Source organism: Diadema antillarum, unplaced genomic scaffold (assembly GCF_040938485.1).
Source record: "Diadema antillarum isolate AM-2024a unplaced genomic scaffold, OU_Dant_1.0 seq00000475_RagTag, whole genome shotgun sequence".
Lineage (NCBI taxonomy): Eukaryota > Metazoa > Echinodermata > Echinoidea > Diadematoida > Diadematidae > Diadema > Diadema antillarum.
The window spans coordinates 479602-618732 of NW_027271442.1; the positions used below are offsets into that span (position 1 = coordinate 479602).

The following is a 139131-nucleotide window of genomic DNA, read 5'->3' on the forward strand; positions in this document are numbered from 1 at the left end:
ACTCGTAATATTTTATTCTTTCTTAATAGCAGACTAGCTTATTTTGGGGGTGGATTTCCCCTTTAGTAATTTCTACAAATACGTAAGTCTTATCTATGTTTGTGTTAAATCTTTTTCTATGATTTTTCGGCAACTGCGTTGTGTTTGCGGTCATTCCTGCCTTCTTCCAGACCGAATGTAAGTCCTGTAGGATGTCTCCATTTCTTCTCACAATATGTGTGAAGTGAGTTGTGATGCGTGATTATGTGTGTGCGTATTATTAAGAGGAAAGCTGTGTCCATCGATGGTGGCAATATCCGCCCTGGATATCAAAGAAAATTTGGATGAGATTTCAGATTTTTTTTGTTTGCTTATTATCTTTCATACATGATACAGGAAATGCGTGTGTGTGTTATTTTTTTAACATTTTCATTTTTACATTCAATCAATTCCAAAGGACAATATCAAAACCTAGAAAAGTAATAGTAACGAATCAAAGTAATGCATATGAGTATATACACATATTCATATATAAATATTTATGTATATATATATATATATATATATATATATATATATATACACTGTGAAAACATCGGTGTTAGATTTAACATCACGGGTGTTAAATCTAACACCGATCAAACTTCAATAAAGGACCACACCCACAGGTGTTAAAAATGCTCTGTGATGGTGTTGAAAAGTGTTCACCTGACACTTCGTGGTGTTAATTTGACACTGTACCTGGTGTTATTTTGACACTGTACTGGTGTTAATTCAAAAATGACACCACATGGTGTTGATTTGATATTTGCTGGTGTTAATATCAATGGTTTAACACCCGTCCAGCTTCAATAAGGGACCACAACAGCTGGTGTTACTTTGGTGTAAATTTATTTTCACATTTGTTTTCAAAAATCTAGTATTTTAATGTAAAATTCTTGATCGTCTTGTTTAAATTAAAAATAAACAAAAAGTGCAGTTACTAAGAAACTCTTCAAAAAAACAGTTTAAAATTTGGAAATGACACCCGTAGGTGTTAATTTAACACCATAAATGAGCACCGAAAATCTAACACCAGCTCGGTGTTCACTACCTAACACCGGACTTTTTGCAGTGTTTCTTATATAAATTCACCCCAAATTTATGTATAAGTACATTAATGACATAAACTGACAATAAAGTAATTTTCTCTACTTTTATTTTTTATCAAATCAAATCAAAATCACATTACTTACACACAATTGGCAACAATTTGAAAAAAGACAAGAGAAACACTTTTTCATTCAAGTAATCTTTATTTCATACATCATATGATCATCACACACATCAGTGAAATTATATATACTAACTCCTATATCAGAATATTCTAAGCATTTTTTTTATTCATTATATATATTTTGAGAAAAAAAAACGGCTACGATATAACAATAACGTGTGTTGTGCTTTCAATGAAAGTCAAATATTCGAAATGTGTTCATGAGGGACAATCAAGCAATCACCAAAACAAAAAAGGAACTGTTTTGTTGGCATGTTTTTTTGTATTTTTTTCTTTCTTTTTCTCAATTCTAGTATCCATTTCATCTATTCAAAAGCTTGCCTTCAGTGGGTTGTAAATTCAATGTGCAGACAGGCAACTATCTTTTGATGCAATGTGTTGAACTTTTCACAGATCTTAGAAATTATCAAACTTATTTGATCATACATGTATTGCATGCGCCATGTTAAACTTCAAATTAATGCCTTAAAAGGAGTCAGGATTATAGAAATGTTTGAAAACATGTTTGATAATCTATTATAATAAGAGTTCATCGAACGCATTACCAGCTGCTTCAAATGCATTCTCGTCACATGTTCAAGAATATTTTGCCTGGTTTGCCATGGGGAAATAAACGGATGAGAGGGATTGATACGACTAAGATAAGTTTATTTCTCTCTTCTTATTTTCTACACGATCAGCATAAGAATCAAGTCCGTAATTTATATCTGAAAAATACTAATATGCACGGATACATGCATTCACGCTCGTGAACGCATTTAGTATTTCATTTCATTTCATTTCATTTATTTCATTCCTTCTTTCTTTTTCAGCAAACATAACACGAAATGAATCGGAAGATATAACATAGGCATGTATTCGACTTTACATGGTAGATAATGGTAAACAAATACGAAATTATACATGCATACCGGCAAAATACAAAGTTATGTTTGGAGAAAATAAAAAAGAAAGAACTGAGAGGTTCACTGAGAAGCATGCTTGTAAATTGTGAACCACTCAAAGGATTCTTGTGAATACATTAAACTTTTTTTTTTTTTACAAAGACAGAACAAGACAGTAGAAACACAACGACATTACATGACTTTACAGTAGGGTATACCATGACAGTAATAAAACACAAAAGAATAATGGAAAGAAAGGAGAGAAAGAAAAGGAAATGAAAGTAAAAGCCAACACGCTGAACATCGGGATCAGAAGAGGGAATTGAGATGCTTCAGGTCGATCAGCCGAGCAAAGTTTGTACAAATAAGATAATGTAAAAAATACACAATGATGAAATCAATGATTGACGATGAACCCTTAGGCTGTAAAGACCAGCTAAGTAATGCATCGTATATATCTTAATATGAGTTCAACAAAAAAAAAATAACTTACGCTTAAACGAATTCAAAGAAAAAGCATTTTTTATATCACAACTTAAAGAATTTCAAAATCTAGGGCCTGTGTATATGAATGTATTTTGAACCAATAACGTTCTCAGAAGGGATAAATGAAACTTATTTGATCGCCTGGTGGGATAATTATGAAAATATTGATTTCGTGGAAACATGGAATGAAAAATGCTGGGAAGTGCATTTGTGTTATAATTAAACATAAACTGACCCAGCTGAAAGAAAAACAAATCTTTAATGTTTAAAATCTTATATCTAACAAATAATGGATCTGCATGGGAACGTGGAGAAACGCCACAAATAATACGAAGTGCCTTTTTTTGTAATAACAATAATCTATCTAATAAAGTTTGATGGGCAATACCCCATGCTAAGATTCCATGATTTGAATAAGGTAATATTAATGAAAAATACAACGTCAGCAGAGAAGACAACGGGATATGAAATTTAAGTCTATTAAATATACCAATATTACGCGAAATTATTTTACTAATATTAATAATTTGATGCTTCCACGAAAGTTTATCGTCCACTGTAATACCGAGAAATTTGTATGAGATACACGCTCTAAGTGAATATGAGTGCATGCATTTTAAGGGTCTGCATGTGAAAGTTGTTCCATGTATCCGTGCAGACATCTATTGCGCCTGATGGCTATCATATCTGGTATCGTGTACATTTAATGGAGGAAGTAGAGTGAGATTATTCACGTCAAGGAATCTGATGAGGATGACAAAAGTCAACAAAAACCGGCAATATGACGAGCAGTGAAAACAAGACCAGTGCGACATGAGATGAAACATCATGTCAATAGACAGTGAGAAATAGTGTAGAATGTTTGATGGAGCATGATCTAGGACTGACAGGCAGTGTTTTGCTTCCCATCATAACGTAACTCGTCCATTTTCACAATCGGGGCAGTAATGTCACTTTAATATTTCTCACCAAATTTTAACCGTATTTTGTGTATGACTCTTTCTCCAATATTTTTCTTTCATCGTTCTTATTTAATGGAATAAACGGCTCATGTTATTTTCTTAGATATGTACAAACGTAGTACAATAGAGAGTTTGACACCCAATTCTGAGAACGAATGACAATTTGCCCTCAAAATCTGTTACATTGCATTAAATAACATCCATTTCATATTGAGCGGGCTATGATATGTTCTTTTTTATATTTTTTTTCAGATCGACACATTTCGTTGTAACTCTCTACTGTGCTTGATAGCTGTAACTTTCTTTTAGGTTTGAACATGTTGTTTTGAAAACTTAATTCTTAAACTTGAGTCAAATGCAAAGAAATTGTATTTGTATGAAGCAAAGATCAATTTGCTTTACTTTAATTTTTATATTTGTACATAAATAATCTATGGAAACATTGATCAGCGTTACATATTTCGAATTACGTTTGGCCTAAAGTAACATATTCATCGATAAATTGAAAGTGAAATATATTTTGATATGAAGTATGTTGTCGATATGTAAGTCGCTGACAGCCTTCACTAAAGTCTAAGATGAAGAGATCATGAAATGAGAATCCATCTGAAGTAAAATGTAAGGCCAAGATCCCATTCAAAGAAAAATCGTGTCAGCTTGTGAAGCAGGAAACCGAATGACTCATCACGTTACGCGGATGAATCTTGTAAATTTTGTAATGTAAGATGTTTCTTTTATATGCACAAACCTTCCCCTGACTCATATAGAAGACAGATATTTTGACTGTAGGGACCACCGAAGTAGATTTGATACGATTTTCGTGGTAAACGCTCGAGGGGGAGAGGTTTATGTCTGGATATTAGGAAACCTTATAACTTTTAAACTAAGAAATTGCCATTCATCAGACAGATACTTGAGAGTAGGTGTACGGAAATAAATACATCAATTTATACTTTCGTTCCTGTTTGAAATACTGATATCAATATGTAGCAAAATAATATTATCGACGCCTCGTAAAGCCTTGTAAATCGAACATAACGATTTTGTATTTGGTAGGTCTTTTATTGTCTCTCTCTCCTGTTAATTCGTCTTACCATTGACTAACTGATATATTGATTAATTGATTGATTTTCTGGTTGTTGTTGTTGTTGTTTTCCAACAAGGCTTTCATACCATACAGGAATCTACTCACAATGATTGGCAGACGAGTGTTGGTGCAAGTCGGTCTTCTTTTCATAAACATTCACCTCGTTGGTAAGAGAAAAATCATTTAAGACTTGGATAATCTCTTCACCTTCATTATTGTGCACTTTTCGTTTTGATACGTGTTTCTGTGGACAATTACAAAGTCTGAATTAACAGGGTGGGAATATATGCTGCAACTTGATAATCATAACGCTGAGTGAAAATTCAAGAGCGGGCATGAAACTTCTCAAACTCAATAACACACTGTTTCATTTAGTTGGAACATTTTGATGTATATTACATTATTACGTCAATTGCGTTGTTAATTCTATTCTATTCCATGTATCCTTATATCCGTACATGATACAATCATGTTGTTACCCTGTGTAATATTTCAGACTGTGAATAACGGACGTATTATTCAGGCGTAGAAGTCATTTCTCTCGATTTTGTCAAGTTTGATTCTATTGGGATCTATCAGTCAATCTTCCTGTATTTCATTTGCAGCTGGAATGACTTTGAACCTCGAGGTACCCTCGCATCTCCGGGATAGCCGTGAAGTCACCGCAGTTTGCACAGGAAATAATGTCTCAGACTCGGCTGTACCTACATGGTTTTTGGATGGCGTCCAAATCACAGACGGCGTCATCACAGACGGCTTCACAACCACCACAGAAATCTTTGTGGAAAATGAAGTTCAACCCGAATGCGCTAGATAGAATGGTGACTTTTGAGGCAATGGTTTTTGAAATATGTCATTTTTAGAACGATAAGATGCCCTCTGGACAAACTTGATGGCGCAATTCCTGAAAGCAAACTTTTCGAACGAGCTTGACAATTAAGACTTTTAGGCCTCAGTTTTGATGAAAATATCTGCTCCTTGCTTCTGTGTATTTACATCTGGGTGCAATGTAACATCAGAATTAAGTAGACGTGATGTAAGAGTTGGATTGATGTGCTCCTTGTTATAGCATGATAAAGTAACACACACACACACACACACACCCATATGTATATATCTCAACTGCTGAATGATGATGAAGTCCATCATTCAATGCGCAAGGATGACGGAGGCACGTGTTGCAATCTACACAAGAGAGAAACAAATGTCAAATAATTTGTTTTTTCTGCCTTTTTTTATTCAACTGAATTTTAGAGGCATTTTGGCAGATGCAGAAATAGACCTTTTTTTAAATTTAAAGTAAATTACAATATGAAAATTCAAAGCGGATATAGGGAAAGCCTCAGAATTGAATCTGCTAACCCAGACGGAAGTCACCTTTCACCTAGTGCGATACCCTCGATTGATATGCGTTCATTTATTCCACAAATAGTGTTTGTCTTTCACTTAACATGATTTCTAGAAAAGGAGAAATACTTCTTCTACCCATACACATGAGCTGGAGGCGAAGATTTGACACATATTAGGTCTAATTGAGTGTAAGATTCAGCTCCCACATATGACACTCGAGAAGATTGAAAAGGAGGAAACTTTACAGACTCTCAGCGGACACTCTAATACTCGGTTCGGGTGTGTGCTTAAACTGACGGCAAAAATATTCAAAGAAACAGATAAATGCAACCAAGCCTATGATGAGATCGCCTTGAATGTAAAGAAGTTTAGAATGTGGTACATTAACTTGTAAGACTAAACAAATGTTGAATAAAATAGCCGTCATTGGTGTTGTGAGGCATTCAGTTTCTGCCCATTTCTTATAAAGGTTAGAATTAACATTGTTGTACCAGCCAAGACTCGAAATCTTGAGGTTGCAAAGAGTGGCCGTTGCAGAATTTGAAATAATACAAAATAATATAGTCAAATCTTACAAATAATATGCTTTTTTGTATAACATATATGTAATCTACTGTAAGTAAACGGAATGTTCACATTGTCGAAATGAGCATAGATCAAAGATTCAAGTCGCACTTACGGCAAAGGTAAAAGCATTGGAGTTTGAAAGCGGAAGTGAACTTTCACCTGCAATAATCAGTAATCACAGAAATATGGGTTTTAATACCCTTTAAGGTTAGAATTTTCTTCTTCTATAGAGAGTTCTAGGGTTGGAATACTAGTTGATCTTACCTGCGTTGCAGCAGCCGTGTAGTTGGGGGTTTATGAGTATTTTTTTTCCACTCCACAAACTCCGAGATAGAACTTGCTAAAAGAGCAAAGTGCCTCGTGATATAACGTCCTCTCTACGACTGGGTTTAGGAGGACCGCATTATAATTGTCTTTGCTCAATTATACACTGTGATGCCGTCCATGTGCAAATATGACACTGAATATAAAACTGACAAATATTGATTGTTTTAGCAATGAAAGTTTATAAAAGAACTGTCCTCTTGATCGTATTTTCCGGTTTATTATTCTGTTAATTCCAGCCATAGAAAATGTTTGATGTATCAATTTTTGTACCACATTATTACGGCAGGCTTGGCAGAAGAAAGAGTGCATCATTTGTAATGATGAGAAGTATTTCGGAGAAGAGTGTTGAAACATGTTTCCTGAAAAGTACTTCTTTTTTACGGACAGGGCTGAATTCCTGAACGACGGAAATGACAGTTGACTTTTCTACATAAGTTTAGGATAATAACATGGCGCTACTAACCATTGTTGCTTTTTCTCAGTAAATTATTGTTGGGGACAGATCTCAACTTTTCCCCTTTATCAACATTCCGTAGGAAATCGTCATTCAAAAATCTATGAGACGATGATGTCTTCTGGAATGGATGGCCAGCAACACTGACTGACAAAAGCAGACCAAGTTCGAGAGTACAGCGGCCACACTAAAATCATTGCGACTGTAACACTTACTCAAGAACTTGCCCCGGCTATGCGGGTGAGTACACGCGGATTTATATCCTGACAACGTTCCAAAACGCACACTTAACATGAAGGGCAAAATGAAACAGAAATATTTGATCTTGCATCAGCGTCAACATTAAAGCTTTTCGTCCTCTTTTCTTGTTAAAAGAAATAATTGAAAAATATTATTATTAGTAATATTTACTACTATAATTATTGTTATTATTATTACAAATACTAACAATAGCAAATATTAACAGAAACTTAGCTCATATACTTTTCCGAAGATTTCGACAGCAATCATTCATTAAATGTAAAATAATATTAACATAGAATAATTGTAATCCACATACCTGATCACACACTTGCCTTTGTATCGACTGTTTTCCAATGCAGACATGTGTAACTGAATTCAAAACTGTAACTGAATTCAAAACTAAGGGATAGTACAGTACAATAATACATCACATTGAATTGCGTATGTGTGGATTTTCGTTTATAATATAATACGATATTATGTAATAAGATATTTTTCTTATAAAATACAGTAAGGCTAGCTGGTGGATCAAGCGGAAGGGAGGGCCGAGTGGAGATATCGTGTAACGGACAGTGGGGCACGGTTTGTGACGATTGTTGGAGTATCAACGAAGCGCACGTGGTGTGTAGAGAGCTCGGCTACCCATCGGCCTCAGCTCGTTATACTGAAGCCTATGTCGGGGAGGGATCTGGACCAATCTGGCTTGACCCAATCAGATGTGATGGAACCGAACAATCTCTGTTGCAATGTCGGCGTGCGTACTGGGGATGCCATAACTGTGTACATGGTGAAGACGCTGGAGTGAGGTGTGAGGGAGACAGTAAGTTTAATCCATTAATCTACGGAAGTAAGACTCGTAAGCAGACAGAATAACGCTCCATTCTATTCTTTATCTAAGGCAGGGACGTCACGGAGGGGGGAGGGGGTGCGTTCGGCGCGAACGCACCTTTCAGAACCTAATATATATATATACATATAATATATATATATATATATATATATATATATATATATATATATATACATATATATATATATATATATATATATATATATATATACTAGGTGTTTCAAAAAACATTTCCCACTTTTGATCCTTAATAATTCATAAACTATATATCAAATAACACTGTCATTGATATGAGTAATAGCTGAATAGTGTACAATTTGGTTGAAGGTGGTTTGAATATGAAAACGTAAATCAGTTTCATGAAATCCATGATTAATTTCACAGTTAGGTTTCAGATTTTGCTCTATTTTCAACCCTCTGTACAAAATTTCACTTTGCACAGGAGTCAATGGGTGTGTATGTGAGTGTGTGGTTAACACCCTGACAATGGTCCTAAACAATGGTTAGGGTTTGAATGCTTCATTATTTATTCATGAGAAATTCCACTATCACAACTAGTCTTTATTCAGCCTCTGGCAGTAGGCATATCTGTGTAAAGTCAAACGCCTGCCGATACTGTCGTTGAGTGGCGACAGTGCTCTCCCTACTATTGAAAAACGAAATTACAATGAATACCTTCTGTTCTATCGTAAACATGGTGACAGGAAGCAAAGAAAATCAATTAGAGTATACACTTGTGTAAATGGAGCCTTAGATAAATCTACCGTGAAACATATCGCCGCAATGATAAATGCTGCTGAAGTCTTTACCAAAAATGATTTCTTTTTATCAAAAAGCGAAAAATTTGTCAGACTATTTAATTAGTAGGCAGTTGTATTAAAATGAGGAACTTTAGATCATTTATGCTTATTTATATCCCAAATTTAGTGATATGTGAAGCAAAAATTGAAAATGATTGTCAGCTGGAATGGAATGTGGTGTTTGCAAGCACATGGAAACGTGTGCTTCCTTTTTCCATGTGCATGCAGTTTACCCTTTACCGTGCATGAATCCAGACTAACAGTGCAAAGGGCAATCCACATGAATTATTGATTAAGCATTCATGTGCCTGGGAGCACGAGACTGACGCCTAGTCAACAGGTGGTTCAGGCATGTCCATTGTTCAGGGTCATTGTCAGCACACACTCACATACACATCATTGGTTCCTGTGCAAGGTTCAATTTTTGTACAGAGGGTTAAAATTTGACCAAAATCTGAAACCTTACTTCAAAATCAATCTTAGATTTAATGAAACTGATTTATGCTTTCACATTCAAATCACCTCCAACCAAATTGTACACTATTCAGCTATCATTTATATGAATGACAGTTTTATCGGATGAATAGTTTCTGAGCTATTAATGATCAAAACTTACGCGTGTAGGAAATTTTTTTGAAACACCTAGTATATATATATATATATATATATATATATATATATATATATATATTCATATATATATACATATATATATATATATATATATATATATACATATATATATAGAACTTTGAGCAAAGAAAACGGTTTTTCATCGGGATGAAAACCCATTTTCTTTGCTCAAAGTTCTCACTATTTATTATTATTTGTTTCTGGTCAATTTTCCCTCTCTTGTTTCAATATATATATATATATATATATATATATATATATACCCTTTAAAAAGGTTCGGAAATCTGAGTTTGATAAGTCATTTCTCATTTTTCTTAGAAATGATTCATTTGTGCTTAGTAACACACAAAGACTGTTTAATTCTTTTTAACATGATACCACACTTGTTATGATTATCGTATACATACAGGTGCAGTGCTTTAATACAAATATCAGGTAAAGTCAGAATTGAAAAGCTGCAAAATGGCCCAATTTTTTACGTTCTTAATGGAGTTTCCTCGTTATGAGTGAGTTCCCCATTGTTTCTTTGGTGTAACATTAACATTTTTATTTAGTGAAACATGTATACGTTCAACCAAACAGATAAACGAACACACACACACGCACACGCACACACACACTCACAAACTCAAACGATCATGACTCAAAACATTTTATCTCAGAACCCTGCCACATTAACCACAACAAAGACATGAATAAGTGAAATTGCATGGTCTTGGTTTTATTGGAGCTTTATCTTTATGTTGTTATTTTTGTCTTTACTTTATGCTTACTTTGTGTTTTTATATTGTCAATGAACATGATCGGGGGTCAGTATCTGGTGGACGACCCAAGTGCTTGCACCACTGCTAGGCACCATGCCCTAATGCTGTTGATTAACTTCGTGATTCGCTGATGAAGAATGACGTTCCACTCGTCAAATAGTATACCTGACAGAGTCCTGCCAATGTCTTGCATTTGTGACCCTCTTCCCCACAGCTAGGTCAAGTTGATCCCAAAGATGTTCTATGGGGTTGAGGTCAGGGCTGCATGCAGGCCAGTCCATTCTTCATAGTGATGCCCTTTCTCTCTCGAGAAAGTCGCGCAAGGCTCGCTATATGTGGTCTTGCGTTGTCATCTTTTTGAAACATTTCAGCTTGAATTTGCCCTTTGGCGCGGGATTTTTGAACGTTGCTTACACGTTGCATGATGTACAACCATTAAAACTTGATGAACTATCACAATTGCGTGGCATGACACCACTGAAAACTTGAATGTGAAGTTAAGATGTCTATTTCAATTTGCCTCTATGGCTGACCATGCCAGCTGAGAACAAAAGACATTACACAAAAGAACATGTTCTCTATTCATTCTTCACGACCATTCTCATTTATAAGGACCATTCTTGTTCATTTTGCAACTTTTCAATGCAGACCTTGTCAGACACTTTTGAGTATAGCCCTTTACTTGATAGCATAATCATAATGAGTAGGATTTAATTTGAAAAACAATTTATTTCCGTATAAAAACAACAACAAAGCAATAATCGTACAGTCATTTTTGTGGCGTCAAATTAACTCAGAAAGTGTCAAATTTGACTCGGAAATGGGGTCAGTTAGGTGCAAAATGACACGGATTTCCGAATCAAAAGATCACAATTTCACTCTGATACGGTGTCGTTTCCCGCATTGTAAGTAACCCATTTTGGTGTAGTAATGACTCGGATTTGGTGTGCACTTTTCTAGAGGAATGCGGAATGGAGGAATACATAGGAGTTTTCATTAGTGAGCACCCACCTCATTCACAACACTCATATAAAGAATTGCCTGAAACATGGTCTAAACTGTCAGTTTTATTTGGGGCAAAGTGAACTTTCGATACGGACACATTGACTGGTAATGACGTAGTCATAGGCGGCCGCACGGCAGCTCGTACCTTTTGAACGTAGCCCTGGGCTATATGCTATATATTTAGACCATGTTTCAGGCAATCATTTATATGAGTGTTGTGAATGAGGTGGGTACTCACCGATGAACCTCCATTCCGCATTCCTCTAGAAAAGTGCACACAAAATTGTCCATCTTGAAGACAAAACTTTGCAAGACATCCCGCGGCCGCGGTGGATCGTCGAGAAATGACGCTCCTTTTTTTCGCGGGGGTAATACGTCACATAGGACACATGACATGTTTTGTCCAATTGTAGCGCGCGTATGTCATGTACACCACGCTGGGTATTTCTGATGTGACTCTGCGCAGGTGTAAAAAGTCCGATATCCAAAATGATACTCGGATTTGAGTCAGAAGTACACGGTTGCTGTTAAATTTACACGGATCGGAGTGATTTTTTTTTATCTCGGATTCAGAGTTGAAATTTTGACTCGGAAGAAATAAGAGTGCAGGGGACGAGCAATATAATGAATAATTTGTTTTACAAATTTCGAATTAAGACCATCATAACCACATAAAAAATTACAAATCATGTCTTTCACAATTATATTTCAAATATTTCCGACTCATTGGTAGGACAGAAGAAAATGGAAACTGATATTTTCGAGCTAAAGTAATCTGTAAAACGCCTCGGACAACTTTGAATGTTTTTTTTTAAGATTGAGATTCCTACATTTGCAAAATACTGGGTAAAAACATTCGGTATTTCTCTATGATTTGCAATTTTTTGACCACAAATTTCAATAAAAGGTGGCAATTCAGATTTGCTACTTCTCCCCAAAATCTCATTTACAATTTTCCATATCTAACAAAGGTTCGATTTACTTCTTTCAATCAAACTTGCAAAATAAAGTCGTTTAGAATCATATTGAATTTGTTCCTATATCGTTTATACACAACTTCATTCTTACGTGAAGGAACATGAATATGTTTGTAATATAACCTTTGTCTTCTATTAATTGACTTTGACATTTCTTTTGTTACCCACGACTTTCTTATATTATATTTTGGTCTTCTTGAGTGATGCACTCTGCATGAGTAACATGGTTATCACAAATTTTGGTGAATGTCTCAAGAAAAATAATCTTACGAGGAGTTAACATCCCTCTCATTTTCAATAAATGACTAATTGAGTGAGCATTATTCCCGAGAGAGCTCTTTCATATGAAAAACTTTCATACAGTGGTTTTTGATCATGACTTTCAATCCTGTACTGATGTTGGTGCTGTTTGTCAAATTGTGTGAATTGAAACATTGGTAAGTGGTCAGAAACATCAGAAAAAGAACCCCTGGAGTCGTTGGTTTATCAACAACGTTGGTAAATATGTTGTCAACACAAGTGTATGATCTCGCTGCTAACCTGTAGGTTTAGTGATAAGTGGGTACAAACCTTGCGAGTACATTACGCTAATGAATTCACTTGTACATGAACTCACAGAGTATTTAAGTATGTCGAAGTTGAAATCCCCAACAATGTAACATAATATGTTTTCCATGGCAATAGCTTTCAAAGACTTTTCTAGCATACCATTAAAATCACCAGGGTTCGAATTTCGGGCTCTGTATACCACACCAATCATATCTTTCTTTAAGTGCTTCATATCAATTTTAATAAATAAAGTATCTGTATGTTCGTTGCAAAACACCAAATTTTTCCTTTTCTTCTTTCCTTAAACACGCATTTAGATTCCCAAAAGAGACAAACCCCTCCTCCTCTTCTTCCTTCACGTGATCTGTGTAACAAACAATAATCTGGTATATTGTAAAGGGAGGACACATTCGAGTTGAACCAAGTCTCAGTGAAAGCATAATTAGAAAATTTATGGCAAAGGCTATTCAGATAGTCGGCTAAACATATGTGCTTCGCATTTGTCATCTGAGCATTCAAATGAAATAGGGAGGACACAGCCTCGTTTTGACATTTTAGAAATTTGTGATTGAAAGTGTCTTTGAATTAATAATTGCATGGACTTTCTAGATTATTAGTTTGGAACATTATCATCACTATTCATGCCATACACTTTTAAAACGTGGGAGTCAATACCTGATTCAAATCACTGCTAGAGTAGTGAAGAAAAAAAGGGAATAATTTTCGGTGAAAATCATCATCTTCAAGAATGTGGTTAAATGGCAATTAGTTTTGAGATACGAGGAGGACAAAATATAAAATTTCGGGTTTAAGTGAAGCGAACAGCTTGACATGTAGCATATCTCATGACATTGCTTTCCGCACAATTCACATACACATATTTTGTGATTCGACCTTACGGTGTTTGAACAAAAAGTACACTTCATACATAACATAACATTTGTACAGTAAATAACACATAACAAGTTGCCGAGAATGATTAATACGGATATTACAAAATCAAAACTTCACAAGTTCAGTTAACAAAACGCGTACGGAGTCATTTATATTTGTGGGAATAATTATGTAGTATACATGTCAGTTCTCATAGTAAATGATTTTGCTGGTGGTGTTCATGTTTTACATGCTTTTATAATACGTTATACATCTCATATAGTATGCAATTAAAGTCCTGCATAGAATAGGACTGGCCAATTATAATTATAGGTCAATTATAGGTCAATTATAGGTCAATTTTCCACTGTATTATCAGATATTCTTCAAAAATTCAATGATGCGTTCTGCCAGCATTGCTGCTTTTTCTCAGTCCACATTCACATTTGAATTTCGATTCTTTTACAATATGTGTGTCAGCGGAAGGGTCAAGATATGACGAGATAAGAATATCCCTCCTTGTATCTGTAGAATGTATTTGTAGAAATTTGAAAGAGTAATTGCGAAGGAGTGTTGTAAGTAAATAATTAGGTAATGGGTTTAAAGCTTAGCATGTTTTTCTTTGTTTCTTTGTTTCTTTGTTTACTTGATGGTTTGTGTTGTTGTTGTTGTTTTACTTGTATGGTATATCACGCATATTAGTCCGGGAGCCAGCGGGGGTCAGCCTAGCTGAAAAGGTTACCAATTTTTATGTATACAGCAATTTAGTACATATGCCCCTAAGTATGGAAATGCACGTCTGGCTGGTCATCGGTGGTGGGTGTGGCCAGGAGGGCCAAAAAAAGGACCCCTCAAAATTAGGCTAGCCTAGCTGGAAAAGTAACCCCATGAAAACAACTGGAACTTGTTCGTTACACTTACAGGATAAATGAATGACCATTGCCAGACGTTTTAAGTGGTGGGGGGTAGCCGCCAGACGCTCTTAAAGGCCCAACTCCAGCTAGGCTAGCCTAGCTGAAAAAGTAACCTCATGAAAACCACTGGAACTTGTTCGTTACACTTACAGGATAAATGAATGACCATTGCCAGACGTTTTAAGTGGTGGGGGGTAGCCGCCAGACGCCCTTAAAGACTCAAATTTTTCCAGCTAGGCTAGCCTAGCTGAAAAAGTAACCTCATGAAACCAACTGGAACTTGTTCGTTACACTTACAGGATAAATGAATGACCATTGCCAGACGTTTTAAGTGGTGGGGGGTAGCCGCCAGACGCCCTCAAAGACCCAACTTTTTCCAGCTAGGCTAGCCTAGCTGAAAAAGTAACCTAATGAAACCCACTGGAACTTGTTCGTTACACTTACAGGATAAATGAATGACCATTGCCAGACATTTTAAGTGGTGGGGGTAGCCGCCAGACGCCCTTAAAGACCCAACTTTTTCCAGCTAGGCTAGCCTAGCTGAAAATATAACCTAATGAAACCCACTGGTGGAACTTGTTATTTACACTTACAGGATATATGCATGGCCGTTGCCAGACGTTTTAAGAAGTGGGGGGGGGGGGGAGGGTAGCCGCCAGATGCCCTCAAAGACCCAATTTTACCAGCTGGACTATAGCCCTGACTGGAAAAGTAACCTCCTGAAACCCACTGGAACTTGTTCTATGTTTGTATCTCACCTGATAAACACTGTCGACATAGTATTCTGGTGTTCTTTCAATAACTTTCCACACCTTTGAGCTATATGACCACCAAATTCACTCCTCAGATCATCTAATGATTGCTGTCAAGTGTTAATATTGGTGAAGTCCGACTACGACAACAGTCAAAAAGTCAATGAACTAGGCCTATGCCATTTGGAAATCTCTGTAATCACAAAGTCGATACGTGGACGAGACATCACTTCGCTTTTGCCTTGTTAGATGGTGAATATTTGTAAGCTTCCGTTTCTAATTCATACAGCACCAGCATACATATCTGAGAATAGCGGTAAAGAAGATTAGAGTCTTTGTCAACAAGTGCAAAATTAAATTCTGTGCCTTATTTGCTAAACAAATGTGGTAGGAGGACAACGACCTGTTAGGCAATATGGCGGACCAATAGCTCTATATTATTAGTGTTATAGAATAAATGACAATGATGTAGTTCTGAAGCATACTATTCATTAAATGCTTTTGCAATGACTCAATGTATACTTTTAATCGAACTAAGTATATATCCATGACTTGCTCATGAATTACGGCAGAACGATTCGGTGAGGAAAGTTTTCTGTCATGTCATTACGGAAGAAGTAAACGTGTCAATATTTTGCTATTTGTTTCATAATTATTTCTTAAGTGGTTAAATGTATTTTTCTGAAACATTTTTTCTTTTATATAATACCTACGTTGCATCCAAATGCCTATTGAAAAAATGCGGGCCATGTATTCAAAGATCAAAGATCATAGGTTAATGGAAGTAGGGCATACATTGTACAACATTTCACTAAGTTGTTGGTGTTTTTGTTTTTGTTTTTGTTTTGTTTTTGTTTTGTTTTTTTTTTTTTTTTGGGGGGGCATGATTCAAAGTGTCCTAAAACCTTGTATAATACATGCAGGCCCTATTTAGTTTTGTAGTCACGACTCTTACTATGTATGATGCCAAACTCTTCCCGCTCATACAAATGCAGCCGTTTCAGGGAAATAATTATGATGATTGGTAATGCTGAAGTGGTTCATAACATTCCATTGATACTATGTATAGAACAGAAAGTGAATTTGACAATGGTATATGATATCCGCAATTTACTCTTTGACAGGTTCTATCATCCGATTAACAGTGTATAAATTGAATATACAGTAGTCCCCTATTCAGTAACTACAGGTTAAGTTAGATAAGCTGCATTCATTTTGCACGCGACCATGGCGTTATAGCCAAAGATGATTGAATTCTGTAAATCTCTGTGTGCCTGCACAGGATTGGAAAACGAAACAACTTTCTGTGTATAGAACAACGAAACAGAAACTGGTGCATGCATTATTCTCAGTCACTTTGTTATGCATAATGATGGTTTGCTCATTGCAGTTCCGGAATCTCAGCTCGAGGGACTCGAATTGATCCCAAATCAGTCGGCATGCGTGTATCACCCAAAACAATATCTGAACACAATTGTAACTGCAGTCCTCCATAGTCTGTATTGGGTGCCGATAAGGGCTGGTATCAAGTTTGATTTTCATATTATTTCAAGTTTCAAGTTTATTTCATATTTCCATTTCTCAGTGATGGGATCACAAAATGATTGACAATAAAACAAAAGTACAAAACATATACAACCATATCTTATGTTTGAAGAAAAAAAGACAAACTAACATTACACACAAATATAAATGGTCATTTTCATCTGAGGATATCACAAATAAATGTCAGAAATATGATGGGGCCTACATAAAAGCAATGACGCTTGTAAAAACTGTAGGTTCCCGAATTTATAGGCGTGAAATTATACGGAGAACGGACATGTTTATCTCGACCAACTTAAATTGTACCAGTGCAAAATCAGTATTAAAAACGAACTATCGAACCACATGAATACTTTAGTATCGCTTAAACGAGACTGTACATATTTCGCCGTGTTCACACACACACACACACACACACACACACACACACACACACACACACACACACAAAGTGCTATAACGGTATCGTCAAATAACTTGGAGCTGCAGACAAAGACAAAAGACTGGGGGTATTAAAAAAAAGAATGTTGCTAAGAGCCGGGTAGTGTGTATCCACTAAGTAATAGCCGTTTTAGTTTGCGTTTGAAGGTGAATAAGGATAAGGAAGAAGTAATATCTTGAGGGAGGTCATTCCAGTATCTGGGTCCAGTAAACATAATTGTTTTCTTTGCAAAAATAGTGCGAGTACGGGGAAGGTGATAGGCGTCACTCTGACGAGTGGGGTAGCAATGAATAGAGCGATTTCTTTTGAACATGTGAATAAAAACGGATGGTAATTTATTAGTTGTTAGTTTATACATGAAAATTCCAAGATTATAATAAAATAGGTCTGGAATTTTCAGAATTCTGTTTAGATGAAAAAAACAGTTGGTATGAGTAAAATATCCGGCGTGGTTTATAATTCTTATTGCTCGCTTTTGAATGCGAAGAAGGGAATCTAATAGTAAATTGATTGCGTTCCCCCACGCCAAAATTCCATAATTAAAGTGTGGAGATATTAAAGAAGAATATATACTCTGCAAAATATAAACAGGGAACAAATGTTTAAGCTTGTTTAAAATTCCAATATTTCTGGACAAAATTTTACTTACTAAATTAATATGAGTTTTCCAGGATAATTCTCGGTCAATCCAAAGCCCTAAAAATTTTGCGTTATTGACCTGCGTTAAACATATATCATTTATTTTGATCTCATGTGGGACAACATTCAAAGAATTACTGAATACCATATAATAAGTTTTTTCTATATTCAGGGATAATTTGTTGGCGTAAATCCAGGATTGCACAGACCTAAGCTCAATATTCATCATATCAATTAATGTATTGGGGTCTCGATGAGAACAAAACAAACTTGTGTCATCAGCAAAACAAATAAATGATAAAATTGGCGATGATTTTTGAAGGTCATTTATGTATAAAATAAATAAAAGTGGGCCCAAGAGGGAGCCCTGTGGGACTCCACATGAGATAAGTTTTAACTGCGAATCATAGCCGTTAATGTTAACAAAGTGCTTTCTATCAGTTAAGTAACTCTTAAACCATTCGAGAGGTGGCCCGCGAATTCCATAATGATACAGTTTAGAAAATAAAATTTCGTGATCTATCGTATCAAAAGCTTTAGAGAAATCAAGAAAAACTCCAATTGTATGCTCAAAATTATCTATAGCATGAGCTACCTTGTCTATAAAAGTGAGTAAAGCATGGGTTGTATTATAATGTTTTCTGAAACCAAACTGAGAATCTGATAAAATATTATGATTTGTGAGAAATTTCAATAATCGCGTGTAAACTAACCTTTCAGTACAGTAACTTGTATTTAAATGTTTTCATCGAAATGCCCGTATACGGTATGCGTATCTCAGTTAACTCTTTAAACCATAGTTGTAATCTACGTGCCAAGAATCTCATGTTTTCAATAAACGTGAACTCCAAGACATGTCGTGATAAGGACTTTAAGACAATTGGCATCGTCATTATAAAACGAATTCCCATTTTACAAGACACGTTTTAGATTTTAGATAGAAATATGGATTCGTTTAAATGCATACAAACAGCTTCTTAAATCCTCTTACATTTTGTTTTTAAGATATGATGTATACTTTAGAAGTGTAAGAAGCATGCTCGTGTTTTAGAGGCTTTGAGTACTGGTAAGAAGCATATGTTATTCTTATATATTATGTGAATAAGTACGCATTCAAGAACGTTTTGAATAAAACGTATCCAGACAACTGCATATCATATTTTCACCTCTTCCTTCATGCAGATGTATACTCTTGCCGAGAAGGTTATCTGTTTGATAGATATAGTGCTCACCTTATTGAAAAGGTAATTGGGAAAATTTTTGGTTTCAGTATAATACTCGAACACAACTAAGTTAACTTTTACATTAACATTTTCACAACTCACAAATTCCACACGCACACACATTTCATGATTCACAAGATCCAAGTTACTCTAATCCTATTTACTTTGCAGAGTGCAACAACAACATAAGTTATATACTGAGCAAATAGGCTTACATCAGTTCGCACTATTCAAGGTTTAGAGTAGTTAAGGAACTAAATCGTACCCGATTATGTGATGCTAAGTTGCACCTTGAGATGATGGGCAATATTGTCCCTATAAAGGAGCAGGCATTGACACTGACTTGCTCCTTTAAAGGAGCAATTTTACAGCAGTCATGGAGCAAATAAGCACCACATAGGTGCAACATCATACCAATAAGGTACAAGAATGCACCCTCAAGAGAGGGTACATTCTTGCATCCTTCGGGCGTAAAGTTGCACCTAAAGGTACGAGGTTGCGCCTTTTTCAAGGGGGCAAAGTTGCTCCCGAGGGTGTAACTTTCACCCTTTCTTGCGGGTACAAAGTAGCACCCAAAGTTCCAAGACTGCACCCTCAAAACAAGGCACAATCTTGGAACTTTGGGTGTTTCCTTGCACCCTCACGAAAGGATGTAAAGTTGCACCAAGATGTAAAGGCTACACGGGGTGCAAAGGTGCGCCGAAAGGTAAAGGGTGCAAGATCGCACCCTCAAGAAAAGGTGCAACTTAGCACCACTTAGTGTGGGTGGAAAGATGCACCCTCAAGAAGAGGTGCAATCTAGCACCACGTAGTGTGGGTGGAAAGATGTACCCAAGGGAACATTTTCGCACCCTCAATAAAGGGTTCAACTTTGCACCCTCTCTGCAGTATTATTTTATACACACGTGATTTCCTTGTTCCTGTGAGCTACGTTTAATATGAGCGTGACCCAGCATTAGACACGTGTCAAGCCTTTGCAGACACAGAATTTTTTTCTTCATATTGTTTAAAGGTCATTATAAAACAAATTTAAATATATATTTATTTCTTTTAAGTTAAGAGGAGCAAATGTGGAGATCATGACCTGTGATACATGTTACGGGAAGTCTATATTTTTATGTGTACTCGTTTTTTTCAACTACAAGGAATTACCTGTGAGCTAATTGGATAAAGAAGCTGAGCATTCCTTTTTTTTTTTTTTTTCATCAGTTAATGTCAGTGCTGGTGTATTATTCTTGAAAAGTTGGCATCTAAATGTCCTCCAAACCAAGTACTTACTGTATAAAATTATATTCCTGTAAGTTACGTTTCTTATGAGCATGACAGATCTGTAGACACGTGTCATAGTGGTTACAAACACTAAGTTTCCTTTGCTTTCATCGTTATCAAGAAGCGATTTTGAACAATTTCAGATGTTCTGGTTTTTTCAATTTCGTTACGAGAAGGCAATAATGATTTCATGTAAAACATGTTAAGGAAAGTTGATAGTTTGGTTATTTTATCAATACTCATCTTCGTCTTCTCAACAAGAAGATGATAGACATGAGCTCATTTGCTAAAGAAGTTGAAGGATGTTTAATTGCTGGTAGCCACGTAGGGGCTTTTATCATAACATTTTGCATCTTAATCCCTCGAAACTAAGTACATGCAGTATTAGTTTATAGATAACATAATATTTTTGTTGTTGCTGTGAGCTTATTCATATGAATTTTAGACATGTTTCTCATATGTTTCTGTCATATGCTTTACTGAAGAACAGCAAATGTTGAGCTTATTGGCAAGAGAGGTTGATCATTACTTTACATTTAAGTTCATTGAAGTGCCGGAGCATAAACTTGTCTTGAAATATTAGCATCCAAAACCCTCCAAACCCAAAACGTGCAATACTAGATACGACAGGAATTCCTTGTTGTTGTGAGTTATGTTTCTTAAAAACACTGATATTTTCTGCTTTTGCAATGTACTATGTTCAAAAACACTCTTAAACAATTTTCAGATTTCGTTTCTTTCTTAAGAGAAGAAAACGGTGAGGTCATGTGAAGCATGTTCCTGTAAGTTTTATTTCGTTAATAATTTTTCTTTACCCATCTCCTCAACCGTAAGGTGATACGGTACCTAAAAAGTCACAGGCCAAAGGTGTTGAGCTTTACTTCCCCTTTTTAAAGTAAATTTAAGAGCTGGGGAATTATTTTCAAAAAGTTGGCATTTTAAGCTATGTACACCGAGGACGAGTCTTACTGAATGGATTTCTTGTTGCAGTAGAATTGTATTTTTTATGAGCTTGATGGAGTATTAGACAATTATATAAAGTGTTTGCAAAAACTGTTAATGTATTCCCTTTTGCTAATGTCCAAAGAGTTCATTTGCCAAGTTTTAATTGTCTTTTGTTTTAATCATCAGGGGTTTGTTTTATCATGGTCATAGAGGAAAGAAACTTAATTATAAAAAAAGCCTTCATATAAGAAGAGATACTGACAATTTCATCAAAAGTTGTGATTTTCAACATTTCCAAAATGCAATTGATTAATATTTCTCCCCAGGGCACAGAAAGAAAGTAGTTTTTGGTCTTGTTTTTTTTTTTTTTTTTTTCACGTCAGTATGTTATAATACCCGCGGGTTTACGCCCATCCCACCAATTTCCATCCGGATACTGTATCCGGCCCTGTTTTTTGTTTTTTGTTTGTTTTTTATTTTTGTTTTACACTGCAAAGAAAATGAGAACACTGATGTTTGAGAAAAATCCCGACATGTTTGATTGGGGCAATTCTTTTTTGATGTATATTATTTTTTCCAAATAAGGTTTTTGGTTATTACTGAGGACACATACAGATACCTATTTCTTCTACCAAAACCACAGCACTGTATATTCTCATATTTCTACAGTAATTCGTCTCAACACTTGCCCTATTGATATTTCAAAGCATGTTTCCCTGTGCGCTCAAGAAACTCCCCCATTAAAGGAGACCTCCGGGTGATTCTCAGATTTTTACATTTGTACAACTATGAATTAGTTATACTGAGGACAGAGTTTCAGAATTTGTGATAATTGGGATGAAGAATAAGAATATTTTCAAAAAATACAACAAATTGCAATGAAAAAGGATGATGACATGGGAGAGTCACCATAAGAATGCATGAGTTGGGGCTCAAGGAAGCAGAACAAAAGAATAAGGCATGCATAGATTATAGACAGGTGAACTCGCAAGCAAGCGGTATTGTTATGGAATTACACTGCTATCATTTCTGAAATATATGACCTTATAGCTGGTAAAATTGGGTCTTTGAGAGCGTCTGGGGGCTACGCCCCACCACTTAAAGCGTCTGGCAACTGTCATGCATTTATTCTGTAAGTGTAAGAACAAGTTCCAGTGGGTTTCATGGGGTTACTTTCCTAATTTTCAGCTAGGCTAGCCTAGCTGGTAAGAGTTTGGTCTTTGGGGCGTCTGGCGGCTATTGTCTGGCAACAATCATTCAATTATCCTTTGAGTGTATCACAAGAACAAGTTCCAGTGGGTTTCAGGAGGTTATTTTTCCAGCTATACATAGGCTAGTCTAGCTGGTAAAATTGGGTCTTTGAGGGCGTCTGGCGGCTACCCCCCCCCCCCCCCCCCCCCCACCATTTAAAACGTCTGGCAACGGTCATGCATATATCATGTAAGTGTTAAGAACAAGTTCCAGTGGGTTTCACAAGGTTACTTGTTCAGCTAGGCAAGCCTAGCTGGAAAAAAGTTTGGTCTTTAAGGGCGTCTGGCGGCTACCCCCCACCGCTTAAAACGTCTGGCAATGGTCATTCATTTATCCTGTAAGTGTAACGAACAAGTTCCAGTGGGTTACATTAGGTTACTTTTTCAGCTAGGCTAGCCTAGCTGGAAAAATTTGGGTCTTTAAGGGCGTCTGGCGGCTACCCCCCACCGCTTAAAACGTCTGGCAATGGTCATTCATTTATCCTGTAAGTGTAACGAACAAGTTCCAGTGGGTTACATTAGGTTACTTTTTCAGCTAGGCTAGCCTAGCTGGAAAAATTTGGGTCTTTAAGAGCGTCTGGCGGCTACCCCCCACCACTTAAAACGTCTGGCAATAGTCATTCATTTATCCTGTAAGTGTAACGAACAAATTCCAGTGGGTTTCATGAGGTTACTTTTTCAGCTAGGCTAGCCTAGCTGGAAAAATTTGGGTCTTTAAGGGCGTCTGGCGGCTACCCCCCACCACTTAAAACGTCTGGCAATGGTCATTCATTTATCCTGTAAGTGTAACGAACAAGTTCCAGTGGTTTTCATGAGGTTACTTTTTCAGCTAGGCTAGCCTAGCTGGAGTTGGGCCTTTAAGAGCGTCTGGCGGCTACCCCCCACCACTTAAAACGTCTGGCAATGGTCATTCATTTATCCTGTAGGTGTAACGAACAAGTTCCAGTGGTTTTCATGGGGTTACTTTTCCAGCTAGGCTAGCCTAATTTTGAGGGGTCCTTTTTGTGGCCCTCCTGGCCACACCCACCACCGATGACCAGCCAGACGTGCATTTCCATACCCAGGGGCATATGTACTAAATTGCTATACACATAAAAATTGGTAACCTTTTCAGCTAGGCTGACCCCCGCTGGCTCCCGGACTATATGCCTATCATTGAACCAGACTCATGTGAAGCAAGTGCAACATTGAGTAAAATAGAGAAACTGTTATAACGCGATCATATACCTATACGTAAAAACTTACTCATGGTGCTGATATGTTGATGGAGCTACAAAGCGCAAGGATGTAGAAATAAAAGGAAAGTTACTGGGTGGGGATGTGGAGGAGAATAATCCTTCCGACTGTACAAAAAAAAAACCCCACTATTTCATTAGGAAAGTAATGTTCATGAACCATTGTTTACTTTTATCTGTTTTTATTGTCATTGCGTCTTCGGTCACTTTGGATTTTTTTTTCAATGTATGTATTCTGTCTTTTTTTAAGTTACATTATACAAGAAAACCTGCTTCAAAAATACGACAAAATCAATATCCAGTATCAATGATTATATTCCTGTATAATTGAAAAACTGGTGTGATTCTGTTAGATGACAATTCTTAAAGTTTTTTTTTTTTTCCAGTGAACATCTTGGCCAATGAGATTGCGATCTGTGTCTACAGGATGCGGTGAACTACGGGGGTCATCAAGTTACAGCAACTTTGAAGTATCAAAATAATGACCAGTTTATTATCATTCTGAATGATCTCTATTGCTTTTATAAAGGAACTGCCAATGTAGCTACATACACCTTTAGGAGCGAGTTAACCTTGAATCCAACCGTGGCTGATCATGGGAGAGTGCTTCAGTGCAGCGTTCTTAGCAGTGAACTGTCAAGAACGTTACAGGTCCAATGTAAGTTTGTTTCTCTTAAAACAATTAAGTAATGGAAAATATTGAGTCAGAAATTTTGTGATGATATGTTAACCCCAGTAAGGATTTGCTCTTTTGAATATGCATTTTAGAGGAGAAGGTCGGTTTTTACGCTACTTTATGATACTGTTTACAGTTTTAGTAGACAAGCTATCAAGTTTTAAAATTCAGAGCAAACAAAAATCTTTCTATTTCGTATTACTCATTTAACAGTAAAGCCATCACGTACGAAAATACCAAACACAACGGCGACACAACGGAGACAAATCTCCACCCCTGGCATTTACATGGGAAAAGCCGACTTCGTAGCATCCCATCCTTCCATCTAAAAATAGAAAAATAACAAGCAATGTCGGCCATTTCCTGCAATTTTAACGAATAGCATCTCTGTTGCTGATGTCTCGGCCTACGGCTTTCCAAGCAAGTTCAGTAGGGTTCATATCTGGCAAACAAGATGGACATAACAACTGCCCACATCCTATTCATAAAGACATTATTTTTGCTAATCAGTCCGATACTCGCCCTGGAATACCTGGTGCAGTGTGGACATCAATGATAAGAGGAATGACAATCAGACTGTTCTTATAATCCACAGGAGCATAGTTTCTTAATTAACCTGCTTTCGGTTGAGTTTCTGTTTTCAAATTTAAACTCATAGAAATCAACATATAATTTATCAAATTGAAGAGTGCTAACGCTTTTAAAGGCGATTATCCTTTTTTTCCCCCCTAAATAACAAGCAGATTGCATGTTAATCATCGTGGAAACTTAAATGTTTAACGAAACTTCATCCATTTATTTCCTAAAGACGATACTACCCCTGGTATGTTAGTGGACAGAATTCTCTGGTGTTACAGTCAGGACTCAGAGTGAAATTTCACCGTAGCATTGTGTTGTTGTTGTTGTTGTTGTTGTTGTTGTTGTTGTTGTTGTTGTTGTTGTTGTTGTTGTTGTTGAAATGTTTCGGCACTCCCTTAATATCTGTTCCTGCCTTTACAGATCCGATAACTGGTCTTCGTCGAGGAGTTCTTCAGCGGTCGTCGACCATGTACGTCCTGCTTGTCATCGTACTCTTCCTGTCGTTGTTGACCTGTGCGATAGTGATAATCAAGAGGAAAGAGCGACCACTCTCTTGTAAAAATTAAAGGCCTTGTAATACATTCCATCTTCTTCTTTTTTTTTTTTTTTACTCTGCTGCGTCTACTGAGAAAAGCTGAACTTTGGTCTTCAATCTTCGCTTCTTAAATCGAAACAGGAATTGTAACCGTTCTTGTTTATTTTTTCTTTCTTTTATAATGAGATACTTTTTAAGGTTGCCTTCATGTGTTTTCATTGAACGATTCATTATTTTTTCTGTCATTCTGATCCTACTTATTTCAACATCACAGATTTACATATTATGTAAGACAGGAAGTTTCGATTACTTTATTGCAAATGTAGATTTCATACGATTAGCTTGGTTTCGTAAATATGTTTCATTTCCAACTTGTTTTACATATTTTCTCAATGCTTCTGAACGAAAACAAAGGGAAAATAAATGAACAAAAAGCTGAAATGTACCAAACTATCCTTTTTTTTTCATATTGCTGGTATCGGTGTTATTTTTTTTTCGACCTCTTAAGGTAATATTTGTTAGTAACACTGACATTTTAGGCCCATGTCGAATGTGCTTACATGGGCGGCGCTACTTTTTTGTTTTGTTTTTGTTTCTGATTTTGTTTGTTTGTTTTTTATTGTTTTTATTGTTCCATATTCCACATTTCAACAAATACATAAACCATAAACATAGCAATGCAAAAGCATGGATGAATTGTCAAGTACATCTTATAATTTAACATGTGAAATATGAGGAATCTACATAGAAGCATTGCTTGTAGGGTGTAGATTTTTTTTTTTTTTAAGGTGATGGAACCGACTTCATGGGAACAAGAACGTCGATTCACCTTCAGAAGGTGTGAGAAATTTTGCACACAATTCCCCCTCAACCAAAAAAAAAGTCTACCAACATCGACTGAGAAACAGCGAAAACCAAATCAAAACAGTCAGACGTTACATTCAAGAAAAAAAAGTGACGGGGGCGGGGGGTCACACCAAATATCTTCTGAAACAAAGTGTGTGGGGAAGGGGGCGACAGTATCGGCCTATTGTTATACCTGTTGGTATAGTTGTAATTTCAATGCAATGTTGATTTGTGAACAAATTATAGTCAGGTTAGTACATAGTAAGATTTTATTGTGGTTAATCACTGCATGTCTCAAGTCTTGTTTCGTATTAAACCAATGAAACGAATTGTTTTACACGGATGTAGAGTATGCATTTACAAAGTATGACACCCAGTTAAGAGGAGTTACTATAAAGATTGAGAATGATACCTTTTATCTCTCCTTTGATTTAATCAATTAGTTTTTAGATATTCAGGAATGCCTTGTATTGGTTCGTTTGTGTGTATATTTGTGTGTGTGTGCTGTACGTGTCTGTGTGTATGTGTAGGTGTGTTTGTGTGTGTTTACAGTATCATGACATTCTTCTTGCACATTACTAATGATAAGCAAATCTGTATTTCTATGTATCTTTTTGCACACTTACATTTCTGTCTACTCGCAAGTTGCAGTCATATGGTATGGTTGTGTTGGAAATCGTGAAGCAAAAAAAAAGGGGGGGGGGGGAATGCCGAAAATTACAATTTGGGAAGTTTCCAAAGAGATGTACCTTATGTATCTCCAGTCTCAGGTTATAACACTCTTTCCTCAATTTGCAGCTGTCATTATGCAAATAATTAAGTGTTAGCTGTGTTTATGTTAAATCTTTTTCCGTGATTTCTCGTCAACTGGGTTGTGTTTGAGGTCATTCTTGCCTTGTTACAAACCGAATGTTAGTCCTGTATGATATCTCCTTTTTTTCTCTCTCTCTTTCTCTCTCTTTTATAATATGTGTAATGTGATGCGTGTGCTTGTGTGTGCGTCAAGGGGAAAGCAAAGAAAGGTTGGACAAAATTTCAGACTTTTAGTTCACTTGTTATCTTTCATACATGATGATGATGATAATGATAATGATGTGTGTGAATGTGTGTGTGCGTGTGTTTAGCCTTTTTTTAATATTTTCACTTTTGCATTCCATCAATTTCAATATCAAAACCTGGAAAAGTAATAGAAACGTATCAAAGTATGCATGTGATAAATATGAGTGTATACAATAACCCGGTTTACCCCAAAAGTTAAACATAAGAAAATCAATGACACTAACTGACCTAAAAGTCATCTTCATTTCATATTCACATCATAATCATACACATCAGTGAAATTATGTATCACACATGCTATATCAGAATACATCGATGTATTCTAAGCATTTTAGATTCACTCTGAAAAAAAAGAAAAAGAAAAAAGGCTATGCTCTAATATACCGTGTCTGGGATGGACTAAGACTCAGTAAAAATATCTAGCCCTCATTTCATGAATTTCAATCCATCGCATAACATTTGTATACAAGGAGTATAACAGAGATGTTGGGAATTTGAAGGTCAATGTCCAAATGTTGTGGGCTGTGCATTGAATAAATGGCCGATAAAGGGCCACATTGTGTCAATTAAGGGCTATCAAGCAATCACCAAAACAAAGGAGACTGATTCATTTGCTTTTTCATATTTTTTTTTCCTTTTCATTATTTCTTATATCCATTGCGTCTGCAAAGCGATGAGCAATATCTGGCAACAAAAATGGTTGTCGTTACTGGACAATCTCCTTTTTCATTCTGTCAATTAAAGTAAAATCACATAAGGACATGTTTATGACTTGCTGTGCTAAAATGGTTACCAGTGGATTTTTGGGTATATTCACCAAGTAATTTCAATTTGCCTAGGTGGCCCTTTTTGGTGTATTTATCGTCTTCTTTTTTTCTCCACTACTAACAACGCTCTGTAATCACGTCTCACCTTTTATACTTCTTTTCCACAGGTCGCATTCTCACTCAATAATAAAATACCAATTTGGACTTTGCTTCCATTACTTTGCATAATTCACAAAATCTTTGCCTATGTTATCGATTAAACATCGCGCCAAAATAGAGTCAACATTGAAACTGAGAAAAACGAATTGAAATGATGAGTAATCGTGTTTCCAACTGAATAGGTTGCCAAAAATTAGGAATTCATAAGGTTGTTATAACATATAAAGGAAGAAATAAAGAGATAAAGAACCAAAAGAAATTTCCCTTTGATCTTTTCTACGAGATCAGCAAAAGAATCAAGTCCGTACTTTATATCGAAAAAAAAAAAGATATGTATATAATTACATGCACAGATGCATGCACTCACATTCATGAATTTCAACACATGCGTTAAATATGTGTGCATGCATTTTAAAGGTCTGCATGAGAAAAGCACGCATCTATTGCGCCTGCTGGCTGTCATATCTGGTATCGTGTATAATTAATGGAGGAAGTAGAGTGCGATTATTCACGTCAAGGAATCTAAGGATGACAAAAGTCAACAAAAACCGGTAATATGACGAGCAGTGAAAACAAGATTAGTGAGACATGAGATGGTACAAGAATAAAGCATCATGTCAGTAGACAGGGAGAAATAGTGTAGGATTTAAGAAGCTACATGATCTAGGACTGACAGGCAGTGTTTCGTTGCCCATCATGACATATCTCGTCCATTTTCACAATAAAAACATTAATGTCCCTTTGACATTACCCTATTAACCAAACTTGAATCGTATTCGTTTATTTTTCTCTGCTATTTTTCTTTCACTTGTCATTCTGAATTAAATGAAACGGCTCGTGTTAAAAAAAAAAAAATCTTTATAGATAAACATAGGCCCTATTTTATCTAAAGATATCATCGATTTAAGGGCCCTGAAATCCAAATGCATGTTCATTTGTGTTGATTTATGATATCCTCAACATCACTTTTGCGGTGAACCGAATATCTAGGAACATCCATATCTTTAACGATTTTTTTTCCTTCAATTTTTCTTCAGATTACTTGGGAACGCCCACAAAAAATCCTTCCAAACCAATATTCTTGAGATGACGTCATCTGTCAATCATTGCTAAAGTACTGAAATGTTTAAAAAAAGACATTGGAATGCACCTTCCTCTCGACTCAGCATAACTTGCATGTTTCTGTGATATTAATTTGACTAACAAAAGACATGCCGAGAGAACATGCATTATTATTATTATATATATATATATATATATATATATATATATATATATAATATAAATAAATTTTTATGTTTCTGTCCGCCCATCACATTTCATCGATCGATGTTACATGTTTTTCAACCCTATTCCTTTCAACAGCTTGTTAAGAAACGTTTTGCAGTTATTGCCAAACACAGGGCTCGACACTAACCGTGGCCCGGTGGCCCGGGGCCACCACAATTGAAAGTCGGGCCACCAAATTTCAAAAAAGGGCAAATTTGGCGGCCCGCCTCGGGCCACCAAATTTTTTTGAAAAGTACGTCAATTAATTCGTAACTTTTTGCGCCGGAAATTAGCAGTTATATTTGTTTAAAGGATGGATGAAAAAGACTGAATGAATGCCTGAGAGTGAGTGTTGCGAGTTTGTTGAGGTTTATTTATGAGTTGATGTATGTCCAACTTCCAATTCTTACTATGACTGGATAAAACTTAAAAAAAAAACAGGACTTTTAATGTTTTTTTTATTGTTTTTTTTTTCGGGGCCACCAAATTTTTCTCTCGGGCCACCAAACAAAAAAGTTAGTGTCGAGCCCTGCCAAACAAAACACTGGAAACGCCGATTACAAAAAACAAACAAACAAACAAACAATATGGCATCACTTTTTTCCTAACTACAGAAAACAAACTATATTAATTTCATTCAACGCAACGAAATTGTTCGAATTAGCCGAAAGCAAAGATATATTGAAATATTTAAAATGTTCTATATAATGCCTCAAAGTAAAAATTCGACATATATATAATCTTTCAGACATATAATCCTTCGACATTTAATCCTTGCAGACAAGGATTTGAAAACTAAATCTGAAAGGTTTCAATATTCAATTGGAAAATGAAGAGATCATGAAATTAAAATTCATCCGGCTAAAATATAAGAACCAGGCACCATTCAAAAAAACAATCGTTGCAGTTTGGGAAGCAGGAAACTGGATGACACAGCACAATACGCGGACTAATCTTGTGGATTTTATCATGTGGGACGCCTCTTTCATATGCACGTATCGTACTAGTGACGCACTAAAAGCCAGACATTTTAAATGCACGCATGGTACCGAACCTGATTTGATACTAACTTCGTGGTAAACGAGCAGAGAAGTTTCCTTCTCTAGATTGGCGAATTTCAAAACTTGTGTTTCAATTTCTCCTCATATTTTTAGAGATACTCGAAAGTAGGTGTGAGGAAATCAATCAAATAATACAGATGTGGTTGCTCTTCGAAATATTTTCATTGTATCATTATTATTCAAGCGTATTATTCAACTCCTCGTAAACCATGTAAATCGAAAATAACTACTTTGAGTGTATAGGTTTTTTGTCACCTCGCTCATGTCAGTTTGTGATATTATTGATTGATTGAATGATTGATTGATTGATTGATTGATTGATTGATTGATTGATTGATTGATTGATTAATTGATTGAATGAATGATTCATTGATTCATTGATTGCTTAATGGATTGAATGATTGATTGATTGATCGATTGATTAATTGATTTTTTCCTCCATTTTATCCACCAGGATTTTCATATCATACAGGAATCTGCTCACAATGAGTGGCAACCGAGTATTGGTGCAGGTCGGGCTTCTCTTCATAAACGTTCACCTTGTTGGTAAGAGAAAAGTCATTTAAGACTTGGTTAATTTCTTTACCTCCATCATTCTGCACTTTTCGTCGTTTCGATACGTGTTTCTGTGAGTAATCAAAAAGTCTGAATCAGCACAATGCTTGGAAATCATAACGTTCAGCTAAAATTCAAGAGTGGGCATTAAGGTTGTCAAACTCATGAACACAATTATCTTACTGCTTCATAGTTTAAACAGTTTGATGTATATCATATCATCGTGTCAATTGCATTCTTCATTTAATGTATCTATTTCATTTGTCCATAATATCATATCAGTAATACCAGGAAAAACGTCATAAATAATGACGTTATCATCTTTTCCCTGTGCAATATTGTTATGTGATTGTGAATAATGGATATATTATTCAGCAGACGCAGAAAACATTTCTCCCATAAAAGACATTTCTTCCCATTTTGTTATATCCGACTTTATTGAGATCTAACAGTCGATCTTCCCACATTTCCTTTTCAGCTGGAATGACGTTGAACCTCGAGGTACCCTCGCCTCTCCGGGCTGGCCGTGAAGTCACCGCGGTTTGCACAGGAAATGATGTATCAGGCTCGGCTGTACCAACATGGTTTTTGAATGGCGTCCAAATTACAGATGGCTTCAGCACCACTAGCGAAGTCTTTGTGGAAAATAAAATACAACCTACATGCGGCACTAGACAGAATGATGACTTTTGAGGCAAGGGTCTTTGAAATCTGTAATTTTTATGACTCTAAGATGTTATCTGGTCCAAATTGATGTCGTAGTTTATTCGAACAGAATTTTCGAACGAGCGTGAAAATCAAGACTTATAGGCTCAGTTTTTGATGCAAATTTCTGCTCCTTGCTTCCGTGTAATCACATCTTGGCATAGGGTCATATCAGAATGAAGTATAAACGTGATGCGACAGCTGGATTGGATGTGTTCCGTGTTATAACACGAAAACATCACACACACACACACACACACACACACACGCACACACATACACGTATGTATATATACATGTACATATATATATATATATATATATATATATATAATATTATACATATATATATCCACTAATGAATAATGTATGGCGTTACAGACAATGCACTTAGATGAAGGAGACATGTGATGCATTCTACTATATACAGAGCAAATTAAACCGCTCCTTTTTATTTCTGTATTCTATTTATTATAGGGATAGAGTCTCGTTCTGATTTTAATAGAAACTGATTTTCTTTTCTTTTTTTGTGGAAATTTGAATCACAATATTCACATCTCCGGCAAGGGCAGAGAACGCCTCAAAAATTTAATCTGCTAACCGGGACGGAAGTCACCTTTCACCTAGTGCGATACCCACAATGGGTACGCTCACATTTATTCCGAGGGCAATGCATTCATTCCACGTAACATGATTCTAAAAGACAGAGAAATACATCGTCTACCTACACACAGCTGTAGGCGGCGAAGATTTGACAGATTGTAGGAGAAAATGAGTGTAATTTTCGTCTTCCATGCATCAAAGCCGAGAAGAGTGAAAGGGAAGAAAGTTTACAGACTCTTAATGGACACTCTAATTTGTGTGTAGATGTAGGGAGGACATGAAAATGAGAGAAACACAGCAAATGAACATCTTCAACAAGAAAACATACTAGGAAGATGTATGAAATCCTACTGTACCCTCATGATAATGATATTGCTTACAGATTAGAAATAATTAGTGAAATATATTAGAAAACTCGCCTTCCTGTTCACGCCTATAATGATGACGAAGTTACCCATATTCTGTGATGAACTCAATGCGCAGGTTGATCGGATATGAACTTTGACCGATATCGGGAGAGCGAAACAAAACGATCTGATTTTTCATTGTCAAAAACACTTTCTTCAGTGTGCTCATACGGCAACCTGTCCCTAAAGAGTAATTGTACTTAACTTTACAGCCAATTTTGCCATTCTCATATTCATAAACATGATAAATCTGCTTCTTTTAAGGCATTGTGTTAAATACTTCCAAGTAAGACATTCGGCAGATTATGAAGCTTTCATACCGGACCGTTTACGCTTTTAGACTGACCGGAAAAATATTCAAAGAAATAGAAAAACACAAACAAGCCTATACCAGGACTGAGTTGACCGTAGATTAGTATAAGACGTGGTAACTTAACTTGAAAAACTAACAAAAAGCTGAATCAAATGGTAGTCGTTAGTGTCAGTAAACGTGCATTTTCTGCCCATCGCTCATAAAGGTTACAATTAACATTCTTGTACCAGGACATACGCGTATTTTTAGGTCACAAATAAGCACTGCTGAATCCGTATCATTTGAAATACTCAACCCAACAACGGCAACAATGTTATACCAAGTTTGTAAAATATAGGTAACCCATTACAAGCGTAAAAGATGTGTCCACTGTCGAAATAAACATAGCGATTAAAATCATTATCACATGCACGGCAAAAGGGAAAAGCATTGGAGTTTGAAAGCGGAAGTGAACTTTCACCTACAATCATGACAAATCACAGAAACAGGCGTTTTAACACCCTTCAACGTTAAAATTATATCTATTTACAATAGGCGTCTAGTGTTTTAATACTTTTTCATCTTACCTGCCTTGATATAAGTCCAATAGGGGTGTAGTTCGGGCTGAATAAGTGACTTTGTTATACCCCGCGATATATTGTGCTTTGAGAGTGATATGTTGCATGATATAACGTCCTCACTACTTGGAATTAGAAGGACCGCATTATAATTACTTTTGCTCAAGTATACACTTTGAGGCCGTCAATGTGCAAAAATTACACTGAATATAAAAGAGGCAGTTATTGATTGTGGAAACACTGAAAGTTTATAAGAGAACTGTTAGAAATATGTCTTCAATTCAGGTTTATATTCTGCCACTTTAACCCCTGGACGTGTCTGATGTTTGACATCCTGTCTCACGCAAGTCTTGCAAGCTTCCAAAAATGAAGAGTGTTTCAGTAGTAATGATGGCAATTGGCTGTAGGAAAAACACGTATACAGATTTGCTGACCATCAGCTGATTTTAATGGGCAGGTTTGAATTCCTTACCGACGGAAGTGACAGTCGATTTTTCCAACGACTTCATGTTAATAATATGACGCTATCAACCATTGTTGCTTCTGTTTTAGTGATTTAATGATGAGGATGAATCTCAATTTTTTTCTCTTCATCCTCAATCTTTAGGAAATCGTCATTGAAAACTCGATAAAAAAATGATGCCTTACGGAACGGATGACGAGCATCACTAACTGACAAAGGCATATCGAGTCCAAGAATACAGCGGCTACACTATATTATTGCAGATGTGGCACTGGAACTAGTACATGTCCCGGCTATGCGGGTGAGTATAATGCGGCTTGCTATCTTGACAACGTTCCAAAACACACAGCAGACATTCAGGGCGAAGTGAAGCGGTGTGTTCAGCAATATTGTTGGGGATAATTCACTGGCAATTTTTTATCCGATGTTAAATGACATTTCTGCACTAATACATAATTATATTTGGGTTTTTTCAGCATACAGGTGTGTCTAATGACCATTCAGTTTTCCAATGCAGACTCTGTGTCAGTAAATTTGAAGCTGAGAGATCTGTAGAACAATATTTTATTATTACATTGAGTTATGCGTGCCATAATTATTTCGTTGTTATTATGTATATCTATTTCTTACTGTATTCTGTGTACCTCTTTATCTTATATATCATAAATCGTTATCGATAAAAGTGAGGCTAGTTGGTGGATCAACCCAAAATGAGGGCCGAGTTGAGATATCGTGTAACGGGCAATGGGGCACGGTGTGTGACGATTGTTGGGATATCAACGACGCGCACGTCGTGTGCAGAGATCTCGGCTACTCATCGGCCTCAGCTCATCATACTGGAGCCAGCTTCGGAGAGGGATCTGGACCAATCTTGCTTTCCGGGGTTGATTGTGCTGGAACGGAAAACTCCCTGCTTCAATGCACACGACCATACTGGGAATGTGATGGATTTAGTTGTGGTCACCATGAAGACGCCGGAGTGAGGTGTGAGGGAGACAGTAAGTTTAAATCTCTAATTTATGAAAGATTAATCTGTAGCCGGTCATGATGACGTGCAGCACTATTAATATGTTTTTATGCAAGCCAATACCGACTTCACGACAGAGTTGGTATTTTATAATAATACTTCATAATGTAAATCGTGAGATCCCTGGGTCCAGTCCCTAGATAACAGTGGTTATACTCTCAGGCAAGGCCCATTGTCCTTATTGCCTATAGTCCCTGAAGAGAGGATTAGAGGTGTGGGTTCTTTTTTTATTTATTTACCTCCAAGCATCCATTGTTTCTTCAGCGGGCACCAAAAAAACAAAAACAAAAAGATATCAAATTTGTTGTACACAGAATATAATCATGTGACCCTGCATCACGAAACCAACAAAAAGTCGCCAGACATGGATTTTTAGTGAAGGGCAGATATTGAAAAAGCAAAGTCTAAGCTTTAAAGTTATGAATAAAAATCTTGATATTGGAAGAAAAGCACACACTCTGGAAAGGTGTGAACTGAGAAGAGAGGCTCTAAAGTAAAGGGTCTATTCAAGCGCTTAATCTTTCCAAACCGTGCTGGCTGTGCAATGAATGGGACAAAAAAAAAAACAGGATGTAAGCCACTGTTAGAACAACAATGATGAAATTATCAGATTAAGCTGAAATTAAGCATGCTCAATAAACACATTTCCTTTATAAAAAAAAAAAAAATGCCAACTTTCAAGGCGGTAGCACTATCTATTCAAAAGTTATTGGAGTTGAAGTGAAGGGTGTGCAAAGGATTTTAAAGAAATGAAAAGGGACCTCTAAAGACGTGCCTAATCGCACTACACTACAAAAAAGAGGTTATATAGAACAACTGCTAAAAACACACTTTCCAATTCGTTTTATGACCCCAACCTGAAGAATAATGTAGACGAAGAATAGCTCTTTCAGAAAGCATGAAAAACCCAAGATGACTTGGTTGACCTGTTTCACCTCTTTTGAGGTCCTCACGCAAAATCAAGGGCTGCGACTATGTGTTCATTTTGTGATGCACGGTCACATATTTTCTATCTTTAGATTTCTTCAAAAACTTTAAATTTCTTCCAAAACGATGTCCGTGGAAAGGCTTCGCTCTGTCTATTCTTGCTAATTGTACGTTATATTTTTCTCACGAGTTGGCTGTGAGCTTTGACCTAGAGTATGATGACTGAGAATCAGTCTAGGCCATTGCTAGAATGGACAGAGGCAGAAAACAATCGACGAGGACATACGGAACAACAACAGTAGTAATTATAATAAAGATGATGATGATGATAATAATAATACTCATAATAATAGTAATAATAACGATAGTAAAGTAATTTTTGAAAAGTGGCATTGTTGCATATATTATAACATTAGCACTGCTGTATAACGCATGTAATATGACTAATGAAAACCTTTTAAGTTTCGATTTTCAATAAAACATACTGGCGATACTGACGAATCTACACTTTGCAATGCATACTAGCTATATGATAACAGAGCGTTAGTTGTGAATTGTATCCTCAAGGTGGACATCAACTCTATTTTGAAGTGAAATGTCGACGCAATGAGCCTGTCATGTTAATTTTGATTAATATCTCTGCATAAAGGAACCGCAAACGTAGATACGTACACCGTTCGTAGCGAACTGACATTAACCCCTATTGTAGCTGACCATGGGGGCGTCCTTCAGTGCAACCTTCTCAGCAGTGAACAGTCCAGAACGCTACAAGTTCAACGTAAGTAGGTTTGTTGGTTGTTTTTTTTTTCTTCTTCTTCTTCTTCTTCTTCTTCTTCTTTCTTCAGGAATAATGTAGGGTCCTACAACCGAAGAGATAATACGTAATATGGTGAAATTGAGCAAGGATAACTTCAGTCAAATTTTCCACGATAGTGTCGTCATAACATTGAATAATAGTAGGGCCGAAGAATAATTTCGAAATAAAATTTAATCAACAGAATACTGAAATTTCGGTACAATTATTGGTGAAAGATGAAAAATATATACTCGAATGAATTTGAAATGTGATGAAGTCATGATGATATTTCATATATTTTTTCATTTCATTGGATAAAGGAATTTGATAACACTAAATAATTTCATAAGACGTTTACATCCACAAGATGGCATCTACCACTTATCAGCTTTCAGACAATGCTGGAATCATCGTATATCGTAACAAACTACAACGGATGTAAAATGTGCACTGCGTATCACTATTTAGGCACGCACAGAATCAACTTCGACGGGCCGGTATGAGAGAATATTTAGTCGAGTAAACTTAAAATTCGGTGAAAATTTTCTCATTGAAATAAGAAACCGGTTCCTTCCCCCCCCCCCCCACAAAAAGAAAGAATTAATAAATAAATAGAGATACATTTATCCTTTACGGACGCGCAGTAAAGCTCAAGAAACGCGCGCGTGAACGTGCGTGCATGCGTGCGCGCAAAATTGTACTATACTCAAAATGATCAGAAACTTCTGTAAAATTATTTCTACCTCGATTACAGCAGATGGAAATTTTGACGCGAGCGCATGGGTGCATACTTGCGCGTTATGGCATTTTTTTTTTTTTTTACATTGAAAATGTAGGACATTACAGTGTACATGGAATATGCATCTGCCAATTTTCATCATGAAATAACTTTTAGAAATGTTCATCATGAAATAACTTTTAGAAATGAAGCTAGAGATATTGTGATTTTAGGAAATAAGTCATCGTGACGTTACGGTTCAAATATCATATAGTAAAAAAAAAAGAATTCAAGCGTTCTGAGCTCATGAGGCATTAGTGCTATGAGTTGTAAGAATTAAGATTTAGAACTTTTAGAGGTAAGCGGAAAAAAAAATTACGGAAAGCAAGAAAGTAAGATGATTCGTGATCTTCCATGGATTACAGTGAAAAGTCTCATACAAAATGAAGATGATTAGTCAGAACTCCTTATCGACATGAATGTTTCTAAAATCCTGGGGAAAAAAAGAGAACCCTTGTAAAAAGTAAGGTGATATGTTTCAGACGAAAAGAAAAAAAGTAAACTTTTGAGGTAAAGGTTCTTTTAAACGGTCGTTCCTTCATATCTATTTTGCTTCTCAAATCTAACTAAAATAAATTACATGACATAAATGACAAATTTGAATAAAGCATCAAAAAATGACAGAGGAGCAATACAAAAGTACAGTCTATGCTACATGCATTACAAACATGGTATGACAAAATCATTATGAAACATTCATGGTTGCATATAAATGTAAAAAGCAGTTTGATTAAACAAGGAAGCAGTAAACATTTTACTCTCTCACTCACTCCTTCTATCTCTTTCTCTCTGTGCCTCTCTTGCGCTCTTCATAATCAACGAGTCTACGCACTAACGACTTAAAAACTCTGAAGAACTACTATGAATTAACGGATAATCTGTAATCGTAAAATTGTGTTTCCTCATTATGTTCATGGATCCATAGGCAAAATAATGTTTCGTTTGTGATGTAAGCTCACATGAATGTTTATACCTTTATATAAATATGATTTTTAGTATCAAACTTATACAGCTTTTACTTCTATACATTTCGCATGTATACTTTGCATTTAATGCATCGCCTTTTTTTCCATGGAAGTGAAGCAATTGAATTGAATTGAATTGAATTAAACTAAATTGAATTGAATTGAATATATTTATGTATACATAATCATATGAAAATAATTTTTGTTTATATTTCCGGATTTTATTGATCAGAAAAAGAAAACATTGTCTTTTTCCATATGTCATGAAGATAATTTACTCTGAGATAGAATCTAATCAACGGTGAATTAATTACCTGTCTGGTTCTAATATTTGTCACGTGACAGACGCCCCCGCAGAAAATATCACCGTGATCCAGATCAGCCACTTCCAGGACGAACTGGGAATTGATAGCCTTCAGATCACGTGTCACGTCAACCCATGTGACCAACCATTTCCACCAATCAGGACATACGAGATTGCAATCGATGACGTCATTCAGTCATCTTCAAGCTCCCCTTCGGTGACCCTTGACCCTCCCTCTAGTGGATGCGTGGAAATCTCCTGCACCGGTATCAACGAGCTTGGTAGGACGACCACTACACAGACTTACTGTACGAAAAGCTGCGGTAAGAGAACACTATCAATTTATCAATTTTCTTATGATATACACCAAGTTTCTATCAGACTCCAAATACATCCGGGATTTTGTAATCAATAGAGTCACCACATGCACATGCTTTGGATTCGAACACTTCTAATTTGATGACGGTTATCCCGATATAGGGAGTTTGGGAACTTTACTCAGTGTCGCTGTATTACTGTTATTTCGAAGCATTCCCTACACACAAAAAACAACAACTGCATCATTTTATTTCTAACACGAGTGTCATTCCTCCAACGATCAATGAAACATCATTCCTTCTATCATGACTTTGGGGAATAGAAACCAGTGGCGAGCCTCCAGCTGCTGACATTTTGTCCATCAAGACTTCGGAGTTCCTGGACAAAGACCGTCAGATGAATCTGCTAATCCTGTGCCGAGCGAACCTGACCGACCAGTCGTACCCGTACCTCCATTCGTATTCAATTGGAGTTGATGGGACCATCCTGTCCAACGCAAGCTGGACCTCGGCCCTCCTGAGACCACGCCCAAACAGGTGTATTAATGTCACGTGTTCCGCAACCAATGGCGTCGGAATGACCTCCGCGTTGGCAAAGCACTGTCCGAAGGGTGAGCAATAGGAAGTTCAGAGATTTATTTATTTTTCTCCCATCGCCTCCATGTTTGTATTAATCTTAAGAAAACAACAACAACAACCAAGCAATATTTGTGATAGGAGATGGATGCCCTTTACAATGAAATCTAATAAAGTTTTTCGTTGTTCTGCTTCAGCTGTTTACCCGAAATAAAAAATTCCTTACGTGTGTATTAAACGCAAAGGAATGGTATAGATTTGGTTGAGATGGAGCTTCAGGTTTTCAACGGTCATATCTTTTTTTATGACTTTTTTCCCCCTGTTCTTTAGGTAATGAGGAACCTCTTGTGAAATATGTAAAAGAGCATATAATTGTAAGAGATAGTGAAAGTTTATTTGATGAAAACTGGTTTAGAAAAAGCTGATATATCCAAACCAAAGCTATCCGAGTGAAAGATGTGACCTACCTTTTATTAGGATGGCTTTGTTTTACTTTGTTTTTGGATATCTCAGCCATTTCAAAACCCCTTTTCATCAAATAAAGTTCGAATTCCTCTTAGAATTGTATGCTCTTTAACATTTCCTAGTGGTCTCTAAGTATCTTGAAAAAAGTCAAAGGCTTAATCCCCATCTCAAAAATACTGTACCATCCCTTAGAAAAAGAAAGTATTGATTATTATCTACCTTGTTGAAAAGCAATATTTTGAGGGTGTTTTTTTTTTCATTACAAAATCTCATGTATCTTCAACAACATCTCTTTCCATTTCTCAGACCCACCTGCGCCAAACATAATTTCTATCAAGGTAGAAGAAGACGAGGATGACTCGGGAACGAGTCTCAATATCTCGTGTCACGTGGATCCGACCGACCAACAGTTTCCACCGATCGGTGTGTTCGAAATCGCCGCTGATGGAGACATTCTATCAAGATCCAACGCATCTTCAACGATCATGGAAGATAAACCTAACAGGTGTATCGATATATCGTGTACCGGTATCAATCAATTCGGAGAGACATTTTCTACGCGGAACTTCTGCCCAGTGAAAACAGGTAGACTTCTTTGGGGTTCTGGTTATAAACAAGATAATAATAGAATAAATTGTGATTGCCTGAAAGTCTGTGTTTTAATGTATTGATTAGGTTTTATACGTTTCCTCAATATCGTTTTGTTTTGTTTTTGGTTTTTTGTTGTTGTTTTCTTTTGGGGGGTCCGTACGCCTTCGTCTAAAACGGAAGTTTTTGAAACGTCCATGATAACCAATAATCAAAGTTTGGACTTAGCATTTACCGCAAAACACAGGGGGTTTTTTAACGCTCTCAAAAGGTCAATGGACGTTACAGAAAGAAAAGTCCCTTACGTAAAGCGTTTGTGAACGTTATCGAACGTTACAAAAATAAACTTCTGATACCTAACGCGTACAGAACGATTTTCCCGGAACCGTGTTGGTTTTCTTTTTTTTTAAGAACGTTTAGTAAACGTGTTAAAAACGTCCAATTCAACACCCCCCCCCCCCCCAAAAAAAAAAAAAAAGAAAAAAAAATCAGAACGTTCACCAAACGTTTGTTATTATTATCATTATCATTATCATGCAGTCCCCTACGTATTCGTCTTAATAAACGTCCACAAAACATTTTTCTTAGGTCCGCTACGTCTCAGTCGCAATTTCATAAACGTCTTCATTACGTCTGCTACGTCTTCGTCTTTAGGGCCATTCTCCGATAAAGTGTGCAATTACCGTTGTAGAAATGACAAAAGTTCAACATCAGAGATTTCATTTATTTTTCATCATTTCAGAAACTTCAATCCCTTAGGAATACAAAACAATCAATGGGTGATTTTTGATAGCCCATACTTTTCCTAGAAACATTTCCAAACGTAGAGTCCTTTTTTGCATATTAAAACCAAATATCAGATACGTTCCCAGAGGTAGCATCTTACAAAACTGTTGATTGTCTGCTTATTTTTTGCTTTAAAATGGCAATGATAATGTAAAACCACAAGCTTCAACATCTACAAGCATCGTGGAAACATTTTGGAGTCAGCTTTGATCTAATCTGTAATAAGAATAATCGTAATTTATAAAATGAAGGCTAAATAAAATCAAGAACATGTACATATTTCGGCTTGAAATATGTTGCCCTAATCTAACTTTTTACCTGCATTTGAATTATAACAATAATCTCATTGATTATGTATGCAACTTTATGAACAAGTATTATACTTCTCATAAATAGCAAATGCCAGGTAACATCTCTGCCAGATTAAATACATTTCGGATCGAAAGAAGAACGGTGTGTGGTAACGTATCTGACGCATCAGACGTTCCGTTAGTATACAATTTTAAACCCAACACCAATCATGCCGATATATTCATTTTAACTTGTAAGAACATCACAATATGATTATTTTCGTTAAAACACCGCACTTTTAAACGTAAAAAATGTTCTCGTCATAGATAGAAGATTAGATCACTCTTCAATAAAACTTTGAGATGTACGTGAAATACGAGAGTCAAGCAGGCACAATTCCACAATGCTTCTTTTCTGATATAGTTCCGAAATTTTGTTATTATGATACACGGAAGACGGTAAGAATGAAATTGGAAAAGATATAAGCAAGTGATAAATATAAATTCAATTTCCTTTGTTCCTGTCTGTGATAAATTAGGTCTGAAGAGCCAATAAGCAATGGTAACGTATCTGACAAAGTATTTATGTTTATTGACATAATAAACTACCGATTTACATCAAACCCCGATCACTCAAACATATGATTCAAAAACCAGATGCAAAACGTTAGACATTGTTAGACATCAAATCCTATCGTCATTTTCAGAACATAAACCTGCAACGAAGGGAGTGATCTTGACTTTAACCATAATACTAACCCCATTTTATGTAAATAAGATGCAACATTATAATGAAAGGTAATAATGAAAGGTAGACCGTTCATGATTGTAGTTGCGTTTGCTGTGAAGTTGAAAAAAAAAGGTGGGTACCAAAACTCAGCCTCTAAAGTCTTTCTTTGTTATTGTGGAACAAAACACGCACACAGACACACACACAAACACAACAAAGCAGAAAGAAAATGAATTTGTAACATGTCTGACGGCACTTTTTGTAAATGCCACAATAAGTGATAGTACATTTCTGGTTTAGATGAGTATAGGTTTTAACCTTTTGCAAGATAATCGAAATCCACTTACACGAAATACTTTACAGCATATAACTCTAATTAAGTATTTACTTCATGGAAACGGTTTTGAAATGACTGAGATGTCCAAAATAAAGTACAAGAAAGATGTCCAAATAAAAGAAGATGAGCCACCACATTTTGTGAGATACTCATTCTTTTACTTTATATTGGATATATCGGCCATTTCAAAACCGATTTTCATCAAATAAACTTCTAATTCCTCTTAGAACTATCCTCTTAGCAAGTCATGATAAGAGAGCACGTGGTAAACCGGTTAAATCCGCGCGCAAAAGCGCGGCGCGGATAACCTTGCTGCACGATACATTTTATTGGTAACGTATCTGACATGTTTGATGGTAACGTATCTGACGTGCCGTTACCGTTCTCATACTATTATCTACTAAAATATTCATTTTCTCAAACAATTTCTGTTGTGTGATTAATCATTACCTTAAGTATTCAAAAGTATCTGAGCTTCGTTTTTATTTACAGCATACTTTTTTCTAAATGAAGCAAAGTTTAAGTAACGTATCTGATATCAGCTTATCGTAACATGAGGCTTCCGCGGTTTCGGATCAGTATACATATTTTTTGTAACAAGAGATTCAATGAATAAATCATGGTTCTATGTATGCGTTAGGTTGACTTTGTTTTACACATGAAATTACACTGCCATGCGGCATTTCTTTGATCTTCTCTCAAGAGTCTGAAAAAAGGGTAACGTATCTGACTGCGATTTGGCGACATGATATAAATTATCTTAGAAGAATATCAAAACATCATATTGTTATGTAATATCATTTTTCATTCAGGCACTCGAGGGGCAATGTAATGAGGTACAAAAGATATGATCTGAATGATATGTTAACAAGTAACAACTTGTTATATGAACACTTCCTGTCCTGGCGACATGGGGTTTTTAGGGTTACATCAAACTTCGGATCGTATTTCTAATATTATCCCGGATGTCCCAATAGCTTTATTGATATGTATTTTACAGGTCTGACCTCTCAGATGAATTTAAGTAAAAAAATTGATTTCTGAGGGACAAAATATCGATGTAAACTGTATAAACATGCTGGCGACACGAAAATCGCAGTTTTGCACACTTTTTGGGAGAATGGCCCTTTGATAAAAGTTTAAAAACGTTTTTATGCCTCCGCCACGAAGTGGTGCCGGAGGCATTATGTTTTCGGGTTGTCCGTCCGTCCGTCCGTCCGTCCTTCCGTCCGTCCGTCCGTCCGTCCGTCCTTCCGTCCGTCCTTCCGTCCGTCCGTAATGAATTTTGTGGACAGGGTAACTATCAAAACCTTTTGAGGTATCCTAATGAAACTTGGCATGTATGTGTATTAGGGGGTGAAGTTGTGCCTATCAACTTTTGGGTGCACTTGCTCAAGGTCAAAGGTCAAAAGGTCAAGGTCAAATACATAAAATTTTACTATTTCCACCATATTTATGCAATGCCTGAAGATATTTTCTTGAAACTTAGTGTATACATGTATTACCCAGTTAAGATTCTCTGGTGAAAGTTTGGGTCATGAGGTCAAAGGTCAAAGGTCAAAAGGTCAAGTAAAAATATTAAAACTTCACCTTTTTTCTCTGAACCTTGGAAAACGTTCAAGGTATCTTCATGGAACATAGTATATATACATGTACTGACTGGCAGTGATTATCTAGAGAATTTAGAGTTCATGGGGTCAAAGGTCAGGGGTCAAAGGTCAAGGGCAACACTTCAAAATATTACTATTTCCCTCATGTTTATGCAATGCCAGCAGGATTATTTTTTTTTACACTTGGTGTATGCATGTATAACTTAATAGAGATTCTCTAGAAAGTTTTTCTTTTCTTTTGTTTTTACCTCAAAGGTCAAAAAGTCAAAGATCAAGTGAAAGAGCTGAACTAATTTTTTTCTCCATATCTCGGAAGTGGCTCAAGTTATCTTGAAACGTACTACATATTTATGCATGTTCTGCCTGACAGTGATTATCTTATGAATTTTGGGGTCAAAGTCCAGATGAAAATGGTAACAATTTACTATTCAATACAGAAATTGCACTTTTTCTTCATACCTTGAAAATTACTCAATGCATAAACGTATGAATGGGTCAAAGTCAAATTAAAGTCCTTCAATCCCAAATACATGCTCTCCTATTCATCCAATTAAACCTAGGTCATGGAAGGTGAACATTCAACACATTTGTGACAAACTTGTCATTTTAATATTTTGCCAATTTTGTGAAAATGTAATCACACATTGTCCACATAATGAAATCTAGACCTATAAGGAGAATCATGCATTATGGCGGAGGCATACCAGTCGCCATAGCGACATTTCTAGTTATTTTATGAAGTCCGCTACATCTTCTCTCCCTTTCTATATCATGAATGTGCGTGCATATTATTTATGAACATTCCAGTAAGAATCTTAAATTTGAAAACTAGTTGAAATAGATAAAAGACAATAAGATCTACATTTTTCATCTAAATGGGGTCAAACTTTTTAACTGCGTTAAAATTGTACTTACGTGGTTTTTTTCAGTACGTTATTAACAATTTCAAATTGTGTTATGAAGAGGTATTTTTGTATCTTAATAGGCCTGATTAAAGTATGTGTTATTTGATTTTAGTAACCATGTCTTCACGTATTACAACATTTTTGCTGGTAGGCCTATATGAAAGAATGTGATATAGATATATTAGAAAAAAATAGGATGTACTAGGTATAGGTAATAGGACATTAGGAACAGGTTAGGATATAATTATATAGGATTAGGATTACGGTACATTAATTCCAGATTATGTCTGTATAATCTCATAGCTATTAAAATAGTATAGCCAATACAACCCTCATTTTTACCCATTACGTTTTTTAAGGTTTAGAGTTTTATGGGTTTTTTTTAAGATTCTCTGAACGTTCTTTACAGTTCATAGGAAGTTACAGACATTCCTGAAAAGTCTAATATGTTTTTTTTCTATTTTTTTTCTAGAATTTTTATTAAAACGTTTGTTATGCACATAAGACGTTCTTATAAGTTTTCTAGACGTTCTACACGGTTATGAAAGGTTCTTTAAATGTTCCGGAAAAGCGGTCAAGACTCTTTTAGACATTCTTAAAACACTTTTCAACGTTCTAGGCAGAACGTCCACAGAACTTTTCGAATATTAAAAGGTTTCTGACGTCTATAACGTCCAAAAGGTTCAGCAGGTCCTTAAAACTTTTGAAATGTTTCCAATTTTTTAAAAACTTTTTTACCGTCCCCTTAAAACAATTAAATATGTTTGGAAAACCTTCCACAAAAAGACTGTCTGAAAACATTTAAACAAAACTTCCAAATAACGAACTTGGTATGTTTCAAAAATGTGCATAAAAGGTCCAGTTCTTAGCTGGGTTTTGTTCTAGGCCTGTAATGGCTAGATGTAAAACGTCTGAAGTTGAATTAAATGGCTTCTTTGATTTGAAATCATATAATAATATTCACTGTTAATTATGAATTAAAATGAATTGTATATTGCAATCATAGGTCACGCGCGCCCAGCGAGTAACATCCTCTCCATCGAGACCCAGGAGATCGAAGGAAGCCAGGTCATTCTCGTTATCATGTGTCACGTCAGTCTTCAAGACCAGCCGTTTCCACACCTCCACACATACACCATCGGAGTCGACAACAACACGATCTCCTCGTCCAGCTGCGCCTCGGCTCTCTTCAGGCCACGCCCACACACCAGGTGCATCAATATCACGTGCTCCGGGACAAACGGGATTGGTTGGACCTTCACCAGTCTCGAGCACTGTTCGACTTTCGGCTCGGGGAAAGGTAAGACAGAGCGGGGTCATCCCACTAGACCGACACCCACGAGTCATACAGCCTACGAGTTCGACATTGAAAAACAGGTTCATGAGTCATTCAGCTCACGAGTCATACAGCCCATGAGTTCGACACTACGCAAATAAAGCCCATGAGTTCGACACTAGGTAAAAACAGGCCACAAGTTCGACAGATACAACACGGGGCTCAATGTGTTGGTCTCGTGGGCCTTGTTAGCTTAGTGTCGAACTAATGGGCTGTATGTCTTGTGAGCTGTATAACTCATAATCAATGTGCTGTAAGACTTGTGAGCTGTATAACTCGTGGGCTGTATGACTCGTGGGTGTCGGTCTCGTGACGTGCACCCGTCAGAGCGAGGTGCAGTCTGAGGATAACTAAGCAAAGGCGAAACGATTTATGATTTGTGTTATTCTGAGTAAACCATGGAGTGTATAGGTCACTAGGTTCATAACAATGATGTGAGACATGTAGATGAGCTCTAATCGATTGTTGGTTCTTTTTTATGATAATCACGCCTTTGGATATTGAGTTCATTTCCAATTCTATATAGACCTGTTAGGATTCACGTTGTATTACTAACCTAAATATAACATTATCAATTTTAGTCCAACTATGCTAGGAATCAATCACATGTCTACGAATCCATCTTACGATAGGTATGACATAATGAAAAGTAAATAGTTTGGAATTATTCTAATAAAAGTAACTGATAAACAAATCGGGAATCGAAGTTTGATTGCGTGTTTGTCAAAGCAATTAAGTTAACTTTTATATAATATTCTTTGGTCTTCTTCAGTCTGTTCAAAACCATTCATGTTATTGATAGGAAAATAACTACTATGATGTACAAGTATATGTATGTAGGCCTTTATGCCTTTTCTCGCAGTTTAGCTGCTTTCATTGATTTTTCTTGATTAAAATCTGAACTCATTAAGATAGACAGCTTGAAGATTCATCTATTAACTGTCAATTTGCAGTTTTATAAACGATTTTATCCTACACACCAAGCAGGCTGAATGCTAAATTTGCTTTCAACTAAAAAGAAGAAATATTCTAAGCGGGTGACACACATACATGAATTTCTTGAATGTAATACATGTTTTAATATATCAAGTGAACCAAATATATATATATATATATATATGTATATCTAAATATATATATATATATATATATATATATATATATATATATATATATACATATATATATATATATATATATATATATATATATATATATATATATAAAGACTGGACTTGAAATTTTACGTCAGACATGTTTTTGAATTTTTCCCCCTCTTTTTGTTCTGTCAAACTGATTTTTTATTCCCTTCATGTCTTGTCTTGCCTTACTACAGGTCCAATTGCTGGTCTTCGTCGAGGACTTCTTCAGCAGCCGTCGACCACGTACGCCCTGCTCGTCGCCGTGTTCTTCATGTCGCTGTTGACCTGTGCGACAGTGATCTTGAGAAGGAGGGATGTCACGGCCTTTTGAAAATTAAATGCCTTGCAATACCTTCCCCCTTTTTTTTCCAGAGTTAAATGAGTCTAATGAGCACTTTGTACTTTAATCTCGGCTTCATAATTACGCCAGGAATAACCGTGTTTGTTTGTTTGTTTGTTTATACGAGCAAAGGAGGATAAAAACTCTTTTCTAGTTGTGCTTCATATTCTTTTACAAGACATTACCTTTCCTGTCTTTTTTTTTCAGTTTATATAAAAACACAGTTTTACATAATATCACTCTCGAGAAGTATAGATTGCCGTATTGCAATTGTAAATTGCATGCGATTTACGACTTGTAATGATTTTTAATGCTGTGTCTCGGTTTGAAAGTTTAAGGTTAATATTGTTACATTTTTGCATGATATCTATAACACACCTATCTGTTTGTATCTTTATTAATCTACTGATTTGAAACTTGATTAGTATGAGAAACAGTAGGACTTCTCACTTCTTGTAGTTGGTTTTGCAATTTGTTCTTTCCAGTGCTTTTGAAGGGGAAAAGAGCAATTAACAGGCTAGGTGAAAAGGAGAAAAGTTAAAGTGCTCTGTCCATTCTACTTAAACCAAAGTTGTTTGCTAGGAATATCGTTTACAAACAATGACTTTTAGAAAGATTGTCTTATCATGCTCAATACTATTCTTAACTGCACTTTCGTTACATTGTACCTTTGATTAGCAAACAACTTTAATAGGTAGCTCTTTGTAAGATGGTACAGTATATAGCTTAATCAATACATGCCTCTAGTTTAGTTTCTCAACAGATAAACACGGTAAGCCAAATTGCATAACGTAAATCACATAACGGACTGTGGTAATTACAAAGTATGTTACTCAGTAAAAAGTAGTCGGCGAAGACTGGGAATAATTTCTTTTATCTTTTGTCTGATCTCTTAAGTGTGCTTTTATATAGTCAGAGATATTGGTCGTATTGTTCTTGCATTTTCTTCTTAAACGGAAATTGAACAATGGAATGAGTCAGAATTTGGGGCATTGATGCAACATAGGCGGAAAGCACTGATAATTGTACAAATTTATGCTTTGTTACGTAATCATTGGAACTCCTGGATGCGTATGTGTGTGTGTGTGTGTGTGTGTGTGTGTGTGTGTGTGTGTGTAGGTGTGTGTGTAGGTGTGCGTGTGTGTGTGTGTGTGTGTGTAGGTGTGTGTGTAGGTGTGTGTGTGTGTGTAGGTGACAAAGAGAGCTCTGGTTCACTGACTGTCAGGGTAACTGATGTCCATTAAGCACAACAGCACAAAAATCCATGCACACGACTCATTCACTTTTAATACAGTTTTCATATACTTTAATATCAATATAACACAAAATATTATACTTCCAACATTAATATATTTGCTTCTTTCCTCACATATCTGACACAAACATGGTCATTTCTGCCACATAGAATCTATATTGTACTCTCACTATCCCAGCATCCTTGGAACCCAGATGACTACACAATGCCAAGCATTAAAGAAGTTTTACAAATACATTTAGGACGGTTTTTGGAGCATCCTTTTAGTTCTTTGTCAAATCAGTTAACAAGTTACCGCTGCCAATAAACTGCAATAGAAATGGGTGGAGTGTGGGTGGAGTTTGGGTGGGTGTCGGGGGAGTCAAAGGTGCTGAAGACTCCAGTAAGTTAGACTATAATTTCTTCATCACCATTTAAAAAGGGCTCCTACTGAATCTTAGAAGAGAGGTTGATTTTTCAGCAGATGGCACAAGTTTTCATAATTGGGTAATAATCATAATGAAGAAATGTGACAGCTTAGAGACACATACCCTTCTAACAATAACAAATGTCACAAGGGGAAAAAAATAAAAAATCCTTACAATGAACAGTCAACCTTGCCTATATAGAATTCAAAGGAATTGGTAAAAAATGCTTTATCTATAGCCTATAGTGAATTACTACTTACACAATTAGATTTACATGTTTAGAATCCTCTAAAGCTGAGTTTGTCTTCAACTCGACCACTTTTTGGATGTGCGTTGGGACAAATATTTAAAGGCAAGTGTGATTATATATAGTTTCGTGCACATTATGTATGTAGCCCACAATTTCCAGCAGAGACTACCATTCTTACAGTACATTTATATAATGTACTGAGGACTATTGGATAAGTCTCTCCATTATGAAACAGACACTGCAAACATAGCTCTCTGCTGACACCTATTTTTCTGACAACCTTATTCAAATTATAATGGTCCAAGCATAGAGTTGCTTTTTATTGCAACTTATTGAGAAATTGCTCTTCGTTGAACTAAATAACTGGCAGCGGATCCAGAGGGGGGCGCAAGAGGCGCATGCCCCCCCCCCCTAAACTTATCGTTAAAACAAAAGAAATAAAAAGAAAAAAATGAAATGAAACCCGGAAGTGGTACCAGAAATATTAGTTGCCCCCCCCCCTTTACAGGATTCCTCGATCCGCCCCTGATAACCACCGATTATTCAGTGTTTTAGTACACGTAGTACCCAAGATAAGAAATCATTTGCATAATGAATTGTACATAAACAGTGATTATGTCCATGAAGGGCAATTGGTCAATCACCTGCAAGAAAACCAAACATGACCCAAGAATCATCCATTTCAATAAATACACAGTACTCTCTGCTACAGTGCACTCCCGTTATAACGAAGACGGTTATAACGAAATTCCGGTTACAACGAAGTAAATATTAGGGCCGCAACGTTATCCACTTTATGTATTTTTATTGTTGATGTGTTCGGTTATAATGAAATTTTGAAATAATGAAAAAAAAAACCCTCGGCCACAAGGACTTAATAATGGCAGTCCACTGTATTAGGAATCAGAACCATTATCGTGTACTTGCTAGCAGGTGGAAGCTCAGTGGTCTAATGGATATGACACCTGTCGGGGGATCAGTAGGCCATTTGCTTGCGTCCATTTTGTAATGGAAACAACTCAAAACATTGAATAATCGGTGTCAACTTACATCGATGACGGGCAATTGTAAATCATGTGCAATAAACCTCACATTAGCTTTTCACATTTCACCATCTCAGTTCCTTTCATACAGAATCCTCCTTGAACATGACAATAACAAGGGTAATCTGTCACTCCAAAGGTTCCAAAAACTCTAAACAATGCCAGGAAACATAACCTGAACATAAAGCATTGATACATTGTTCAATATGCCACAATATATTCTGTATAACTTTTCTTTTGCATCAATGCCCTATAACAATACCAACCTAAATTCATTCTCATGATCATTACATGACATGACATGACATACCACGGACAAATAAAACAGATATAGTAGTACTTTGTTTCCAACAATGGTATGTATTCATAGATTTTCAATATTTACAACAGCTAATACATTGTACTTCCATTTTTCTCTAAGACTAAACTGATTTTATTTCCAATCTACAATACCTACAGAGTGACTAGGTGATAGATAGCATTTGAGAAAGAGAAGCTTGAGCAGAACACGGAGGTGGAATGACATAAAGAAAATACAGGAGTGGTCCGTTGGTCTTTCCATAGCACATATCAGATACAAATTTCAAGCAAATAATACCCCTACACAAAATGAAAGAAACAAATCACATGCAGTCGGCCCCATATTCAGATTAGTACATGTATATAAAGTCAAAGTTTAAACACTGGACTTGCAATTAGATCACCATGATGGTAAAATGCTTTAAAAAAAATGAAGACAAGTCAGAAAAATTGAGCATGCTTTATCCATCACATGGATTTTATCTGTAAAATACATGCATATGTTTTGCTTTGTTTGTTGCATGAGCAATTTGCATCATTTTTAACTGCACTGCAGACATTAATTTGGTAGTGTGCAGGTTCATGTACATGAACACGTAGCACAGTTTTGAAACTGAAAATGCTTTTGTTGTGCTCGAAAGATGGCTTCTGCCTTCATACCACTTCATCAAGATCATCAAGTTTGTGCCTTTTCCTCACTGACCGACAAATTTTTTTATGCCAGTAGAGAGCTTCTATCTAGTCTGTTGGAATCCAATGTCTTATTCCTGTGAATTCGGGAAAAATGAACACGGCTGGCAAAAACAAACCTGTCTAATCTCAGGGTTGGTCAATTATAGGCAAGCAATAGTGAATGTTAACTTGCTCAAATTCCTTGTCAGAGAATGTGGTCCATTACAACCCAACATATTGCTCACTTCAGCAGAGAAGATCCAGTATGCAGCAGAGACCATATCTGCTTACAATACCGCAAAATTGGATTGTACAATTTATGTTCAAAGGAAAAGGAAGTCTGCAATAATTTGACTACTCAGATCCAGACAAAAAGGAAAATGGTGAAATTCTGAAGCGAAACATCCCTTGGCACCAAACTAGAGCAAGGAGAATTTTACAAAACATTTCAGGTGTCGACTGGAAAAACCAAAAGTAAAAAAAGACAAAAAAGGAGAAAAAAAGGAGTAAAAAAGACAGAGAAAGAGAAAAACAAGTATTTTTGCCAAACAGCTCACTCCTGTCCACAAACAGAACAAGATAGAAATGCAATGTAACCACAGCTTACAATAAAACTATCAGATCTAGATGACACATAAACTAAAGTATTATTGCCCCATGTACCAAGCAAGGAAACACCCCCAAGTGTTACTTAGCAATATGCTTATACAGGAGACGTGCTGTGTCTACCGCCCTCTGGAGGCATAGTTGTGGCAACTGCCCATTCTGAAATGTCCAACAAATCATTTGCGGCTATTGGCAAAGTTGGTAAAGAGAGGGTGAGAGTTTGGTCCAGATCTCAAAAGTTTGAAACATAGTATACTCTTTGACATGAATATGGGTACCCTTAGTTGAGAACATGGTCACCATACTTTAACAGATTAAGTGCAGCCCCTTTAGGCAAGATACACGCATGTTCATGTAGCATGCACCGGGTACCTCAAATTCTTACAACCTAAATGCATGCATTGCACATAGGCAATGAGATCATGAAACCATCCCCTACTGTGCACACAGCCCTCTGTGAAATGCAAGAGGGGGCTGATTCATCCAACAGCCTGGACATGTAAGTAGAAAGATGCCCAGTGAGAACTTGCCCAGTGAGAACTTCCCCCTTTGGGTAGCACACCGCACTATGGAATTTCATGATGGGCAGTTTCCACAGTGTGACAAGGGCAGCATCCAGTCGTGTGGTTGCGAGTGGGGTTTCCTTGCGAGATGAGAGTTGAACGAGGGTTAGTCGCAGAAATTGATGTGGATTGGGTAGAAGACATAGGGGTAGTACTCTTGGTTGGCGAACATCAGGCCTGGAACATCAACAGCCTAGGGACAAGAGAGGGCGACAAACAGGACAGGCCATGAATAGAATTCGGTTCAATCCTATCATAGAAATTGTGACCCCTTATGGAATCAATATTTTTCATCACTGAAAGAAAGCAAGGTATAGCTGTGACTCAACAGATTCAAAGGGCCGCCACTTCAACTAGTTCAACATTCTGGAGTTGCCAATTTGAAGAAGCTACACAGAAAAGAAATCAAAATTATACAATGTACAACTTTTTTGCAGGCGTTTGTCAATTTGAAGAAGTGGTATAGGATTGGAGATTTTATACCATTTTAGGGTCTTTCCCCGTTAGGTTGCTGCCGTCCAAGTGACCGTAGAGCGTGGTCAGAACCTCCCTCAGCTTTCTCTGCGTCTTCTTGTACGGCTGCAGGATCATCGGCTGGAAATTGACAGGAAGTCCATACCTGTCAAGAGGTCAGAGGTCATGGGAGAAAATGGTGAGATGCTAATGGAGTAAAGGGTTCACCGGTCTGAGGAAAACGGGTTTAGAAATCAATTGAAAAAGCTGTCAGGTCAGAGGTAAAGAAAAAAAAAAGTTTACAGGTCAATGTGGGGCAAAGTACTTGTATAGGGCCCCATTTTTTTCTCTCTATTTTCTTTCTTTAAAACAACAACAATGGAAAGAGTTCAGAGGTCAGAGGTCAATTGGAAGAGGAATTCAGAGGTCATTTGAAACAAGAGTTCAGAGGTCAATTGAAAGAGCTCTGAGGTCAGAAATAAATTAAGTTCAGAGGTTAATGGAAAGAGTTCAGAGGGCAACTGGAAAAGGAATTCAGATATGAATAGAGTGAAGTTTAGAGATAGATGGGAAGAAGAGTTCAAAGGTCATGGTTGGAAGAGATCATTCATGGAGTATTGACCGATTCTGTGACGCGCTATGTGTATTTTTGGCATGGGCAGCGTCATTACTGCGGTGTCTCAGCCGACCCCCCCTCCCCTCTCCCCCACCGCCTTCCGCGCACGGAATGAAAAACTGATGCATGGTTGTTTTAGCCAATGGGCGTCTTGTACTGAGTGCGCGAATGCTTGCTAAATGCGCGAACCTTTGATACAGGTGCGCGATAAACATGTTGCCCAGGGGGTGCGGGAGAGGAGGGGGGGTCGGCTGGGACACCAAAAAATGAGCTCATGGCTGCGCCCAGTGCCACAAATTGTCTGCTGCCCTCAACGAACCCGAATCGGTCTATAAAAGGTGGACTGAATTTCTGCATGGCCGCTTCAACTGCTATCCAGACTGGGGCAGTACAATGTACAATAATTTTTCAAATCAAAATCATAAGGATATAGACCTCGACACAAAGGGGACAAAATTACAACCTACAAGGTTCTCATCCTGTGATGATGTTACATTAGCCACAAACTATGCTATGCTTCCTAATAACGTCGAGAAGTTTGAGCACACAGTCACACTACAGATAAAACTACGCATAGTTTCAGTGATACAAAACTCCAGGAGGAAAAAAAATCCAAACATGCCACAGCATACAGAACAATACACAATGTGCATAAATAACATGAATGAATCCCCAAGTTTCAGCAGTGCGTGGTCACACTACACAAAACTACACATAGTTCTGTGAGAAGTGAGAAACTTCCCAATTGCATGCAGGAAATTTCGCAGGAAATTTCACTGCTAACTTCTCGAGAAGTTTGCCCAAAGTAAAATGTCAGGTAGTGAAACTACACTTAGTTTTGCGTAGTGTGACCGCACCTATTGTGTGGTTCGTAGAACGTTGGAAGTTACAGGTCAATAAATATGGTTTATGGAGCTTTCCCATTGCCCTGTCGTAGAATCCACATCACAAGGCCGATTTGTACATAGCAATTAACAAATGCTTTGCATTTTATTAAAAGGCAGACATGGAACTGCACAGAACCTGCACTAAGCATAGAACATTGGATCAGTGAAATATTATGTAAACCATCTAAGATATGTATGTAAAATCTATGAAAACTTTAGTGTCAGTAAATCATGGGATTTTGTGTTACACTTGTAAATTTAAGACACTCCTACACATAATCATGCATCATTGAAGAAAAAAAAGAAAGAAGTTCATAATTTCACAATTTCTTTACACCATGCTTTCCCTCCTTTCCAATATGACAAGGATGTCTTGCCATTTACACACCCTTTAGATGCAGTATTCTTGCACAGAAATTCAAGAAAATCCTCCAATCTTCCTGTATGCAAATAAAAGTCAATCAGGATTTCAACCCATGTATAATAGTCATGCATTAGTCTTGCTCAAATGACTACAGTCACTACCTTGGCCACAAAGTATCCGATGAAACTCACCTCAGGACAGATTCAACGAAGACTCGCAGCGCTTTGACGTGGACCCAAGCCTGAAAGGCCTCACTGAAGTTGATCTTCAACCACCTCACGAGGGGGCCCTTCAGAAGTGAAACAAGATAAACAAGGCAAACAAAGCTTCATACAAACTTCTCTGAACCTTCACCCGAGATTCTGTCTTATTGTAATAACCTCGACATGAAGACTTGAAGACGTCAAAGTCAAGCCATTGGTACAGTTATAAGAAGATGACAATAAGACCTCAGCTAATTTCTGGTTCAGAAATGATATCGGCAATCAATGTAATCATGTAAAGCTTTGAATTTCTGAATTTGCCTATTGTAGATCTGAGCTTGATGACACTGCTACCATTTCGTGCATATGTTGTAAAGATATACTGAATAACTGACACAAACATTTTGAGGTATTGTGTTTAGAACGATGCTTCACACGACCACACTGGATCAACTGTCTCAGTTTGTCTGAGTCTTAAACCCTGGATCTATTCATCGATAGAAAGATGCATTACCAATAAAGCTCACTTTCACACTTCAATAACCCCTTGAGGACAGGCTGATTTTGCTATAACAAGCACTTCTCATAGACCCCTGCCCGACTATACTCAGGACTCGTCCTTAACAGGTTAAAGGGATTTTATAGTTTTGGTTGAGACCTAATTTCAGGTTTCTAACATTTTTTGGTGAGATGATGAGAAACCACTTATGAAATATGAAAGAGCATGTAACTGCATGAGGAATCCAATGTTTATTTGATGAATATTGGTTTTGAAATGGCTGAGATATCCAAAACAGAGCAAATGCAATAAAGTGTGTGACCCACCTTTTAATACAATCGCTTTGTTTTACGTTGTTTTGGGATGTTTCAGCCATTCCAAACCAGATTTTCATCAAATAAACTTTGAATTCCTCTTAAAATGATATGCTCTGTAATATTTCATAAGTGTTTTCTTGGTATCATGCAAAAATTTAAAAGCCCAAGTCTCATCTCCGTCAATACTGTACCATCCCTTTAAAGGGGCATAGTCCCGGTAGTGTAGAGGGCGCTGTTGATGATACTGCCGATCACCGTTAGCATTGATACGAAGATTACCAAAGTTGAGCTGTCTTCAAGAGTAAAGTGCGTAGCTGTTGCTAAGTAACGTTGCCTTCGTTGTCTTCTCTACGCATCGCGCAGTCTGTAGTAATGCCAGGGTGCGTGCATATATGCCTGTTATTATGACATCACAAAAGAAGTTTGCTAAAGCTGTCATCCCCCTCAGCCGAATCATGAGCCGAACTGTGATCCGACCACTGACTGCAGTGAATCGGACTTCTTCGGACTCGGGAAAGTGGGCCAAAGCGTAAGCGCTAAAGAGGAGTCGATAGCGTAGGTCTCTATAGGAAACTTGCGCCGTGCGCCCGCTTACGCATTTGACTAAAACACCGGGACCATGCACCTTTAAAGTAGAACACACAGACTCACATATTGCCTCTTCTTGTCTGCTGCTAGTTTGTTCAGCTCATTCTTGCCGGCGTTGAGTTCTTCCTCATTGTATGTAAACTCCCTGACGATGAACCTGGTCAATGGAGAAAAATGTTGGGTGTGAAAGTGCTAGTGATAAACTTTAGGGTACGTGTTCAAGCATAGATGATCATAATCCTCCTTACTGAGAGAAACTATCATGATCTGTCATCCAAGTGGCTCCTTACAAATTTTCTATTCTTTCTTGCTACTTATGGACTTCCCTCCATATGTACAACTACTACTTGACTACTACTTAATAACTAATGAAATGCATTCAAGATTCAGTACAGAATGACATGTCAAACATCTCTGTCTATCATCAGTCTGGCGGCTATTTCTTGCCCAATACCTAGTGCAATGCAAGTTACATAGTTCAGAAGTGTTCTCCCTTTGTATAGGCAGGGTAGTCTCAGGGAAATTACATCAGATGCGATCTGTTTCTTGCCTTGAAAATAGTGACCAAAGAATTGTGTTCTACAGCTACATGTTTGCTGTAGAACGATGCACAATATACCGGTAAGGAATGGGTGGAATATCTTCATAGGTCATCTCTTTCATTTTGAGCTCTCCCTAACTTTTATTCTGCATTCTCTTATGAAGCTTGGTGTATGTGCCATCAAGCCAGTCCAGCAGGGCAGTTTTCACAGTCGTTTTTTATGACAGGATATTTATGACAAAGCTCTTTCTCTTTGCCCACATCAACTCTCATTATTGATTCCCTCAATGAGCTCAATCCCACTTTTTTAAACCATGTTGAATCAAGCACACACCCACACTCATGAACATGGAAAGAGAAGTACAATGAATACCTTCCAATTGTCTGCAAATTTACAACACAGTGATTGCTACACATCTACCCTGATCAGAAAATCAACTATTCACCTCAGTAAGAACATGATTCACATCTGTGTGTCTGAATTGATACACTGAACCCGTCACAGTCATTTTTTTTTTCTTTTTCTTTTTACTGAGAAATACAACGTTCAACCTTTTGTGTGCTTTGAGTGTTGATTGACGAAGAAAACACCATAGCTTTGTACACACTGTCCAAAGTCCCTGGCATCTAAAGGATTAAGGGAGTAACTCATGGAAGAGTTGATAATGTGCTGTGACTGTTCCTCATTATGATAGATGTCTTCAGAAATAGATAGAAGGGAAGGATCATCCATCCACTCTTCTTCTTTTTTCCATCTATCAATCCATCTTTATCTCTGACAGTCTTTTTTTTTAACCCATTGAGTGCTTTGAGTGCTGATTGACACAGAAAACCCCATAGCATTCTACACACTGTCCAAAGACCCTGGTACAGAATGGGTTAACCTAGGGAACTCACTTGTTTTCCCTCGCATGGAGTTTGTACTCGTCTACGACCTTCTTGAACAGGGTCACGCTGTAAAGACCATGGTCGCTGTCTTCATAGATCATTCTGATGGGAGGGAGAAAGAAATGGCAACATGGTCAGTTACATGACAAATACAGTATACCATGTCCCCAAAAAAAAATTACAACGGTGCCCTCCGCATCGATAACTTCAAAAATAGTGAATCAATCGGAATACAATTTCAGGGTATGAAACAATAACTTATTGCCCACATCTTACAGAAAACCACATTTGATTTGCGTCAGTGGTCAAAGAGAAATGAGGGTCTTTGTAGAGCATGTCACAAATCCCTTCTGTCAAAGTTATGTCCATTGTGTTCACACATCAATGCGCAGTTCCTAGAGCATCCAAGTGCTAAACTTGGGAGAAACAGACCCATGACATGTTTTACAAAGATCCGCATTTCTCTGTGACCACTTAACCAAATTGAATGGGGTTTTCTGCAATATATAGGTAAAATGTTATATTTTTAGACCCTGCAATAGCATTTATAAAGTTTAATCCCATTAAAAGTTGTCAATGTGGAAATCTGTCGTAATTTCATTTTATTTTATCTATTTATCTATTTATTTTTTTATTTATTTTTTATTTTTTTATTTATTTATTTATTTATTTATTTTTTTTTTTTTTTGGGGGGGGGGGGAGACATACTGTACATTTGTCTTCATCAGTATAGGGCAGCTGGACTGGCAACAAATTACAGTGCTACAGTGCCAAAAATCAAGCATGTAAAAAGGGGTATGGTACACATACAATAGTGTACTTCTAAATGAGGTATTTTACCGAGGCATTTACATCTTGTGTGCTACTGTAAAACCAGACATGTCTGCAGCATGAATCTTCTGTGGATTCGAGTCAACAGCTTTTATTGCAGCATGAAACTTTTGCAAATTACCACTGGCATCAAATGCACTTGTGTAAACAAAAAAACTTTCATGTGCATATTTTGCAAATCTTGGCTCCTCACAAAAACAAATGTTTCATGAACATGAACAATTCTGGTTTTACAGCATTATCCTCCACTTAGTTTGGGTGCATATTTCATGCACTCACTATACAAGATGCACTATTTGCCCTACTCTCTCATTTTGTTTTATCCATCTCTATTGAGTTTTTAATACTTGATGGTTGGAATGACCCTCGTAAACCAGCGTTGCTGATAAGAGAAAAGGAATAGAGATGTCTAATTTATGGCACAGCTGAGTTTGAAAAAGCAAACAGTATGTGTGTTGCTTTGTTGTACCTACAAGATCTCAGTAACACCACGACCTTGGTACCATCTCTGTGAGAACTACTACCACTCTGCTAATATCTCGATCAAGACATGACTAGTCTTACCTGCTAGACCTCAGTAACCATCTTTGTGTGAACAACTACTATGTACCACACTGCTAATTTGTCAATTAAGAATGAGCTAGTCTTACCTGCTAGACCTTGGTACCACCATGTCTGACAGCTTCTCATACTTGGTCTGCCAGTCAATGTAAGCATTCCTGCATTAGAATAAAAATAGACGTTATGATAATCATAATGATTAGAATACATCCAGTTTGAAAGAGCAGAACCTTGTATACATTACAACATTGAAAAAAGAAACCGGAGCACGGAGATTGTATGTTGTTTCGTAATGCCACAACTTTATCATTTTCTCTCCAAGGGGATTTTGAGGTGCCCGTTGGTCAGGCAGCATTGCCAAATAGTACTCTTAGGTTTTATCTGATATCAAGTGTTTTTAAAAAATCTAGTGTGTGTGCCTCATCAGTAACTAAGAAAATAAGATAAATAAGTAGTTTAAATTTTTGGTCCTAGAAGTAGTGATTAGTGTCTGTATATAAAGAATAATCTTCTGCACTCCAAGAGTGGCTGAACAGCTCAATGAAAAAAAAAAAGAATATGTTTTTGAGGCTTAATTTAAATAACGTTAAAGCTGGGGAGATCCTTATTTCTAATGGCATATCATTCCACATTTTGGGAAGCTTCACAAGCAAACGCTTGATTTCATAATGTTTTTGTTTTACATATTGGGATATTTAGATGAAGAAAGTCTTTATCTTTAGAACTGCAAAAGTCATGAGTAATATTTCCTCATTTCACAGGGGTAGCCTCCTGCTAACATCAAATTTAATGTTCAACCAATGAACAAACTTTCTCCTCAATCTAGCTCGAGATGCATTAATATTTCTTACATCTCCCTTCTAAATTCAAGATTTTAACACTTCCAATTACCATTCAAGGCTGGCACAACTTTCCTGGGATGAATCTCCTTTACAAATTGATAGGATTTATTTGTTATTATTATCAAAATGTCATAGTCATTACCATTATTATCATTTATGTCAATGTAATGCAATTTGTTCATCAATTGCAATACAAGTATCTTCTATGTTTGGCTCAATGAGCCTGGTTTACACTTTTTACTGACTACTCTTGACACCTGGGGCAAACAGCGAGGGGCGGGCATCGTTAGACTATTTACCTGGTGAGGGTGTGTGGGGCGGACCACTTCACCGGGTTAGCACCCTGCTCTATGCGATGACTGAATGAAGTGGGATCTTACACTTGCATGAGTCATGACTAACTCACAAGTGGCACCTCCATCTATAACTGTCCTATCCAAAGGACAGAGTGTTTTGTCTCTTACTAGAGGGGACAGCATGACTACACACAACATTGCTCAGCTAGACTTAACCCCTTGAAGACAAGTCCCAAGTACCTTTCTATACTCAGGCTGGGGTCTATGGGAAGTGTGTGTTGTAGCAAAATCAGCTCATCTTCAACAGGTCTAATGAGAATCAAAGCTGAGTAAGCTGATTGCAAGGCAGTCGCCTATCAACCATCTTGAGCCCATTGCTACCTTATACATGTTTAATGATGAAAAAACTTTGTGATGCTATTGTTACTCACTTCTGAACGACCACGAGTAGCGTGGTGAGGTATTCGGATTCTGACACAAAGTCTTCCTTCTTGACGATGTCTCCAAGATTTCTGGACAGCAAGCTTCCCCTGAGAGAAGAGGTGCAGACAAGTACACCCATGTATTAAACGTACAGAAAATTACTGTGCAGCGTTTTAATAGCAAACACATACAATGTAAAGGTTGGAATACTGCAGTACTGCAGCATGTGTATGCCAAAGTATAGCAACTGCTAAAAAGGGCAGGCTCAGGCATATCGAAATCTATTGTGAAAGTGGAATTTTATGCACTGTGGGAATTTGTGCATATTTAGCTTGACATGATTCTTCCACGCAAATAAAAGCTTGCATATTTTTTGCTTGCTAATTTTTCGCACACAGTGAATGTGCGCTTCAAATTTGCTTAGATGTACCACACCATTTGTCTACAAATGTAGCTGGGTTACAGTATATATCTACTGATTTCATATTTGCTTACAATAATCTGTGGTCTAATCCAATGAGCTACGTACAACAGCTCCTCATTAACTGTGTGTGTTCTGCTGAAACCATGCTTTGATATTTCACGATATCTACGAAGTTGCTTCTGGAAACTCTGTAGCCTATACCCACACTGTTTTTGCCAAAGGTGCCTACAAAAGAAAACCCAGCAGTGAACAAGCCCCTTGAAGTTCACTGCCCTACTTTGGCAAAAGGAAGCAAGTGACAAAAGTGACATTTCTCGTAAAAGAGCAAAATGTGTCTGCCATTTACACTGACGTCAATGGACTATCATGATGTCTTATCTAACATATCTCTTAGTAGGATGAGTGTTTCTGCGTGAAATTTGGCCTGGAAGAAGAGCTCATTATGTAAATTATGAAAACATCAATAACTCAAATTTGGATGGTATGTCACTTGCTTCCTTTTGCCAAAGTAGGGCAGTTTAGGATAACGTATCCTCAAAGAACAAAAGTGGTGAAATTCGGGAAGGGCAGAATGTGAAAGGGGCTTACGTTGCCTTCCGCTCCAGGGATTGCAGGTTGCCCTTGATGCTGTTGTAGGCTAGTGACTTGGCCTTGAGGTCTCCGTCCATTTGGGTGACTTGCTGTAGGATGAACATCACACAGATCAACAACTAAGAAATCATACTGGAGTGAAATCATGAGACTTGGTGCAATAATGAATGTAATTACAGCACTGGCTCTCTTTTTTGCTCTTACTCTCAATGATTCAGATTTGTGTTTAAAGGACAAGTCCACCTTCATAGACATGTGGGTTGAGTGAAAGCAGCAATATTCGTAGAACACATCAGTGATAGTTTGAGGAAAATCCGACAATCAGTTCAGAAGTTATGAATTCTTTAAGTTTCTGCTCAGTCAAGGCTGGATGAGAAGACTACTATAGCTTGTGATGTCACATGTGTACAACGATATGAAGAAAATATAAAGAAAATTCAACGTATTTTCACTTTTCTTGTATAACAAAAGAACACTCGACTTCTCTCTTTCAGAATGCAAGGGGAATAATATTACCCTTAACATACGTCAGTAACAAGTCAGTAAGAAATATGCACTTTCTTCAAAAAGTAAAGTTTTGTGTAATTCTCTTTTTATTTCCCTTATATCGTTGTACGCATGTGACATCATACTCTGTAGTAGTCTTCTCATTCAGCAGTGATTGCGCAGATACTTTAAAAATTCACAACTTTTGAACGGATTGTCGGATTTTCCTCAAACTTTCACTGATGTGTTCTTCTAATATTGTTGCATTCACTCAATCCACATGTATATGAAGGTGGACTTGTCCTTTAATATATAACTGTATGTATTATAAATCATGAACATCAAATGAAAAAGTAAGAACTAACCTGAGATTTGTATCGGCATCGCCAACTGCTTTCCAGACAGAGGCACTACCGCTGATCTTAAGCCGTTCATGGCAGTGACATAATGATGGCTGAGTAAATACTCAATGCCTCACCTCTCTGTCATTCTCTCCTAAGGGTAGGGAACCCAAACCCAAAGAACAATGTGGATTGAGTGAAAGCAGCAACATTAGTAGAACACATCAGTGAAAGTTTGAGGAAAATCGGACAATCAATGCAAAAGTTTATATGCATCAAGTTTTGGTGTTGGAACTGCTGGATGAGGAGACTACTAGAGGTCGTGACGTCATGTTTGGACAACAATATAAAGAAATTATAAAGGGAATCCACAAAAATTCACGTTTCATGAAAATTACACATTCCATCAAGTTGATACTGACATATGTTAAGGGTAGTAATTATTCCCCCTGCTTTCTGAAAGCAGTTTAAATAGTCAAGTGCTCTTTCATTATGATAGAAAAGTGAGTTTTTGTGGAATTTTCTTTATCTTTTCTTTATATTGTTGTCCACGCATACGTCTAACCTCTAATAGTCTCCTCATCCAGCGGTTCCAACACCAGTACTTTAAAGATTCATAACTTTTGCATCAATTGTCCAATTTTCCTCAAACTTTCACTGATGTGTTCTACTAACATTGCAGCTTTCACTCAATCCACATTGCTCTTTGGGTTTGTGTTCCCTTTAAGTCTTGATGTAACCCCTCACTTTCAAGTCTTCAAATCATGTGCTGGACTTCCTACCAAAAGTGCTTTCTGCTTCCTCGATAGTGAAACCATATGGAAAGTGTTCACACAAACTGGCCAGTGCACACATCTGACATTTGCTACGTACTCTACATGTACTGTATTATGTTGGATGATGATGTTTGTAATTTTCGCCATCAACAATACGAGAATCATTATTATCTATAAGATCATTAATGAGGAATTAATTGTGCTTATTTCATACCAATCCAATGGGCATCATGTACATTGTACATTTCATTATTGATGTTCTGCCTCTTCATTTCTCATCAGTACCATTACACATGTACCATCGATCATATTTTCACTTTGCAACTGACTGACAAATTTCCCTACATCCACGTAAATAAGCACTGAATTGATCAGTGTTTTTAGTAGTATAGATTCAGTGCTTATATGTATTTAAGTTGATGTTGGGCATTTTTTTTCATCATCACCATCATCACTGTCATTGCAATCACCATCATCATCATCATCATCATCATCCTCATCGTTGCTATCATCACGATCGTCATTCGTTCATTCATTCATTCAGGCGTATGGCACAATGTGTCTAGTTGATACCATTTGCTGACTACTGCTAGTCACCTGGTGCAAACCATAAGGGGTTGGCATCGTTCACCTGTAATGTGTGTCAGTAGGGGGACCACATCACAGTCTATTCTTTGCAATGAATGAATGAAGTGGGATCTTACACAAGTGTGTGAGTCATAGCTAACTCACATTTACAGGATCTCTGTTTAACGTCTCATCTGAGAGACAAAGTGTTTTGCCTCTTATTAGGGGAGACAGAATGCTTGTACACTTTGTACACACAACATTGCTCAGTGAGACTCCAGTATTGAACCCGGTACCCTTGGATCTGAAGGCAGACGTGCTACCAACTGAGTAATATCACCGCCCTCATCGTCATCATTATTACCATCATCATCTTCACCTACTGTTCTGACTCGCACCATCACTTTCATCACTATCATCATCACTGGAATCAATTCACCATCTCCTTGGGTTATAACACAATCACCATCATCATCATCATCATCATAATCATCATCATAACCATCATCATCACCACCATCATCACCACCATCATCAGCACCTTCACTGATCACCACTGGTCAGTGCAATTCAAATATCGTAGTATGAAATGGAAAACAAAGGGAACTGGATGTCATGGTAATTGGATTCCATGGCAACAGGCATCTCACTTACCTTGCTGATGATCTCTGAGATGCTCTTCAGAGGCTGCTTGATTGGATATTTGGCCACGTCCCACTGAAACCTGGTGATGTATGTGGTCAGGTCCACTGCAATGAATGACAGGGATGTCAGTTAGAAAGAAGGAGAGGGCCCAAAATATATCTACACAAAGCTACTACAAGGGCCTGACTTAAGGCTTTTGCAAGGCACTGCAACATCCTCTCAACCTGTTTCATACCACAGATTTCTGCTTAGTGTCGCCTCCACTCGTTTGAGGAAGAGTGTATGCATATTCACAAAATATACCGACATTACACAGGAATTTACTGCAAATATTCATATGATTTCATTTAGTCATTAAAGCAAAATACATATTATTTAAAAGCAGAACACAGCGACGCAAGGAAAATCAGAGAATCTATTCAAAAGTCATGAACTTGAAAGTTTTGGTTAAGTTCTTTTGCCATTGTCACTGGATAAGAAGGCTACAGTTGTTCTTCATGTCACAGTAGTGGTGTGACTTAAGGAAATGTGAAGAGAATGCCACACACCTAGAGCATTTTAATGAAAAATACACATTCTCTCAACTTTTTACTGACAACATTACATGCTCCAAGGGGTAATATCCTTCCCCTGGACCAATGAAGGAGGTAAGTTTAAAGATGTTTTATTACATATATATATATATATAAAAAATAATGATAAAAGAATGTGAAATTCTCTGAATTTAAAATTTCTTTCTACATTTTTTTACTTCTTTCTTTTTTGTAATAATGTTCCACTACCCTGTCATCACAAACTGTTGAAGGACATGTATTTTTATCCACAAAGGCAGCCAAACTCTGAGATGAAAGAGAGAGAAAAATGACCGAGTAAAAAAGAGGAGACTACTGTCGACTCACTCCTGTTGGCCATGAGATTCTCTGCCAGTCTGTCTCGTTGGTCCTCCAGAACCTCTCCAAGGTAGTGGGCAAGTTTGTGGGTGATACTGGGAGGGGGAAGAAACAGCTTATCCAAATAACTATTCTCTATTAAACAATGATAATAATAATACAATTACAATGATGACAATTATGGCAATAATAATAATAATAATAATAATAATAATAATAACAATAATAATAATGATAATTATAATAATATATCAGTAACAATAATGACATTAATAATAATAATAATAATAATGATAATTGCATTTATATAGTGCTTTATACTGGTATTTCCTGGTATAACATGACGTGAATTAAATTCCTGGCTTAAATTTGCTCCCTTTATAACAATTCATACATGTACAGATGAACATGTTTAAAATATTTTGAGTTAAGATAATCATGCTGGGCTTCAAATGATTGTATAGATGATATTGTTGGAAATGGAAAATGAAATGAAATGAAATCAATGAAATAAAATGAAATTGAGAATATGAATGACAGACACAGAGAGATGGAAATGCATTCAAGGGAGACAGAAGGAAAAAGAGGATTGGTGTAGCAGTGTTATTGGTATTTACTTTAAACTCACTTTTCCAAGCTCGAGAGATTATCAGATTAAGTTGAAATTGAGTTCACTTTATCAACACATTTTGTCCATAATTAATGCCAATTTTCAAAGCAGTTAACATTATCCTTTCCAAAGTTATTAGAGTTGAAAGTGAAGTGTGCGCAAAGGATTTTCAAGAAATGGAAAGGGACCTCTCCCTGATCACACTACTCTATCTAAAAAAAAAAAAAAAAAAAAAAAAAAAGTTGTAGAAAAACTGCTGAAAACACAACTTCCAATTCATTTTATGATTCCTAACAAAGAAATAATGGAGAAGAATAGGTGCATGGCTCTGATCATGGGTACCCTTCATCCTGCAATATTTTTAACATCCACAGAGTTTTGCTGACTGCACCAAGGTGCTATTTTCTGATAAAGATTTAACAAAATAAAGCTAAGGAAGCTGTAAGACTAGTTTTGTATTATTATGTAGAATAATATTTTTGTATTTACAGCCATTTTTAGATTTAAAAATGCAGTTTTTTGCTTTTTAAACGTAACATTAAAAACAGCACAATTTCATGTCCATCATTAAAAGGAAGGATTGTGCTTTTGTTGGGCATTTGATGAATGAAATGTATGAAGTAGTATTGTACAAAAATTTTTATATTGAAGGCATGCCATGTACTCTTCAAATAAAAATATATGGATGAATTAATTTGTAGGGTTTTGTTCATAACCTTTGGTGTCCACCAAATAAATAAATCACACAAGTGCAGTTGATATTGCAATTGCTCTTTTGTAATATAGCATTCAAAAGAGATCAGAGTAACAGTCCAACAATTAAAAAGGTTTTCATTCCCCATTACTCTGATATTAAAAATTTATACTATCACTTGCAACATTACTTGAATTTTTAGTGTCCACAGTTATGAACATAATACAGCCCTATTCTGAAGTAATGGAAAATCATTTTCTAAACTATTGTATCACCAGGGATTGCTTTCATAAAAAAATAAGAAAATATTACTTCACATAAGCATTTAACATCTTTTTTTTTTAATTTTTCATCAATTACGAAGGTGGACATGGTTATGAACAAAAGAGTTATGAACGTAACATTCAGTTTTTATTTAATATCAATGTCAAAGTTATGTAGCTATTTCTGAAATATTCTGTCTTTTTCAGTATAAAAACACAAATTACTTATGATTTTATGTGTTGTATACTACACATTGTTGTACTTCCTTTCATCTCTGCCCTATGTTCATAACCTGGACACCATGTCCAACAGCTATGAACAAAACCACAACTTCATAAAATTAAAACATACGTCTTAAAATTAATCTTGTAAAGTTAATTTGATTTTATTGTCATTATTTCTTTAGTCTTAACTAGTTTCTTGTTAGTTTTGATGCATAAGAGTAATCTGTTTCTTTAAAATAACCATCAGTAGTGTCCTACAGTTATGAACATAATCTTTTTTGACAACAGCAAATTCTTACAGTGAAAAAGAATAAGAATGATTACAACTTTAGTTATGTTATATGTTGGTCCACTCCATTGCCTTTGTTTATTGAAATGTTGTTAATGGGGATATGATATCAATTCAGGGATGTTTGCTAAATTTCTTCAGCACAGGTCACAAAATCTTATGTTCACAACTATTGTCCATCATGGATTCAACCACTATGCTTTGGTGAAGATGCAAATCCCTGAATTTCTGGTATATGATGATAGTCATAGCAATTATCAACTAATATATCACTAAAGTTTTTCTGAAACTGCTTCCATGAATGAATCAAAATTAAAAAATAGGAAATGGACATGGAGTTATGAACAAAACACACTTGATGTTTTGATGTTTGATTATAATGTACATGTGCACTGCCCATGGAACAGCTCTTAAAATTGGTGTGTGAGTAATACAGGGAGTAAGGAAGATTGTAAGGAAAGAATCAGTTTCATTCCAAGAACTTCATTTTTGACCCCATATGTTACACTTTGGGTACCCATGATTGGAGCCATGCACATAGCCCTTTTAAAATATAGTCCTCACGTACATTTTTTAATATCAAGGGGTGCAACTTTCTGTTGGTTTTGTGATGCACGGTCACATATGATCTAGTTGGAAATGGAAAATGCAATGAAAAATTAATAAAATTAAATGATATTAAGAGTATGAATGAGAGAGAGAGAGAGAATGGAAAAACATTCATAGGAAAGAAAAGGAAAAAAAAGATCGGTAGAGCCGTGTTTCTGGTATTTACTTCACACTCACTTTTCAACGTAGGAATCCAACTTTCCGAGTTCGTCAGACAGCCCCACCAGGGTGTCTAGCGTCCCCACCTTCAGGTCCGGGATCGGGAACTTGAAGTTCATGGACAGGTCGAACCTGACGGTGGCGCCGTTCAGCCGTTCCCATGTCTGCTGGCACGTCTTCTCGCCTGGCGCCGAGATCAACCAGAATTCACCGCTCATCTGAAACAAACAGTAGCATGAAGAAATTTGTCTCACAGCAAAGAGATTTAACCACATGATCTATCCAAAAAAGCCCTTTATACACAAATCAGACTTGGCAGCCTGACCCCCCATTACTGCCGTGTCCCACCTGTATTAAAGGGATGGCTAGTAACTGATCAGTGGGAATCAGTGGGAATGCTGGAGGATGATTGTTCCAATCCTTGTGGGATTCTTTTAAGAGTACATTATATATCTATTGTTGTGTGAACATTATTTGCTTCAGAATGGTCTCATATTCAAGTAATGTGCAGTTTAATGTTTCCAGGTTAGCGTGCCTGGTCAGTGACGGGGCATTAAGCTGCACATTACTTGAATATGAGACCGTTCTGAGGCAAATAATTTTCACACAACAGTAGATATATATAATGTGTACTCTTAAATGAATCCCACAAGGATTGGAACAATCATCCCTCAGCATTCCCACTGATTCCCACTGATCGGTTACTAGCCATCCCCTTTAAACAGTGAATGTATGACACTGACAGACACAGGTACAACTGTTATTACATGGTGCAGCAGCTCACTATTAAAACGAGGAATTTTCGCGTGCACTTTAATTTCGCGAATTTCGAGAGCGCCAAGATTCGCGAAATTAAAATGCATGCGAAAGTTCTTGTTTACACTATATGCATTGAACGCCAGTGGCACTTCGTGAAAGTTTCATGCCACGAAAAAGGCTGTCAGCTCCAATTCGCGAAAATTTCATGCTGCGAATATATCATGTTTTAAAGTACTGGATTGGCCAGGTGTACAGTGTACAGGGGAAAGTTTCTCCAAATTCAGAGAATGCACACAGAAAAAAAAATAGCAAAAAGAAAATTGCCTAGATGGTATCCCTATAACTGTGATATCACAGTTGTACCAAGTTATTTTTAGAAAATATAGCATTTCAAAAATGCTCCCTTCATGAAATGTACACCTTAACCTGCTGCAGAAATATCAACTTGCTACAACTTGTACAAGTTGTGTGCATGTATAGTACATGTACAGTATGTTCGCAAAAACTTGTTGACCATGCCTTCTGAAAAGCTACATGTAAGTCACATGATCTCTTCATTTTAGAACCGTCGAATAAAAAGCCATTTAATGCATCTTTGTGCATTAGTTGAGTCTACCCTGTTGAGAGAGAAGAGTTGGAATACGGTTTATCAAAGACAAAACATCTAAAAACTATGCTTAAAAGCCATCATATCGGCCATAACAAACAATAAATACAAACAATCAAAGAAACAGACCTAGACAAATACAAAAAGAACAAAATAATTACCTGTACTATCCTAAACCTGCAAAATCCAAAAAAGCAGGGAGTGAAGTTTCTACTGGGTCAATGTTCTGTTCTGCAAGTTGGGAACTTTTGCAAATGGCATGTTTGCAAACCTGACCAACGATACAGATACGTAAAATCCAAACACACATTCATGAAGGTGTAGTGCTCAACTAGCATTTTAGTCTTCAGCAAGACTTACAGATTTATCAATGCAACTCTCCCTTTTGACATCAAATACCATTCTTACAGTCACAGGACTCCACAATCAATATTACACTGTAGGAAACATTAAAGCAAGCAACAAAAACAAAACTAATTCAGCACTTCAGTGCCTAATGAAAAAGGTATGAATTCAGGACATTAATACCAGCAGCAATCACTAATATGAAACATGTATTTCCCACCCCATCACATTTTGAAACACCAAGATACAAACTGTATCCAGTATTACACTGTTATCATAATTCATCACTATTACCTTGATAATGAAGTTGATGACATTATGACTAGTATTATTATTTCCTTCTGCTACTTTATAAATTACCTTAATTGTTTGTGTCTTACAAACAGAAAGTATGACATGATAAACTGGACACCACACAAAACACAGATCACTCTTTGACACAGAGAGATAGAGAGAGAGATAGGGAGACAGGATAGAGTCTGAACCCAAGACTACCTTAGCCACAGATGATTGAGACCCAAAGTACAGGTACTGTTCATAGATTTCCTCTGTTTTTGTGTCATTTCCTCTATCGAAGCAGCCATCTTCTACAGCAATGGACAGCCCTTGCAATTTCCACAATGTGTGCTTTTTTTTTAAGATTGCACAGCCCATGTGTCACATTCATGATTACATTGTATTACTTGCATAGCTCAGACACTTTCATAATTTAAAGGGATAGTACAGTATAATTTGAGGTGAAGATTCAGCTTTTAACTTTTTGCAAAATACTTAGAAACCACTTTATGAAATGTTAACAAGCATACAATTCTCAGAGGAATTCCTACAGTACTTTATTTTAGGAAAATCTGTTTTGAATTGGCCAAGATATCCAAAAACAAAGTTTAAAAAAAAACGATCCCACAATTGTCATAAAAGCTGGGTCCCATCTTTAATCAGGATCCTTTCATTTTTGCATATTAATCAGCCATTTAAAAACCAATTTTCATTGAATAAACTTTGAATTCCTCTTAAAATTTGTATGCTCTTTTACAATTTATATAATCATTTCAGAAGAGGTTTTTCATTATAAATCTCAAAAAATCATCATCAAAAAACTTTGGAAAACTAAAGCCTCGTCTCAACAGAAACTGGTACGGTATCATCCCTCTAAAACTTGCTAAGTTTTTTCATCAGTATTCCCTTTCAGCAATCCATCAAAACTTGTGATTTCTATTCATTGACATTAGTGCCCAGACAGCTTTTAGCTAAGAAAGCAAAGTGAGAATTGAGTCTCAGAGGCTACGCCTGCCCTTATCGTATCATGAAATATTGCAGACCTCCAAAATGTATCCTGCTAAGGTCAAATGACTTTTGAAGTTACTTTTTTGGCACAATGTAAGGGTATACTTGATTTTAAATACAAACACAAATAATACAAAATATAGGGCCTACCAAAACAGAACATTCAATGATAATTACCTACAGTATGTAAACTTACACAACTTGACGTGGTATCTTCAGAGACTTTAAATGAGTGAAGATGGGTTTTGGTTGGGTTTTGTTTTTGTTGGTTTGTTTGTTTGTTTGTTTGTTTGTTTGTTTTGGGGGGGAGAGGGAAGTGAATTTAAATCATCAAAATTATCACTTCCCTACAGTGTAGGCCCTACTTGTAAAAAAAAAAACAAGGAAAAGTAGAAATTACGCGGTGCGTAACATATGTCCCCGCCGGAAGTAGCATTTTGTAACAAAATGTGCAATATAGGTAAAAAATCAAGGTCAAAGGTCAAAGAAGTCAAAGGTCAAAATTCTGTGTATAAGTTTTGAAGCCCTCACCTAGTGCCATCACATAAAGCAAACGGAATCGAAATCGGGTCAGAAATGGCGAAGGAGTAGCATTTTGTAGCAAAATGTACAATATAGGTCAAAGGTCAAGGTCAAAGGTCACGACTGAAATTCTGTGTAGAAGTTTCAAAGCTCCCATGTAGTGCTATCATATAAAGCAAACAGAATCAAAATTGGCTCATAAATGACAGAGAAGTAGCAAATTGAAGATTTTGATCACACACGGACGCACACACGGACACACGGACGGACACACGGACGGACGGACACACGGACACACACACGTACGGAGCCCGTTTCATAGTCCCCTGCTCGAACTCGTTCGGCGGGGACAAAAAAATCAAATCCATTGTAACACCAAACATTTTTTAGTGCAATTTAGTATCATGTATTTTGTGAGAGCCAAGATTCGCAAAATTAAAATGCATGTTCTTTTATAAATAAAGTGTAGAGGTCTATGTCCAACTACAACCCCATATGTAGTTTATTCATTATAAATCTAAAATAATAACCAGCAAAATGCTATCACAAAAAGCCTTCTAAAGTTCTATGCTCACATACATTGTAATTGTAAAGATTGAATTGACAGTACCGGTAACTGATGAAATTTTCAGTAACAATCTCAGCAATTGTGGTGGTGTACTGTTACCAAAAATAACATTTATTCAAAAAAAAAAAAAAAAAAAACCTGCACCAAGGTTCAACCTCCCATGCCAAACATTGACCGCATGCGGTCAAATTTTGGGCGGCATTATGGTCGAATTATGGACAGCTTGCTTACCCCCTGACCAGTCCTGACTGAATCTTTTACTTGTAGGCTTAGCAATGGCATTATAATAGAAGGCAAAAAAGTGATACACTTGTACTCTTGTAAGTTGTAGATCAGATACACTTGTATCTGTGTAGGCCTACCTACAGATAGTGACACTTTGTTCGGTGATAGGAAAACATCAAATATTATTATTAAACAAAATAAATCAACATTTGCAGCACAGAATCATTGCTGTTTAACGTTAAGTGTTATGCATAGGCCATAGTGTTAAAAGAATAAACATTGTGAAACATTGATAAATATCATCATCCAATATTAATTTATTTTTTAAATTAATTTGATCTAGGCACCTAAATTCACATGTAAAAACCATTTCTAGACATATAGGAGAAAGAGGGGGAAAGGGGTGGCTCCAAGAAATTCCATAAGTTGTAAATTCAAAAGAGGTGAGCAAAAATGACTTGCTCAGAGTCAGGGCAGGCCAAAAAAAAAACATGACATGGCCATGGAAAAGGCAATTTTATTTAATATACTGGCCGGCCGTGATTTGGCAAAACAACGTATCTGCATTCTGGTACTTTCGAGATATTCACGATTTTAGATTTTGAAGCCTCAGAGTACTAGAATTGCTCCCATTTCTCTCCAGTCGATTAATTTTCCAAGAAACATTTTTAAAAACATGGCTTATATCATTCTTCTAGTATCTAGTCAGAATTTAAGTCAAAAAGAGCTTTTTGTTCAAAATATCAAAGATTTTTTGTAGATACGTTGTTTTGCCAAAACACCCAAACTTCGGACCACGTGCGTGGTTTGGCAAAACAACGCAAGTTGTTCTGCGCACCACGGCATTAGCACGGCAGAACAACGTATCTTACCTCGCACTGAGCAGTAACGAGGCAGAACAACGTATCTGCAGCGTGCAGCGTGCAGCCTCTCTGCGCATCATTCTGCGCAGGGAATGTGATTTGGCAAAACAACGTATCTGCATTTTGGTACTCGGCTGTAGCAAGGCAGAACAACGTATCTGCAACGTGCAGCGTGAAGCCTCTCTGCGCATCATCCTGCGCAGGGAATGTGATTTGGCAAAACAACGTATCTGCGTTTTGGTACTCGGCAGTTAATCTGCTGCACTGCGCTCTGCATGTGCGGCATGCATAAGATCGGGCGCGGCGGCGGTTCAGTTCAGTCCGAGGCAACGCATCTTCGTTGTGTGACATGGCAAAACAACGTAACTGCAGCAGTTACGTTGTTCTGCCATGTCACACAAAGAAGATGCGTTATTCTGCCAGAAAAACCGGAAGCTCAAATGGGATTCAGGGACAGCATCTGTTTTGGCAGAACAACGTAAGTAAGTTACGTTGTTTTGCCAAATTATTTGGACTTATTTTGAAAAATCGCTGAAATTCAAATACATTTTTCTAAAAATTGATATCACTTTCAGAGTTCAAATTTTGACAGATGATAAAAAATGGCGTAATTTATCTAAAAAGCTAAAAACCTGACAAACCACAAATTTTCAGATGCGTTGTTTTGCCAAATCACGGCCGTGGCGCAACGCTGCGTGCACAACTAACGTCAGATTTCGGCAGATTTCTAGCGTTACAGTAACAATAAACTAACATGTCCCAGCCCCGGCACTGCTGCAGCCAGGGCCAGCCCACTGCGAACATGGGTTTACTTACTTGTAGTATAGTGAGGTACCCGCACCTCGTCAGGGGCCCGAATACCGTCACCCCGCTTAAAATTGTTTTAAGCGCACTAAACAAAAATTTATGCCCGGGACTGTGTTCAGTATGCTTGAAACTTGGCAGGGCTACCACAACCAAGCAAATTGTGGTGAAAACCGAACAGTTTTTCGCGAAAATCTGAAATTTAATCGGATTACGTGTTATAAGTATCACCACTGTCCCCGCACGCATCTTTTACGTGTATGTCTATGGGAGCATCACGGTCACCCGCACACGTCTTTTACGTGCTTTGTCTATGGGAGCGCGGGTGACGAGTTGCGGGCCCCTTCCTTAGCGCGCAACTTTTTCGCATCGTTCGCGTTTGACGACGATAGCAGCAAATTTTCGATATCGATCAGTGAACTTGTGATTCCATTGAAATTTTCAGCATTTTTCCTGTATGTGAGTTGGGTTTCAAAGAATTTCAGTGGCGAAATGTGATTCAAATATGCGCAAACATTAACTATGACGAGGTGCGGGTCACCCAAGTATACACTAACTGTGTACATCCTACCTCATTGAGCACTATCGTATGAATGTGTTGACTCCGCGTACTTACGATCAAATTCTGATGAAAGCTCGCTCCTTTTTTTACCGCAAAATCCTTCCCTTCAGACGTCAGGGATACATCAAATGTCTGTTCACTCCCGTTGGGGTTACTGTCTTTGAGTGCTGCTGTTTAGCATAAATAAATTAGACTGTCTTCGCGAAAGGACGGTCTTTTCCTAGCTAGAATCAGAGTCCCATGACCAGTGTACAAAGGAGTGCTACAACACATCTCTCTAGTTGTTTCACTTGGAACGTTTATTACGCTGCTCGAAACTCAACAACACGGCAGAGATAGTTAAAAGTGCAAATTGATGGGAGTTGAGTACGGTACCCGGGCGTGCGTATGATCATTATTCTGGCAAAATAGTCATGCATTTTTGTTTTTGTTTTTTTGTTTTTTGTTTTTTTGTTTTTTGTTTTTTGTTTGTTTTATAGATATTTTGAGACATTCGCTTTTTAGGTTAAAGTGCTTGCTGTTTTTCATGCAACAATATACATAACATGGACATGTTCCATAACAATAGTGAACTTAAGTTTTGTTTTTGTTTTTATGTAACTCAAGATTCTGACTAACTCATCACCAACTGGCAAGATAATTATAGTTTCAAACAAAATAGTTTTGGCAGATTAATGCTGGCAAATTAAACAACTTGAATAAAATAAACTGGTAAAACGTATACTTATGATTAAATAGAGGGGTTCACATTGATACCCGAATTTGGTGCCTTTGATGCTTAAAAAATGAAAAAAAAAAAAGTGATGTTGATTTTGTTGAAGCAGCTATCTCTGTTTTCGTTGATGTGTGCATCGCAGCTGCTGAAGATATTGTTGTTTTGGATGTTATCATGTGATGTTCCTTTTTTCAGTATGCTTCTGTTTTATCATTTCAGTTTCAGTTTTATCCATTTCCACATCAATTCAGGTAAGGAATAGAAAAATAACCGTCAGAGTGGTTGTAGTTTTTCTTTTTCCTAGCTCACTGTTTGTTTGAGTCAAAATGTGCACAAATTTCACACACACAAACCTGTGGGCAGGTATTATGGGTGCACGTCACGAGACCGACACCCACGAGTAATACAGCCCATTAGTTCGACAATAAACTAACAAGGCCCACGAGACCGACACATTAAGCCCCGTGTTGTGTCTGTCGAACTCGTGGGCTGTTTTCACCAGTAGTGTCGAACTCATGGGCTGTATGACTCGTGAACTGTATGACTCATGGACCTGTTTTCAATGTCGAACTCATGGGATGTAAACTATGACTCGTGGGTGTCGGTCTACGGTGGGATGACCCCGGTATTATGATGTGGGAAGCAGGGGGCGGGGTTAAAGGACAAGTTCACCTTCATAGACATGTGGGTTGAGTGAATGCAGCAAGAACACATCAATGAGAGTTGGAGGAAAATCGGACAATCCGTTCAAAAGTTATGAATTTTTGAAGTTTCTGCTCAGTCACGGCTGGATGAGAAGACTACTATATCTTGTGATGTCATATGAGTACAACTACATAAAGAAAGTATAAAGAAAATTCAAGATATTCTCACTTTTCTCACATAATAAAAGAACACTCGACTTCTCTCTTTCAGAAGTCAGGGGGAATAATATTACCCCTAACATAAGTCAGTAACAAGTCGAGGAAATGTGCACTATATTCAAAAAGTCAAGTTTTGTGAAATTCTCTTTTTAATTTCCTTATATCATTGTACGCATGTGACATCATACACTGTAATAGTCTTCTCCTCCAGCAGTGATTGCACAGATATTTTAAAAATTCATAACTTTTGAATGGATTGTCGGATTTTCCCCAAACTTTCACTGATGTGTTCTACTAACATTGTTGCCTTCACTCAATCCACAAGTATATGAAGGTGAACTTGTCCTTTAATAGGCCTTTGTTTTTACCTTTCTTTGGGCCGGACGGAGAGCACAAAGGACAAACGGAAGAAGACATAAGAAGAAGAAGAAGAAGAAGAAGAAGAAGAAGAAGAAGAAGAAGAAGAAGAAGAAGAAGAAGAAGATAATGATGAAACAACGATCTCCAGAAAAACCTTTCGAATGATAGAATCAATTCCCACAGTTTAGCTGTGGATGACAATACTATAATAATTAATTTTAACTCACATTAGCTTATCATCAGTGAGTAATAATAACACGCTATTAATAGTTAGCAACATGATGTGTATTGGAGAAGTGATAGTCAGAATCGTAGGACAACTAGTGGAGCTCTGGTCCATCTACTTTATTGTGCGACTTTCTTTTGATTTCTGCATGACATTTTCTTTATTCTCCTGCAATTTTTGTTTCATTATTCTTTCTTCATCACTATCTTTTTGTCTTCTTTTTTTGTTTTCAGATAGCAGCTCTCAAAGCTTATTGAGTCAACTAAGACCTTTGCAGACAATGGGAAAAGAGTGACATGAGAATCACAAAAGCATACATTATGATCTATAGATCAGTGAGATAAACAACAAATTGGCACCACCTACAGTGTATTTTGTCCGTTTGATTGTTTGTTTTGCCATCCATGTGCAGATTGTTGGCAATATTATAGGCCAGCCCCTTAAACGGGTTGTATAATATTTTGGTTACTGAGACCTAACTTCAGATTTCGAACATTTTTGTGAGATAATGAGAAACCTATTATGAATAATATTTATGAAAGAGCATTGTAATTCCAAGACCGATTCAACGTTTATCGGTACTTAATGATTGGTTTTGAAACTGCTGAGATAAAAAAAAAAAGAGAGAATAGAGCAATTCTATATACTAGTGAAAGGTGGGACCCACCTTTCATTAGGATCGCTTTGTTTTATTTTGTTTTTGGATGTCTCAGTCATTCCAAAACCGATTTCAATCTAACAAACTTTGAATTCCTCTTAAAATGGTAAGACTAAAATTATATGCTCTCTTTGAATCCTCATCTCAACCAATTTAATTTAAATACTTTGGAAACACAAACAGCTTCACACCATTGCACCGGCCAGCCTCATCTCCCGCAAGTAGCAGCTGACGATTCGCTCCCTCCGAAAGTCGCACAGCCTATACCTACCTATTGAAACTTTTTTTTTATTATTCAAAATGAAGAAATGTTGGTAATTGTATTCTTATAGGGGATTCAGAAAAACAGCTTGCATGTATGTATGTATCTCGATCTTCCCATGGGAGGATGCTCTTGATAGATCATCTTGTGTAATGTTACAAGAATTACAAAAAAAAAGAAGATACTTTGGGGAATGATAATTTTCCGGATATTTCACAAATATTATGCATCAGATTATTTTATTTCTATTCTAAAAATGCAAAAGCTTTGTCGGTTGGTCCTGAGGGGACGGTATCCCCTCCCCACACACTCTTCCAGCTGCCATTTGCAGAGACTCCAACCCAAAGTACCTTCTGATCTGGAGATTCTCCCGCCTGAAACCCCGAGCAAACGGGAGACTCAAAGTTGATGTGTGCGAAGCGCGAAATTCCCAGGGTTCTAGATGCTCTCTGGTGCTATCTAAGGCTTATTTTTTCAACATACGATAGAAATATGTAAGAAATCCTTTCCAACGGGAGACAAAGAGCCAGGGCGGGAGAAATTAAATCTCAAACGGGAGAACGGGAGATTTTGCAAAAATGGGTTTTCGGCGGGAGATCTCCCGTCGAAAACGGGAGAGTTGGAGTCTCTGCATTTGTATCGACTTAGTACGAAATTATGACGCATGCAGTGTATGCAACCCGGAACAACACAAAGCTGAGTTACCGCGATTTAGCCATTCGCAGATTCTCCCTGAATATCCGCTTTTCTCAATTTTTTTTTTTCATAGAAAAAAAAATTTCACAAAATGTGTGCACCAGATCACCAAATTTCAGGTCTGAAAATACAAGAACTTCCTCGTGTATGTGGTGGGGGTGGGAGCCTGGCCCCAGGGGTACCGGACGCGTCATTATACTCAACTCATTTTTATTTTTTTAATTTTTTTTAAGTGATTAATAACGGTGTCATACGATCTTTGCTGTAATCATCGACACTCTCTGGCGATGTCACGTTCGGGTGTAGCTGATGCTTATCTCAGTAAAAGTTTTAGCGTCTGACTCATAGACAATTTGACCTTTAGTGCCCTACTGGAGGTGGTTAACTCTAAGAAAAACTTATATCCTATAGAAATTATTATACATTTCAGATAATTATTATAACAGGTGAAGTACCAGTGGCGGATCCAGAGGGGGGCGCAACCGGCGCATGTCCCCCCTTAATTTTAGTTAAAAAAGAAAAAAAGAAAAAAAAAGAAATGGAACCCGGAAACGTAGCACCAGAAATATTAGTCCCCCCCCCCCCCCCCCCTCCCCCTTTACAGAATTCCTGGATCCGCCCCTGAGTACTGTATCACTCACCAAACATGCCAAAGTAACGCTGTTGTCGAAGAAAATGCTGGACAGGTTGGAGAAAGATACAGTACCGTAAAATCCAGACTACGCTAGACGAGGGGCAGCTAGCTCACTGCTGCGAAGGCATTTAACTATAGATGGCGCTATCACCCAAAAGTGAGCTCAGCGCACACTTACTGCACACTGAAGGGGAAATACGTGGATTCTCTACGCGGTTGTGGTTTGATATCATTGTGTGTGAGACTTCCGTGTGCTAATTACTGTGTATTGTGCACTGACGAAGATAAGGATTCACTCTGAAAAATCAACTTCATCGGTGCTAGTCCTAGTCGAGTGAAGAACATCGTCATGGAGTTTTCAGGATTTTTCGCCAAGAACAAAGTGAGTATGACATACCAGTGAATACACCCACATCTTCTATTTTTATCTCATTCTAGTAACATGCAGCATGATGAAGTTAGGGCAGTTAAAGTGAGACCTCGCACCAACAAAACACAGCGATCACATCACGATGGCTGTGGCAGTTCGAAGGGGCCCATGTGATTCAACACGCCAGTACAGTAGCACTAGCAGTGAGTCTAGGCCCTACGCTGTTCGACACGATTACTAAATTGTAGGGTCTATTGTCTCTACAGTGCATTCTAAAGAGGCAGATTTGACCAGAATAAAGTTGACATAATGCCGAATGGGAAAATTCGGAGCGATCACAATCCAAAACCACTCTACGTGGTTGAGTGCTGCAATTACTGTATGTGAATGAGTACGGTAAACGTTTTTGGTTACATGTACATTGCATTGTCATTGTAACGTTAGAAATTACATTGATTGTAGACGAAGACCGATGTTCCAACAAAACCAACCAAACATATTATTGACGGGCATCCTTATTAACAATAACATCGTGTAGGGCCTAATATAAAGTTTATTTAAATTTAATCTAACACCAATTGAACACATTACATGAACGTGGACATGAACGATGGTGTAGAAATAGCCTAATTCTACTATTTCTGGATCTACAAGTACTGTATCTGTTTGTAAACTTATCATTACAATTCTAAAGTTAATGGCTAATATTTCAATCAAAATTTATTTATTTAGTAAATGTTAATTACCATGATGAATTTATCATGAGTTCCTGTACAAAAGGATCCACCACTGACTGTTGTGGGGTTAACCGTGGCAGCTAAGGCTTAGGCTAAGGGTCAGTACAGTATGAGTGTACACAAACTTTGAGTGAATTACATGATCGTAGTAACAGTGATCAGTGTGTATGTGTGGTACAATTGTAACTCGGACTTGACTGAAAGATCGGTCTGTATCTGGTCGTCGGGATACGTGTACATGTATGTATGTTCCACAGAGACTGTGTCTGGAATCCCCTCTTCCTAGACCCGATAAAGTCAAAAAATTTATCAAAGACTCCTCCGGACAGACAGATTTTTCTGTCTACTCTCATATCTATCTATAGATGGTACATCATTGTAGAGTAGAGTAGAATTACAGTATTGGCCATCGGTACATACAACTAATTGTAATCTTAATTTTTTCTTCACTTTTATGTGTTACAAATTGTATAAGCAATTTATAACGTACAGAAATGAATAAAGATTTATTACTTTGTCTGCACACTGTGCCAGTCCGAAGAGAATTTCTCTCTGCATAGTTAATATCTGCTTGGTGGTAAATAGAGGCAGAAGTTAATACTTGGATGGTAATCGCTGCCCTTTTAATCATTCAAAGGTCATGCTGTCTGCTGTGCGGCGGTGCACTCTCAAGCGGCGCGCTATGGAAACGATTGCTGTAGCACTAGCAGATGATCAAAGGTGATGCACATGCAGCGCTTGCCGTAAAGTACTTTGAATTTACATAGTGCAGCGATGGACAAGTTTTGCTGTCAAAAATTGCAAATTCTTCCCCATGGACATTACGTTGTGGCTCACTGTCGATTGTTAATACCAAATTTTAGTGCAAGCAATCAATTTCATGTGAGTGCTTATCAAAAATTATTAATCCTGATCTTGACATCATGCAACATGCATTTTCCTTTCACTGCTGTACTCTGTGATCATGAATATAACCACTCACATAATTGTTGTGAAGACCTGATTCACATACTGTCATTTGACTAGACATTAGAATTAATGTACAATTTAGAATGTAGAAATGTTTAATGTTTTGGAGCTGTTTATTTATTGTGATGGGTGTCACTATAAAAGTGTTTACCAGGTACATGGATATTGATTTTATTGTTGTCCGTTTAGAATGGGTACCGGTATGTGTAGATGTACATTTTATGATCAAATAAATGTCATTTTACTCTTTTTATTTTCAAATCTGAAGGCATAACCTTATGTACATGTTGTATGGCTCTTTTTTTTATTGCTTGCAATTAGTGTGAAAAACTTTATAGTGAGTTTCAATTACATACGTACATTGTACACAAAGCACCTACATACTGTATGTTTGTAGGCATGCTTTTTACAGGAAGTACAACATAAAGCAGGAGCAGATTGTGATATCTTTGGAGTTTTTTTGTACAGTTACAATTTGTAAGATGACTCATTTTCTCTAAAAGATTTTTTCTTAAACTCCAGTTGAAGCACAAGTTGTAGTTTTGGGACAACATCAGTGGACATACAATCCTGTACAGAAATTTGTTCATGAAATGGCCTGCTGTTTTGATTTGCGTAGGTATGGGGTATGAAAGCAAATGTTCCAAGTTGCAGCTTTAATCCAATGTTGCACCCAATAGGTGATTCTGAGGTGAAATGAATCATGAATGCTAGTAACTTTCACTGTACAATGTACATGTACTTTGTTTTCCAAGAAAGTACAATGTACTCTCTTCACTGATTCCCACACAAGTCTTGTACACGTATTTAACCACTAGTAATCATTGCTGTAATCAAAAGAGATTTTTTTAATACCTAAAACCTACAATGTATTAATTTCCCGCAGAAGCATGGTAGTTACTGTACATTTGTAGATTGTAATCATTGTCAGTGAATAGAGATTTGCCTAATCCCCTAAAATATAAATCCCTATAAAATATTGTGATATCAAAATGACCTTTCCTTGACACATTGCTATAGGTATACCTGAGTGAGCTAGGAATCTCAAGTTTGGATGGAATACTCAAGGAAAATGCATAGCAAGTTTTAAAACTAAAGCTACAACATACACTCTGCATTAAAGTGCACTAGCACATAAATGGTTATTAACCCTCTCCGTGCCAGGAAAATTTGGACTGTGTATACAGCTCTATAAGGTTTTCAGTGCTGATCAGCATTCAAAAAACACAATTGGTTAAAGATGCCTTTATGCATTGTACAATATGAATTTTCCCCCTACCACTGTTGGTGTGGGTCTGACTTCCTCCTTTGCCGTATTATGATAAAATTGTGTACGATGTCTGGAGGATTTGATTTCAGTCCTGCGGAAGTGGTGTCTTGTCCGTTTCCCTTTGTCGTTTCCTGATCCTCATCGCGATGAATAAAACTCCTTTGGAGCAGGACGGGAGCCTGTACATGGTAGTCTCAAAAAATGAATTTAAAAAAAAGGAAAAAATTGTAATGAAAGGACTCTCACTCTGTCTGAGTTTGTTCAGGGCTATAAATCTTGATTAAGGCGGCATCAATGTTTACTAGCCAACTTGACAGGAAGTGTGTATTTTGAAAGTATTCTTGACTTCGAGAGCTCATGACTCTGTAACGAGTACCTCATGGATGTGATCTGTTCAATTTTTTTTTTTTTTTTTTTTTTTAGATACATAACACAGGGAATAGTTTTCCAACTTTCATAAATTTGATGAGCAGTTTTGGCTTATGAATAATACCCAATACAATAGGAGGTTAACAAAACACAAAGGTCAAAAGGACAAAGTGTAAAAGTGTATTAAACATTATTTCCTGAAGATTCATGCCTTTCCTTAATCAACATCTTCAATGTGAACACACAAAGTTAGAAAGTGTTTGCAATATTTCTCGGAAGAAATGAGTTTCTGGTTTTGTTTTTTGTTTTTCCTGTTTTTAAGCTTGGACTTTCTCTTTGGTTTCCTTTTGTTTTGTTTGTCTCAAGTTATGAAAGAGAAAATGTTGGCGTTTCCCCAAACCACACAAGCTAACTTCAACAGAACTACACTGTATCCAGTTACAGTACCATCAAAAGAGAAACTGGCTGTGAATAGAATGCCATAATGTAACTATGTACAGTGTGAGCTTTTGTCTACTCAACTGAGCGTGGCAGTTCTTGTACAGAATAAATGGAGATAGGCCTATCAGAGGCTAGAAGGAAATTAATTAAATTCAGAACGCATCATACATTGTAGACTGAATGACCAGCGCTGTCCATTGCGCTAGCTGCATACGCACAGTCAAGTCAGCAGGGTAACAACTGCAATCCAAATAATCTGGAGATTTTTGTTTTGTTGCAAGCATTCACATGGACAGAAATATTCCACTAATTGCCAATCGCGATAGTTTGCCACCGAATCTGTGCTTGCATGAAATCTGCCAAACTGGCGCATACACAGTGCGCTTCACACCATGCGCTTCTCTTCTCCCTTCTTTTCTTGGGCGTCATAGTGGTGTGCTGAGCGTGCTGTTTTAACGTGCGCTTTGAATGATGGAATATAAAATCTCGCGTGATTATTTGCTCCAGCATTCACATGGTTGCTGCAGGGCAAATTTTTCGCAGTAGCTCGAAAATAAACACAAGATTTCTTGGGATTTGCGGATTTTCGTCAATTACGTGTACCAAGGGGGATTTTTGTGTCCTCATCCAATGGGCAAAAATCTTGAGATTTCTATCGCAGTGGAAATGTCCAGATAGTGATCCCGCTACTGTGCAATAGCTCGAAATGAGATTTGTCATGTGTACACATTGACTGTAGAGCTGTACAATCGTGTACATCATACACTCCATTGAGCAGCAACTCAAGGGAGGCGAAAAAAGTGGCTGTTATTTACAGGTGGCTGCTATTAACAGGGTCACTTACATGATGTTTCTCTTGGAGAGAATTTGTTTTGTTTTGTTTTTTTTGTGGCCGTATATGACAGGTGGCCACTATAGACAGGTGACCACCGAGGCAGGTTTGACTGTACTCAGTGATTCAACATCGGGTTACAATCCATTCTCACTCTAAAAAAGAAGGGTTCATTTCACAGATCTGCTTGAGTACTGCGTAGTCAAAGGCAAGACACAAACTTCATTCTTTGGTGGCCTGACAATGAAATTTTGTAGCCAGAAAAGATGAAGACAAATATAAAAGTAATGTTTCACAAACATCAAAATGATAAAGTAAACCATGATGGTTGTATATGGCCTTTTTTACGATCAGTGGTGTAACTTTTGTACTCAGAGGGTCAAAATTTCAAACAAAATATTTTTTCATTATTCTGTTTGATTCCTGTTTCAATAGAAAGTATTCAAATTTTTGAAAAAATAACATTTCAGACCTTAAAGCTGAAGAGTTATTGGTGTAATTTAAGGAAAACCCTGGCACCTGAAGTAAATTTAAGCAAAATTTTGTTTTCATGAATTGCACCATAATGACAAAACTCTGTATAGTCAAACTTCACCATGCAAAGTTTATATGGTTAACAACAATATATAGTTTGTGAATCAAAACTATTTGGGGGTTGAATATAAAGTGAATTTAAAAAAAAATACATGAGATTTATAAATTTTTGGTAAAAATACCAATTGACATGCAATTTTTAAGATTTTAACTATTTATTGGAGGGCAAGCCAGGTCAAACTCTATACTATAACAAGTCTTTAAGAAGGGCTACCTTCCTATGTAGGTTAAATGAAATTCCAATCATTTCTTTAAATCTTGGATTTTTCACACATGGATGTTTCGGAGGTGACAGTTAACATAATAGAATGTTTCGGAGGTGACATTAATATTAACACTCAGTTTTTTTGAGAATAAGTGACAATAACACAAAACTTCTTCTTTTTATCAATGTTTTTAATAATTATAACTCGAGAACAAGAAATTAACTCCTGTTTCAAGCAGATAAACCACACAGAACAAGTGTTTTTTCACACTTCATTAATTAGCATGGGCACCGGTAGTTTGCCTTCCATTTGGACGCGGGTTGTAAGCTAAATATTGTAATCTGAAGAAACATGGCATTCCATTTTCTACCTTAAATTGAGATGAGGGTGTGAGATCATTTTAGTAATGTTTCTTTGCTCTCAGAACATTTTATTCCACAACACCAGGGAAGAATCACTACGTTTCGGAGGTGACATTCAACGTTAACATTGTGTTGAAATATTCATTTACAGTAAGAATATGACGGACATAAGCTAGATATTGTAACCTGAAGAAACATGGCATTCCATTTTCTACCTTAAATTGAAATGAGGGTGTAAGATCATTTTAATAATGTTTTTTTGCTCTCAGAACATTTTATTCCACAACACCAGGGAAGAATAACTTTGTTTCGGAGGTGACATTCAATGTTAACATTGTGTTCAAGTATTCATGTAGTATGTCCCCTCCCCCCCCCCCCCCCCAAAAAAAAAAAAAAAAAAAAAAAATAATTACAATTAGACTTTTGCATTGATAGCACCCAATATGATTAAATCAGCTAAAATCTACTTTGGGGTCTTAAATTATAACATCTTAGCTCTATTTTGCAGAAAGCCCCAGTCAGTTTGGATAAGTGGTCTAAAAGAAATGTGGATTGTTATAAAGGATGTCAGGAGTCTGATTCTTCCAAGTTTAGCACTTGGATGCTCTTGGAACTGCATATTAATGTGTAAACACAATATACAGAACTTGGAGGGAAGGGATTCCTGACATGCTCTACAAAAATCCTCATTTCTCTTTGACCTCTGAAGCAAATTGAATGGGGTTTTCTGTAAGGTGTTGGCAATGAGTTATAGTTTCAATCCCTCACATTGTATTTTAGATTGATTCACTATCTTTAAAGTTATCGTTGCGGAAGGTACCATTGTAATTTTTTGGTGGGGACATAGGTTATGAATGCCAAAAGCAAAAATTCTTATTTGACTTGTATTATGTTTTTGTTTGAACATAGTATTATAAATACATGTAGATTAATTCAAGGATGTTCATGAATTCTTCATCATTCTTGATAGCCACCACACAAATGTTATAATACTGGTGAAAGGTGTTTGGTTCATCTGGGATAAATTTTCTATATACCAGATTCATTTAAACTGTTGACATTACTAAAATATATTTTATGTATCTTTCTGAATTGCTTGAAAATTACCAGCAATCATTAGTCACTTTTGAGAGTAAAAAGTATAAGATAAGAAAAAATCATTTTATTGTTTTGGAGGTGACACAACACAGAGACAACCCAACTTCTCAGGTGTTAACTAATATATTGTGAACATTCATGTCTTTCCTCATGGCTTTAATTTTCAAATATAAGCTCTTTCTTTTAGTTCTTACTTGTTATTTTGTTTAGTTATTCTCTTTCATGATAGTGGATACCAGCTCATATTTTGTTTTAGATTGTAATTCATACTAATCTTTAGCAAGTTTTTACAGTTTGGTTAAGACAAAAGTTTGTGTTTCCCAGCTGAAGAGAGCAGCATAATGCTTTTGTGTGAACTTATGGGGAAATTTTTTTTTGTTCAGTAATTTTACCCATCAACTTCACAGAAGGTCCCGGACACAAACTGGTCTCAAATAACCCTATAAGGGACCGAAGAAGGACAAGTTCACCTCAATAGACACGAGGGTTGAGTAAATACAGCAATATTAGTAAAACACATCAGTGAGAGTTTGAGGAAAATAAGGCAATCCATTCCAGAGTTGGGAATTTTTGAAGTTTCTGCTCAGTCAAAGCTGAATGAGAAGACTTCTATAGCTTGTGATGTCACACGTGTACAAGGATATAGAGAAAGTATCAAGAAAATTCAACATATTTTCACTTTTCTTGCATAACAAAAGAACACTTGACTTCTCTCTTTTGGAAGGCAGGGTGAATAATATTGCCCTAACATACATCAGTAGCAAGTTGAAGAAATGTGCACTTTTTTCAAAAAGTAAAGTTTTGTGAAATTCACTTATATTTTCTTTATATCGTTGTATGCATGTGACATCATACACTGTCGTAGTCGTCTCATCCAGCAGTGATTGCATAGATACTTTAAAAAACCCATAACTTTTGAATGGATTGTCCAATTTCCCAAATTTTCAATGATGTGTTCTACTAATGTTGTTGCATTCACTCAATCCACATGTATATGAAGGTGGACTTGTCCTTTAAGAAACCATTTTCTTTTCCTTGAAATTCCAGTACTTAAAGCCAAATTCTAAGATAAAACATAATAACAAAACAAGGTAAACACGTCATCAAAATTAAATTGAGATAGAAATACAAATCTTGTTTTTGGATCTTTCCCTTTCCAGTCCTGGGGACTTGTTCCTCTGTTCACTTTAGTTGTCAGATAACTTCAATAATCTTAAAAAATACAATGTCATAAACAGTTGGTTCAACTTTGAAAATGTAATAATTATTGTTTATATTAAAAAAAAATCACATAATTTTGTTTATGATTACCACGTTGTACATGGAAAAACAACTACTAAGAATTCAAGAACAAGTTGTGTACCAGCTATACATGTAGGCATGTGGCCTTTTTGTGGAGTTTGATTATTTTATGATTTTTTTTTAAAGATTGTGGACTAGGGCATGCATGAACTGCCGCATGTATCACTTTGGTATCAAGGGAATTCTGGTGAGCTAGGTTATACAAAAGTCACTTCTGTTGTGATGATTTTGTAGATATTAAATGTATTTGAAAATGTTAATAGATAGTGAAAAGGAACTGAAGTCTTGCCTTTCGCTATCACATAACAATATGGTGTTAACAAACAATGTCACCTCCGAAACACAAGAAAAAGCAACCTACATGGACAGCTGTGATTGGTAAATCCTCACAACTAAATTGCTTTATTGGAAATCAAGCTTCTAAGATGAAAGCATCTATATGTTTACTTAACTAAAGCTGGAGAATTGATCTTGATTACAGTATTATATATACAACAGATGGGTGTATTTTGTGCATTCTCTTTGTTAAAAAAGTGAAAAAATGTAAATTTGCCCTAAAACGTACAGTATAGTAATAAAAATAAGAGTGAGAGTGTGTTAGTTGATTTCTCCACTATGAGACTTATGTTACTAAAATAAATGAAACCATTGGTGTACATGATATGGTTTCTCTTCAATAGAAATGAGCAAAAACTCTTGTTAACAGTGTTTTGTCACCTCCGAAACAGTAATTCTTAGTTTTTATTAGGTCTTTTATTAATCTCTAGAAAATTCTCACTTCCTGTTGCCATATTACTATTTTCATCCAAAAGAGATTCCTGTCAATTGGACAGAATCAAACAAAATTGCTTTGTCTTCGAGAAATTATCAAATATAATACGCTTGTTGTTTCGGAGGTGACGATTGTTTCGGAGGTGACAAGTGTTAACGGAAAATTGTAAATTGCTCCGAAATGAAAACAACAGGCTATATTTCTACTACCTTCCTTCAGAGATAATGTGAGGGGATATGTTACATTTTTGTAAATGTAATGTATAACTGATGTCAAGAATAAAAAAATCAAATACATAAATATGTTGTCTCGGAGGTGACAGAAAAGTTAACGGAAAAGTTGCATAAATTTATAAACACTCACCAAAAAATGATAAGCTATTTGAATCAAATAATCTTTGGATCGAAGTTAAGTCAGATTGATTACTATTCTGTTTTGATGGAAATTAGCAAAGTTGAATTTTATAATTGTGAGCAAGAGCTAACTCAAAAGAGGGGTTAATTGTTAACGGAAAATGTCACCTCCGAAACATAAAGTTTGGACAATTTCAGTCTTTAAAGAAGACAAAACAGAACCTGGTAAACATAATAGTTCTTAATGTTGGATACCTGTCTATCACCACAACAACAAAAATAATGAAAAGGAATGAACAATTTAATATGCTAGGTCTGACAAAAAAAACCATGTCAGAGTGCATACACCAAAAGTGTTGGATTTCAAGCATGTAAGTGCATGCCACATCTGAAAGAAAAAGAGAGGAAAGTTCATTAAGGTACCCAAGGTAGACACTGTGGGTGGTAAGTTTATGAGAAAAAATAATGCATATCTGTCAGTGTATAAGAAAGTTATACACCAATTAGTGCCAAAACTGTGTTTTACACCACTGATTGTAAAAATGGCCATATGAAACTGGGCAGGATTGATATTCAATGCAAATACTTAAAGTGCACTTGGAAGCATAGATGTGATTTTTTCATAGCATCATCTTTTCATGAAATTATTATTCGTCTTCCAGGGGTCCATCTGCATACCGGGTTGCATTTTTAGATAGGGCTGTAATTTGGCCCGGAGAAAAACATGACTTGGCCAGTCGTGGCTGAAAAATAAACTGAATTGGCAATGAAGACCAGTAGCGATTTGGCAAGCCTGGTTGGCAGTACCTCACTGAAATGTGTGCAGTTTAGAATGATAGCAAGCACTGAGCTGTGAGCTATTTCCCCCTGATCTGGATGAGAGAAACACATCAAAACAATGTATACATTCACAAATATTTGTTAGTCCGATTGGGCCACCAAAACATATAATTTCTTTAAAAATGGTAGCCTAACAAACATCTTTATTCTGGTGGCCCCTGGCCACCATGCTACATCTCTATCGAGCTTTGATTTATCCAAGTACGCGATTGTACAACATGTATTAATTTTGCAAGCTACGTGTAGTTGAGGGTCTAATAAAATGGTGCATGCACCAACATATACTGTGTAGATAACAATAAACATGCCATGCATGTACACTCAGTTTTCTGTTTTCTTCTTCCTCTTCTTCGAGTCAGTTGAACCCAAGTTTAATCCCTTCCCCAGGGCCTCTATTCAACATTGCAGGAGGCTTCCTTTTTCTTCTAAACCTCTTCAATGTTTGCTATTTTGCTTGCTTTGTTTTGTTTTGTTTCTTTGGTGATTTGATGCAACTCATGCTACATTATTATGTAAGTAACTCCAGCTACTGCCATACCTTGCAACACACCACACTCACCTACAGTAAAACTGTATTTCAATTTAGTACCTACTGTACCCCATATGGGCAGTTCCAGCGTTACGGACATTACATTTCAGACAAAATTTGCAACTTCAAAAGGTCATTAAGATAACAAAATATTTTCATTCTGAACTCATACAATGGAATCACTCACATATGAGGCTAACTCATAAACAGTGAAAATTTCAATCCATTTCACCACACCATATGACACTTACTGCATAAAATGTTGCCCGTTACGGACATTACATTTTTTGGACATGACTTTTTGCATGCCTATACAATCATTGAAAAGTCTGTGAGTTTAAGCACATAATTAGACCAATGTAGGAATAAATTGGAAGGTAAAGAAATGTTTCAAGAAAATAAAATCAAATTTAGTGAAATAGATGGCACATGTACCTCCTAGAGCCATAATTGTGGCGTTACGGACATTACATTCTAAGTGTTACGGACATTACAGATTTGTCCACTTTCATTAAGTGGCAGGAGTCACATGCAAGTATTAATATTCTTTATCCTTTTCACTGGATGGTAATCAATACACATGGACAATGCTACTACAGTCAAACTCGGATACCTCGAATTCGTCGGGACTGAAGAAAATAGTTCGACGTACGCGAATTTCGAGGTACGCGTACGTCGAATTTTCTTCGACTTATCCGATGTTTATCGATGTTCGACGTTTATCGATGTTCAACATGGTGTCTGTTATAGTGCCTACTGATTGTTTGCATGCTTGTCAATTTGAATTGAATCAACTTTTATATGAATGAATTGAGTGAAAATCGGAAATGAAATCAAAATTTCAGAAATAAAGATTTTGGTGGCCCGATCGCGCTACCAAAAAAAAAAAAAAAAGTCGGATGTTTGCCTTTACTTTTGAAAATGAACAGCGGTAACAATCGGCTACGTAAGATGCTAAAGTAAGTGTCAGATTTTTGCGTTTAATTGTGGAAATGAATGACGGTAATATTCGACTCGGTAAGATACTAAAATAAATGTCGGATGTTTGCTCATACTTTTGGAAATGAATAACGATAAGACTCAGCTCCGTATGATGCTAAAACTAATGTTAGATGTTTGATTTTGCGTTCGGAAATGAATAAGGATAACATTCGGCTCCGGAAGACGCTGAAATAAATGTCGAATTTTTGCTATGACGTTCGGAAATGAAAAACAATAACATTCAACTCCGTACGATGGTTAAATAAATGTCGGATGTTTCCTTATACTTTCGAAAGTAAATAGCAATAGCATTCGGCTCCGGAAGATGCTAAAATAGATGTCAGATGATCGTTTTTATGTTCGGAAGAAAATAGCAGTAATATTCTGCTCCATCATGTCCATATGATGCTAAAATAACTGTCTGATGTTTGCTTTTAAATTTCGAAAGGAATAACATTAACATTCAGCTGCGTTTAATGGTAAAATCAATGTTTGATGTTTGCTTTGACGTTCGGAAAAGAGTAACAATAATATTCAACTTCTGACAATGATGAAATAAATGCTGGATGTTTGCTTTTATGTTCGAAAGTAAATTGCAATAACATTTAGCTCCGGAAGATGCTAAAATAAATGTCGAATGTTTGCTTTGATGTTCTGAAGTGAATAACAATAATTCATTCAACTCCGTACGCTGATAAAATAAATGCCGGATGTGTGCTTTTACGTTCGAAAGTAAATGTCAATAGCATTCAGCTCCGGAAGATGCTAAAATACATGTCGAATGATTGCTTTTACGTTTGGCATGTTTGGAAGTGAACAGCAGTAACATTCTGCCCCATACGATGATAAAAAAATAATATTGGATATTTGCTACGGTACATTTCGAAATAAATATCAGTAACATTCAGCTATACGTTTCATGGTCCAAAATGTCTGATGTCTGCCTTGACGTTCAAAAATGAAAAACAGTAACATTCGGCTCCGTGCGATGATAAAATAATTGTCAGATGATTCATTTCACTTTCGGAAGTGGACAGCAGTAACATTCGGCTCCGTTCGATAATGAAATAAATGTTGGATGTTTGAAATGAATAACGGTAATATTCTGCTCCGTACGACGCAAAAATAAATAACAGATTGTTGCTTTAACATTTGGAAATGATTAATGGTATTAATCCGCTCAGTTAGATGCTAAAACAAATAGCGGATGTTTGCTTTCACGTTTGGAAATGGATTAGGATAGTATTCAGCTCCGTAAGATTCTAAAATGAATGTCGGCTGTTTGCTTTTACATTTAAAAATGAATAACGGTAACTTTCGGCTTTTTACAATGCTAAAACAAATGTCGGATGCTAACAAATGTCAGCAAATGCGGGCCCATTTTCTCATTTCAAACGTAAGTTTTGACCTCCTCAATATATGGGCATCAACTTTTATAATAATCTCTACGCCTATTTGTCAAATTTTTAAACACAGAGTAAGATGATTGAATTTTCTATTTATTTGTTTTAGACATGGACATCTGTATCACTTCAATAATGCTTAATATTAATTTGTCTATGTTTAGTAGGACCGATTTAGTTTTTCTAATGTTTTTTCCTTCGTGAAAGGCACCAAAAAAAAAAAATAGTTAAAAAAAAGCACTACGAGGGAGATTGATGTTTTGACACTGGAGCGTGATTAATGGCAAAGATATAACTGTCAACGTAAGCAGGTGTGCCCCGACGGTTGAGAAATCTACGCGCACGGTATGACTGTCTCGATCAAAAATCAAAACACAGTGGTTAAAGAAAAGCAAATGATGGGGCAGCGCGTAGTGCTATTGTAAAGCCCTCCATTGGCACGGGTGCTATGTGCATACCATGTACGTGTGTTGGTAGGTGTTGGGGATTTTCCTTGTCAGCTGTGTATCGGATATTTCTTCTTGGGCGCGCGATTGTTCTGGTCTCAGAATATTTACAATCGAGTGTGAAAACATTTGTGACATGTCTTCGCTGTCCACGCGCGCTTAATCGGAGATGCTGAGTGATGTTTGCAATTTCGATTCGAGCAACATGCTGGGAAAAACAATAAGTTAATTAAGATCGGGGCATTAGATTTCCCTTCGAGGTAACCGAACTTCGAGTTATCTTTTTCGAGCTACGCGAATTTTAATACACGGAAACTCCATAGGAACAATCGGGACTTTCATTTTGCCCCCGAGGTAAGTGATATTCGGCTTATCCGACGTCGAGGTATCCGAGTTTGACTGTATAGCCCTTTCATGAGATCTTTTATTTCAGGAGTTGCCAATTTGAGGACTATTTGGTCAGTGTGGAGCCCTACTTTAACAATTTGTGGACTTTTCTATCATCTTGGAATTTAATCAACTTATTTAATGCCTGAAATACAGTTGTGATCTATAAATAACATATAGATCAACCTTTTGACTTTCTATTATGATATTCAAACTTTTAATTACTCAAAATGTAATTTTAAAGAAATGTTACGGACATTACACTTTTTATTCACATCTACATAGCCATCACTGAGCATAACTCTGCACGAATAAACAACTTTTATTTTAATCAAAACTAATGCATAATCAAAATCAAATGAAATAAGGGTTCAACAAATGCTCAGTATGTATTTGTACACAATGAATGTTTAGTTTTACTTTCTTTTTTTTCCCTACAGTTTGTTGACGTACAACAGTCTTTTCCAGGGTCAGAAAAGTCTGTTTTGGAGAATGTTGTTTATTCTGCTTCCAAATCACATTGGAAGCAAGAAAGGTGTTGTTGGAGAGGGTCTAATACTATGATTCCTTCCTGTTTCTAAAAATGGCTCTCCTTCACTACACTCAAAGAAATATTCATGGATTCTTGTCTTTTCAGAAATTTCATAATCGATGGATTATCCTCATTACATACACTGTAAAGTCCAACCTTAGTTATCCAGCAATCACTTTTGTGGATTGCTCTATTATCCATATCCCCGAATGGACTGGCACATGATTTTCTTTGCATAATTCGGTGCAAAATATGACTAAAAGTACATAACACTTTTTAAGTAATTGTGATTCAGGACATAAATGTTAATTGCTATGGTACAACATTATAACCAACCAAAATACTGTTGCTAGAAGGAATAATGAGGAAGTGCATTTCATTCACATTCCATTTGATTTCCACATTATTGAATAATAAAAACATTAAATTTTCATGTAAATTATAATATTGAATAGTCCATTAATAATATCCTACACAATTTGTGTACATATGAGCATATCTCCCTTATCCCGCAATATCATTTCATCCAGATGGCTACCATTCACGACATGGTTAGATATTGAGGTTGGACTTATTTCCTTAACAGACAAGTCAGACCGCAACTGACCATACATTGTGTAAAAGTCCTTGTCCACAGATGTTTTTGACTGTTTCTCTTCTTTAACAATGTTTTAACATACATTCTTGCCATCACAGTATAATTACTCTACTTGATGTGTTGTTGCTGTATAAGATAGCTTGCATCCATGTTCACGTATATCATGGTAGAATTAAGTAGACACATGAAATAAGATTGTAGAGGAATGCAGAAGATTAGTCAAAACCTTGTCAAAACACTGCACTCATTGCTGAGTAAAGTCCCAAATCAATTTTCATGCAAGGGCTAGGGCATTCATTTTGACAGATCAATATTTTAGGGTAGAATCCAAACTATTCCTAACAATCATTATGTAGCTAATACTTTTGCCACAAATGTGTAATGTCCGTAACGCATTGGTTATGTAATGTCCGTAACGCTTTTTAAAAGGAATTATGCAGGTTCCCAAAAAAACTGTGTGGATATGTTGTGTGATATCACATTTTAGCTTTGCGTTTGAATTTAGAACAAAATTAGACCAAAACACAGTGTGTTACAAGAACTTTTACATCTAAAACGTTACGGACATTACACTTTGAAAGAGGTGGAAATTCAAAAAATTGAAATGCTCATCTTTTAAGTAAGAATTACTTTCTTTCGATACCAAGAAGGATGATGTAAAAATGAGTCATCAACTTTATCATAGCATAAAAATGGTTGCCTGAAAGTCATTTTATAGGGAAAATTTCTACTTAAGAAGAATTACATGTAAATTATACTGAATTTTTCTGCAATATCTTAGAAAAAACACACAATTTCAATACCTAAAAAATTACATTTTTTCCAAATTGTACCAAATTTTTTCATCATATCAGATTGATATGACCCTTCCTGAATACTTTCCAGGGTAAAACAAAGTTGTTTCTTGATTTTCATTTTTCCACCCTCGGGTAACATTTTTCACGGAATTGCCCATATACAACCCTGTACAGCATTCTTATTCTCATCTCTCACTACAACCAACCTAGTGTACATGTACATGTACCTGTCCCACCCTCCCCACCACCTGTACCCTTACCCCTACCCCCTCAAAACTCCCATGCACTCCCATACCCCACTCCTGTCTGCTCCACACACACCTTCACGTTCATATTTATTTTATAGTACATTCATAAAGCTGTCAGAATAAACAGGCTTGCTGGTACAAGGTGTTTATTTTCTAGCTTGACAGCACTCCAACCTTCGACACTTTGAAGTCCTATAAAATTAAACTTCAACTTTATTCCCGCAGCACCTAACCTTAAACTTTTAATGTTCAAGCAAAAGATGATTAAACCACAGTTCTAATAGGAAGAATTACAGTGTATACACACACAGAGCTGGTAATACGATGAACCCAATACCGTACAGTATGTGACGATACAGTAGTGTACAACACGTACTTCAGGTTGATCTACTGTAAGTAGGAGCTGTGGGGGAAAGGATTAATGCTAACTTTCCACTGGGTGAATTGTTGAAATTCATCATGTTTACATGACGCTTAAATTAAACTACGAGTGGGGACCCCCGCCCAGAGCATTTAAACCCTGACAAAATCTTGTGTTTCTACATTGTAATTACTGTCTAATCTTTATACTTTGTATAGAAAGCTCACTTTCAAGTGCATCATCAAAGTTTACAATGTGCTACTACAAATAATAGTGTAGTATATACTAGTACCAGGTACTTTAAGTTTAGGAACGTCATGTGAATGTATTAAAACTATCGTCAGAGGATACATGCCATTCGAATACCTACACATACGATTTTGTATAATGTGTAAATATCATTTAAAGATTCATAAATTTGTTCACCCAGGTTTTCCCCTTCACTTCTTCTTTGGATTGGCAATATTCCAGTCTGTGCTCTAAACAAAATGTTATAGGTGTAGTTATCTCTCTTGTAAATTCACACATTTTATCCTCAATCAGCTTTACAGACAAACTGGGTGTATTTAACCCTTAGATCTTTTAATAGCAATTGAAGATTTTGTATATGTACATAATGGCCTATGGTCCCCTAAAAGGCATAGCAATATTACTCTCATTTTGACAACTTTCTACAGTGTAAAATGATGTATAAAAATAGCTCACTGCCTGTTTATTTTTGTCTAAATTATAAGTAATGTTTATTTGAAAGCCTATAAGACTGTTAAAGGGGCATAGTCCCGGTAGTGTAGAGGGCGCTGTTGATGATACTGCCGATCACCGTTAGCATTGATACGAAGATTACCAAAGTTGAGCTGTCATCAAGAGTAAAGTGCGTAGGTGTTGCTAAGTAACGTTGCCTTCGTAACGGTTGTCTTTTCTGCACATCGCGCAGTCTGTAGTAATGCCAGGGTGCGTGCATATGTGCTTGTTATTATGACATCACAAAAGAAGTTTGCTATGAAAAGCTGTCATCCCCCTCAGCAGAATCATGAGCCGAACTGTGATCGGACCACTGACTACAGTGGATCGGACTTCTTAGGACTCGGGGAAGTGGGCCAAAGCGTATTCAGCGCTAAAGAGGAGTCGATAGCGTACAAAATGTAGGTCTCATCATTTATAGGAAACTTGTGCCGTGCGCCCGCGTACGCATTTGACTATTAAACACTGGGACTATGCACCTTTGATACCAAGAGAATGTTGTGTCACAGAAATAATTCTGACATAGAGTTGGGTACTTTTGTTGATCTTTCAACTCTTTCAAATTATGTAATATTCTATATGAAAACAGTAAAAATGGTAAAGCATAAAACTATAAAAAAGCAAACAGGCAGATTTGGGCATTTCAGGGTGTAATAAGATGGATGGTTTCGGGCAGTTCAGTTACTAAAGTAGTAAAAGCAACCACTAATCTCCAGAATGTACCGGTAGTCTGCATAGCTCCCACCTACATACATGTACACCATTGTACAAAACACACGTATGTTCCATATTTCCTAGGAACATGCAGGCCTATTTCTTAATACATAGGAAATAAGTTTAAGCTTCATTCAAACTTTGCTCGTTTTACTTTTCAACACATACATTGTACATTTGTGATTTACTTGTATAGGTCTACAGGAAATGGGCGAAGATTCCTATATTTTGCACGATTTTCTCCCAGTTATTCTGATTTTTTTTACGGAATTTTATGGTCAGCAGGCATACTGTACGTGTAAGTCTAGTTTCCTTATATACACCAGTGTGAAGCCATTGAATGATGTGTGTTTTTGTGTGTGGCACTGTACATATTGTACATATATTGAGCAGGCAGTTGTGGACTGCTGAAGATCAATTGCGTGAAGTGTAGAATTTCATTTTGTCGACCCACACACTTCAGTTTCCTTGACATCTAAAACCAAGACGAAACTCTGCAGGAATAGAAAATGAAAACTTGGAGTGTGGCAGTTTCTCTTTACTATACTCTTAGTACATACAACATTGTACAGTAGATACCGTAATGAGTTCATGTCATAATCTGCTATTCTCTTGAGTCATTGTTTTGTGTGCAAACATATTGATTGTATTTTATGTTTTTGGTTGATAATCTCACAACAAGACCAATAAGACCCCCCCCCCCTCCCCCCCCCCCCCCCCAAAAAAAAAGAAGAAGAAGAAGAAGAGAAAAATATCAAAAACAAAAACAAAAACAAAACAAAACAAAAAACCCCAAATGCTATTTGAAAAAAAGAAATATGCTAGTTGCTTTCTCATAAAGACTGAAATAATTTTTAAAAAAGAACATTATACACAACATAGAATTTATTTTTGGTTGAGTTCATGTCTAAACAGGAGGAAGTTGTATACATGGAATCCTTTTTTTTTTTTTTTTGGTAGCACTTCAGGCGAATGGAGAGAATGGTATATAATTCTATACCATTCATCCTCTTGCATCCTATACAATGGATGTTTGGGTCTTCCATGCCCCTGTATAAAAGGCTGTTTGCTACATCTGCCTCCTGTGTGATCACTGCACTATGGATTCATTGACAAGGACTCTCTTTGTCTCCGGTGTAAACCCACCGTGTGATTGCCTGGCCAAATTTGGGTGAGAGGAGGCCGAGAGGCAGCGAGAATTTCTCTGATAAATCCATCAAAATTATGATCCCGTTTCCCGTTCCATCCAACCATTCCTAGGAAAAGACATTGTACAGTGTACAGTGTATGTGTACCTATGTGTATACAGTATTTGTGTGTGTGTGTGTGTGTGTGTGTGTGTGTGTGTGTGTGTGTTTTACAATGTACATCATCCACACACTGCTTTAGAAGCCCTTCAGTATACAATTTGTAGTCCCAACAGAGTTTAATAACCCTGTCAATCTGACTTCATACATACATAACACATCAGGGCTACAGTACAAAATAGTCATTCGTACTAAAGACAATCCTGTATTGATTTTCTATAGCATTTGAATCATCACAGTATGTTGCCGATTGATTCAGGATCGAATCCACCCACCCCCTTCCCCCCCCAAAAAAAAAAAAAAAAAAAAACCAACAAAACAGAAGCCTCTTTCTGCAACATATGTACAGTATGTTATTGTATTTTCAGATATCAGAAATGGTTCTAATGTAAATATTAAACCCCCCTAAAAAAACAACAAAAACAAAACACAAAAACAAAAACACATACACACACACACACACAACAACAACAACAGCAATAACAAGAACAAAAACAACAGCAAAGCAAAGCTGAACTAAATTAAAAAACAAATCAAAACATGTCTCATTTATAATCCGGAGGTATGGTACTTGCTATGGTACACGAACAAAAACTACATAATTTCATGTCGTGTGAAATGAGAGAACTTTTAATCTAGAATGTTTACAAATTGTTCTGCTTTGCTCAAATGCAATGTTTCTCTGCATGAACGTGACATTGAGTCCAATTTGCCGCTGAGAGTCACATGTACATGCAAGAGCGTACACTACATTGTACCACATTACCCCATGCTTGGAAATATGACCAGTTTGTGTTAATTGTAGCACAATCAACCTGTCAAGTAAATAAGAAACAAACAAACAAAAGAGGGTTGTAAATCTTATGTGTGAAATACCAGTGTACCATGCTGTAGGGAATATTATTATTTGTACCAAGACATTCATTCTGATGTAAATCAAATGTTCTCAATACACATGTACATGTTTATTCACTTTCTTAGGATACAGGGTAAAATTAAAAAAGCCCACAGCTTTGAACTAAGACTAAGTGGCTCTTGGCAAATCATCATGTGGAGAAAAATCATAAATACATCTGATTCATGTACCACACATGGTACCTCTATGATACAGGATGTGTACACTATGACACTCAGTATCAGATGTATTTGAAGGACTGTCTGTTTGCACTGGTGTAGGCCTACATGTGCACAATGTATTATTGAATACATCCTTGTATAGGGTGTCCCTTAAAAATGCACGATGTTTTAATAGCCATTGTACTGTATCCTGTACTTACTGTATGCTTGGTGAAAAAAATGCAGATTCTGGTACTTTCATTTGTTTTAATATGAAATAGATATTGATACTGGAATCATTATCATGGTTTTACAATCAACATTGTACATATAACATATTATAATAATGTATGTGTAGGCCTACCGAGTATGTATTGAGGTAGTTTAGGCCGAAAGATACTCTTTACAGTAGGGCCTACAGGAACATACTGTATTTTTATACAAGTTATAATATGCACTGTGATATAGTATCCATCTGGAAATATGATACTCACTAGCCCTTCTTCTGCCTCACTGTGTACAGTATTAATGAAGATATAGATACAGTCTGTTTTGTGTTGACTTTCAAGGAAAGGGTGTCATTTACAATGTATGTAAAAACAAACAAACAAACAAAACTAACTAACAAACATTCAGTGCATGCACATAATAGAATAGAAGACTGCTAGTAAAGCCCAAAAGCTTGCTGTTCATGCTGTACATGTAATACCACATGCCCTAAAACTCCAACGTACATTGTATTTGCAACAGAAACAAGTTTTTTTTTTAAAATTAATTAGCATGCATAATATTACCTCCGCCAAGGGGGGAAATTACATGTTGTCGTTACTGTTGGTTTGTTCGTTCTTTCGTTCGTTCGTTCGTTTGTCCGTGCGCAAAATAACTCAAAAAGTAGTTAACGGATTGGGATGAAACTTGCAGGAAAGGTTGAGAATGACACAAGTACCAAACGATTAACTTTTGGTAGTGATCCGAGAATTTTGGGGGAATTTATGAAGGACTTTTTATATTTTAGCAGGTAGGGTCAATGAACTTGCGAGTTCAGGCTGCGCGCATTTGAGGTTTGCATGCACGCACTAAAGTGCGTGCTCTAGTTTCTGTTAGGGCGAGGCGCGCCGTGCAGCTGAGGGTTTATGACGCAACAAAGGCTTCTATATTGGGATTCGGGCGACTCTGCACACAATGCAGTACGTATGGGTGGAAATGATAGAAGAACAAGATCAGTGGTGGAAATGAGCTGCATGCTTGGCGGAGGTCTGCGCTCTCAGAGTGCTTTTCTAGTTCTTGTTGTTGGGGTGGTGGGGGGGGGGGAGGCTTGATGCTGTGATTTGTTTGTTTGTTTGTTTTCTACGTGACATGAGTGCATGCTAACAGGATCAGTTTGTACAGGTTCAAATGACTTGTGTGTGTACATGTAGCATTGTTGAGGCCATCGTGTTTTGTGTTACCAGTAACTCTTTGGAAACTCTATCCCTTTTAATACGTGTTTACCCACTGGACATTGGTAGGGCATATCCAGGTGGGATGTTTACAAAATTTGTACTCTGCTTCAGCTCAAGTTCTTCTAGCAGATTTTTGAATTCACGAAAGACATACAACACTGTACCATAGCAAAATAAAGCTTGTGTGAATGATTTCATCGGTTATGGGTTCCATAAGACATGTAATAAATAATAACTTTTTTTTTGGGGGGGGGGGGGTCGGGTTTAAAAGTGGAGATTAAACAGTAATGTCTAGTAGTCATGGTTTGCTATTAAATTGTTCAGCCAAATAAGGCATTCAGAAGACAAACCCTACAGATCTGATTCTTTTTCTTCTTCTGGTCGGGGAGGTAAACCCCTGTTCTGGTTTATATTAAAGTTGGCCTCCTTCAATAGGCTGAAGATTCTTGTAGACTGTGTTATTTACATTATAATACAGTTTATTTGAACAGATATTTAACAAGCGCATAACAAATTCGAAGACAATGACTAGCTAATGTGGTCAACCGTTTAATAGTCGGTTACAGATTTTGATAGTTCCCTGTTTTGTAAAGCTCTGCCCTTTCTGCATCACCTTGACTTTGCTATTAATTATTTATACATGCTGTTCTGTGAGATTTGTGTGTGTGAAATGGAGCAAATCTTCCACTTTGGCAAGCTAAGACTTAACTGGCCGTTCCTCCTTGCATCTTGCAGACATTCCGCCCCAAGAAGAAGGTGGAGCAGGGAACGATGCGGTACAACCTCCACAAGAAGGCCCAGGCGTCCCTCAACTCAGGCCTAGACCTACGGGTAGTGGTCAAGCTCCCTGCTGAAGAAGATTTCAACGACTGGCTGGCGGTACATGGTGAGAAAGCTGTTGTCCATTGCTGTAAAATGAGGAATGTTCGCATGCATTTTAATTTCACGAATTTCGCGAGAGCCAAGATTCGCAAAGTTAGAATGCATACATGTGAGTGAAAGTTCTTGTCTACATTGTACGCGTTGAATGTTAGAGGCAACTCGCGAAAATTTCATGCTGCGAAAATATCTTACAGTATCAACTTCAATGTTTGGTGGTTTACAGGGATGGTACAGTTTCAGTTGAAAAAGGGCTTCAGGTTTCCAATTTTTTTTATGATGATTTTTTGAGCTAATTAAAAACCTCTTAGAAAAAATAAAAGGTCATAATTCTCACAAGAGTTCAACGTTTATTTGATGAAAGTTGGTTTTTAAATGGCTGAGATATCCAAAATGAAATGATCCTCATCAAAGGTGGGACCTGCCCTTCATTAGGATCGCGTTGTTATACTTTGTTTTTGGACATCTTGACCATTTCAAAAATGATTTTCATCAAATAAACTTTGACTTCCTCTTAGAATTGTATTGTTTCGAACATTTCATAAAGCGGTTACCGAGTATCTCACAAAAAGTTAAGAGCTGTCCTTCTTTCACTTACCCTTCTGAAAATATTTTGGATGTGATTTTATGCAATGAAGCTCTAGCTTGAAATTGATTAAAAGAGCTAATGGTTGTCATGACTACAGGGTGCTAGATTTATGGATAAGTTTGTGTCTTTCTTTCTTCACTCATTTGTTTATTTTATCTATGAATTTCGTCACCCATTTACAAATCTATTTGAGTAGTGTCATAATAAAATAAATGGATTGATTTGATTCTTTCTTCACATCTTCTGCCTTGTATTGTAAGTAAATTAATACTTTCATGGAGATTGCTTCTCAATCACAGTGTACTGTGCTCTCTCAAAACCTTGTGCTCTGTTCGCCAGTTGGGAACTTCCGCTAGAGAGCTCGCTGTACTGATTGGTACAGATCTTGAAACTGATTGTCAATGAATAGCAATCACCCTATCCCCATTAATCCTCAGTGTGTCACTGTGGTCCTTCTCTGTGGGCTGAGACACATGTGTGAAACGGCTTGTACAGGATGGAGGAATGAAATAGAAGTCCTGACGAAAACAAATTGACAGTGTATGTCTAGTTACAGTTTATAGTACACATGTACAATTGTACCTGGATACATTTGTATGTGAAGGGTTGATTATAAATACACTGCAGGTTTGTAGTTTTTAGTGCCACTGCCTTGGAAATATGTTTGTGGCATTGTATTATTGCGGCTGTCCGTCAGACATCTGTCTGGCTGTTTTCCCATCTGTCATTCTGTCTGTCCATCCAACCATCCCTCAATCTGTCTCTCCCAAATAACATTCTTAGTAAACTGATTGAAGGTCACTGAACTTTTGCAACTTTGTCAAACTGAAACTTGAGCTAGTCATATGATATTGTATTGCAAGCTGAATTTGTTTTGTTGTGACAGCTCCTGGCCAAATCAATATTTATTTCACTCACATTGGATTGTTTGAAAAAAAAAAATAATTACATGCTTTTGATCATTATAGGTCTTTGGGTCATCCACCCACTGGTATCAAGACAGATTTGACCAGCTTTTTGTACATGCTTCATTATTCTTCTCTCCTCTCTTACATTTCTTTTTGTGTCTCCCTCTAGTGGTCGACTTCTTCAACAGAATCAACCTGATCTACGGCACGGTGTGTGAATATTGCAACAAGGAGACGTGTCCAATCATGAGCGGAGGACCGAAGTAAGTACATTGTACAAAATTCTTTCTCAGAGAAAGAGATAAAATGCAAGATGCTGCAAGCAAAGCCAAGTTTTCACTCCAGTCCATCATGGGAAAAAAAAAAACCCTGGTTAGGGTGTGATTGAGTGCTCTAAAGCGAACCAAAGCGAACCAATCCAAAGGGAACCGTATTGTACTATGCAACATTTGCAGCATTTGAGCTCTCTGTTGAGAAAGCATACATTATGAATTATTTTTAGAGTCCGTTGAGGTCATGCATTTTTTAGTAACAGAGTCATTCACCTGGTGCGTTTGAACTACTTACAGGTGTCCCAAATAAAGAGAATGAACTCTCTGAATTATGACGTACAGCGCTGTATTTGCCTGATACGTGCATTCTCACATGCGAACTTTTAGGTACACTTTTGGTACCCCTTTTGAAGGACATTAATCAGTGGTCCACTTATGACTCAGTTCAGTTTGGTATGGTACACTTTAGGAGTGTTTGAGCGCTCCTCTGGCGCGGGTTCAGTACGGTTTGGCTCACTTTAAAAGGAGAGTGCTTGAAGGCAACCATAGATAGAGCTATTTATCATACCATGCTCTGTTCCCCACTTGGCATACAAGCAAATATTACCTAGATTAAAGCTGTGTTTGTGTTGGGTTGCACGCATTTGCGCAGTCAAACTTTTACATAATCCATGAACCAGATTAAAACTGTGTTTCAAGTTTTCAATGAATTTGGGCGTAAATGTTCATATCTGGTGAGCACCATCTTCAATATCTTCCCAGTAGAATTTGACTATTGATGAAATAGCGCCCTCTAGAGATCACAAGAGTGACTTCAATCTATCTATTCTGTGGTCAACAGGTACGAGTACATGTGGATGGATGGTGACAAGTACAAGAAGCCGACGGCACTTCCCGCCACAGACTACATCAACAATCTCATGGACTGGGTAGAGCATCTCATTAACAATGAGACTTTATTCCCAGTTAATGTAGGTGAGTTTCTGAGTGTGAACAACTCTTAGACATTGCAGTGTCTTGTGCACATGATGACTGGGCCATTTCACACTATTATGCTGACCATGTTTCTGCTTCACATTGTCTAATTTGCCACACGGGATGTAGACAAATGTATTTTGTCAAAGCTTTTTGGGCAGGTACAAGAAACCAGATTAATTTTTGTTGTGAGCATTTTCCATTTGGTACTCGGCTGTTTTGAAGTATAGCTATTCAAAAGTTTGCAATTTTGTTAACAAGAACACAACGTAGTCTGTTCAAGCAGTCTGCAGTTTAGGACTTCATTTTGACATTGGGATACCCAGGTTAAATAAAAGTTATCAAATACATGTATAACGTGATACTGATAGGGTTAGGTCTATGCAGTAAAAAGCACAGACAAAAAAAAAAAATCAGTCTAGATACAAAATGTGGTAAAAGCCAATTTTGGAAATGGGATATTTACATATGATAACAGTAGCAATCAAATGTACATGAAAATGTAAGGTCAGTGCAGAAAAAAAAAATGCATGGAAAATCAATTTTATGTGTCTTTGAGACTTGGATGTCTCTCTCATGTTGCTGTACAATGCTCTCCTCGCAGATGTCGGCTTCCCCAAGAACTTTGTCCCAACGTGCAAGAAAATTCTGACCAGGTTACACAGAGTGTTTGTCCACGTCTACATCCACCACTTCGACAAGCTGGTCGAGATCGGAGCGGTGAGTGGGCTGGCCCAGAGGACTGGGGATGATATAGCAACGTCTGTGCCTCGTTTCATAGATAACGTTTAGGAAAGCAATTCTTGCTAGACTAGCACCTTTTTGTAGCAACAGCTAATCAAGAAGTGGAATTCTTGTCGTTAGTGTAGCACTTACCATTCCAACAAAAGTGTTATGACAGGAGCATTCTATGAAATGGAGCGTAGGGCAACAATGTATAGAAAGGTGTTATGATAGCAGTTCTTGCTGCAGTGGCATTGTATTGACCAGAATCCAGTGTCCTGATTGGCTGTAGGTCACTCCCGATAAAAGCTCTTGCACTTTCATTTTTAAGTAGCCGGACACGTGTTTATGACCATGTGACTCATTGGACCTTTTCCCAAATAGACAGAGATTTGATGTGTGTGTGTGTGTGTGCTTTTTGAGTGTAAAGAAAGAATAGAAAGGTCTTGTCATTGGTGATGATTTAAAACATTAGCAGAGAATTATCCTTGAACCAGATTGAGTCTTCACAGCAACATCTCTCGGTAGGGCTCTGTTGCAATGATTAATGCTGTGATACAGTATAGGCTCTGTTTATCTAACTAGAGAGAGAGAATCACCTTTCACAACGTGTTTGGAACGGTGTTTGTGAACGTGGTTTGAAATGTGATTCTCGGGGTGCCGCGTTTATCTAACCATGATACAATCGCGATTCGAGTGTTGTCACTGCGCAGCTGCTTTTGCGCCATTCGACCCAGGAAGTAAAGGTCAACTGCCTACCACCATACATGCCTCATCATTCACACACAAGTAATGGGTAGAAAACACAACCGGAAATAGCTTGGAGTTGACCTTGAGATGCATTTCAAAACAGCAATGCGTTTATCTACTCACAGAAAGGCAACCGTGGTCTCAAAAGCTTTTCAAAGTGCCCTTTGAATGGCGTTTCAAAACAGCGTTTCTAAACTAGTTTCAAAACACGTTTAGTGTTTATCTAGCCCCAGAAAATGCTTTTGGTACCCTTGCCTTCCCCTGCAGTTTTCTCGCCCGAGGCGAAGAATTTTGTTTTCCAGACGTTGTCCTGGTGTTGTATGGGTAAGGTCCATATTAGAAACAGGACTTGAATGTGCTAGTATGTAGAAATCAGTACTGCAAAAGGTTTGTTTCATTTTGTGTTTGACTGTATTTTTTCTTTCCTTTTCACAGGAGGCACACATAAACACCTGCTACAAACACTTTTACTTCTTCGTCACAGAGTTCAACCTCGTCGAACACAGAGAGTTAGAACCATTGGTAAGTTTTGCCTTCTGTCAGGAAGGAAAATCAAATCTTTTATAAATTGCACATTTATGTTGGGGGATGGGGAAGGGAATGGGTTACATTGAACTATCAGAGTGATTTGTCTGTACCGCTCCCACTGACTCTTACTATGAAATTAAATTCATTGTTTCCATCCAGCAAATGGTAATACATAATACTGAGTATGCATTTTACAAATAATATTGTTTTAACATTTTCCGTGAAGTACAAGTTATAAAGCTTTATACAATGTAGAGATATGTAAAAGCTTGCTATTTTCCTTACAACTTTGCTCAGTATGTGTCCAGCTTAACAGAAATCTATAAAAGTTACACTGATTTGAAAAACAGAATGTTTTCCCAAAGCATGACTTCTTGGTGTCTCAGAATTTAATGTGGCACACAGGGGTTTGCACCATTGCGCATAAAGAGTTAACCCATTGAGGATGAGCCCCGAGTAAACCCGGGCAATTTCTATAGACCGATTCGGGTTCGTTGAGGGCAGCAGACAATTTGTGGCACTGGGCGCAGCCATTAGCGCAAACTGTTGTGTCCCAGCCTACCCCCCATCCTCTACCCCACCCCACGGACAACATGTTTATCGCGCACTTGTAGCAGGAGTACGCGCACTTGTAACAAAGGTTTGCGCATTAAGCAAGCATTCATGCACTCAGTACGAGACACCTATTGGCTGAAACAACCATGCATTAGTTTTTCATTCCGTGCGTGTGCTAATGTAGGGAGGGGGTGGGGAGAGGGGGGGGGGGGTCGGCCGGGACACCGCAGAAATGGCGCTGCCCATGCCGATAATACACAAACCGCCTCACAGAATCGGTCTATAGGAAATGTGTGTTGTAGCAAAATCTGCCCGTCCTCAATTTTGTGAGAAAAGGTTGGCTTGATTGAATCAATCTTCATTCAGTGCCAGCTGGGGTACTTTTGCAAATCAAAAATAGCGCAGGGGGGTGTTTCATAAAGCTGTTCGTAAAGTTACGCACAACTTACGAGTGACTGGTGATCAATTCTTGTGCTGAATTATGGAAATTCTGATAAGTATGGCACATCAGAACTGATCACCAGTCACTCGTAAGTTGTTCGTAACTTTATGAACAGCTTTATGAAACAGGGCCCAGGCCTGCTGGAATCGAACTGCCTGTCAGTGAATATGCAAGTTTGGGGTTCCAGTTTGTGCATGAGCAGAAAAAGGTCATAATGTACTGAGGGACAGCCTGGTTTTTAAATTCACTGAGATTAGCATCTGTTTGTAATCCTTATGAATGGTGCTTGTCAGTACATCCACCTGACAGCAAGTGCGGTATTTGGCAATGATATCATTTTGTTAGTGCATTCAATATAGAGCAGAATGAAATGGATGCTTCCCTAACTGCTGATTGGATGAACCATTCTGGTCACATGATCTACACAGGTTCATTCTTTGTTTGAATAGGAGTTACATAAATTATGATGTTGGCCAAGCTCATTCATTCAATCAAGCGTATGACACAATGTGTCCGGCTGATACCGTTTGCTGACTTTTGCTAGTCACCTGGGAGGAATCATGAGGGGTTGATCATGAGAGCTGATCTATTATGTCACTTTGAATTGAGTGAAATGCATGTTTATTAACAAACTGAGAAAAAACAGAAAGGTCATTTGTACCCACGTGCACATGAGCTATCTCTGAACTGGCTTTGTGTTGTAGCATGCACTCATTGGTGTGTTAGACTCGAGTCAAGATTCCTTATCCGTGGGTATACTCCAGCAGTGGTAAAGCTGTAATACACAGTTTGTTGCAGGGATTCCTGAATATATCCCGAGTCGGGCCAGTCTTCCCACTGCATGGGATCCCATCCCTACTAGGTTTCTATAAAAGGCAGATTGTTTTCCCAATCAGCTTGCCAAGGGGTCCCATCTAATCTAGCAGATAAAAGGGAAAATTTGTGCACATTTTGCACTTTAACCAGAAGCTAGGGCACAAAAAGTAAAAGCACACAAATATTTTTGCATGCCATATGTTCCAGTAGTTAATGTCCTTATTCCACAGAATAAGCCAGTTCGGAGATAGCTCATGTGCACATGGGTACAAATGACCTTTCATTTTTCTTAGGTGGTTAGGCACTTCACTAAATTCAAAGGGACATAATGCAGCAGCTTGCCCAACACAGCAATTTATGGAACTCGTATTCTAACAAAGAATGAACCTGTGTAGATCATGAAGTGACCAGGATGGTTCGTCAATCAACACTTTGGGAAGCATCTATTTCATTGTGCTGTTTTGAATACATTAACAAACTTTTTCTGTTAACATTGCCAAATACCAGGCTTGCTGTCAGGTGGATGTACTGGCAGGCACCATCCATGAATAATCATAGCATTACAGATGCTTATCTCAGTGAAATTAAAAACCAATCTGTCTCTCGGTACAAATGACCTTTTTCTACTCATGCTCAAACTGGAACCCCGAACTGGCTTATTGAAAACATGCAAACTTCATCTTACCTGGCTGAGTGCGAAAAATTACTGGACGCAAACATATCCATTATTACAGTAGTATTTCTTTCTGTGTGTAGGAATTCTTCTAAATCATGTTTGCTTTAGATTACATTTTATGTGACTGTTTGCATTAGGATCTCTTTCAAATATGGCTAATAATCTTATAATAGAACTTTTTTCCTTTCCTTTTTCTTTGTAATCTTTGCAGAGAGAAATGATCCAGAAGATCTGTGTATGAATGTCATCCAACTCACCGACCTTTGACCTTCTATCCTGATTCTGGAGATGAGCAGCAAACTTCATTATCCATCTTGTTTCTTTGTCTTATTTTGTTATCGCATGGATAACTCATCCAGTGGAGTTCAGTCGAGTACCTCACATATTTCATGTTTATCTGAGCGCCATCTGCAGTCTGCGACAAGGAAGAATGGATTTTTTTTTTTATACCTCCGATCTGATGGTTGATGGAGGTCAAAGGTTAAACATCAAACAATCACCAAAAGAAAAAAAAAATGTAAAAGCTGTTTGCGGTGGACCAGGGTCAACCCTGCCCAGACTGGTTTTGCACATTTAATGTTGGTTTATGTTGGGCTGCAAAATTTGTTCTCGTCTGTTGAGAATTCCGTTCCCGTGTCATCCTCATTCATCTCCCATTGTTTTCATCAACGCTCTGATCATCACCTTCTTTGTGCCAGCTGTCATCGGCCTGGTTGCGATTCTTTCCGCTGTTACCACTACGCCGAATGAGTACAACAAAGCAGCTACTCGCAACTCTAGCAGGCAAATAGAACTCTATGGCCGGAATTCACAAAGGTGGTACAAATGAAACCATGGTTTAAACCATGGACAAAAGCCGTGGAGCGCCAAGTGTCGCACGGAATATTTGGTTGCGAAATTGGTCATTTTGTTGACACGATGACCGTTTCATTAACAAAATTATCATTTCGTGGACAAAATGTTCATTTAGTTAGAAAATGTTGTCATTTCGTTTATACAAAATGATCATTTCATCGACGAAATGACTGATTTCGTAACAAAATATTCTATGCGACTCTTGGCGCTCCATGGTTTTTGTCCATGGTTTAAACCATGGTTTCATTTGTACCACCTTCGTGGATTCGGGCCATTGTTTATCACTTCATGTCATTCTCTTCACATGAATATACAATGTACAGCCTAAATGTTATTTTATTATAACTGCATACATGTACTTTTCAAGCCATAGCATCTACCATTTTGTGATTAATTTTATTTTTATAATACTGTAAAACCGGAAACATCTTGCATCATGAAACTTTCGCAAATTTGAGCCGACAGCCTTTTTTTTTTTTTTTCAGCGCAAAACTTTCTTGAAAATGTAGACAAGGATTTTTTTCTGCATTTTATGTACTTTTGTGAACCTTAGCTCCTTCAAATTTTGCGAAAGTTTCATGCACGTGAAAAAGTTCAGGTTTTACAGTATAGAATGTCTCCATTGTGCAAATTCCACATTTCGCCAAGATCAGAATGTCTGGTCCTGTAGTGATTATTACTTTAAAATATAATTTTGTTTTGTTTTGTTTTATTTTTTATGTTGGAGCATAGGAGTAGGGCACAGTTATTCATTTGCTATTACCATGACAATGTGGACTTTATGAGAATGTTCACTTTTCTCTTTTTGTGCTCCCAGTGGACAAACTTTTGTAGTTGTTATTTCTCTGTATGTCATTATTCCTGGATGTCAACATTATCAACAGATGGTTTGTTTGTGCAAGTATTTGACCAGTGCGCATTTCGTCAGAGCCGAGCAGACAATCTCCGAAGTATTGAACGTTACAGTTTGTAGACCATATTATACTTGCCATTTCTTCAGTCGTCAGTCTAAACTGTATCGCGCTTACGTATTTATCAGACAAATGAGATTCCAGTCAGTTGCAAAATCTCGTCCAAAAGTGTAGTTAGTGTTCATTTACAAATATTTTACCTGACGTAATGCAGAAACAGGGATATATTTTGTATAGTTAACTTAGAACTGAAAGCCAGCTCATTGATAATTAAAACTTATCTCATTTTCCCATAAAGTTGGGGGAATATTGATGAGGATTATCATCTTACCATAAAAATGACACCTCTGAATTTGTTTGCATATTTCATGTTCTAGAAAGATTAAATAGAACTGATTCAAGTGATAAAATGTGCACAAAATCAGAGAGAAATGTGATAAAATGTGTTCCAAAGTGAGCAAGAAACGGCAGTTTAAATCTCAATGTGTTGTCAATGTAAATCTCCTCCAATGTGTTAAAAGTGTACCAATCTTTAGGCTCTCTGCTGTTCTGCAACCAAAGCAAAAACAAAACAAAAAAACGATTATACGGAAAGTGAATGGGCTCAAATAAATGATATTGAATAGTTTGCTTTACCTTTGTATGAAACACTAATAATGTATAGTGCATGTTATACAACACCTGAAAAGATTCTAGCTCTCTAATTGGTCGATCGGTCATCATGTGACATATGCAGTTACGAAATGTACCACTGCACGCTGTGGCTGGTGCAGTTTTTTTGATCAAAAATGAATATTGCACAGCTGACAGCTCAATTTACATGGACATCCGTGTCAGGCTTTTGGTCAAGTGGTAGGTTTTGCACTATTGCGTGCCTGTGATGTCACAATACTGTAAAAGTGGATATTTTATCAAGGTGACTAATTTTTTGCGCTCGGCCCGGAAAGAAGAGTTTCACATGTTTTTAATTTCACAGAATCATGACAGTGAGTGCAGGAACATATGGCATGCTAACATATTCTCCTGCTTTCATTTTCACGCTAGTTTCTGGTTGCGTGAAATGGGCGAAAATTTCTACACTGCGAAAATTTCCACTTTTACAGTATATGTGACCGTGCACCTCAAAACGAACATAAAGTCGCACACACTGATTTTGCATGAGGACTGAAAATAAGTGAAATGGGTCAACCTAGCCGAACTTTACTTTTTCATATTTTCTGAAAGAGCGGGTCTTCTTTCACATTATGCTAAAATTTGGTATCATAAAACAGGCAGGAAAGTGTGTTTTTTTAGCAGTTTATCTCGAACATTTTTGGTAGAATAGTGTGATTAGGTGTGTCTTCAGAATCTCTTTTTCATTTCTGAAAAACCTCGTCCACACTCTTCACTTTCAACTCTAATAACTTTTGAAATGATAGTGCTACTGCTTTGAAAGTTGGCATTGATTATGGACAGAATGTGTTAATGAGGCATGCTTAATTTCAGCCTAATCCAATAATCCCTTCATTGTTGTTACTCTGGGGGTTTACTTCCTGCTTTTTGTCCCATTCATGGCACAGCCAGCACGGTTTGGAAAAGATTAAGCGCTTGAATAGACACTGTACTTCAGAGCCTCTTTTCTCAGTTCACACTTTTCCTGAGTTTGTGCTTTCTTTCCAGTATTTATAGGAGAGTCGATTTGATTTGAGTTATACATAATTTTAAAGCTTAAAGTCTACTCATTCAGAATATTCAGAAAAATTCATGTCTGGCGACTTTTTGTTTATTTTGAGGTGCAGGGTCACATATGTTATACATTTGCTACCCTAGATAAGGGAGACCATATCATATTATTATTGCAAATCGCACATATCATACAGTAGTGTCACTCTTTCTGATACCCAGGAGGTGTTATGACAGAGGAGGTCAGGTCTGAGGTCAAAGGTCAAGATGCCTGGCAACTTCTGCTCCGCAGTGACATCTTTGTCATCGCTCTAGAAAAAAAGAAAGTGTTTATTTTATCTCAATGCCATCCCTAGATAATTATGCTTTGTAAATTGTATGACGACATTGTTCCTTGAGTTACAAGGAAATTGTACCTGTAATGTGTTTGATACTTGTTCGTGCTATGTATTTTTATTTATATTGTCATTTCGGTGGATGCATGTGTCTATCCATCCATATATTATATATGTAATATCATGTTCGTTACTCCAAAGAAGCTTGTTTACACTTCTTTGCTTCTGAATGTTGGACAAAACATTCATTTGAACCATGAATTGTAACGTTAATGATAGCATTAATTTCCCTTCTAAGCGTGGAATATGAATGACAAACTGAAACAAAGAAAGAAAGAACGTGAGCAGATTTTTTTTCTGCACTTGTAAGATGTGAAAAGAAAGTCTGCATTATGATTTTTTTTTTGGGCATCAAAATTGCTTTCATGTAAATGCCTCACAGAAGAAAAGAGAGGAATATAAGTGGTGATCATTACAGCGGCCTATCATCATTAAGAATTACAAAAATCTAATTTGACACTTTTGAAGGAATGGTGTGACTGTAATCATTCATTGACAAACATAATATCCAGACAACAGGTACCTTATTTACTCATTAACCCCGAGTTATTTTCATCGTGTATTCAGAGCCTATATCTCACCAGAAACATTCTGTTTCGAGCAGCGTCGATTAAATTTGTTCTTAGAGGTTGCTTGGGCATACATGTTGATGAATGCTTGAATACAAGGGTGACGAATATTAACTCTTGTGTGCTTTATGTGCTAATTGGCATGTAAGACCTCACACTATTGTACACACACTGTCCAAAGTCCATGGCACAGAAATGGTTAAAGTTCATGTGCCCCTTTTGTAACCCTAAAAAGTAGTTTGCTTTCATAAGCTGGTATATTGTAGAGACCATGTAATTCAAACCTTTCCTCAGAAAAATAAAGCTGGAAATTTCTTTATTATGGAAAGGGGAGTAAAACCATGGATTTCAAGTGAATTTATTTGGACCCCCCCCCCCAAAAAAAAGAAGAAGAATATATAACCGTTATTCTTTATAGAAAAGAGGAGCATGTTCCAGAGTGACATAGGGTTAGTTTTTCATTTCTAAAATAAAAAACGTTGGATGACGTTGGAAGACATTATTTTGCCACCTTGCAGAATTTCATGATGTTTGCAAAAGGGAGATACGACTTTCAAAGCAGATTAAGCAAGATTTGGAAAGTTGATGTGTGCTAGCAAGATTCCTCACCAATACCGATATTGAGAAGAAATAGGTGGGTGATTTTATTCAATAATATGGGGATTATCTTCTTGTTTTAAAGCAAGTTTTGTATTACCCTTCCTAGCATAAAACTGTATGAAGATTTCTTTCATACGCCCAAATGAGAAGAGGTACATCAATGTCTATCACAATTTCAGCTCGTGCAGTGATTGTTCTGTTGTACGGGTATTCAGAAGCTTGTACACAGACCTTTTTTTTTCTCTCTCTCTCATTTGTTTGTAGTAATAGTCTTTGATTATGAAGTCAAAACTGCAATGAAATCTGCTGATTAAGAATGGCTGTATAGCTTCTGTGTCAAGCAGATTTTATTTCTTCAATCTGTGGCTAGAATATACTCTGACTTTTCATTTTAGCCCAAAATTGTTTAAGAATGTCAATAATGGATTGCAAATACTGATTTCTTCATGTTGTTTGGTCTTCAAGAATACCATAGGCAAGCATTCAGTGTGTGTTGTGTGATGTTCATATGAAGGATATGTAGACAAACTATTTTGAATACATATTGGCAATAAGGTATACTGTGGTACACATGAGAATGGCCCAGTTTGAAGGTGTGATTTTCTATACAAGAATAAGAGAAGACTTGCAATTTGTTAAAGTCAAGATGATTTATGTTGCAGCTTTTTGATCATGATTTTTTGTTTTTTTAATCTCTGCATCATTGAGTTTTAGGCTAATTTATGTGTGTGTGTCTCTGTACTTTTTTTTTTTTCAGATGTACCGCTTGAGATATATTTTGATTCTTTAATTAAAGATCAACTCACGAAAAGAAGCATTCGAATAGCTTCCAAATCTCTTACTCTGTAAGCTGTTATTTTTCGAGGATTTAATATTTATGAATTTCGCAAATTACTGTTGGACCGCAAAAATATCTCTGACTGACAAGAATTATTGCACTTATGACAGCGACGAAGTCAGAATCGCGGAAACAACATCTCGCAAAAATGTCTGTGACCTCATCATTCGCGAAAATATCTGTATGCGAAAATAACAGCTTTACACAGTATTTATCATATGCTCGAAATTATTGAAGTGTAGCACTGAAAAATAATGTGGATTTTTCAAGTTGATCAAGTGCTTCTTGTGGAAGAAAATTGCCACCTTGGTTATAAAAGTGACTCCTCTAGTTCTAATATCTTGGCTGTCAGATCCTGATTGTGGAATAATAAAAGGTTTTAATGGATAGCTCTTTCAGAATTCATCGTAAATTTCAATTTATTCATTTATTTTTTAATCATGTGACCTGTTACTATGTGTGTAGTGATGTTTCTTTACTTGAAATTTTTTACTCCAAAACTTCTAACCATGTCACTGCATTAGAAGTGGGTAACATATTATCAATGAAGTCAATGAAAAGCAATGACATGGTGTAACATTTATGATTAAAATCATTCAGAGCATGATTTTATTTTAAGATTTTCAATGATGTTTTTGAAGGTTTGTCAAGTTACTGTTTTGTTTGTTTGTTTGTTTGTTTGTTTTGGTTGTTTGTTTGTTTGTTTTTTTTTTTTTTGGGGGGGGGGTGTTTTTTGTGTCAAATATGGTGGTTTGGATGGTAGTGTGTTGAACAAAAGAGGGCTGTATTGTGTCAGAGCACAATGCTGTAGATTTATCCTTATCTATGAAGGATCCTGGATATAGGTACATGTAGATTCTGATACATTTTTTTTTTTTTTTTGGAATGATGATTCATGGGCCTGTCTCATAACAATTACCCGTCAAGTGTTGAAGATTCTTATCTGCGTTGTCAAAATCTTTGCACATTTTGTGTGCTGCGACATTTCATGAAAGTTATTGTGTGGAAATGTTTTGTTCAATATACTTTGTATGCATGAGTTAATGTTCTAAGAAAATGTCTGCAGAAGAAGGAAGAAACCACTTGAAATTTTAAATATCAGACATAAGAGAGTGCAAAACCTTAGATCACATAAAAATGTCCACACTACATGCGAGTTTCTCCTTTCTTATTTCAAGAATATAGCGGAGAGAGTCTAAAGGCCTATTTGATTTTTACATTGGAGGTGTGTCAGCTGACTTTAGTAATATAATTTGATACGTAAGTGATATGATGAGAGTTACAATGTAATACGCAGGAATGACTGAAGATTGTTCTATTTAATACTGCAAGAGAAATGCAAGCAGAAGCATACTGCACCAGTAAGAACAGGATGTAATGGAGAAACATGTGCATTTTAACAAGTAAGATTATTAAAGCTACAGATAATTACACATTTTGTAATGTGAAAGAATGATGTCTCTAAAGTCGATTTTTCCAAAAAAAAAGAAAAAAGCTTGTAATACAATCTATTCTAGATGATGATGATTTATGGATAGACAAAACGATATGTAAAAGACTGTCTAATGAGAGTGACACTTTTCTCCATTGCTGTACTTTGCTCATCAGGTAGTCATTTTTTTAAAAATAAATGCAATTATTTTATCATTTGTGTCATTATTATTATTATTGTTATTATTGTATATCATTATTATTATTGTTATTGCTATTACTACTATTATTATAGTATTACAATGTACTCTTATTATTATTATTCGTATCATCATGATTATAGATTATGATCAATTGTTTTTATTCTTATATTATTATTATTATTATTATTATTTTACTCTTTTTGTAGTGAGAGCTTGCTGGAATATTGGTCAAAATTGCACATCATTTTGATTGTCTTTGATAGAAGTCAATAACATTTTGAATTTCCCCATGTGACACTTGAAATATGTACCAAGGAGCATTACACACGGTTTTGTCATGCTAGTAGTAGTTGTACATAACTCTATTATACAGGCACTTTCTACCATTGTACAATGTACTTTTTTGGAAGAAATATTTGCAAATATGAGAGAAACAGTTAGATTTCTTTGGTATAAAAAATAATAAAAACATGAAAAAAGACAAATATTTTGGTATGTTGTGTATGATTTCTTGTATTGTGTAGATGTGTGCACAGTTAGTAATGACGTCAGTAATCATGTTAACCAAGTAAATTATAATCATAAATACTTCAATACATGAAGTAGAAGTAGAAAGCTGTATAAAGATGACATTGGCAAAATGATAGTGTTTTCATCAAATTTTGACCCAAAATCAAGTATGCTCTAGAAAATTTAGATATCTCATGATTTCATTACATACAGGATTAGTTGCAGCCACATTTAAATTTTAGGAATAATGATGTCATAATAATTGCACTAAATCTTCACTAAGTCACCTGATTGACTTTAAACAAACCTGTAAAGTAGCTGTACAATGCATTATCCCCAGCCTTATCATAACCTATGTGTATATCAATGATAAGTTACTTTTGGGAATGGTGAACTTAAAGGGAACGCAAACCCAAAGAGCAATGTGGATTGAGTGAAAGCAGTAACATATAGTAGAACACATCTGATCAGTGAAGGTTTGAGGAAAATCGGGCAATCGATGCAAAAGTTATGAATTTTTAAAGTTTTGGTGTTGGAACTGCTGGGTAAGGAGACTACTAGAGGTTATGACGTATGAGGGAATTCAATAAAAATTCATTTTTTCGTGAAAATGACACATTCTATCAACTTGATACTGACATATGTTAGGGGTAGCACTTATTTCCCCTGCTTTCTGAAAGCGGTTAGTCAAGTACTCTTTCATTTTGCTAGAAAAGTGAATTTTTGTGGAATTCCTTTTATATTTTCTTTACATTGTTGTCCACTCATACATCATCACCTCTAGTAGTCTCCTCATCCAGCGGTTCCAACACCAAAACTTTAAAAATTCATAACTTTTGCATCGATTGCCCGATTTTCCTCAAACCTTCACTGATCAGATGTGTTCTACTATATGTTACTGCTTTCACTCAATCCACATTGCTCTTTGGGTTTGCGTTCCCTCTAGATATAGAATGCCTTCTTTTTTTTTTGTATTCAACCAACCAATGAGAGATCTATAATGTGATGACATCATCACCTCTTCCAATTTGCATAGTTGGTCATGACCAAAATCTCTACTAGTACTTGATGTAAACATGTGAAACTGTGAAATTCTGTGAAATAATGTCTTGATTTATGCCCACTTTTGATGATGTTCTACCAACTGTGTTTAAACGAGATTCTACACAATTTTTTTTTTTCAAAATCATCAAATTTTCTTGGTGGCACAACAATGAAGTATGGTGACCCAAACACACCTGTTCATGAAAGGACAAGTCCACCTTCATATACAGAAGGATTGAGAGAATGCAGCAATATTAGTGGAACACATCAGTGAAAGTTTGAGGGAAATTGGACAATCCGTTCAAAAGTTACGAATATTTTAAGTATCTGCGCAGTCACTGCTGGAAGAGATGACTACTACAGTGTATGATGTCACATGCGTACAACTATAATTATAAAGAAAATAAAAAGAGGATTTCACAAAACTTTACTTTTTGAATAAAGTGCACATTTCTGCGACTTGCTACTGACGTATGTTAAGGGTAATATTATTCCCCATGCCTTCTGAAAGAGAGAAGTCGAGTGTTCTTTTGTTATGCGAGAAAAATGGAAATATGTTGAATTTTCTTTATTCTTTCTTTATATCGTTGTACTCATGTGACATCACAAGCTATAGTACGTCTTTTCATCCAGCCGTGACTGAGCAGAAACTTCAAAAATTCATAACTTTTTAACGGATTGTCCGATTTTGCTCAAACTCTCACTGATGTGTTCTACTAATATTGCTGCATTCACTCAACCCACTTGTCTATGAAGGTGGACTTGTCCTTTAAGTCAGTTTAGTTTCCAGATATTAGGTGTCTGTCAATGAAGATGGTAAAGGAAAATTATACAGGGAGGGTGGCTTTAAAGGTAATGTTTACCTTTGGGAGCAGTGATTTAAAAAATATTCCAGTAATCACATTTAATTGCGGCATATGTGTAGGTTATAGTTGTATCACAAAACATCCTACCATATAACAATTTTGCAATAAAACCTAAAATATAGGGAGATATCACAGTTTTTCTCACTAAAAACCATAACTGTGATAGTGTAGACGGTTTAGTCGAGAAACAATTTTACTATAACTAAGATATTGTTCACATTTTTGATTAACTTTTTTACACTGGTTGTTTCTATCCCTAACTCACATTTCAGAACTATTTTGAAGCACTAAAGCTGGGTTTCTGTTTCATGTGCAATTGATAGCAAACAATGCCTTTAACCCATTGAGGATGGTTTGATTTTGCTACAACATGCATTTCCCATAGACACCTGCCCAAGTATACTCGGGACTCGTCCTCTACGGGTTAAAGGGACTGTACATAATACTGGTTGAGGCAGGGATTCATGTTTTGAACATTCCTAAGTGAGATAGTGAAAAGCCTCTTATGAAATATGAAAGAGCATGTAATTTTAAGAAGGATTCAACATTTATTTGATGAAAATTTGTTTTCAAATGAGATATCCAAAAAAGTGATTATAATAAAAGGCGACATGCCACAACTTTATTAAGATATTTTTGTTTCACCTTGTTTTTGGATATCTCAGCCTTTTCAAAACCGATTTTCATCGAATAAACTTTTAATACCCCTTAGAACTGCATGCTCTTTGACATCTCATAGAGTAGTTTCTGAATATCTCGCAAAACGTTATAAGCTAAATCTTCACCTCGACCATAACTGTACACACCCTGTAAGCAATGTAAATGATGTGTATGTGATGTCATACAGAGGAGTGTGTTGTGTATGATAGATGCAAAAAGAAAATAAATGCTGATTAAAACAAGTTATATACCAAAAGCTAATTCAATCTATTTCGAAAGAGATAACAGACGCAAAGATATATTCTTTGTTTGTCTTTCTTCCAACAACAACAGCCACAGCACAAAATAAGATAATTGCCATCCAAGTGAAAATGAATCTAAACAGATATAACTATATTAACATAGTTTGGACATAATACATAAACTTTGAAAGAAATTATAATTAAGTCATATACGTTCACACTGATCATAATTCATAATAAAAAACAAATTGAAAATAAGCTATCTAAATGTTTCTATCCCATATAAATGGTACTGTAATGTGGAAGAGACACTAAGATATTATAGAGGAACATATATTTCAAAGGTGAAATAAATATCTTCATTACAAAAATGACAATGGAATTAAAACAAAAGAAAATATATGTCCTTTTAAAAAAAGTCGACTATGGTTATTAAAACTCAACTCACCTCCTTGGTCATTATTATGTTTCACCACCGTTTATTCAATTTCTCATTTTATAACTTCCTCTGCTCTGTACGGAAGCTTTAAAGTGCCATTCGACTTGGAGACTTGGCGAGATAATTTATCTTGTCAAGTCAACATAATAGCTCTATCATGTCGACTTATCAACTTTATAAGTTGACATGGAGACAAATATTATCATGTCAAGTCGATATCTAAAAATTTAAATGTCGTCATGGCAACATAACATATCTTGCCAAGTCACATCTAAAAAGTTACATGTCGTCATGGTGAGATAAGGTATCTTGCCAAGTCGACATCTAAAAGGTTACATGTCGTCATGGTGTGATAATGTATCTTGCCAAGTCGACATCTAAAAAGTTACATGTCATCATGGTGACATAATGTATCTTGCCAAGTCGACATCTAAAAAGTTACATGTCGTCATGGTGAGATAAGGTATCTTCCCAAGTCAACATCGAAAAAAGTTACATGTCGTCATGGTGACATAATGTATCTTGCCATGTCGACATCTAAAAAGTTACATGTCATCATGGTGCATAAGGTATCTTGCCAAGTCGACATCTGAAAAAGTTACATGTCGTCATGCCTACATAACGTATCTTGCCAAGTCGACATGTCGATCATCATGGTGACATAAGTTATCTCTCCAAGCTGAATGAATTTGCTGAATGAATCATGCTGAATTTGCATGAATTTGCATAATTAATGAATTTCACTATTTCGTGTAGAAGTTTGGAAGCCCTCACCAAGCCCTATCAGATAAAACAATCAAAATCAAAATCGGCCATGAAATGACGGAGAAGTAGCATTTTCTAACATTTGAGCACACACGGACAGACGCATGGACGCATGGACGGACACACACACACGCATTCACTTGTTGTATTTGATAGTTTTGATTTCATTTTTTGGTTAAATATATACCATAGTATTAATTTTGATCATCTTCCTCCTCATCTTCTCTCACCCTTTTTATAGGTCCTGATCAAGCAAGAATCACAAGGATTGTGTGGGATATTCTGTGATAGAAAGAAAGACAGCTTTTTCATTCCATGTGGGCACACACTCTGCCTTCCATGCAGCACATTCCTTGAAGAGAATGAAGGAAGAGATTGCCCATTTTGCAAGCAGAAAATACAGTCTGTTCGCATTTTGTATTAGTAGCTACCTTAGATCCTTAGTTTGTGTCTGAAAGAGGTGCATTAATGCATAATGGTCTCCCAGTTCATGCCTATGTGGCAGTCCTCGATAAAAGGGGAATTCCACCCAAGTCAGTCCGTGGTTTCTACAGTGTGTTCCTAAAAAAGGGAAACCAAACCTCAAAGGTAAATTATATCACAAATGCATAGTTGTTGTTTTTTTTTGTATTGCTGGATTAAAAAGTAGCTCATTAAGTTAAATTTGACACCTTGCGTGCGTCAACATTGCCATGGGTTATGTCACAGATCGAGTAAGGTTTCTTTGAAGGAAAATTATACAACATCTACTTTTTCCAAGTTTCAAAGAACCCTAACTCTCTAACTCATGTCAACGTTGACGCAAGCAAGGTGTTGAATTAAAGCTGGAGAGCTACTTTTTATTCCATTATACAAATTACAAGAAAAAAAACTATGTATTGTTCAGTTGACTTTCGGAACTTGCCTTTCCTTTTTAGGAACACACTGTACGGAAGACGATGAATTAAACAAAAATAATTGATCCAATCATGAGTGAATAAGGAAACTACACTCATTAATATTATCTAGTACTTCATTGTCAGTTATGCAAAATGGCAATACTGATGAAATCACAGTATTTTTAGGAGTAGTACTCCCGGATTCACATTTTACACAAAATTTCTCATTTTTCAGAGTATGTATTTTCACATCTTAAACTCTGAGTATATTTAGAACAGTTGTCACTCTTTGTCAAACAAGTCCTTAGAGTATAGGGTAGAAAAAATGAAGCTTTCAAGAAAATTTAGAAAATGGGAAATTCTTATGTACAGAGAATGCAATGGAGACTTGATGACCCATGCACCATGACGACATGTAATATTTTGTTAGTCAACTTGGCAAGATACCTTATGTCACCATGACGACATGTAACTTTTTAGATGTCGACTTGGTAAGATACCTTATGTCATCATGACGACATGTAACTTTTGAGATATCAGCTTGGATAGATAACTTATGTCGCCATGATGACATGTAACTTTTCAGATGTCGACTTGGCAAGATACGTTATGTAGGCATTACGACATGTAACTTTTTCAGATGTCGACTTGGCAAGATACCTTATGCACCATGATGACATGTAACTTTTTAGATGTCGACTTGGCAAGATACATTATGTCACTATGACGACATGTAACTTTTTTCGATGTTGACTTGGCAAGATACCTTATCTCACCATGACGACATGTAACTTTTTAGATGTCGACTTGACATGATAATTTTTGTCTCCATGTCAACTTATAAAGTTGATAAGTCGACATGATAGAGCTATTATTTTGACATGACAAGATAAATTATCTCGCCAAGTCTCCAAGTCGAATGGCACTTTAAAGCTTCCGTAGCTCTGCTACTTTTCTGCTACTTATTTCAATCTCCTCTTTTTTTTTTCTCTCTCTCTTTTTTTCCTCTTCAGTTTTCCTGCTCGTCCCCCTCCTTATTTTTTCCCCTAATCCTGCTTCTTCTCGATTCGTTGACAACCTTTCTTTTCTTAAATCCTTTCCTTCTGCCTTTTCGTCTTCCTTTTCTTCTTCTTCAGCTGCTTTACAATTTTTCATTTTCATTTCTTTCTTTTTCATCCTCTTCCAATATTCCTTTTGTCATCGTTTTCGTCGTTGTTGGTAGTCGTCGCGATCTCAAAAATGAAGACGTTCTGTTACAATGTCCGGTATATAATATATGGGAACCCACTCTGGGTACGATAATCATTCTACGGTCGTACACCACACAATCGAATTGACGTCATTGTATTTTGCTGCTCCCCCATATGTGTTCGTTGAGAGGGGTATCCCATGTTATAAAGCAAAGCCGGGGGAGAGTCAACGAACATACATTCTTGATGTGTTTATCCTGCCTGCATGCAGTAGCTAGCTTGTGTGTACAACCAAAGATCGTACATGTACGTACACACACGATCGATCTGACATTTGCCGGTCTGATGAGCTGTATGTACCCGCACCGAGAGTGACTAATCTTGGTAAATATGATGAATTGATGAAATATTCGAAACGTGCCATTTCTGAAGAGTCATATAAATCCGTAGACGGGACCTGACTGCTTGATTTGGAGGAGGTTTCCGAAAAGGTGAGATAAATGTGTCGCTGTTAGTGTACCGGTTTCTTGGCAAACTTACCAAATAATAGCAATACTTATATAGCACAGACGTGTGAAGTGCGTTGCGTTACGGCATATGTTTTCCTGCGATCCTCTAGCCTGGGTCTTCATGTCTCCCTCCCCCGTCTGCCCTAGCCTAGCTAGCCCATAGAGACCGACCATGTTGCAGTCACCACACAGTGCAGTCATGATGAGAGTTTAGACATTCATTTAGACCAAGGAAGGTGTCAAGTTTATTGCCAGTATTGGGGACAAAAGTGAATTAGTAAACATACTCCGATACTCGTGAGTCGAAGAAACCGGTGGCGTCTCTGCCTACCTGGCAGTGGCATAGACACAGACAGAAAGATCCGTCTGTCCGGAGGAGTCTTTTATTTATTTATTCATTTAACAGTTAGGCCCCCTATTTTATTATTATTTTTTTGTTGACGTTATTACTCTCCTCCGAACGTTAGTTAGGACCTTTTTAGGAGGGGATGCGTGAAACCAGACGCAGTCTCCGCAGAATATATCCCCTTCGACGACCAGATACAGACCGATCTTTCGTTTAACCTCTGCCTGGGCAGTCTGGCATGGCCATACGGCGCAGCAGCGACCCCATACGGACAAACAGTGCCCCGCGACGGAGTTAGCATGGCCATATATGGCATGGGATGGCAGAGACTGCCTGATTCTCTCTATGAAACGTTAGAAATACACATATTTTTAACAAGGTTCTATTTCTAACATTAGTTGGGTGTCCAACACTTCGACACCCTAATTATATAGTATTAGTAATACTATATAGGCCTAGTGGCCCTAGTCTACTACGTGGTGGTACCATGTGTAGTAGGACAGTGATAGGTAGGTTCTACTTAAAATATCTCGCAATTTGCCTGAAATTTTACTCACATGTAAGTTTAACTGTCAAAGAAAATAGTACATTGTAGTATACTTGGGTGACCCGCACCTCGTCATAGTTAATGTTTGCCCATAATTGAATCACATTTCGCCACTGAAATTCTTTGAAATCCAACTCACATACAGGAAAAATGCTGAAAATTCCAATGGAATCACAAGTTCACTGATCGATATTGAAAATTTGCAGCTATCGTCGTCAAAGGCGAACGATGCGAAAAAGTTGGGTGCTATGGAAGGGGCCCGCAACTCGTCACCCGCTCTCCCATAGACTTAGCTCGTAAAAGACGTGTGCGGGTGACCGTGATGTTCCCATAGACATACACGTAAAAGATGCGTGCGGGTGACATATAACACGTATTCCTATAGCCCTATTAAAATTTCAGATTTTCGCGAAAAACTGTTCAGTTTTCACCACAATTTGCTTGGTTGTGGTAGTCCTGCCAAGTTTCAAGCGTACAGAACACAGCCCGGGCATACATTTTTGTTCAGTGCGCTCAAAACGATTTTAAGCGGGGTGACGGTATTCGGGCCCCTGACGAGGTGCGGGCACCTGGCTATACTCTGAATTCACAGGCGGTTTGCGGTATATGCTCCAAGATATAAACTGTTTTCGAACGAACGTGTGGGTTGTTACATGTATTTCATTAGTGGAACATCGAGCAAAGAAAATGGGATTCTATTGGGATTCGAACCCGAGACCTCCGGATTGCTAGCCCGGTGCTCTACCGACTGAGGTGTAGTGTATGGGGAATAGTAGATCGATTATGTAGAACGATTACGATAGTGGTGATTACTTAATGGTGCGATCAGGTGCATACTTAAGTGACTATTTCTTACTTATTTTGAAAGACAAAAGGGAAATATACCTTCAATTGCAGCTATCACTTTAATCCTTTGAGCTATGCTCCTTATTACAGGCCAAAGTTGCAGACTTCGCCCGATGTGTGAGAAAAATGGGTGCAGGGAATAATTTTCCAACTCAAATTTGATTAGCAATTTCAGCTGATGAACAATATTTCACATGGTATCCTGTACATTTCTATGGAAGAAAACTGCTACACAAAAGATAGTTTGTGTAGCAGTGGTGTAAAAGTGCATAGCAAATTGCGATGCGATACCAGGAAAATTATTCCCTGGGGTGCCATGCGTGAGATCGTGAGACGGCCCCTAAATGCTTGAGTCTCACTCAGAATGCGTGAGACTTGGTAGCTCTGCACAGACTGCAGAGCTAGATTACATTGTACGTGAAAACAAGACTATCAAAACACAAGTAGGCCCTATTGGCAGTGAAATGCATTTTTAACTAATATTTTTTCTTCTTTTGAAAGGTCGAAGATGGCAGAAGCAGTCAAGGTAATCGTGCGATGCCGACCCCTCAATGCGAGGGAGAAGAGCTTGAATTGCTCCACCGTGGTCAAAATGGACGGTGCGCGAGGCTACTGTGAGATTTTCAAGCCAAAGTCCAAGGATCCGCCTAAGAGCTTCACCTTTGACGGTGCTTACTTCACGGAGTCTACAACCGAACAGATCTACGGTGACATAGCCTATCCCCTGGTTGATGTGAGTAGTCAAATATTGAAGGAAGTGTCTCCATCATCTAAACTATTTCTTCTCTCTAATCTTTAAAGAGCTAGCTCTTTAAAGATTACAATTAAGAAAAAGAAATAGATCACAAATATGAACTTGACTTGTGTGCTTGTTTTGAGGAGGAGCGTGGACCTCCTCAGAGGCTTTTTTAAGATAACCGCTAATGACATATTTCTTTTTTTTTTTCATCTGAATTAGATTTAAACATTGAGCTTGGTACAGTTTTCCACTTCGGTATTGATCATTAGAAAAAGCAAATTTAATTTGTCAATATTATCCCTTGGATGGTATGTGGAAAAAGTCCTGTGATATTTCTTCACACTTATTTTTACAGACATTTGTCCAAGAGGCCAATCTTACCCTTTCCAAATCATGATAGCACAAATTACATGTAAAGCTTTGACCCCATTAGCATCTCAAAATAATCAGACTTTTACAAAGTGTCATTTGAGATTCAATTTAGCTGTACAGGTACAAAGGTGTAGATATGTAACACACATATATCTACCGGAAAGCTCTTTAGAATCTCTCTAATGTTGATGTGTAAATGTTGACAGCACTGAGAATGTATTCCAGTATTTTCTTCTCTTTTTTTTTCAAAAAAGTTCCCTTTCTGATTGTCTGAAGTAATGAAATACTTTGTGTGTTTGTTTATTTGTTTTCCCAATGTTTCAGGGCGTGCTGGAGGGGTACAATGGAACCATCTTTGCCTACGGCCAGACAGGGTGTGGCAAATCTTTCAGCATGCAGGGAATCACAGACCCGCCCACTCAGCGTGGCATCATCCCTCGGGCCTTTGAGCACATCTTTGAAAATATTCAGGTAGGAAATTAGTCCCATCCAATTCCTGTAGAGGTCATGGCTCCACTTTCAGTTGCCACACTTAACCTGTTGAGGACTGGCTAATTTTGCTACAACATGCGTTTCCCATAAACACCTGCCTGAGTATACTCAGGACTCGTCCTCATTGGGTTAAACTAGGTTTGATCATACCTATGATATCAAAGTCCTGCATTTTATTTTAGATTCTCATTTGCCTGTTATATCATTGTTTTATCAGTGAAAGGGTTGTATGGATCTTCTCCAGAAATTCATAGCAACATCAGTGAATTTTGTATTGTAGTCGTGAGTACTTGGGTGTGAAATATACAGTGGCAGTGAAGTAAAGTAGACAGTGCAAGTAAGGTCAAGTATGCAATGGTACTGGTGTGTAATTAATGAGTGAAATAAGCAAGGCAAAGTATACCATGTATTAAAGTAACATTTACAGTACATTATGTAAGTGCAGTAAGGTGTACAGTTTGAGTAATCGAATGCTGATTTGTTGACCCCCCCCCCCCAAAAAAAAAAAAACAAACAAAAAAAACATAAAACAATACAAAACAAAACAAAGCAAAAAGACTCAAGGGCATGCCTAAATATTTGGTAGTGAGATGTTGCTCTGAACATTATGTAACAAGTGAAATATTCATATGTGACAAGATGAGATTGACAGGTCCTTCTGCTGAGGTCTTGTCCTTTTGAGTAGCAACATAAAGTGGAGATTTACAAAAATCATGTGCTATAACCTCCCTCTCTATGAATCTAACATGTACATATAACTTCCACAAGCATTCAATACCTGCCGGCTGCACCAATAGAATAAACCCCATTAACATAATTCTGTGGCATTATTTGTTGCATCTTTACATATGATTTGAAATTTTTCTATTGATCATTGACTTGTTTGCCAGTTATGAGATGTTGCACAATTTGATGTCTATCAAAATCTGTCTACTTCCAGGTTGCAGAAGGACTAAAATTCCTGGTGAGGGCGTCCTACCTTGAGATCTACAATGAAGAGATCCGAGACCTCCTTGGGAAGGACCACAAGGCCAGACTAGAGCTGAAAGAACATCCAGACAAAGGAGTCTATGTCAAAGGTACATTTCTGTGACATGTAAAGGATGTAATAAGAGTAGCGCCCTCATGTGGCCGGGTGCTTGATGTTGTGCAGTGGACGCATTTGCTACAACTGTATGTCAGGTATTGTCAAATGGCCAAGAGTAAATTGTGTTCCTCTAACCCCCCGTCAAATGTCAATATTCTGGTAAGGATGGCTTAGTATCTCTCTGTCAATCATATGTTTTATGGCAATGAATAGTGAGTTGTCTCTCTGTTTGCAAATTATGCATTAATTAAGGCGGGAGGACAGACAATGATTTAAAAAGATTTAGAGTCCAGATAGGATTAGAGATAAGAGCTTGGAATTTTCCAAGAGTTGCTCCCCTCATTCTTTACAATTAGCTGCATTGATTTAAAAATGATTTTACTTTGTTAGAGACATTCCTGTAGAAGCAAGTGTGTCAAAAGTTGTATGAAAAAAAAGAAAGCTTAAATGGAGTTGGGATAAAAGTGCCACAGCTTTGAAGTCTGTGGATTATGGAGCGCGGTTTTCAATGAAACCTCCCGAATAAGAGTCCCGGTTGCCTACTGTTAATAACTCTTGAGTGGAATTGATAACTCTTGAGTGGAGTTTTTGATCGATTTGTATGTCATGGACAGGGTCATGACATTATAAAATAAATTTGACACTCACTTTGGGGAGAGGGGATGGGGCTAGTACCAGGTACATGTATTCTTCCATGACAGTTGACGAATTGCTATTCAGTTCTTTTTTTTTTTATATTGCAACTCATTGAAAATTGCCCTCCATTGACATAAATCGCTACAAATCTAATGATTTGTCAGTCTGTTGCAAGAACAACACCAACGGAATTAACTTGATGCAAGAATCATTCATTTGAATTTTCTTACTTTTGTTTGGATATTTTTCCCCTTTTCTGACAGACTTGAGCATGCACGTGGTCCACAACACACGTGAGTGTGAGCAAGTCATGGAGCTTGGGTGGAAGAACCGGTCTGTGGGCGCCACTCTGATGAACGCAGACTCCTCCCGCTCCCACTCCATCTTCACCATCCACATCGAGATGTGCGAGCTGGATGAGGCGGGGGAGGACCACATACGGGCCGGCAAACTCAACCTGGTGGATCTGGCGGGAAGCGAGCGACAGGCCAAGACAGGTCAGGAGAATAGAAGGAGGAAGAGGATGGAGATGAGGATCGTGAAGATAGTGATGATGATGATGATGATGATGATGATGATGATGATGGTGAAGATGGTCATGATGATGATGATGGTGATAATGATGATTGTTATTGTGGTGGTGATGATGGTGGTGGTGATGATGGTGATGGTAATGGTGGTTATGAAGATGATTAATCATGAGGATGATGGTGTTGGTGATGGTGGGGAGTGGGATGGTGTTGGTAGTGGCAATGGTGGTGGTGGTGGTGGTGATGATGATCATAATGGCAGTGATGAAGGTGGTAATTTCATGATTGTGAAGATGATGAGGGTGGTGGTGGTGGTGGTGGTGATGCCCATAGTGTGGTGGGGGTAGTGATGGTGATAATGATAATGGCCATAATGATGACAAGGAGGAGGAGAAAGAGACTTATAAGAAGAAAAATCTAAAACAGAATAGGAAAAATAGGACAAGAAAGAATGAACAAATGAAGAGGAGAGTGAAGAAGAGGAAGAAGAAGAGGGGAATAGGGAGGAGGAGAAGAAAGACTAGGAAGATGACATGGGTAAAGAGAAAGAGGAGAAGGGGGAGGAGGGTAGAAGAGTAGGAGGAGGAGGATTAGGAGGGGAAGGAGGAAAACATTGAAAGGGAGTAGCAGGGGAAGAGGAGGAAAAATCTTGGAAGGAATCTGAGATATTGCAATTGGAGGAAAAAGATTAATGGTCAATAGCAGGGAAATTTGAAACATTTCTCAAAAACTAGCAACTATATACTTTGATTTATCCAAGTACTTTCTTAGTGGACTGTAATAGTGGCAATTCTATCAAACCCTTTGTAAACTTTTCCTTGTAATTTTTTTTCCTGTTATTCTGATCAGGTGCCACGGGAGACCGACTGAAGGAAGCGACAAAAATCAACCTGTCCCTGTCGGCCCTGGGTAACGTCATCTCTGCGCTGGTTGATGGCAAGTCCAAACACATCCCCTACCGTGACTCTAAGCTGACCCGTCTCCTGCAGGATTCTCTTGGTGAGTGTTGCTTTTTTTTATGGAGATGATGTTGATGAACATCATGATGGTGATGAACAACATTACAGAGCTCTCAAGTCTCTCTGATTCTGCAGGAGTCTCCCTGAAAATGTCAAAATCTGTTCATATCTAAATAAGAGAATATTAAAATCTCCCTGATTAGGGAATTATTTTTGCCCATTGAAATGCATGTAACATGCCGATACGCTGTATCTCCGTGATTGCTGTGTGGAATCTCCCTGATATGGATGTGGGAATGTTGGCAAACCTGACATTAGCACCATTAATCTGTAAAACATACCGAGGCACCCAGCTCCCACAATATGTCATGCATTATTGACACAGTTACTGGAAAAAATAAGTCTATCATTTAGATTTGAAGGTAACAAGGTTGTAACAATTCTGTCGTGGGATTGGTAGAGAATTCCACAGATGAGGTGGAGCCAAAGAGAAGGTACTCTGAGGATCTGCTGGCTGTTGAGAGCTTTTTTGAATATGTGTGATCCCTCTTACCATAACTTATCAACACAACAGCTCAAATCCAGTTATGACTCTGATGGCAGTACTTATGCACAGGAAAAACAAAGAAGAAGAAGAAGAATACAAAAAACAGATCAGGCTTGAAGGATGGAGATAAGTATGAAGGAGTTAATGAAGGGAGAAAAGAAAAAGAAAAACATGAACAAAGAAAAAAAATGCAGAACCAAGTAGAAATAAGAAGGAATCATGATACAGAGTTGCCAAGTTATTTATATTTAAATCATTCTATTTTTTTTTTTACAATCCAACAGTGCTTTTTTTCTTTTTAAGATTCCTTGTTGATATATATAATGGTTAATGTATTCCTATCTTTAATCTTTTTATCTAATTCTCCTTTTTTCCTTCAGAGAATTTATATTTTTTAAATGCTTATCAGTATTTTTTTGATCAGCATAGGTTAGCAGCCCTGATAATACAATCAACTTGTAGTAACAGCAGTAGAAAGGCTTGCCTTAACCCTAACTGACAAATTCCGCGACCATTCCGGCGTGCGAATTTTTTTGACCGTGCCGCTCGCTGACTTTTTACTTTCAAGTCTCGCGCAACTTTTGAGACCAAATTTGTTGCGCCCGGGCATACCGTTCCGAAGCCACGCCCCTTCAAAAAATTTTCGTCAACCCCAAAATTGCTCAAAAACGTGATTTTGTGTACAAAGTCAATACAAATTGTGTTTTTTCAATTAGTTCATATAAAAAGATTCATATTTTTTGTTCTAATGGCTGAAATCAATCTATTTTAGTATAATTATTCTTCAAAAAATGTGTATGACAAATTCTGCTGAAAAAAACAACAAAAACAAATGTTCGAAAAAACAGAGAAATAAATAAAAAATTGATAAAACAATAAAAAAATACGAAATTAATTTTGATACTGAATTTTTTTTACGCACAAATGTTCGGAACGTCACTAGGAATATTTATACCAAAAATCAGCATTCCATGAGCTTTTATAAGCCAATTAAAGACGAAAATGAGGTTTTTTGCATATATTTGCATAACTAATTAATTGAAAATCTAACTTAACAGTCTTGTAGATTACATCTGGCTTTATGTTCATGCAAAATTTTGCGGCGATCATGCGGTCAACGGCTGAGATCTGAAGGGGGGAGGGGGCCATAATGCCCCCCCCCCCCAGGAATTCAAGCGCACTAAATAGCCCAGGTAAGTTAGGGTTAATTTGCAGAATTCATACATACATGATTACGAATCCCCCAGAGCTCTGTTCTAATGCAGAAGTGTTTTGCTTACAAGTGAAATGTCGCCCTCACCCTGTCAGGCGGCAACACCAAGACCCTGATGGTTGCCTGCCTCTCGCCGGCCGACAACAACTACGACGAGACCCTCTCCACACTGCGCTATGCCAACCGCGCCAAGAACATCAAGAACAAGCCCAAGATCAACGAGGACCCGAAGGACGCCCTCTTGAGGCAGTACCAGGAGGAGATCAAGATGCTGAAGCAGATGCTGATGGGACAGATCCCGATCCCGGCGGGAGGATTTGATGGTGAGGGTGTGCTTCGTGATGAATTTAGGCAACTCTCTTTTATTAAAGATGTAATCCAACTACATGTTAAAGTTGACTGTGACAGATAGATGAGTGAATTGATAGATATATAGATAGATGGAGAGATAGATAGATAGAAAAGTATATGTGGATAGATGGATAGATAGATGGACAGACAGATAGGTAGATAGATAGATAGATAGAATGATAGATTGATAGTTATATACATTGTAGATAGATGGACAGATTGATGGGTAGTAGGATAGGTAGATAGAGTAAAATTATGAAGTTATTGGATTTGAAAAGCTTCACACACTTTTCTTTTATAGATGTGATATTCGTTGCCACCACATAGGCAAATTGACTAGATTATGGCAAAAATGAAAATAATAGAATACAAGTATAGATGGGAGATTAAGGGCAGAGGAGACACTGTGGGTTGGGTTGTGCTATTTTCCTGTGCCTTTCTCAATAGTTGTGTCTTTTACATGCTATGGGTTATTCATTCTTGAATCATGTTTGGGAAGGTTGTTTTTAGTGGCAGAAGATTTTAGATGCCATGCGGTAGCATGCAAGATTGCTTTAGGAGTGGGTGCGAAGCGGAAGACAGAACCTTGGAGCAAGGGCTTATTATTCCAGTCTCATGATGTGATCAGTGTCAATGTGCTAGATTTGTTGGGTGTCTCTGCAAGAGAGAACATTTTTCTTTTTCCCCCTAATTTTGCTAGAGATTTATAGCAGCAAGAAATAAGGATGGGATAGGTTGTACATCTGGGTTCAGTTATCCTCCAAGGGTGGTTTGGGTCGCAGGAATGATATTCAAACTTTCATTATTTGTTTTTGTTTATATTTCTTTGATTTCTCTGTCAGATATTCAATTGGTTGGTAAGTTCCATGATTCTCGGTTTGACGTGTGACAAAGAATCTCCACTCTCCTACTTTTCATCTCACTATACCCTCTTCTTTGTGAAACACCTCATCGTACATAACTGGGTCTATATTCCAATTTCTCCTTCCTACTACGTACAGTGGACACTTGCTATAAAAGTGCCGTCAAAAGCCGAACTTTTGGCAGCTCGGCACGTTCGTCAAAAGCCGAACCTTGGCAGCTGGGCAGGTTCGTCAAAAGCCGAACCTTGGCAGCTCCGCAGGTTCGTCAAAAGCCGAACCTTGGCAGCTGGGCAGGTTCGTCAAAAGCCGAACCTTGGCAGCTCCGCAGGTTCGTCAAAAGCCGAACCGTGGCAGCTCCGCAGGTTCGTCAAAAGCCGAACCTTGGCAGCTCTATGATCGATGCAATTCTGAAAGAAATGAAGGACAAATTTCTTGCTTCTATTTTTGTTTATGCCGAACCCTGCTCCACAATTTCAGATTAAGATGCCAAATTTCGATTATTTGCAGACTGATTTTCCCATTTTTTGAGTACTCATTTTCAGCAAAATCAATCTAATTTTTTAGACTAATGTAGAAAGTCTATTTCTTAAATAGAATGGGTTTGTTGATAATTAACAAACTCTTGTCATAGCCAAGCAATTGTTCTCACACCAGAGTTTGAAGCCACTTTATACTACATTGTTTTCAAAACTTGGTATAATTAAACGACATTTTGATTCAAACATTGGGATTTTACTGGTCTCAGGGATTTTGCTCCCTAACAATCGTCCACTGAAATTATATGACACGTTCAACATATTTATATTAGAACAGGATTCCGTACCTATGTGTTCACCATATCATCTTCTTCTCATTAATCCTGTACATATTAGAATTTTTAAGTATTTTTCAAGTACATTCACATGACAATGACATGTATGTCAGCCAGATATCTCTATTCACCATTCTTTGTGCACTTCTACGGTACCAACAACCAAAACTGTTACAAACTGTCTCAATATCATCCATGTGTGTTCCTCACTAGTCATACCGATAACATGTCTGTCAATTGATATTCTAAATCATTTCTTTTCTGCGTGTGTTCACAATTCACTGCTTATCATTATACCGACACAGATCTTGCACTCTGAGACAAATGATCTGTGTCTGTCATGACTTGAACTGTGTTTAGATATACAAATTTGAGATTATGATAGATATGTTTTTACATCATGCAAACATCACTGATATCACATTACAGTTGAAAGTAAAAAAAAAATAAATAAATAAAAGAGGACTCTGTTTCTTTGGTACCTTGTCCTGATCAAGCTCTTCTCTCCTGTTCCAGCAAAGGATGAAAGAAATGCTGTGTGTTTGGTCATCTAACCTCAATTATAACATGTCAAATGCTTGGACATGGTTTAATACAGGTATACTAAACACTTACCTACTTATCCTGGAAGGGGAGTGGGTGGTTTCTTGCACATTTCCCCTTCTAAAGTGAAGGGAGCAGTTACCATTCACACTAATATTGAAGATTGAATTGCAGAGGGAGGCTGACACAAGGAATAATGGTATGAACCTACACAGCAGCAAAGACTTGCACACAATTTTTAGACACTAACATCCCTCGCCCCCCCCCCCCCCCCCACACACACACATTCATAATATATACACTCATGCATAACCACAAACAAGACATATGATGAGGCAGCCATGAGCAAATCAGATATGAACGTATGAGTTAGGAAAATGTGAATTAGGTGTGAAAAAGTGATTCCTCCCATTGTTTACTCTCCTGATCTTACTCTTGTGTGGATCTATCTCATTGGGTTGATGGCCCACATATGCAAACTTTTTCACCCTTTGGCCATACCTTATACTAGCAAAAGATGGCATTTGTGTTTGCAAGGAGTTGATGATTTCTTTTTTTTTTTTTATTAACACCTGCCCAGTTGGCACCAATATGGTTATATGCACAGATTTTTATTTTTAATTTTTAGAAGTGACAAAAAGTGAAATTGTTTCTTGATTTCTCAAGGCTTGAGTTAACTCGAGACCAAAAGTCCACTCAGATTGAGCAAATGCAAACTTGTGAGTCATCATTCTGAGGTAGTTTGATAGTGTAAATGCAGTCAAACCTGTTTCAAACAGAATTGCTTTATCTGGCCGCAAGGTACTTCCCCTTCCTCACCATGAGAACAATGTTTTGAAAGACCCTGTGTATGGTGGCCACTTGTCTCGTGTGGAACCTTAGCAGCCACCTTACTTTTCTTATTATACCCCGCCAAACACCCCGCCAAACGAAGTTTGAAGGGGGTATATAGGAATCAGCGGACGGTCGGGCGGGCGGGCGGGCGGGCGGTCGGGCGGTCGTACATGTATAACACAGTCTCCATGCTAATCTTAATATTAGGCCTAATGTTTGATTGTCAGTTTGTATTGTTTTGTTTTGTTTTGTTTTGTTTTGTTTTGTTTTGTTTTTATTGCAGCAATACCACAGATTCAATGATGTTACATCCATAACACATGCTTGCTTTCTTGTCACTTTCCCTTGAGGGTGCTGCTCATTCCAATGAATACCAAGCCAAAGCATACTCTGGTCATGGGAAATTTTTCATTTTTGTAAACACCAGGAGCAATGATCCCAAACTATCCCTCTAAAATATGACAAATGGACGTCGATATAGTGTACATGTATAGGAAGTTCATCAAGTATGAAGAAAAGATTATCAAGAACAATCAGCCCTTATACCTAACATGTACCCTTACTAGAATATATCCATCAGAACATGCTTATTGAAATCGATGATTCATGTGTTGCATTGTTTTCATTGCAGCTCATTGATGTACATTGGCAATGACATTCAATTTGACAATGGTTATTGTAGCCTGTTGATGTACATTGTCAAGGCCATCATAACTGTCGACATCGTAAATGTCGACATTGTACTGGCCATCATAAACATCAACTATTCAGCATTTGAGCAATAGCCATCCTATGATAAAAAATCATGGGCATACGTTGTACACGTACATACTCAGGTGGGATTAGAACCATTGTCAATCAGTTGCCATTGACATGTTCGTTTGTATCTTTCTTCTTTTTACTACAGATACACTCAGAGATTGACCTTAAAGTGACTACCATTCAACAGATGAAATTTGCATAACAAAGAACAATTTGCATCTTTATTCAGATCTATGTAATGTCAATCTAAAAATCCCACAGCTGCAGCCAGTGCCTCTCTCAATCTTGACAATGCATCATTGGATGAAAGCCACAAAAGCAGTTTAAAGCTAGCTCATGGATAACGCAAATTTTGATTGTGTAAATATGTAGACCCTGAGTGTGATTCTCAACCAATGAGCCACAATATTGGCCAAGAATAAAATGAAAAGAGTTTAAAGGTCCTGTTTACCTTTGGGAACAGTGATTTAAATTTTTTTCAAGATATGATATTTAATGCATAATGTGTAGGTCTGTTGTACCACAAAACATCCTATTATATACAATTTTTGCGATAAAGCCTAAAATACAAGGAGATATCTGTATTTTTTCTCAATAAACCGTAACTGTAGACAGTTTAGTCTGGAAACATTTCTATTATAACTATTGTTCACATTTGGTATATGTAACAATATTTAACATAGATTTTACCAAATTAATTCTAATTTATACAGTGGTGGTTTCTATCCCCAACTCACATCTTAGAACTATTTTAAAGCACTAATGCTGGGTTTTTGTTTCATCTGCAAATGGTAAATTATGCCTTTAATATCTGATCCAATTGGGCCTCACAAAAATACAAACAAACACAAAAATAATTGTAGTGTTGATCACCCTTCTCACATCATATACACTGAACCACTCACCAGTAACATTGACGAAGAAAGAACATGAGGC

At 37.1% G+C, this 139131-nt stretch overlaps 5 protein-coding genes and 1 long non-coding RNA gene across 6 annotated transcripts; 5 read left to right on the top strand and 1 right to left on the bottom strand.

The window, feature by feature from the left end:
• The first annotated feature begins 5136 nt into the window (after positions 1-5136).
• LOC139733420 (uncharacterized) lies at positions 5137-26307 on the top strand. The gene is made up of 4 exons (XR_011711088.1): positions 5137-7612; positions 8127-8435; positions 24810-24938; positions 25956-26307. It is a non-coding gene; the product is annotated as an uncharacterized lncRNA (long non-coding RNA).
• Positions 26308-31716: 5409 nt separating this feature from the next.
• On the top strand, positions 31717-40662 carry LOC139733431 (uncharacterized). Its single transcript, XM_071644250.1, has 5 exons — positions 31717-31777; positions 35518-35832; positions 37438-37566; positions 39673-39954; positions 40272-40662. Exons 1-5 carry the CDS (start codon positions 31717-31719, stop codon positions 40568-40570), a joined length of 1086 nt encoding a protein of 361 aa, XP_071500351.1. The 3' UTR covers positions 40571-40662.
• A 685-nt stretch (positions 40663-41347) lies between these two features.
• LOC139733414 (uncharacterized) lies at positions 41348-49295 on the top strand. The gene is made up of 3 exons (XM_071644236.1): positions 41348-41574; positions 47242-47535; positions 48908-49295. Exons 1-3 carry the CDS (start codon positions 41475-41477, stop codon positions 49042-49044), a joined length of 531 nt encoding a protein of 176 aa, XP_071500337.1. The 5' UTR covers positions 41348-41474; the 3' UTR covers positions 49045-49295.
• A 4847-nt stretch (positions 49296-54142) lies between these two features.
• On the bottom strand, positions 54143-70248 carry LOC139733419 (V-type proton ATPase subunit C 1-B-like). The gene is made up of 11 exons (XM_071644243.1): positions 70046-70248; positions 67188-67273; positions 66298-66392; positions 63471-63562; positions 62467-62565; positions 60987-61055; positions 59515-59607; positions 58140-58233; positions 56661-56758; positions 54633-54768; positions 54143-54342 (listed from the first exon to the last, which is right to left on the bottom strand). The coding sequence occupies exons 1-11, from the start codon at positions 70243-70245 to the stop codon at positions 54256-54258; spliced, it is 1149 nt and encodes a 382-aa protein (XP_071500344.1). The 5' UTR covers positions 70246-70248; the 3' UTR covers positions 54143-54255.
• Positions 70249-81259: 11011 nt separating this feature from the next.
• LOC139733415 (MOB kinase activator 3B-like) lies at positions 81260-112012 on the top strand. The gene is made up of 7 exons (XM_071644237.1): positions 81260-81362; positions 103773-103923; positions 105583-105676; positions 106527-106660; positions 107265-107380; positions 108569-108655; positions 111362-112012. The coding sequence occupies exons 1-7, from the start codon at positions 81330-81332 to the stop codon at positions 111389-111391; spliced, it is 645 nt and encodes a 214-aa protein (XP_071500338.1). The 5' UTR covers positions 81260-81329; the 3' UTR covers positions 111392-112012.
• A 13547-nt stretch (positions 112013-125559) lies between these two features.
• On the top strand, positions 125560-134354 carry LOC139733432 (kinesin-like protein KIF17; the record flags this gene model as incomplete). Its single annotated transcript, XM_071644251.1, has 7 exons — positions 125560-125699; positions 127958-128189; positions 128892-129038; positions 130000-130138; positions 131046-131279; positions 132162-132311; positions 134127-134354. Coding segments are annotated over exons 2-7 (1123 nt in total), but the record flags the coding sequence as incomplete, so codon positions are not given.
• Positions 134355-139131: the final 4777 nt, after the last annotated feature.

What these genes read in the sequence shown, in the direction of transcription:
- LOC139733419 (XM_071644243.1), bottom strand. Translation starts at nt 70,245, where the DNA reads ATGAGCGGTGAATTCTGGTTGATCTCGGCGCCAGGCGAGAAGACGTGC. An exon ending in CTACTCGTGGTCGTTCAGAA is followed by an intron (nt 61,056 to 62,466) that starts GTGAGTAACAAT and finishes ATTCTAATGCAG; the next exon opens with GAATGCTTACATTGACTGGC. An exon ending in CTCCATGCGAGGGAAAACAA is followed by an intron (nt 58,234 to 59,514) that starts GTGAGTTCCCTA and finishes TCCATTGACCAG; the next exon opens with GTTCATCGTCAGGGAGTTTA.
- LOC139733414 (XM_071644236.1), top strand. Translation starts at nt 41,475, where the DNA reads ATGGAAGATAAACCTAACAGGTGTATCGATATATCGTGTACCGGTATC. An exon ending in CTTCTGCCCAGTGAAAACAG is followed by an intron (nt 41,575 to 47,241) that starts GTAGACTTCTTT and finishes TTGCAATCATAG; the next exon opens with GTCACGCGCGCCCAGCGAGT. An exon ending in GACTTTCGGCTCGGGGAAAG is followed by an intron (nt 47,536 to 48,907) that starts GTAAGACAGAGC and finishes GCCTTACTACAG; the next exon opens with GTCCAATTGCTGGTCTTCGT.
- LOC139733431 (XM_071644250.1), top strand. Translation starts at nt 31,717, where the DNA reads ATGAGTGGCAACCGAGTATTGGTGCAGGTCGGGCTTCTCTTCATAAAC. An exon ending in AGTGAGGTGTGAGGGAGACA is followed by an intron (nt 35,833 to 37,437) that starts GTAAGTTTAAAT and finishes CTCTGCATAAAG; the next exon opens with GAACCGCAAACGTAGATACG. An exon ending in TTACTGTACGAAAAGCTGCG is followed by an intron (nt 39,955 to 40,271) that starts GTAAGAGAACAC and finishes TTTGGGGAATAG; the next exon opens with AAACCAGTGGCGAGCCTCCA.
- LOC139733415 (XM_071644237.1), top strand. Translation starts at nt 81,330, where the DNA reads ATGGAGTTTTCAGGATTTTTCGCCAAGAACAAA. An exon ending in GATTTTTCGCCAAGAACAAA is followed by an intron (nt 81,363 to 103,772) that starts GTGAGTATGACA and finishes TGCATCTTGCAG; the next exon opens with ACATTCCGCCCCAAGAAGAA. An exon ending in ACAGAGAGTTAGAACCATTG is followed by an intron (nt 108,656 to 111,361) that starts GTAAGTTTTGCC and finishes TAATCTTTGCAG; the next exon opens with AGAGAAATGATCCAGAAGAT.